At 42.3% G+C, this 144179-nt stretch overlaps 2 protein-coding genes across 4 annotated transcripts in view; one reads left to right on the top strand and one right to left on the bottom strand.

Annotated features, from left to right (window-relative positions):
* The window catches only part of LOC115112031 (zinc transporter ZIP1-like), a 25338-nt gene extending 9061 nt beyond the window's left edge, over positions 1-16277 (bottom strand). Inside the window, exon 1 of the mRNA XM_029638680.2 lies at positions 15859-16277. Within this exon, the coding sequence (XP_029494540.1) occupies positions 15859-15973 (115 nt within the window). The 5' untranslated portion in view covers positions 15974-16277. The remainder of the gene's footprint in view (positions 1-15858) is intronic.
* Positions 16278-33870: 17593 nt separating this feature from the next.
* Positions 33871-143174, top strand: prmt3 (protein arginine methyltransferase 3). Of its 3 annotated transcripts, XM_065011796.1 has the most exons (18): positions 33878-34173; positions 34254-34286; positions 34887-35092; positions 35502-35622; positions 35738-35820; positions 35919-35968; positions 37556-37661; positions 38094-38268; positions 39548-39692; positions 41379-41444; positions 42758-42879; positions 54920-55019; positions 72210-72288; positions 84691-84878; positions 86008-86094; positions 114260-114310; positions 115002-115089; positions 142752-143174. In XM_065011796.1, exons 3-18 carry the CDS (start codon positions 35071-35073, stop codon positions 142859-142861), a joined length of 1593 nt encoding a protein of 530 aa, XP_064867868.1. In that variant the 5' UTR covers positions 33878-34173; positions 34254-34286; positions 34887-35070; the 3' UTR covers positions 142862-143174. The 3 variants fall into 3 exon arrangements, with proteins under 3 accessions (XP_029494539.2, XP_064867868.1, XP_029494538.2); XM_029638678.2 differs by having other exon boundaries at positions 33879-34286; positions 34887-35086; XM_029638679.2 differs by lacking the exons at positions 114260-114310; positions 115002-115089; positions 142752-143174 and adding an exon at positions 98128-98328 and having other exon boundaries at positions 33871-34286.
* Positions 143175-144179: the final 1005 nt, after the last annotated feature.

The raw sequence follows: 144179 nt of genomic DNA, 5'->3' as shown, positions 1-144179 counted from the left end.
TCTCAAACGGTTGGCTGGACTCAGCTAAAGACCCATAGATCTCTACATTACACACTTTTCGTTTACAAAGGCTCTACTTCCATCTTATCTACCTTTGCTGCTGACGTACAGACACTGCCTGCCTGATGCAATGCCTGCCTGACAGAAGTTGTCTGACTAATTTAAATTGTGAATCAAGGTAACTATACATTTCTTTCAGTTAATGTGACATAAGCTATGATACGAATAATGTGTGATTATCTGATGACTGATCATTTCATCTTTCTTATGGGTCTAAATCAGCTGTGAAACTAGAAAAGAGACACTTTACAAAGATACCACTAATTGATCCCAAAAAAAACGGGAAGTGATGTGCAATCAAACACTCTGGGAGCACTGAAATGAAACGGCCATGATAGCTCCTAATGTCACCCTCTGCTTAAAGGACAAGAGAGAAGCAACAGAGATAATCATTGCACAAATACAGAAGTGAAAACGACTCATCGGCAAATCAGCCATAGCAAAACAAAAGCGGGCTTAAAATGAATTTGTTTGACCTTTATTTAACTAGGCAAGTCAGTTAAGAACAAATTCTTATTTTCAATGACGGCCTAGGAACAACTACCTTGTTCAGGGGCAGAAGGACAGATTTTTACCTTGTCAGCTCGGGGATTCAATCTTGCAACCTTTCGGTTACAAGTCCATTGCTCTAACCACTAGGCTACCTGCCGCCCCAGGTGCGGACGGGATAGGAATGGCCCATACAATTTAGGCACACATTAAACAGTCTCTTATCACAGTAAACGTTATGGTCCTTCATTGTTTTAGGTATGCCCTGAGTCATAGTGTACAGTCTTGGCCAAAAGTTTTGAGAATGACACAAATATTAATTTTCACAAAGTCTGCTGCCTCAGTTTGTATGATGGCAATTAGCATATACTCCAGAATGTTATGAAGAGTGATCAGATGAATTGCAATTAATTTCAAAGTCCCTATTTGCCATGAAAATGAACTGAATCCCCCAAAAACATTTCCACTGTATTTTAGCCCTGCCACAAAAGGACCAGCTGACATCATGTCAGTGATTCTCTCGTTAACACAGGTGTGAGTGTTGATGAGGACAAGGCTGGAGATCACTCTGACATGCTGATTGAGTTAAAAAAAAATATACTGGAAGCTTCAAAAGGGTGGTGCTTGAAATCATTGTTCTTCCTCTAACCAATCATGGTTATCTGCAAGGAAACACGTGCCGTCATCATTGCTTTGCACAAAAAGGGCTTCACGGGCCAAGACATTGCTGCCAGTAAGATTGCACCTAAATCAACCATTATCGGATCATCAAGAACTTCAAGGAAAGCGGTTCAATTGTTGTGAAGACTGCTTCAGGGCACCCAAGAAAGTCCATCAAGCGTCAGGGCCGTCTCATATAGTTGATTCGGCTGCGGGATCGGGGCACCACCAGTACAGAGCTTGCTCAGGAATGGCAGCAGGCAGGTGTGATTGCATCTGCACGCACAGTGAGGCGAAGACTTTTGGAGGATGGCCTGGTGTCAAGAAGGGCAGCAAAGAAGCCACTTCTCTCCAGGAAAAATATCAGGGACAGACTGATATTCTGCAAAAGGTACAGTGATTGGACTGCTGAGGACTGGGGTAAAGTCATTTTCTCTGATGAATCCCCTTTCCGATTGTTTGGGGCATCCGGATAAAAGCTTGTCCGGAGAGGACAAGGTGAGCGCTACCATCAGTCCTGTGTCATGCCAACAGTAAAGCATCCTGAGACCATTCATGTGTGGGGTTGCTTCTCAGCCAAGGTAGTGGGCTCACTCACGATTTTGCCTAAGAACACAGCCATGAATAAAGAATGGTACCAACACATCCTCCGAGAGCAACTTCTCCCAACCATCCAGGAACAGTTTGGTGACGAACAATGCCCTTTCCAGCATGATGGAGCACCTTGCCAAAAGGCACAAGTGATAACTAAGTGGCTCGGGGAACAAAACATCAATATTTTGGGTCCATGGCCAGGAAGCTCCCCAGACCTTAATCCCATTGAGAACTTGTGGTCAATCCTCAAGGAGGCGGGTGGACAAACAAAACCCCACAAATTCTGACCAACTCCAAGCATTGATTATGCAAGAATGGGCTGCCATTAGTCAGGATGTGGCCCAGAAGTTAATTGACAGCATGCCAGGGCGGATTGCAGAGGTCTTGAAAAAGAAGGGTCAACACTGCAAATATTGACTCTTTGCATCAACTTCATGTAATTGTCAATAAAAGCCTTTGAAACTTATGAAATGCTTGTAATTATACTTCAGTATTCCATAGTAACATCTGACAAAAATATCTAAAGACACTGAAGCAGCACACTTTGTGAAAATTAAGATTTGTGTCATTCTCAAACCCTTTGGTCACGACTGTATAATACAGTGCCTTGCGAAAGTATTCGGCCCCCTTGAACTTTGCGACCTTTTGCCACATTTCAGGCTTCAAACATAAAGATATAAAACTGTATTTTTTGTGAAGAATCAACAACAAGTGGGACACAATCATGAAGTGGAAAGACATTTATTGGATATTTCAAACTTTTTTAACAAATCAAAAGCTGAAAAATTGGGTGTGCAAAATTATTCAGGCCCCTTAATTAAGTTAATACTTTGTAGTGCCACCTTTTGCTGCGATTACAGCTGTAAGTCGCTTGGGGTATGTCTCTATCAGTTTTGCACATCGAGAGACTGACATTTTTTCCCATTCCTCCTTGCAAAATGGATGGAGAGCATTTGTGAACAGCAGTTTTCAGTTCTTTCCACAGATTCTCGATTGGATTCAGGTCTGGACTTTGACTTGGCCATTCTAACACCTGGATATGTTTATTTTTGAACCATTCCATTGTAGATTTTGCTTTATGTTTTGGATCATTGTCTTGTTGGACAGTGGGGATGGTGTGTTCAGGGTGATGAGCTGTGTTGCTTTTACGCCAAACATAACGTTTTGCATTGTTGCCAAAAAGTTCAATTTTGGTTTCATCTGACCAGAGCACCTTCTTCCACATGTTTGGTGTGTCTCCCAGGTGGCTTGTGGCAAACTTTAAACGACACTTTTTATGGATATCTTTAAGAAATGGCTTTCTTCTTGCCACTCTTCCATAAAGGCCAGAATTGTGCAATATACGACTGATTGTTGTCCTATGGACAGAGTCTCCCACCTCAGCTGTAGATCTCTGCAGTTCATCCAGAGTGATCATGGGCCTCTTGGCTGCATCTCTGATCAGTCTTCTCCTTGTATGAGCTGAAAGTTTAGAGGGACGGCCAGGTCTTGGTAGATTTGCAGTGGTCTGATACTCCTTCCATTTCAATATTATCGCTTGCACGGTGCTCCTTGGGATGTTTAAAGCTTGGGAAATCTTTTTGTATCCAAATACGGCTTTAACCTCTTCCCTCTACTCGGGACGCTTGCGTCCCAACTAGAGCTCTGGAAATGCAAATGTGCTACGCTAAATGCTAATAGTATTAGTTAAAACTCAAAAGTTCATTAAAATACACATGCAGGGTATCGAATTAAAGCTACACTCGTTGTGAATCCAGGCAACAAGTCCGATTTTTAAAATGCTTTTCGGTGACAGCATGAGAAGCTATTATCTGATAGCATGCACCAATACACTACAACACAAAAGCACAGCAGGGGACGTAAACAAAATAATTAGCATTTCGGCGTTACACAAACCGCACAATAAAATAGAAAACAGTCATTACCTTTCACCATCTTCTTTGTTGGCACTCCTAGATGTCCCATAAACACTATTGGGTCTTTATTTCGATTAAATCGGGCCATATAAAGCCAAGATATCGTTATATGTAGACTGTGTGATAAACTAAAAAAACAGCGATTTCACAACGTAACGTCATTTTTTAAAATTCAAAAAGTAGACGATAAACTTTCACAAAACACTTCGAAATACGTTTGTAATGCTACTTTAGGTATTAGTAAACGTTAATAAGCGATAAAAATCATCATGAGGCGATGTAAAAATCATTAGCTGTCGTCTTGGAAAAAATTTCACGAGAGAGCTCTTCCAAATGATCTGGGCGGAGACTGGAGGTAAGTGGTTCCCCTGTTTCGGTTCAACCAAGAATCAAAGATGATTCAATTCACAAGACTCTAGACAACATGGGGATGCTGTGGGAGTTGAATGCTCGGTCTTATCTAATTCGGCTCACTGTGAACAATTGCTGGAAGTGGCGCAAGGATATTTATTTCCATTTTCTGTGATCAGGTTTTCCTGCGCTTTCCGATGTAACGCACGTTATGTTATAGCCACAGTCGTGATTTAACCAGTTTTAAAAACGTCCGAGTGTTTCCTATCCACACATTCTAACCATATGAACGTACTATATTCCTGGCATGAGTAGCAGGGCGCTGAAATGTTGCGCGATTTTTAACAAAATTTTCAAAAAAGTAGAGGGTAGGAGCAACAAGTTAAACTTCTTCACAACAGTATCTCGGACCTGCCTGGTGTGTTCCTTGTTCTTCATGATGCTCTCTGCGCTTTTATAGGACCTCTGAGACTATCACAGTGCAGGTGCATTTATACGGAGACTTGATTACACACAGGTGGATTGTATTTATCATCATTAGTCATTTAGGTCAACATTGGAATATTCAGAGATCCTCACTGAACTTCTGGAGAGAGGTTGCTGCACTGAAAGTAAAGGGGCTGAATAATTTTGCACGCCCAATTTTTCAGTTTTTGATTTGTTAAAAAAGTTTGAAATATCCAATAAATGTCGTTCCACTTCATGATTGTGTCCCACTTGTTGTTGATTCTTCACAAAAAAATACAGTTTCATATCTTTATGTTTGAAGCCTGAAATGTGGCAAAAGGTCGCAAAGTTCAAGGGGGCCGAATACTTTCGCAAGGCACTGTATATATTGGCAGGTGACATACAGAGAAAACTGGGCCTAAAGAGAAAGTTAAAAAGCAGGGATGTATTCACTAGAAACCAAACTTAGGCAAATGGGCTAAAACTGTGAGGGACCTACCTGAACTTGTCCAATAAGAAACACTTGTTTTTAGGCCTTTTTAATAAAAATAAGAATGATATGGTTGCTCACAATATTAAGACCTTTGATTTCTGTCTACAAATACAAATGTATTATTAGTTTCCATTGCAAAATGTTTTTGCACTAATAAATTTAGCTCTGACTAAAGCAGGGCTGCGTTCAGTATTTTTTAAACTTTCTGGAACGTTCAATTGAACGGAAACTGTGCTGAACAAACAGGATGTGATCAGTACGTTTTTGCGTTCAATTGAACAGAAACGGTGCTGTTTCTATTTTTTATTTCACCTTTATTTAACCTCTTCAGTCGACCCTCTACTTTTTTGAACATTTTGTTAAAAATCGCGCAACATTTCAGCGCCCTGCTACTCATGCCAGGAATATAGTACGTTCATATGGTTAGAATGTGTGGATAGGAAACCCTCGGACGTTTTTAAAACTGGTTAAATCACGACTGTGGCTATTACATAACGTGCGTTACATCGGAAAGCGCAGGAAAACCTGATCACAGAAAATGGAAATAAATATCCTTGCGCCACTTCCAGCAATTGTTCACAGTGAGCCGAATTAGATAAGACCGAGCATTCAACTCCCACAGCATCCCCATGTTGTCTAGAGTCTTGTGAATTGAATCATCTTTGATTCTTGGTTGAACCGAAAGAGGGGCACCACTTACCTCCGGTCTCCGCCCAGATCATTTGGAAGAGCTCTCTCGTGAAATTTTTTCCAAGACGACAGCTAATGATTTTTACATCGCCTCATGATGATTTTTATCGCTTATTAACGTTTACTAATACCTAAAGTAGCATTACAAACGTATTTCGAAGTGTTTTGTGAAAGTTTATCGTCTACTTTTTGAATTTTAAAAAATGACGTTACGTTGTGAAATCGCTGTTTTTTTAGTTTATCACACAGTCTACATATAACGATATCTTGGCTTTATATGGCCCGATTTAATCGAAATAAAGACCCAATAGTGTTTATGGGACATCTAGGAGTGCCAACAAAGAAGATGGTGAAAGGTAATGACTGTTTTCTATTTTATTGTGCGGTTTGTGTAACGCCGAAATGCTAATTATTTTGTTTACGTCCCCTGCTGTGCTTTTCTGTTGTAGTGTATTGGTGCATGCTATCAGATAATAGCTTCTCATGCTGTCGCCGAAAAGCATTTTAAAAATCTGACTTGTTGCCTGGATTCACAACGAGTGTAGCTTTAATTTGATACCCTGCATGTGTATTTTAATGAACTTTTGAGTTTTAACTAATACTATTAGCATTTAGCGTAGCGCATTTGCATTTCCAGAGCTCTAGTTGGGACGCAAGCGTCCCAAGTAGAGGCAAGAGGTTAACCAGGTAGGCCAGTTGAGAACAAGTTCACATTTACAACTGTAACCTGGCCAAGATAGAGCAAAGCAGTGCGACACAAACACAGAGTTACACATGGGATAAACAAACGTACAGTCAATAACACAATAGAACAATCTATATACAGTGTGTGCAAATGGAGTAAGATTAGGGAGGTAAAGCAATAAATAGGCCATAGTGGCAAAATAATTACAATTTAGCAATTAAAACACTGGAGTGATAGATGTGAACGTAGAGATACTGTGGTGCAAAGGAGCAACAACAACACAAAATAACAACATGGGGATGAGGTAGTTGGGTGGGCTATTTACAGATGGGCTATGATCGGTAAGCTGCTCTGACAGCTGATGCTTAAAGTTAGTGAGGGAGACATAAGTCTCCAGCTTCAGTGATTTTTGCAATTTGTCCAGTCATTGGCAGCAGAGAACTGGAAGGAAAGGGTGCCAAAGGAGGAATTGGATTTGGGGGTGACCAGTGAAATACACCTGCTGGAGCGTGTGCTACAGGGTGGGTGCTGCTATGGTGAGCAGTGAGCTGAGATAAGGCGGGCTTTAAGATTTAAGAGATAAGAGATAAGGCGGGTCGTTTTGCCAGCAGCTCTTCGTTGTGCGTCAAGCATTGCGCTGTTTATGACTTCAAGCCTATCAACTCCCGAGATTAGGCTGGTGTAACTGATGTGAAATGGCTAGCTAGTTAGCGGGGTGTGCGCTAATAGCGTTTCAAACGTCACTCGCTCTGAGACTTGGAGTGGTTGTTCCCCTTGCTCTGCATGGGTAATGCTGCTTCGAGGGTGGCTGTTGTCGATGTGTTCCTGGTTCGAGCCCAGGTAGGGGCGAGGAGAGGGATGGAAGCTATACGGTTCCACTGGCAATACTAAAGTGCCTATAAGAACATCCAATAGTCAAAGGTATATGAAATACAAATCGTATAGTGAGAAATAGTCCTATAATTCCTATAATAACTACAACCTAAAACTTCTTACCTGGGAATATTGAAGACTCATGTTAAAAGGAACCACCAGCTTTCATATGTTCTCATGTTCTGGGCAAGGAACTTAAACGTTAGCTTTCTTACATGGCACATATTGCACTTTTACTTTCTTCTCCAACATTTAGTTTTTTCATTATTTAAACCAAATTGAACATGTTTCATTATTTATTTGAGGCTAAATTGATTGTATTGATGTATTATATTAAGTGAAAATAAGTGTTCATTCAGTATTGTTGTAATTGTCATTATTACAAATAAATCAATTTAAAGAAATCGGCCGATTAAGAGGTATCGGCTTTTTTGGTCCTCCAATAATCGGTATCGGTGTTGAAAAATCATAATCGGTCGACCTCTAGTAGGGGTAGCCAGGTGGAAAGCATGGTCAGCCGTAGAAAAATGCTGTCCTGAACTACCACTTGAAAAATGGGGAGGGGTTGGTTTGTGAATGCTGTCAGGATGGCCAGCATGGCCACTGCCCTTTAAATATATCACGCATTGCTTCAAGCCACACCTACCAAATATACCTCAGTCTGACCTTGTTCAGGAGCAGAATGGCAGATGTTTACCTTGTCTGCTCGGGGATTCGATCCAGCAACCTTTCGGTTACTGGCCCAACGCTCTAACTACAAGGCTACCCGAGGCAATGCTTCTTGTGAATAGCAAACTTACATTTTGTGAGTGTTTTTTATAAGGCATGGCAGCTCTAACCAACATCTCCAATCTCATTTCATTGATTGGACTCCAAGTTAGACGACGCTTGACTCCAATTAGCTTTTGGAGAAGTCATTAGCCTCGGGGTTCACATACTTCTTCCAAATTACACTGAATGTTTAAATTATGTATTTTTCGTCTATATTGAATACAATAATTTGTGTTATTAGTTTAAGCACACTGTCTATTGTTGTGACTTAGATGAAGATCATATCCAATTTGATAACCAATTTATGCAGAAATCCAGATAATTCCAAAGGGTTCACATACTTTTTCTTGACACAAAAATAAAATGTTTTGTCATACTCATGGTATATGGGGTCTGATATCCCACGACTTTCAGCCAATCAGCATTCAGGGCTCGAACCACAAGGTTAATAAAACATCATAAACTCAGCAAAAAAATAAACATCCTTGTTTCAGGACCCTGTCTTTCAAAGATAATTTGTAAAAATACCAATAACCTCACAGATCGTCATTGGAAAGGGTTTAAACACTGTTTCCCACACGTGTTCAATGAACCATAAACAATTAATACACATGCAACTGTGGAACGGCCGTTAAGACACTAAAAGCTTAGACGGTAGGCAATTAAGATCACTGGTATGAAAACTTAGGACACAAAAGAGGCCTTCCAACTTACTCAAATACACCAAAAGAAAAATGCCCAGGGCCCCTGCTCATCTGCGTGAACATGCCTTAGGCATGCTGTGAGGCATGAGGACTGAAGATGTGGCCAGGGAACTAAATTGCAATGTCTGTAATGTGAGACACCTAAAACAGAGCTACAGGGAGACAGGACAGACAGCTGATCGTCCTCGCAGTGGCAGACCACATAACAACACCTGCACAGGATCGGTACATCCAAACATCACACCTGCGAGACAGGTACAGGATGGCAACAACAACTGCCCGAGTTACACCAGGAACGCACAATACCGCCATCAGTGCTCAGACTGTCCGCAATAGACTGAGAGAGGCTGGACTGGGGGCTTGTAGGCCTGTTGTAAGGCAGGTCCTCACCAGACATCCCCGGAAACAACTTTGCCTATGGGCACAAACCCACTGTCGTTGGGCCAGACAGGACTGGCAAAAAGTGCTCTTCTCTGACGAGTCGCGGTTTTGTCTCACCAGGGGTGATGGTGATATTTGCGTTTATCGAAGGAATGAAAATTACACCGAGGCCTGTACTCTGCAGCGGGATCGATTTGGAGGTGGAGGGTCCGTCATGGTCTGGGGCGGTGTGTCACAGGTTCATCCTGACATGACCCTCCAGGATGACAATGCCACCAGCCATACTGCTCGTTCTGCGCGTGATTTCCTGCCAGACAGAAATGTCAGTGTTCTGCCATGGTCAGCGAAGAGCCCGGAGCTAAATCCCAAATGAGCACGTCTGGGACCTGTTGGATTGGAGGGTGAGGGCTAGGGCCATTCCCCCCAGAAATGTCCAGGAACTTGCAGGTGCCTTGGTGGAAGAGTGGGGTAACATCTCACAGCAAGAACGGGCAAATCTGGTGCAGTCCATGAGGAGGAGATGCACTGCAGTACTTAATGCAGCTGGTGGCCACACCAGATACTGACTGTTACTTTGATTTTGACCCCCCCAAATTAACCGTTTACCTTTGATTATCTTCAGATGTTTTCACTCACGAGACTCCCAGTTACACAACAAATGCTCCTTTTGTTCCATACGTTTTTTATAATCATTCCTCGTGTAGTTTTTAAAATATATATTCGATAATATATCAACCGAGTGTGTAGGTTTTTCAATAACAGCGGGAGGAACAATGGCCGCTTTACTCTGTAGCGCAAAAACTCACTCTGAGAGCCCCCACCTATCCACTTATGCAATGTGATCTTTCACGCTCATTTTTCAAAATAAAGAAAAAGGAATCTGGTTGATATCCCTTTAAATGGAGGATAGGCATGCATAGGAACAGAAGTGTTTCAAAATAAGAGGCACTTCCTGATTGGATTTTCCTCAGGGTTTCGCCTGCAATATCAGTTGTTATACTCACAGACAATATTTTGACAGTTTTGGAAACTTTAGAGTGTTTTCTATCCTAATCTGTCAATTAGATGCATATTCTAGCATCTGGTCCTGAGAAATAGGCAGTTTACTTTGGGAACATTATTTTTCCAAACATAAAAATAGTGCATCAAGAGGTTATGTTTGCTGAAAATAAATGCAGCTGACAATGAGAGGACATTTCTTTTATTGCTGAGTTTATATACACATAACAAAAAAATGTATCAAGTAAGATCAGTTTTGGAGAACACCATTGTAAGCTACAGGGGTTGGAACTGGTTCAGAGAACAGAACCGAAAACCGGAAAATAACAGCATTTTTTGAGGAACAGAACTAGAATCGATAACGAAAGGTATACTGTTCCCGAACAGGACCGTTATTTTAAAAGCTTGGGAACTGGTTAAAATGCTGTTTGAGTTTATTTTTTTACAGGGACAGTGCACATTAATCAACGTTTCAGTAAAAGTGCCGGTGTTTGCCAGCCGGCTAATTTTCAACCGCAGTCCCTGGACAGGTTATTAAAAACAATTACAATATAGACAATCATTGAGGAGTGAGCACACGCAGAGCAACATAAGACAAGCAAGACGTAGCATACAGACAGAGCAACATAGGACAAGCAAGATGTACCATACAGACAGAGCAACATAGGACAAGCAAGAGGTACCATACAGACAGATCAAAAAGCAGCAAGACAAAATTCATAAAAGCAACAAAGTGTTTCCACAATTACCTTTTTCACATGCTTTTTAAAAAAGACGTTGGAATCAAGTATGATGCCAAGGTACTTAAAATCAGATACCACCTGGAGCTTCTCCCCTGACACATAGACATCTGGCTCAGTGGCATATGTTGCCCTCTTTGTGAAGAACATGCAAACCGTTTTTTTCACATTGAGATGCAAACACAAGTGACTGAGCCACTTTGTAACCTGGACCATTACAGTAGTGAGTTCTTGTGCAGCTTGTTGTTTGCTCTTTGCATGCACATATATCACTGTATCATCTGCATACATTTGATCTTCAGACCCAGTACAGACAGAAGGCAGATTATTCATGTACAGGCTGAAAAGGAGGGGCCCCAGTATTGACCCTTGGGGCACGCCCACATCATAGCTAAGAGTGGGCGACAGCTCATTGCTCACTCTGACACACTGAGTTCTGCCTTCAAGGTATGATTACATCCATCTCAAGGCATCGGCATTTCAAATAAATGTTTGTCACATGCGCCAAATAAAACAGGTGTTGACCTTGCCTACTTATGAGCCCGTAACCAACAATAGAGTATTTAATTTTTTTTAAAATAAAATAATGTTGTTTGATAAATAGACTAAAAGGAAAAACAGTACCACAACAAAATAACAATAACCAGGCTATATACAAGGGGTACCTGTACCAAGTTAACGTGCATGGGTGACTATACATGTACAATTACCTCAACTAACATGAACATTGCCTCGGTACCGGTAACCCTTGTATATAACCTTGTTATTGTTATTTTAATTGTGTTACTGTTACTCTTTTCACTTTAGTCTATTTAGCAACCACATTTTTATATATATTTTTACTCTACATTGTTGGTTACGGGCTGGTAAGTAAGCATTTCACGGTAAGGTCACACCTGTTGTATTAACCTCTTCGAGATAGGGGGCGCTCTTTTAATTTTGGGATAAAAAACGTTCCCATTTTAAACAAGATATTTTGTCACGAAAAGATGCTCGACTATGCATGGAATTGACAGCTTTGGAAAAACAAAACTCTGACGTTTCCAAAACTGCAAAGATATTATCTGTGAGTGCCCCAGAACTAATGCTACAGGCGAAACCAAGATGAAGTTTCATACTGGAAATGCCCCAGATTCTGAAGGCGCTGTGTTCCAATGTCTCCTTATATGGCTGTCAATGTGCCAGGAATGAGCCTGCCCTTTGTGTCGTTTCTCCAAGGTGTCTGCAGCATTGTGACGTGTTTGTAGGCATATCATTGGAAGATTGACCATAAGAGACTACATTCACCAGGTGTCCGCCCGGTGTCCTGTGTCGAAATTATTGCATAATCTGTAGGTCCATGCGCGTTCCATTTCTTCAGAAGAGAAAGTCAACTGCCACGAAGGAATTATCGGCGATAGATATGTGAAAAACACCTTGAGGATTGATTCTAAACATCGGTTTGCCATGTTTCTGTCGATATTATGGAGTTAATTTGGAAAAAAGTTCGCGTTTTAATGACTTAATATTTATTATTATTATTATTTTACCCAAACGTGATGAACAAAACGGAGCGATTTGTCAACACAAATAATATTTTTTGTAAAAACGGAACATTTGCTATCTAACAGAGTCTCATTGAAAACATCTGAAGTTCTTCAAAGGTAAATGATTTTATTTGAATCCTTTTCTGGTTTTTGTGAAAATGTTGCATGCTGAAAGCCAGGCATAATCCTATGCTAGGCTATCAATACTGTTACACAAATGCTTGTTTAGCTATGGTTCAAAAGCATATTTTGAAAATCTGAGATGACAGTGTTGTTAACAAAAGGCTAAGCTTGAGAGCAAATTGATGAAATTTCATTTCATTTGCGATTTTCATGAATAGTTAATGTTGTGTTATGCTAATGAGCTTGCGGATAGATTTACACAATCCTGGATACAGGTTTTTTTCGTAGCTAAACGTGACGCAGCAAACGGAGCGATTTGTCCTAAACAAATAATCTTTCAGGAAAAACTGAACATTTGCTATCTGAGATTCTCCTCATTGAAAACATCCAAAGTTCTTCAAAGGTAAATGATTTTATTTGAATGCTTTTCTGGTTTTTGTGAAAATGTTGCCTGCTGAATGCTAACGCTAAATGCTACGATAGCTATCAATACTGTTACACAAATGCTTGTTTTGCAATGGTTGAGAAGCATATTTTGAAAATCTGAGATGACAGTGTTGTTAACAAAAGGCTAAGCTTGAGAGCAAATAGATTAATTTAATTTGCGATTTTCATGAATAGTTAACGTTGCGTTATGGTAATGAGCTTGAGGCTGTAGTCACGATACCGGATCCGGGATGGCTCGACGCAAGAAGTTAATAAACAGAGAGTAGCAGCATGTGTGTGGAGTGTGAGAGAATGTGAACGTATGCGTGTGGCGTCAATATGCATGTGTGTGTATGTTGGAGTGTCAGTGAAGTATGTGTGGGTGTGTGGTTAGTGTCCAGTGAGTGTACGTCGAGCCTGTGCAAGAGAGACAGAGCTAAAATATATATATATATATATATAAAATAAGGGGTTCAATGCAAATAATCTGGGTAGCCATTGAGTAGATTTATGGCTTGGAGGTAGAAGCTGTTAAGGAGTCATTTGGTCTCAGATTTGATGCTACAGTACCGCTTGCCATGCGGGAGCAGAGAACAATCTGTCACTTGAGTGGCTGCTTCATTGTCGTTGGTGATCAGGCCAACCACCGTTGTGGCGTCGGCAAACTTTATGATGGTGTTGGAGTCATGCGTGGCCACGCAGTCGTGGATGAACAAGGAATGCAGGATTGGACTAAGCACACACCCCTGAGGGCCCCAGTCTTGAGGGTCAGTGTAGCAGATGTGTTATTACCTACCCTTACCATCTGAGGGCGGGCCGTCAGGAAGTCCAGGTTCCAGATGTAGGTGTTCAGTCCCAGGGTCTTTAGTTTAGTGATGAGCTTGGAGGGCACTATAGGTGTTGAACGCTTAGTAGAACGCTGTAGTCAATAAACAGCATTCTCACGTAGGTGTTCCTTTTGTCCAGGTGGGAAAGGGCAGTGTGGATTGCATTACATTTACATTTAAGTCATTTAGCAGACGCTCTTATCCAGAGCGACTTACAAATTGGTGCATTCACCGATTGCAATAGAGATTGTGTCATCTGTGGATCTGTTGGGGCAGTATGGGAATTGGAGTGGGTCCAGGGTTTCTGGGATGATGGTGTTGATGAAAGCCATGACCAGCCTTTCAAAGCACTTCATGGCTACAGACGTCAGTGCTACGGGGCATAGTCATTTAGGCAGGTTACCTTGGCGTTCTTGGGCACAGGGACTATGGTGGTCTGCTTGGAACATATGGGTATTACAGACTGGGTCAGGGAAAGGTTGAAAATGTCAGTGAAGATGCTGGTCAGCACTTCCTAAGTACGCATCATGGTAATCCATCCAGCCATGTGAACGCTGACCTGTTTAAATGGCTTAGTCACATCGGATACAGATACAAATGTGATACAAATGTGATCACAAAGTTGTCCGGAACAGCTGGTGTTCTCATGCTTGGTTCAGTGTTGCTTGCCTCGAAGCGAGCATAGAAAGTATTTAGCTCATCTGGTAGGCTTGCGTCACTGGGAAGCTCGTGGCTGGGTTTCCCTTTGTAGTCCATAATAGTTTTCAAGCCCTGCCACATCCAACGAGCATCAGAGCCGGTGTAGTAGGATTCAATATTAGTCCTGTATTGATGCTTGCCTGTTTGATGGTACGTCTGAGGGCATAGCAGGATTTCTTGTAAGCTTCTCAATGTGTGTTCCGGTCCTTGAAAGCATCAGCTCGAGACTTTAGCTTAGTTTGGATGTTGCCTTTATTCCATGGCTTCTGACTGGGCTACGTACCTACATTCCCTGTGAGGACGATGTCGTCAATACACTTTTTAATGAAGCCGATGACTGACTCCTCAATGTCATCGGATGAATCACGGAACATATTCCAGTTTTTGCTATCAAAACGGTCCTGTAGCTTAGCATCTGCATCTCACACCCTACACTAGTCTGTCAAATGCATGTCCATAGCTTGCCCGCTCCATAGCAAGCTGCTCTACCTATTGGTGAAGTAATTTAATGTTGAGCTAAATGTAAAAAGAATAAAACCGTATATAGCCTAGTTAATGTTTTGTTGATCTTTGTTATTTTCATGTATTTATTTTTTTCAGTTTATTTAGTAAATACTTGCCACTTATTTTTCTTAACTGCATTGTTGGTTAAGGGCTTGTCAGTAAGCATTTCACTGTAAGGTACCTGTAGTATTGTGTGACAAACACATTTTGATTTGATAAATTGTCATTTGGCGGTTAAAAACCAAAGGAAGAAACAAAGATAAACACTAGTTCACAGCAAACACGTGATTGGATTTGGCAAACAATTAGATGTTGATCACGTTTATGAAGGCATTGCAAACAACACTTGCATGTAATTTTCTACGTCCCGCAACTACCCAGGCATCCATGAACAACCAAACCTAAACTATTCGGTTTCACCAAAATAACGTTTCCATCAGAGACATATCCAATATATCTAGGAACAAAACGTAAGATGTGTCTGGTTGAATGAGTGCATCGGTATTGAAAAAGCGTTTAAAACACGTTATACAGGTCTCCCTACTCATGTCTGTAAAAGTGGGAGATTACTTGGTAGTTTACTCTCACGTGACCTATAAATGGACTCCAATGCCATAGCAGCCCACACAGGCGGGATATAGTACACCCTGGATCAAAACCGCTTATTTGATAGTGAAGGACACGTTCAACACGAATCGTAGGTATTGTTCTTAAGAGATATCGGATATGCCCCGTTGATGGGAAACCGAATAGTTTAGGTTGAAGGAAATGACGCCAAGCAACGGACGCTTCAGCAACGAGCCATCTGGCTCAACACATCCCAAGTGTGGAATTGCATGAGGTTACAGCGTGATACTAGCCAACTAGTGTATAACTTGTAGGCTGCCTACTGAAACGTACCTGTCCCACTGGTTTCTCTGAACCACTTCATCCGAGCAGGGATAAATCCGAAAAATACGGTCAGGAGTAACAAACCCACGAGGGCGCCTATTTTCACCTGTAACAAGTAGTCCATCTCGATTTGTTACTATACCGGGCTGAATCAAAACAAGCAATTTTGGGATAAGCCTAGTAAAATAGCGATGTAAACCAACGGGCAGTAAGATGAATACGCCATACCAACATGTTTGCGTTACTGGAAAAAACAGAACCTATGCTATTCAAAAAGTCATCCCTGTTACACAGACAATTTCAGGAGCTATTTAGGCGCCTACTAGCTAACATTTACATTGTCCTGCAACGTGTTGGAGGACTGCGCTAGTAGTCAGCAGCACAACTGATGACGTCACATGTGTATGGTAATGAGGGAATCTTAAAAATAACCTAAACGCATTTCAAAACATTTTAAAAAGGACTTTTCCGCCATCGTGTGCCAGCATAATATCCTGCTGTTAGGATAGGTCATATTTGCGCCCTCTTCCGGATAGCCACGCCTACTATGCTAATTTTAAGAATGCAGTACGATTTTCTCAGACAGCGCATCTCATTGCTGAGTCCACAGAATGTAACGAATTCTTCCTAGGCACATAACGCCTGACCTGATTCTTGTGACCAAACGGGGATATTGAATCAATCATGATGTCGTACAAGGCCTACCATGAATGTGGCTCCTTTAGTGTGTTCCACAATATAGCTCTTTGTCATGCTAGGCTTAGATCTAAACTTTACACTACTTAATGGATTCTCAGATTCATGACGATTCGCATGTACAGCCCCAATATATTTCGCAATTCCTGACACAAATCGGTGCGCCTGTGTAGTGTAACCCGTTCAAGGGCACTTAAATCAAAGCTTTATGATTTAGCTGATTATTTGAATCAGCTGTGTAGTGCTAGGGCATAAACTTCCGTTTTATCTAATTTTGCTGTTGAAGTGTAGACACCTGAGTTGCCAAACCCGTTCACAGGATTAGTTACTCTTGAGATTCCTATGGCAGGGATGGGCGACTCCTGAGCTGGAGTAGTGTCACACTTTTTCTCAATCCCAAGCAAACACAGCTGATTAAAACTAATTGCATTCTAAACTGAAGATCGTGATTAGTTGATTATTGGAGTCAGGTGTGTTAGTTGGGGCAAAAGTGTGACACCAATCAGGCACCCGAGGCCTGGAGTTTCCCAAGCCCTGTCCTAGGGTTTCCAGCGAGCTTGGTAAATCTGGTTTTCCTTTTAATGCGCCATATTGATTGAACAAAATTCAAAATACATTTCCTCATGATGATCTGGTGCTGTTCAGGCAATTTAATGTGTTAATTGGAGAGGAATGTAACTGTTTTCTGGGTGATTAAAAAAAATACAATTAATTGTGCTTCCAATAACTGTGTTTTTGTATTTGAATGTGTATATTTGTTTCATTATAATAATACTAAGGGGCGCACATTCTTGTGATGATGCGTACTTCATGAGTTGTAACTGAAAATCTACTGGCATTTGGAAAGTTTGAGGTGAGGGAGAAAGTGTTGTTGAACAAGTATTAGCATTGTTAAGTATCTTGCTATCTGGATCGAATTATCTGTTAGTTAGCCAGAGAAATGTTGAGCAACATTAGCCAATTTATCTGATTAAATCATTAGCTTACCAATAAAGTCAGACAGGTAACGCGTCAGCAAGCTAACGTTACAACATCAGATGAGCTAACATTAGTAACCTAACCAATTCGCAATGATATAACTTGAGGAACCGGTCCTCAAGTTATAATGCCTTAGTTGCTTACTGGACCCTGGCAATCTGTGTGAAATGTTAACTGGGTAACTAACTAATGTTTTCCTTCTACAGATGTGGTTCATTTTCAGAATGAGAGAATTAGTGGAAAATGGTGCGTTGCTTGTTAAACAAGTCGATTCAGGGATCAAGTGTAGCTGGGCCAGGTTTAAACTGGATGCCACTATAGAGGTGAATGGAACACCACACATTTTCCCTCTTTCTCACTTTTGCTGACACATTGTAGAACAGATGTCCACAGGCAGAAAGTGTACAATGTAATAATGTGCAGTGTAGTCCAAGGATATTGTTTTTGTGTTGAACTTGACACTAACACATAGTAACACATGTGAGGGGGATTATACTTTTTTAAAACTCTGTTATTTATGCACACATGTAGCCTTGTGCACTTGATCAATGTCTGTAGTAGCCATTATAATAGAGCAAAAATAGAATGACTGTTTCGTTCTATTTCTACTTTAAGATGTTTTTTTCCCCCAAGTGCAATATTTCTGTGTGGTCACAAGCGTTATATTATAAAGGCCGTCATGGCTAGCTGCAATATTCGTTTATAGTTGTTTTTCTCAATACTTGAGTGTCATTTGCAGTAAAGTCTAGGCAACAAGTAACATTGGATTTCTTTCATTACATTTTTTAAAAACTTGCGAGTTAGTTTCACATTAACCACTTATTTTACACACAGAGACTGATCATGTAGATCATATTATTTTGTTGTTTAATTAGTTAAAACCTGCTTTTCCCCCTAGCAGGGATTTGTTTTGCATGTTTCAATGCAACAAAAAAAAGTGTCACCCTTTTGGGCCCTCAAAAGTTTGCATCCCTGCAAGTGTCAAACAAAGTGGGTAATGTTGAACCCCCAACTCCTGTCTGTCACTCACTCCATTTAAATATATTAAATGTATACAGTTGGTGTGGTCTGTACCTTGTGAATATTCCCTTTTGATTGCACAAATATTCCCATTTGTTCTCTCTGCTATAAAATGGTTGTTTTTCAGAATTACTGAACGTATGTTAAATGTCTGAGCCTACAGCCCATTAATGATTGACCAGCCAGCCAGGCCACCACACACACTCCTTTCCCTGCCCCCACTTACATACACTCATACAATTCAGGGAAGATCTAAGTCTGTATTTACAAAGTGTCTCAGGGCAGCATTGCTGATCCAGGATCACTGATCAGGTTCCTTCCTCTGTGTAGTCAGCAGATGCAGCTGCTGTTTCAGCACTGAGGACTGGACACCTGATCAACTTCCCATTATAGGAAAAGTCACATGTAATAAGTCATGGCAATGACACAATTGTCTTAATATTGAATTGATGACATTCTATTATAGGGAATTCTGATTGACTCCTCACACCTGTTTCTTTGGCCACAGTGCACAAAATGATTAATGAAATTGTTTTTTTCCATGCCCTCGCATATACACACACACTTAAATCCTTGTTATTGACAACCAAAGAAATGTGTCCTTTGTATATAAACAAATATTTTGGGCATTCTTAAAATTTCAGAAGGCCTATTTAATTAAGTTAGTAGCTTTTAAAGTCCTCAGGGTGGCAGTGGCGAGCAGGAGTTAATCCAGGAGTCTATTTAAGACCAGAGTGTACAGTATGTAGTATCTGGGATCTACATCTGTTTATATTAGTTACTGAGCTGTTACTAAGCAGTAATGCATTACGGCAGTGTTACATTACTACACCTAATAGGAAATGCACATGCGCACTGGAATGCCGGGAACTGGAGCACGAGGGGTTTTTGACTAAACTACAACTAACTGTACTCCCGTCTCCTGCCTGGTGATTTCTCCACAACACAAATATTACAGTGGCAACGAGGTGATTAAACTACATAAACGGACATTGCTTGAAGGGAAGAATGTTGCGTGAGTAATGAAACTGAAAATAATTATGTAATTCGTCAGTTATTTTTTATTTTCTTTCGCCAGTAGAGTAGGCTAAGCACTGCTAGCACTGCTAGTCCAGTATTCAGGAGGTGCCAAGTAGCAAGACTATTGGAGTCCAGAATAGCGACACTGCCCTCTGGTGGTTAAATAAAAGAAACTCATTGAACCCATTGAAATTAGGCGATCTCAGTGGAGAAATATTGTCAAGGGGGGGAAAAAAGGAAGAAGGGACGTAACACGGTGTGTACATTAATACAAATGAGTGCAGTGAATGAAGTAATTGCAGAAACTTCTGAAGTGAAGAAGTAGATGAATATTCAGAAAATTAAGGAATATAAGGAAACTGAACAATTAACTGAAAATGGCAACCATTGGTCGAGTACCAGAGTTTGAGGCTACAAAAGAGGATTTTGATTCCTATTTGGAGCGTTTTGAGCGTTGGCTGGCTGCAAATGAAATCAAAGATGGAAAGAAAGCAGATGTATTTCTCAGTGTTTTGGGTCCAACTGAGTATGGATTGCTGAAAGGTCTCATTGAACCAATGAAAGCAGTGGAGTTGAACTATGCAGAACTGACTGAAACTCTTTCAAGGTATTTCAAGCCTAAGCCAATTCTCATTGCAGAACGTTTTAGATTTTACCAACGTCACCAGAGTCAAGGGGAAACCGTGGCTGACTACATCCTTGCTTTGAAAAGGCTGGCAAGTACATGTGAGTTTGCACGATTTCTTGATGATGCTCTCCGAGACAAGTTTGTATGTGGTCTCACAGGTGAAGCATATCACAGAAGGCTCCTGTCAGAGAAGGACCTGACCTTTAAGAAAGCCTGTGATATAGCACTTGGACTCGAGCTTGCCCACAGGGATACTATTGAGCTATCGGGACATGCAGAACGTCAGAAAGGTGTTCACAAGGTCAGTGTTGCACGTGGTGAAAAAAGCTCACAAAAGTCACACTTTTTTCAGTCCCGTCCACATTTACATTTACATTTAAGTCATTTAGCAGACGCTCTTATCCAGAGCGACTTACAAATTGGTGCATTCACCTTATGACATCCAGTGGAACAGTAGTGCATCTAAATCTTTTAAGGTTTAAGGGGGTGAGAGGGATTACTTTATCCTATCCTAGGTATTCCTTAAAGAGGTGGGGTTTCAGGTGTCTCCGGAAGGTGGTGATTGACTCCGCTGTCCTGGCGTCGTGAGGGAGTTTGTTCCACCATTGGGGGGCCAGAGCAGCGAACAGTTTTGACTGGGCTGAGCGGGAACTGTACTTCCTCAGTGGTAGGGAGGCGAGCAGGCCAGAGGTGGATGAACGCAGTGCCCTTGTTTGGGTGTAGGGCCTGATCAGAGCCTGGAGGTACTGAGGTGCCGTTCCCCTCACAGCTCCGTAGGCAAGCACCATGGTCTTGTAGCGGATGCGAGCTTCAACTGGAAGCCAGTGGAGAGAGCGGAGGAGCGGGGTGACGTGAGAGAACTTGGGAAGGTTGAACACCAGACGGGCTGCGGCGTTCTGGATGAGTTGTAGGGGTTTAATGGCACAGGCAGGGAGCCCAGCCAACAGCGAGTTGCAGTAATCCAGCCGGGAGATGACGAGTGCCTGGATTAGGACCTGCGCCGCTTCCTGTGTGAGGCAGGGTCGTACTCTGCGGATGTTGTAGAGCATGAACCTACAGGAACGGGCCACCGCCTTGATGTTAGTTACACAAGAACAAAGCAGCCCACATCTCAAAGGTCTAAGCCAAGTTGCTACAGATGTGGGGGAGATAATCATCAGCACAGTGAATGTCGATTCCAAAAGGAAAAGTGCCACAATTGTGGAAAGGTTGGACATTTACAGAGAGTGTGTAAAGCTTCGAAACGCCCCAGCAGAGACATGCCGAGAGAACAAGAACAATAACGACCCCCAGGACTATTCTCCTGACTGTGGACGTACGGGAGAGACAGAGCCTGACCTTCCACCCAAACCTGGCCCACCACAGGAAGCCCAGGAGGAGCGGAGATATCCTATTCGACAGCGAAGGGCACCTCAAAGGCTTGACCTGTGAGTTGAGCTGGTTAAGGAGGTAACGGACAGTAAAACAAACACTTTAATATGTCCTAGATAAAAGGAAAGAAAAAGGACATTACCTGGGTTAGTTATTAGGACACAAACTCCATCTTCGGGGCAGAATAATCCCCTGGATTTGTGCTGGGCTCTGAAAAGTCTGCTTCAACCCAGTAGTTGAAAAATGTTTAAGAATGCATTGTTCAGATATTGCATTAGTAGTTACCTAACATATTTACCTTGTTCTCTGGGAGTTAAACACTATGGGGGAGGAGTGTAGTATCTGGGATCTACATCTGTTTATATTAGTTACTGTGCTGTTACTAAGCAGTAATGCATTACGGCATTGTTACATTACTACACCTAATAGGAAATGCACATGCGCACTGGAATGCCTGGGAACTGTGGAGCACGAGGGGTTTTTGACTAAACGACAACTAACTGTACTCCCGTCTCCTGCCTGGTCATTTCTCCACAACACAAATATTACACAGTACAGTGCATTCGGAAAGTATTCAGACCCCTTGACTTTTTCCACATTTTGTTATGTTACAGCCTTATTTGAAAATTGATTAAAAGGTTTTTCCCCGTTATCAATCTACTCCTTTATCAATCTACTCAGTACCCCATAATGACAAAACATTTTTGGAAATGTATTAACAATAAAAAAACATGTCAACATTAATTAAGTATTCAGACCATTTATGACGCTACAAGCTTGGCACACCTGTATTTGGGGAGGTTTTCCCATTCTTCTCTGCAGATCCTCAAACTCCATCAGGTTGGATGGGGAGCGTAGTTGCATAGCAAATGTCAGGTCTCTCCAGAGATGTTCGGTCGGGTTCAAGTCCGGGCTCTGGCTAGGCCAATCAAGTATATTCAGAGGCTTGTCCCAAAGCCACTGTGCTTAGGGTTGTTGCCCTGTTGGAAGGTGAACTTAGTCCCAGTCAGGTCCTGAGCGCTCTGGAGCAGGTTTTCATTAAGGATCTCACTGTACTTTACTCCATTCATCTTTCCCTTGATCCTGACTAGTCTCCCAGTCCCTGCTGCTGAAAAACATCCCCACAGAATGATGCTGCCACTACCATGCTTCACTGTAGATGGTGCCAGGTTTCCTCCAGACGTGACGCTTGGCATTCAGGCCAAAGAGTTCAATCTTGGTTTCATCAGACTAGAGAATCTTGTTTCTCATGGTCTGAGAGTCCTTTAGGTGCCTTTTGGCAAACTCCAAGTGGGCTGTCATGTGCCTTTTACTGAGGAGTGGCTTCCGTCTGGCCACTCTATCGTAAAGGCCTGATTGGTGGAGTGCTGCAGAGATGGGAGAACCTTCCAGAAGGACAACCATCTCCACAGAGGAACTCTGGAGCTCTGTCAGAGTGACCATCGGGTTCTTGGTCACCTCCCTGACCAAGGCCCTTCTCCCTGATTGCTCAGTTTGGCCTGGCGGCCACTAAGTTACCTTTTTGATTCAAATGTTACACGACCTGAGGAGTAGAAGACATGTAACTAATGTTTCAACCGCGATGGCAAACGTGAATGGTAATAGCACTGACTCCAGTCCAACCGTTACAAATCCTCATGCGGTCACTCTCCCCACAGATCTTCAGAACCTTCGTACGGTTCTGGTCTCGGAAATTACAGCTACCATTGCCACTCAGCACAAAACTGCCATTGATGCTGCTCTGGACCCTTCTCCGCCATCCTGGAGGGTGTCCGAGCCGCTGCGGATGAACAAGGCCGCCGAATTGACAGCTTTGAACATGACCTGTGTAACTACAGTGACCGCATAGTAGCCCTTGAAAAAACGGTTGCCTGCCTGAGCTCTGAAAACCAAAAGGTTATTGACAAGAACGATGACCTGGATTCCTGATGGAATCCTGATACAATGTTCGTGTTGTTGGTATACCAGAGAAATGTGAAGGAGGGAACTCCGTTAAGTTCATGTCAGAATTCCCACCGCGTTGGCCCCTCCCCAGTGGGCGGTGACGACAACTCTAAGCCTAGATGGTTTATCGTCCGTTTTCACTACTATCGTGACAAGGAGCGCGTCCTCCAGAAGCAGGGCAGAGACCAGCTACACTTCTGCGGATGCAAGGTGTTCATCTTTCCTGACCTCAGCTCGAATGTCGTCAAGAAAAGAGCAAAATTCCTTGCTGTGAAACGCAACCTTCATGAGAAGAGAGTGAAATTCTCACTCCGCTTCCCCGCTCGTCTCCACATTGAACATGCCGGGGGAAGCTACAGTTAGACTCCCACGAGGACACCCAGCGTTGGTTCGACAGTCACTTCTGAGCCGTATCTTGGATCTTTAACCTACTCTTTTGCCTGGTAGCATGCGTAGCCTAGCCTACCCTCTAAGTCAAAGGTATGTTTTGACTTTTACGGCAGGGCCTTTTTGTCCCTGTTGCCATTCCTTTTCTACCCGACAGAACCACTAACGTTATTGAACTCTGATAAACATGACTAATAATGTGTTGTTATTTAAGCTACACGTTTGAGAGGTCCTTTTTATTTGGCTATATGGCTAGCGTTGTAATGCATGGCTACAATTCCAGGCTTTTGCAGAGCTTTCCTTTGTTTTAGTTTTTTTGTCTAGATACTTACTAAATTACTTTTCACCACTTTATTACGCCCTGTTGATCATTCGTACATGTACAGACACTCTGCACCTTTTTATGTTTTGTAACAAGGGAACATACTGAGGGACACTTATTTGGCCATCCTTAAGAAACATTGTGTTGCACAGATTGAAGACTCCCTGAGTCAGGACAGTTCCGTTGTACTGTTATGGGGTTTTCAGTCTTTGTTTTGGTTATCTGTTGACCTACTTTACAATTTTGTGAATGCCTTTTCAAATGTTTTCTGTTTGTATGCACTGAAGCTGCACAAACTTCAACCTGCTGTCTCCATTCTCTGGGGAAGGAGACTTTGGGTGGGAGGGGAGGGGAGTGACCATTTTTGGTCCTATTTGTAAAAAAAAATTATAATAAGTAATACAATTAAGTATTCTCTTAGGGGTTCCAATGAGACATTTATATCATGCTTCAATCAGGGTGGGTGGTTGGAAGGGAATTGAGTTGGGTGGGCTGAGGTAAATTACTCAAATGTAAAATGCAAAGGAGAAATGCTAAAAGGTCTCTAATGTACATTAAGCTTTTTATGTGTATGGAACATTTCTGGGATCTTTAATTTCAGCTCATGAAGCATGTAAATTGTTGGTTCCATATTGCATTTATATTTTTGTTCTGTATATAGATCAATTGTTGAGCTGGAATTTCTCCTGTTGTCATATTTCAATAACACTTTTCTGATGATCTTTTTCAAACAAAGTTAATGTGTCCTACTGCCTCTTTAATGCAGCGTGTTTGTAGTACACTTGTCATCAGTCATTTCAAGTTTCTACAATCAGGACTCAAATGAACTCATTGTACTCGCTACTGCCATCCAGAGAACTTTAAAAGCTACTACATGCAATTTAACTTAATTAAATAGGCCTTTATCTGAAATGTTGATAAGAATGCCCAAAAAATCTTTGTTTATATCCTTGAAAGCACACATTTAGTTGGTTGTCAATACTGATGAGTTTTAGGTCTGCAAAGGCGAGTGCGTGATTTAAAAGAACATCATTTTGTCCACTGTGGCCCAGGAAACAGGTGTGAGGAGTCAATCAGAATGATATTCCACATGATTAAAATGCCATCAATAGACACAAATATTAAGACTATTGTGTCATCTCCACAATGACTTATTACATGTGACTTGACCTATAATGGAAAGTTGAAACAGCTGCTGCATCTGCTGACTATGTAGAGGGATCTTGATCAGCAATGCTACCCTGTGAATACAGACTTCGATCTTCCTTGAAGTGTAAGTAAGTGGGGGAGGGGAGTGTACTGCAGGTGTGTGGCAGCCTGGCTGATCATTTGGTAGTTGGCTGTAGCCTCAGCTCTTTGCCTCTTATCTGACCCCTCCCCTCTCTTTATTTTATAGCAGAGACAACAAATGAGAATATTTGTGCAGTGAAAAGGGAATATACACAAGCTACGGACCACACATTCAACTGTATATTTAAGATATTTAATGGAGTAAGTGACAAGCAGGAGTTGGGGGCTCAACATTTTTATAAAAAAATATATATATTTCACCTTTTATTTAACCAGGTAGGCTAGTTGAGAACAAGTTCTCATTTGGAACTGCGACCTGGCCAAGATAAAGCATAGCAGTGTGAACAGACAACACAGTTACACATGGATTAATTAATTATCCAGTCAATAACACAGTAGAAAAAAAATAGTCTATATACATTGTGTGCAAAAGGTATGAGGAGGTAGGCGAATAATTACAATTTTGCAGATTAACACTGGAGTGATAAATGATCAGATGGTCATGCACAGGTAGAGATATTGGTGTGCAAAAGAGCAGAAAAGTAAATAAATATAAACAGTATGGGGATGAGGTAGGTAAAATTGGGTGGGCTATTTACCGATAGACTATGTACAGCTGCAGCGATCGGTTAGCTGCTCAGATAGCAGATGTTTGAAGCGATTTCAGCGATTTTTGCAATTCTTCAGCGATTTTTGCAATTCGTTCCAGTCACAGGCAGCAGAGAACTGGAACGAAAGGTGGCCAAATGAGGTGTTGGCTTTAGGGATGATCAGTGAGATACACCTGCTGGAGCGCGTGCTACGGGTGGGTGTTGCCATCGTGACCAGTGAACTGAGATAAGGCGGAGCTTGTAAAGAATTGCTATTATGCAGGAGACCAACCTACTGCTAAATACATGGCTATTGCATTGTTATAACTGAGACAACACATAGCAACGTATTTTCACAGTAAAGCCTGTGGGGTCCCCTACAGGATAGCTCCCACATTACACACATAATCTCCCTTTTTTAACCGAACACTGTGTGCCCGAAGAAGATCCTACGATGACGGACAGACAACTGAGCCAATGGCGGAAGACTACAGACTACAACCAGCTGAACCAATCCCGGAGATCCGATCTTCCTAGGGTCAACCTACTTTCTGTGACGTATATAAGAGCTGTGCTGACTGTTTACGCTCTCTCTGCCTGCTGTTCCAACACGAACTAACGGAAGAGCCGTATTTACGTGTACCAGATATTCTCCCTCTGAAATAAACTGTCGCTTGTCGTACAATTTTAACACCTGGTCTGAATCGATCCTTAACCGGCTCACCCTTCTAATATCCTTTTATCAACAAGCTTTACCTAGCATGGACTTGTAGATGACCTGGAGCCAGTGGGTCTGGCGACGAATATGTAGCGAGGGCCAGCCGACTAGAGCATACAGGTCGCAGTGGTGGGTGGTATAAGGTGCTTTAGTGACAAAACGGATGGCACTGTGATAAACTGCATCCAGTTTGCGGAGTAGAGTGTTGGAAGCAATTTTGTAGATGACATCGCCGAAGTCAAGGATCGGTAGGATAGTCAGTTTTACTAGGGTAAGTTTGGCGGCGTGAGTGAAGGAGGCTTTGTTGCGGAATAGAAAGCCGACTCTAGATTTGATTTTCGATTGGAGATGTTTGATATGAGTCTGGAAGGAGAGTGTACAGTCTAGCCAGACACCTAGGTACTTATAGATGTCCACATATTCAATTCACTCTCTGAATGGCACACACACCCAGGGCTGCATGCTACATGCTAAAGGCCACATAGAGACCACAGCCAGCGCCAGGCCAGAACAGGAGTAGGCTGGACAATAGAATGAGTCAAAATGAACCCAAAGCTGAAAATTGTCAAAAGAACATTGGCTAAGCTGGAACAGTACCACGAAGCCATAGCAAATTAATTGAAACCAACCTTCCCTAAGCCTCTTCTGACTGTGATGCTTAGAATTCCATTTCCCCTAAATGGCACAAACATTTCTACCTTTTTATTTTACCACTACAATCTGTTCTTAGGACAAAACTGACAAATAACTTGTGTAGAAAGTAAACATCCACAAGTAGAAAAATGTTTTGCAACATTGACTATTTCTGGACTAGCAACCGATGACAAAGTACGCTGCCCAACCTCGTCACTAGAAAGAGGATTTTATCCTGATTTTTTAAATGGTGTCCAATTTGGACAAATAAAAATATACACTTTGTGAGATGTTTGGCAAAATAGACCAGCATGCCTCTCCATAGGAAAACAATGGGGGGAGCTCAGAGTTCCAAGCAATGTTCTCTCTAAATTGCGTGTGCAGTAGCCCGAGACTGCTGTGCAGCAGTCAGTGCAGAAATACAGTGGGGCAAAAAAGTATTTAGTCAGCCACCAATTGTGCAAGTTCTTCCACTTAAAAAGATGAGAGACCTGTAATTTTCATTATAGGTACACTTCAACTATGACAGACAAAATTAGAAGAAAAAAAAATCCAGAAAATCACATTGTAGGATTTTTAATGAATTTATTTGCAAATTATGGTGGAAAATAAGTATTTGGTCGATAACAAAAGTTTCTCAATACTTTGTTATATACACTTTGTTGGCAATGACAGAGGTCAAACGTTTTCTGCAAGTCTTCACAAGGTTTTCACACACTGTTGCTGGTATTTTGGCCCATTCCTCCATGCAGATCTCCTCTAGAGCAGTGATGTGTTGGGGCTGTTGCTGGGCAACACGGACTTTCAACTCCCTCCAAAGATTTTCTATGGGGTTGAGATCTGGAGACTGGCTAGGCCACTCCAGGACCTTGAAATGCTTCTTACGAAGCCACTCCTTCGTTGCCCGGGCGGTGCGTTTGGGATCATTGTCATGCTGAAAGACCCAGCCACGTTTCATCTTCAATGCCCTTGCTGATGGAAGGAGGTTTTCACTCAAAATCTCACGATACATGGCCCCATTCATTCTTTCCTTTACCCGGATCAGTCGTCCTGCTCCCTTTGCAGAAAAACAGCCCCAAAGCATGATGTTTCCACCCCAATGCTTCACAGTAGGTATGGTGTTCTTTGGATGCAACTCAGCATTGAGTTTTTACCAAAAAGTTATATTTTGGTTTCATCTGACCATATGACATTCTCCCAATCTTCTTCTGGATCATCCAAATGCTCTCTAGCAAACTTCAGATGGGCCTGGACATGTACTGGCTTAAGCAGGGGGACACGTCTGGCACTGCAGGATTTGAGTCCCTGGCAGCGTAGTGTGTTACTGATGGTAGGCTTTGTTACTTTGGTCCCAGCTCTCTGCAGGTCATTCACTAGGTCCCCCCGTGTGGTTCTGGGATTTTGCGATCATTTTGACCCCACGGGGTGAGATCTTGCGTGTAGCCCCTGATCGAGGGAGATTATCAGTGGTTTTGTATGTCTTCCATTTCCTAATAATTGCTCCCACAGTTGATTTCTTCAAACCAAGCTGCTTACCTATTGCAGATTCAGTCTTCCCAGCCTGGTGCAGGTCTACAATTTTGTTTCTTGTGTCCTTTGACAGCTCTTTCGTCTTGGCCATAGTGGAGTTTGGAGTGTGACTGTTTGAGGTTGTGGACAGGTGTCTTTTATAGTGATAACAAGATCAAACAGGCGCCATCCATTAATACAGGTAACGAGTGGAGGACAGAGGAGCCTCTTAAAGAAGAAGTTACAGGTCTGTGAGAGCCAGAAATCTTGCTTGTTTGTAGGTGACCAAATAGTTATTTCCCACCATAATTTGCCAATAAATTCATTACAAATCCTACAATGTGATTTTATGGATTTTTTTTCTCATTTTGTCTGTCATAGTCATTATCATTGAAGTGTACCTATGATGAAACTTACAGGCCTCTCATCTTTTTAAGTGGGAGAACTTGCACAATTGGTGGCTGACTAAATAATTTTTTGCCCCACTGTATCAGCCCAAAGAGAGAAGCATGAGATTGAACTTCAATCAATTTTCTAGAGCAGTAGTCACAAACCGGTCGATCTCCAAGGTATACCTAGTCAATTTCCAAACATTGATGTAAAAAAAACAAGTGATAAATATATATTTTTTCATTAGTCTCGGGCTGTTGGCGGTAGATGCACCTGATTCAACAGCCCTGCCAGCCGGGTAGGCGAACAGTTGCCATTTTGAACCATTGCATGGCGTCTGAACGTACAAAATCTGCCTTCCTGGCGGGCCCAGAGAGCAAATTAATTACACTTTTGGCCTACCACTGGCCAATCGGATGTCTGCAGTAAAGTAGCATGCATAAAAGAAAGCTACAGCAAAGTAGATACTGTGAGATTTCAAAACGTTTTAACTCCGAGCGCCTGCTCCCTCTGACCAGCACAAACACAAACAATTATCACAAGACCACTTCTGGTTACTCTCACCGATTCCACAACACCCAACTCCGTGTTCACCCACCCTGAAACACATACCACTTGCGATACTAAGCCCACATTCACTTCCATTTCTCCTGCTGTCTTTAGCTCACACTTTCTACCATCTCCCATTTTAACCAACTCAAGCTCACCCTTTTTCTCCCTCTCTCTCTTAGACCTCCTCTGCCTCTCTTTTCCCTCCATTCCTCCTCCGTATTCAAAGTATACAGCTGTGTTCAAATACCCATACCAACATACTGTATACTACATACTTAATGAGTATATACTATTAGTTAATTTTAGTATACTGTTAGCGAACAGGATGCTTTCAGTTGAGCGAACTAGCTCTTCGCCTGTACAGGAAGTTGATGCTATTGCTATGTAACCTCTTTTTAGCTATTTAACATAACACATTACTAGTTAGACATCTTATAACTTCGGGTGTGTTCGTAAATTTAATGTGGAGTGCCAGAGTGGCTCGTAAATTCAGAGCGTTGTCAGCTTGTCCGTTTTGTAAATTCAGAGCATTTCGCTCTCGGAGCGCACACTTGGACGCTCGGGCCGAGGAGTACAGTTGATTTGAGCGTCTGACTACTTCCAGACACAAATGAGACCACTCTGACCATTTTACTAACAATAGCAAAGCTGTTTTTATGTCATCCAGAGCGTTTATGACTAACTGTGCTGCTAGCAACAATTTAATTGTGCTTTTTTTGTCGACATTTACTGACACCAGCCGTATTCAACGGGTGTTGAGCGCTTGTAAATTCATTATTATTCATTATACACTCAGACGTGAGTGCTCTGAAATCGGAGCAGGTAGCCAGAGCGAATTTACGAAAGCACCAGAATGTCCATTGAGAACGCACAACGACTATACCAATTAGCTAAGCTAAGAATGACGGGAATAATCAAGTCAATAAACGTTGTATAGCCTATAGTTAATATACTGGCAAGTCTGATGTATAAGTAGCCAACTAACGTTAGGTAGCTAGCTAACATACCGGTACATACTGCTGTAATGATATTTATTTATTTCACCTTTATTTAACTATGTAGGCAAGTTGAGAACAAGTTCTCATTTACAATTGCGACCTGGCCAAGATAAAGCAAAGCAGTTCGACACGTACAACAACACATGGAGTAAAACAAACATACAGTCAATAATACAATAGCAAAATAAGTCTATATACAATGTGAGCAAATGAGGTGAGATAAGGGAGGTAAAGGCAAAAAAAGGCCATGGTGGTTGTTATATAAATATTCATACACATAGCTTATATATTATACAGCGCTAAGCCAAACCGCCTAACTACGTACCCCTGCTAAAACATTAACCAGGTCACTCTCCCTGCAATAAAACTACCCCCTCAGCTCTGTTGTTTCACGACCCCCTCTGCTCTCCTGTCTCAGGAACCCCTGAGACAAAACATCATCCTAGAATAAACAACTCTTCTCTCCTGCTACTGGTCGGGTGACCAGAACAGAAGACTGCTGTGCACCAATGGGGGCTTCTACTCTGGCTAGAGCGGGTCCGCCTCCAACCCTACGGGACCATTCAGAAGACGTCACGACAAGGCTATACCTACTTTATTCTATGTATAAAAATGAATGTAACCTCTGTATAAGTTCTGTTTTTCACCTGACCCCTCATCGGGTTATATGAACTAGATCCGTGCACGATGTAAAACAAGATATCTTTGACCAATAAACTGCCTTTTTGATACACCTGATTCCACTCTGTCCAGCACCGTTGATTTGCATTCCCTCCCCAGTAAGAAACACTAACATGGTGAAGTAAATACAATATAGCAAGTAAAACACTGGAATGGTAGATTTGCAGTGGAAGAAATGTGCAAAGTAGAAATATATATAATGGGGTGCAAAGGAGCAAAATAAATAAATACAGTAGAGGAAGAGGTAGTTGTTTGGGCTAAATTATAGATGGGCTATGTACAGGTGTAGTAATCTGTGAGCTGCTCTGACAGCTGGTGCTTAAAGCTAGTGAGGGAGATAAGTGTTTCCAGTTTCAGAGATTTTTGTAGTTCGTTCCAGTCATTGGCAGCAGAGAACTGGAAGGAGAGGCAGCCAAAGGAGGAATTGGTTTTGGGGGTGACCAGAGAGATATACCTGCTGGAGCCTTGCTACAGGTGGGTGCTGCTATGGTAACCAGTGAGCTGAGATAAGGGGGGACTTTACCTAGCAGGGTCTTGTAGATGACCTGGAGCCAGTGTGTTTGGCGACGAGTATGAAGCGAGGGCCAGCCAACGAGAGCGTACAGGTTGCAGTGGTGGGTAGTATATGAGGCTTTGGTGACAAAACGGATGGCACTGTGATAGACTGCGTCCAATTTGTTGAGTAGGGTATTGGAGGCTATTTTGTAAATGACATCGCCGAAGTCGAGGATTGGTAGGATGGTCAGTTTTACAAGGGTATGTTTGGCAGAATGAGTGAAGGATGCCCTGTTGCGAAATAGGATGCCAATTCTAAATTTAACTTTGGATTGGAGATGTTTGATGTGAGTGGAAGGAGAGTTTACAGTCTAACCAGACACCTAGGTATTTGTAGTTGTCCACATATTCTAGGTCAGAACCGTCCAGAGTAGTGATGCTGGACGGGCGGGCAGGTGCAGGCAGCGATCGGTTGAAAAGCATGCATTTAGTTTTACTTGTATTTAAGAGCAGTTGGAGGCCATGGAAGGAGAGTCGTATGGCATTGAAGCTCGTCTGGAGGGTTGTTAACACAGTGTCCAAAGAAGGGCCAGAAGTATACAGAATGGTGTCGTCTGCGTAGAGGTGGATCAGAGACTCACCAGCAGCAAGAGCGACATCATTGATGTATACAGAGAAAAGAGTCGGCCCAAGAATTTAACATTTACATTTACATTTAAGTCATTTAGCAGACGCTCTTATCCAGAGCGACTTACAAATTGGTGCATTCACCTTATGACATCCAGTGGAGCAGCCACTTTACAATAGTGCATCTAAATCTTTTAAGGGGGGTGAGAAGGATTACTTTATCCTATCCTAGGTATTCCTTAAAGAGGTGGGGTTTCAGGTGTCTCCGGAAGGTGGTGATTGACTCCGCTGTCCTGGCGTCGTGAGGGAGTTTGTTCCACCATTGGGGGGCCAGAGCAGCGAACAGTTTTGACTGGGCTGAGCGGGAACTGTACTTCCTCAGTGGTAGGGAGGCGAGCAGGCCAGAGGTGGATGAACGCAGTGCCCTTGTTTGGGTGTAGGGCCTGATCAGAGCCTGGAGGTACTGAGGTGCCGTTCCCCTCACAGCTATACTATGTGGTTCGTAAGGACAGCGTAGCTAACAAATTGTCAGCCAACATAACATGTAAGCTAACTTTTTTAAAAGTCATTACTTTATTACATTGCTTAACATTTTCTTAACATTTGTCCTAATTAGTTAAAGCAATGATTTTGTAACCGCTTTCGTTGTACTTCGGCTGCATATTTTCCGTCATTCTCTTCAAATCTAAAAATTATGTGAAGCCACGCCCATTTGCTGAAGAATTTCATTATGGGCCATAAAATAGTGTCCTCTGCGTGTATACTTCATATTTTGACAAATTTAGTACGACATCCGGGAACTTTTGTCATACTATGTCCATATTATGACCAATAAGCATACTATATACTCAAATTAATGTCACAAATAGTATGATTAGTACGGTTAGTATGAGTATTCGAACACCTCTTACATCTCCTTATGATAATACTGCACTTCTCCTGACATACATCTTGTTCTTGCCTTCTCAAGGGACGCCATTTAAATCGGCTGTCACAATCTTTGTACAATCAGCACAAACCTCCTGGAGCTGTCTGTACCTCTTCAAATCCCTTAAAGTTTTTGTTATGAGTTGCTGACCTTTAGTCAAGCTGGCACCTCTATGGGGTAATGCTTTGTGTTAATTATTTGCATGTGGAAAGCCATGCCGAGACAAATGGAGGAGGAATGGAGGGGAAAAAATAGGGAGAAGAGGTCTAAGAGAGTGAGGGAAGAAGAGGGTGCGCTTGAGTCAGATAAAATTGTGGGAAAAAAGGGAGATGGTTTGTCAAAGAAGAATGGTAGAAAGTAAGCAGAGGGAGCTGAAGACAGGAGGAGAAATGAAAGTGAAAGAGGGTGAAGTTTCAGAGGTGGTAAAGTCATCGAAGACCGATGTATGCACCGAGGATCAGGATGAAGAAGAGTCTGTGACAGTAGGAGTGAAGTTTATGTAAAAAGTGGACCCTTGCCTCTTGGCTGATCCATTTGTGGTTTCATGGTGGGTGAAAAAATAGTTGGGTCATGTGGATTCGGTGAGGGCAAGTAGAAGTGATAATTGTTTGTGTTTCTGTTGTGCAGAGGAAGAATGCGCTCAAAGTAAAACGAATGGGGGTAAGTAAAGTGAAGTGTTTTGTTCTCAAGAAAAAGGAACCAATGAAAGGAGTGATAACTGGGGTAGCAGTAGATAGAAACGTTGACCAGTTGAGGGCAAAGATCCGCGTTGTATGTGATGCTTGTCGTTTGATGCGGCGCAGACAGGGTGGCGAGAATGGGGATAGAAGTCATTGTCTGTTCTTTTGAGTTCTGAAGTTGAGTCATAAGCCTGACAAAGTGAAGTTAGGATATATAAGTTATCCTGTACGAGTGTATGTGCCAAATACTTTAAGATGTTACAGGTGTCAAGCTTATGGGTATGTGCAGAAAGGCATGAGACAAGGGAATGTGTAGTATTGGGGAAAATAGTGGAATGTTTTAATTGTAGGCAGGTTGACGTTTCCAGGGGGGGATTTGTACCTTGTCAGCTCAGGGGTTTGAACTTGCAACCTTCCAGTTACTAATCCAACGCTCTAACCACTCGGCCACCCTGCCACCCCATGGATGGAACATTTAATCAGTGGAGTAGGGTGGTGTTTATTTTATTTTAATAATTTTGAAATGAGTGAGTATAGTGTTAGATAGTAGGGTATTTATTTAGTACATTTTCTTTTTCAGTTAAAGTTTAAGGGAGTTGTACTCCAGTCTAGTAGATGGCAGTAATACAACAAATTGGATGCCAACCGCCGTTAAACATCATAGAAGAAGAAAGTTGTTGACCCCCTAGTGACCACTGTCTGTAAGTACACGTTGGAACTAGACCCGGAAGCAGCGTGTACACTGCTGAAACCAAGGAGACAGCATGGCGGAATACACAGGTACACGTGAGTTACGTAAATAGTGATAGGAAACTATAATAATATAAATACTGAATGGTGCACTACAGAGATCGGTCATCATATTGTAATTTTGATATTTTGTACTTAAAATAGTTGTTAATTTGAAGTCATGTAATGTTGCTTATGTAGCTAGCTAGCTAAATTAGCTAACGCATTTCGTATACTGGTATGCAAACGAACTAACCAGCTTGATAGCTGAGCTTGTATTGACTATACTCCATGCAGTTTATTGGATTACCACGTTAACTCATATTAAACGGAACCTGCATTGAAAAAAAATGTGGTTGAACTTAAGTGATGGCTACAGCCAGTTCATGCAATGTTTGACACTGACTCCAACGATGATTATAATGTACCTGTCTGTGCTGACTGACACCTTTGCTGACACTGACAGATCACGACGGTGGGGCAGGGGACGATGTGCCCGATCTCTCAGACAGTGATAATGAGGAACAGTGGCAGTGGATGGAGGCCAATGACAACAACGTTCAAGTTACTTGCTTATTCTGTGACAAGTGTGTATCATTTTTTTTAAGCAACTCACCGATACATGTAATCTGGTGTGAAATAGTTGTCTCTCTCTGAAAGTGTTGATGGTTAAAATATATCTTGTCCCTCATGTTTTCTCAGGATGTCAAATTCTGGACCAGAAACACTACAACACTGCCTAGTCGAGCATCAAGTCGACCTTGTAGAAGTGGTTAAGAAACACAGTAAATTTGCAAACTTATCTTATAAAGAGTTATCATTGTTTTAAGGTCATGATATAATCCATCCTCACATTTGACGTTGTTAAAATCCTTCCCCGTAGAATTAGATGACTATGGCTACATCAAGATGATAAACTACATACGAACAGAGGTAAGCACATCCCTTATTGTGTTTTGATACAGAGTGACTTCAGATCTTGGCATGGTCCAGGTAAAATAGTAATGACCCAGGTTTCATCCTTGCTTCTTGTCATTTGGAAGTGTAGTCGTCTCTCGAAGCTGAGATTGAGGTTAGACATTTCATAGAAATTGACATTGCAAAAGAACAGGTGTTTAGACTACCTGATAGAAAGAACGCAACATGTAAAGTGTTGGTTTCATGAGCTGAAATAAAATATCCCTCAAATTCTTCCTATGAACAAAAAACGTATTTCTCTCAAATTTGGTGCACACATTTGTTTACATCCCTGTTAGTGAGCATTTTTTCTTTGCCAAGATAATCAATCCACCTGACAGGTGTGGCATATCAAGAAGCTGATTAAACAGCATGATAATTTCACAAGTGTATTTGGCTGTGGACAATAAAAGGCCACTCTAAAATTTGCAATTTTGTCTCACAACATAATGCAACAGTTGTCTCAAGTTTTGAGGGAGGGTGCAACTGTCATGCTGACTACAGGAATGTCCACCAGAGCTGTTGGCAGAACATTTAATTTAATTTTCTCTACCATAAATTGCTTCCAATGTAGTTTTAGAGAATTTGGCAGTACGCGTCCAACTGGCCTCTCAGCCGTAGACCACTTGTAACCACACCACCGCAGGACCTCCACATCTGGCTTCTTCACCTGCGGGATTGTCCGGGGGGGGGGGGGGGGGGTTGGTCTGGCTCCAAAGCGGGTAGGCCTGGGAGAGCATAGTCCATAGATTAGGCCCTAATGAATTTATTTTTGACTGACTGATTTCCTTTATATGAACTGTAACTCAGTAAAATGGTTGAAATTGTTTCATGTTGCCTTTATATTTGTGTTCAGTGTATAGTGTTTTGGATCTTACTGAAAGGAAATCCATAGAAAGGGCAAATGCGGGAAGGATGCTTGGCATGCCTTTTGAAATCTGTATCCAAAATAATTACTGAGAAATAATCAAAGTTAGGATTAAAATCAGGAAGTTAAAAAAAAATGATCCATAAATTAATTAAAAGAAATTGTGTTAAACAATACCCATGTTTCAGAGCATCCGATAAGGTTTCAAATGACACCACACTGACTGTGTAGTATCTACAAGCTAATCATTGTAGTGTCTTATGTCACACATTTCCCAACTTTCCTGTATTATTATTTTGGATACAGATTTCAAATGTATGCCAAACATCCTTCCCCCAAAGGACCTTTCCAGGGATTTAATACCAGGAATATTGAAAACATCATAATTGTCTTTGGGCATATCTTGTGTGGGAAGCACTATTGCTGATATTATTGCAAGCATGCAGTTTGCAGGAGCCTTTTCCAACACGCATGTAAACAGAAACATAATTATAGATGCTCAATAGTATTTTTCATAGATCCTTTACAGCTATGATTTGATTAATCATGAATTTTAAGTTCTCGAACCTCCAAAATGAATCAGTTACTTCTGTGTCTTCTTATCGTTAAAACAGTTTGCCATTCTATGTCGTACCAAATACATCCCTGGTTTTCCAAGTTCATGGACAATAATGGCTGTGTGTTTGTGTTTGCAGAAGTGCAGTGGGCAGAGCTTGTCTGCGCTGCCTGAGTGTTCTATTCCCTGGGAGAGTGATGAGTACATGAGGCCAGCTTTACAGGATGACCCCTTACTGCAGATAGGTACTGGCCCTCATTGTTCAACTCAAAGGCCTCCATTTAATCAAGTACAGATAAAGGGTAACTGCATTGCAGGTATATTTAGAATGTTTTCACCAGATGTGGGATTTTGCATCAATATCCTATGTTGTTTTAAAGAACAACTTGAACCTGTTTAAAACCATAAAAAGCCTTTAAGCTGTCATTATAAACAGAGTGAAACTGCAGTGCTGTTTTCTTTTATCTGGTATTATTTGAGTTGTTGCAACCCATTAGTGCCTCATTGTGACTGGAAATTTGCATGGGGTGACGTTACTGGCGTGGTTCACACAAAGGAGGTTGGGAGAGTTGTATGTTGGGCAGAGATGCGATTGTACACTGTACTGTTAGTAGAGTAGGCAGTCGTTATCTTCCCGTTTTTGAAATGTGTCAAGTGAGTCTTTCCCTTTTTGTTAGATCTGGAAGAACTGTGTGAGGGGAAGGGGATTTTGGCTGGCCCCTCTACTGGGGGCCAGTGTGAAGCCAGCTGCTCCTCTGATGCTCTTCTGCAGAGGGCCCAGGCTGCAGAGGAGAGGGCCCAGCGCACAGAGGAGGCGCTGGCCAGAGCCATGGACGACCTACACAAACTCAAGTCAGTGCTGCTCACACTACTATTGACATTTTTGTTAATTACTGCTACTTACTACTACTACTGTTATTAGCATCGCCACTGCTACCACTTCTGATATTATTACAGAAATACAAATTACTACATTAACCCTTTACACTCGAGGGAATATGGCCTATATGGATAGGGTCCAATTGAAATGTTTCTAACAGAAGAAATATGAGATAGCATATGCATATGCATAACCATGGTAGCAATTGTAAGGGGAACTATTGGAAGGTGCTCAACCACCATTGAAAACACAATATTTTATTTAAGCTTTTAATAGTTGCTTCAAGAAAATGTGTTTTTAATGGTAAGCGAGCGTTGCACCTTTTCCTTTTTCGGTAAATGATCAGAACAAAGGTGAGGACACAACAGTTCACCCGACACGACCGAATCAAGAGACCCTGACTTCTGACCTAAAGTATAGTATGTTTATGTGTGTATAGTATGTTTTAATACATTTTTTACTTGACCTTTTATTTAACTAGGCAAGTCAAATTATTGTTTACAATGACGGCCTCCAGTGTCCTCAATTGCGCAATCAAAACGCATTTTCTATTCCTCTCCTTGGGGCACTCAGTGGGAGAAGGGGTGAGTGTGTCTGATCACAGCAGCTACCAAACTGGTACAGGGGTAGGGCAGAAACTGTCATTAAGGAATCAGGCCAGGGTAATGGACTTTACTGTTTGACCAAATCAGTTTTAGCCACCACAAAAATACCAAAGTTTGAGTGAAGTAACCACCTAGAATTTCCAGGTGGCACTGATGCAACCAATATATATATATTTTTTACTTGCACAGTCAAGTCAATCGGTCACATATTGCTACCAAATGGATCCCTGCATTTGATGGCACTGGTGTTTCTCCTTCTCACACATGCACCTCCCACCTGCAGCCAGCTGAGGGACTCAGTGAACTCAGTATTGCTGAGGCCTTTCCTTTGTTTAGGAGGAAAAGGAGAAGGGAGGGAAAATTCCACTGCTGCATAGAGGGGGAGTGGGGGGATATAGATGCTGTCTTTCCATTTATTGTGCGGTTGATGCTGTAAGTGTGTGTGTGGTTGGTGCTGTAAGTGTGTGACTGTCCTGCGGTAAATCTGTTCCAATACATTCCGGATAGAAGTTACCCGTAAGTGCTGATCTAGGATTAGCCAATCTGAACCTTAAATGGTGGGGGGGATGCAAAACTGACTGTAGATCAGGGTCTAGGGGCAACCTCATCCTGCTCTGTTGTAAAAATACTATGGTATTTGTTTCAGGTTGCTGGCCCAGGGTCTAGTATTGAATGCGGATGTGGGTCGGGGCACCGGGTCCTTGGGCGCCGTGGCTGAGCTCCGGGAGGACGAGGACGAGGCCTACTTCAGCTCATATGGCCACTACAGCATCCATGAGGAGATGCTTAAGGTCCGCTACCACAATGGTTTTCTTGCGCATATGCACACACTCATGCCCTCTTCTTCTTAATTCAGTAGACACTGCAGAGAGAGGAGGGACACAGATTTATCAGTGCGGTTTATCCTAAAGGCTCGATGTAGCATTAAATGAAAATGATCGACTCTTTGCAAACTATGACGTTGATAACATTAAGTTTTTCTCACTGACAAGTCAGCAATAAGGAGTGAGCTCTCATGCAAAACATCAGCATTACTATAACATGGTGGGGATTTGAGTTGTGGTAATTGTATTTCACACTTCTTAAGCATTATAAGTTGTGTGTGTGGAAGGAGAGGTGTGGGTGGGAATGCTAGGTGGTCAACCCTCTCTTCCTCTCTCTTACCGCAGTGCTTCGACATGATCTGTTCCCTCTCTCTGATTGGTGCTTAGCACTGTTAATGTTTGCGTCATATATGTATATACGTCAGACTAAACTCCATCAAAAACCATTCCTCGGAGGAAAGAGGAACCGCGTTTGCGGTAGAAGATCATCAACTCTTTTATGGGCTGCCATAAAGTGGATCACTGTTGGTCACGGTGTGTGTGTGTGTGTGTGTGTGTGTGTGTGTGAGAGTGCTTAAGACAGGGCGAGAGAGAAAGTGAGTCTCACCATTTAACCCTCCCACTTCCTTCCCTGCCCCATCATCTCAGTTCAGTCTGTTTCTCCGGGCAAGTTATCAAAGATAAATCTTGAAGAATCAATTCTCTATTACTAGAAGCTCTGGTTTTCAATCATCCTTGCTCCAAGGATCCTTCGCTACTCCTCATGTCAGACTAATATAATGAATATGAGGTCAGGTTTCATGTCAGATCAATCAATCAAATTTATTTATAACGCCCTTTTTTTACGTCGGCCGATGTCACAAAGTGTACAGAAACCCAGCCTAAAACCCCAAACAGCAAGCAATGCAGATGTAGAAGCAGTCTTTGGAACAGATTGGATTTAATCTTCTAATTGATTTGTAATTTATTTCAACACCATGGGGTGGGGGTGGTTTCCTTGACACTATTAAACCTAGTCCTGGACTAAAAGCAAGCTCAATGGAGAATCTCTGTTTCTGGGAATCCGCTCCTATTGGGATTTATCTGTAATCTGGCAAAATATTTGATGGTTTGTTCTGTTTCTGTCAACACACCAACAGCATGCGAAGGCATCATCCGAAATGAGTGAGGATAAGTTGTGCGTTTTAAATGTGTGTTTCATGGGTACGTAAAAGGCCTCCCATTGAAAAGCATAAGGATTTGATTGGCAGGTTAATTAGCCCGTACTGACCAACTAGATTCCACATGGAATGGTTGAAACGATGCCAGTCCTTTCTATTTCAATGTTCGATTGAGTCTACTTTTCTTTAGATTTCTCAGCCTAGCATGCATTGTACTCATTTTCCGTGGAGTCAAATCCCTAGTCAGCTCTGATTCCACGAGATGACACCACATACAAGCACAAACATGTAATCTCCCCTCTTCACGGGAACTCTCCATCTCATAGACATACAATCGTCCATCCCGCCCTGCTTTGACACACACACCTTGGTCTCGGGTGACTGGATAATTTGTTACAGTTTGTTATGTTGTTTCTGAAGACATGCTCTATGATTATGTCTTCTCTGCCCATGGTAATGGATGACCTGAATGTCCTTTGTTCCTTCCTTTCAGGATAAAGTGCGCACAGAAAGCTACAGGGACTTCATGTACCTCAACCCGGAAGTGTTCAAGGACAAGGTGAGCAAAGAACTTGGCAGTGCAGGTTTTCAAATATAAATTGCTATAGCGGTGACGGCGCCTCGTTTAAAACGCTGCGACTTCATTACGCACTGTAGCGCCTCTTGGCCGGGGACTGTGGAGTGCTGATAACGAGCGCACACCAACCCCCTTATTGCCACCCTTCCTCCCCAACCCTGCACTGTCGTTGGAAGCAGGCAGTGTCCATCTCCAAGGCCATCCATTATGTGTTGCCACCGGGTATGCCCCGAGGGAGGGGAGCAATTTTTCAGTCAAAGGGGTTGGGGATGGGAGAGAATGGGTAGGAAACGGGACGGTTGCTGGAAGAAGAAACGCAGGGTTTGGTCTGGGTATTGTTATCCCTGTCATCGGAGTGGCGGTGGATAAGGGTTATGTTGACCTGCCGCAACCCCTGTCATTGTGATAAACACTCTGGCTCCTCTCCTGCACCTCGCCCCCAGTATGGTCCTTCAGCGTACCAGAAATAAGTATCTCTTGAAAATATATTTTTAAAGGTATTTTCAGATTTTCCTTGTACAGATTGTGAAAGAGAACGACAGTGGGAAAAGATAGAGATTGTATCAAAGGGCTGTAGGCTGGATTCAAACCCATGTCACTAGACCAGCCAGGCCACAGGATAGGAGTATATCAGAGGGAGAAATGTTTGTGAGGGAAGTTGAAAATGGATTGTATTACAAGGGCTATGTGTTTGCTGTTTTGTGTGTAGCTCAATCCTTTTCCCGTAGCTCCTTCTCAGATGTCAATAGGTAGGTCAAAACTCCATCCTACCAAAACAGTCTAATATTTCAGGCGGCCTTTTCAAAAAGCTCACACTAAAAAGGCATTATCATAATTTTCACAATTTCACAGGATTATTCCAACCTCCTTGTGTGGAAGTATATATGAAACACAGGAAAATTGTGTTTCTGACTTCACTGGCCATTTAAAAAACACTCCTGGCCACTCTTGAACATCTTTTAACTAGATAGCAAGTATATCGAAATTATAATGGACCTACAGTGTATGTTTTTCAAATACCAGCCCTTTTTCTTTTGACGAACAAATCGTCCGCTGAATTTAATTCCTGATGTGGCCCTCGGGACTAAATTATTGGCCAGCCCCTGGTCTACACCCCTGTTAGAACATTTCTATCTACCCTTAACACGCTAATCAGCCAATCCTTTACTAGTTATAAGGAAGGGGAAGTTTCCCCTTCTACCTCCTATACTGCACTTCTACCTCCTATACTGCACTTCTACCTCATATACTGCACTTCTACATCCTATACTGCACTTCTACCTCCTATACTGCAGGTGGTGCTAGATGTGGGCTGTGGGACGGGCATCCTTTCTATGTTCGCCGCCAGAGCGGGAGCCAAGATGGTCATTGGGGTGGACCAATCAGAAATCATCTACCAGGCCATGGACATTGTCAGGTGAGCCGCCATTGTTATCCCAGGGAATCCTGGGAAATGGAGTGTGTTTTTAGACAAGTCAGTTGTGTTGTACTGCCCTGTTTCAAATGCCCCCCCTGTTTCGTGCCAACTGGACATGAATATTATGTGATATACAAACACTCACCTGTAACACACCCCATTGACAAGAGGGTGTCTATGAGCTCAGATAAGGCTTTATAGGGATGGTGTGTCAGTGTCCATACGTCTACTGCATATAACTTATAACCCCTGTATAACCCCCAGGGACCAGAAGCCAGTGGCTGTGTCTGAATACCCATACTTGGGTTCTAAATATTAGGCATTATGGGTATGCGAAAATGAAATGTTTTATAGTACACTATTAAAAATAAAGGTTCAGGTTGGAACCAAATAAAGTTCTTAAGAGCAATGCCATAGAGTAACCATTCTAGGTTATTTGAATAACCTTAAATGGGATGGTTCATTGAAGAACCACACATTCCAATACCTTATTTTCAGCAAATAAGGTGTTGATCCTCATTTGTATATTTCCCAAGGTGCCTTTCGAATAAATTGTAATTACCAGTACCACCCTTGACTGTGTTTGCTAGTGATAGAGACATGATTGTGATATTCATTAATTTTCAGCACTGTGGCCTTCACCAAGTAAAATCCTATGTGAATATGTTATCGTTAAAATGTAATTATTTAACACAATACACTACATTGTTTGTAAGGCCTTGTTTTGAGGGCCTAGTTTTACCCTAAAACTCATGGTTTACAGATCACATCAGGCCTGCAAGTCACATAATGCTGGCTTGTAAAGTTGTGTAATTCCTATTGAAATCCAGCCAGACGAGGGATATCCAACATTTGGAATTTTTATTCACTTACAACCTGCATTCAGAATGACTGCCAGGGTTGGGAAGACTAAAGTATGACACTACCTAAATCATCTAAACTGGAACAAACATTTCAGTATCAGGTGCAGTAAGTCCAAGTAACAGATTGGATTCGTTTAGATTTTTAAAAAATGTATATTTGGGAAGCAGAAGATTAATCAATCAAAACATGGATATTGAAACACACAATAAAAAAAATCTACCCGCAGTAGAGCATGCTGGGAAATATGATAATGATGGCTGTGGTTTTGGTTAAACTCTGGTTTGTAACACTATCACCGGGGTACTTTTACACCACTTAGTGTTAACTTAACTCCTGAATCAACACTAGAAATGTTACACTGAAAAATTAACTAATTAACGCTGGCCAATTTACTGTGTGCTATGAAAGTGACATTTTCTTGATTTTCTTGTACCGCTGAGCTCTAGCGACTCTTTGTGGTGGGCCGGGCACCTGCAGGCTTGACTTCGGTCAGCAGCTGGACGGTGTTTCCTCTGACACATTGGTGTGGCTGACTTTCGGGTTAAGTGAGCAGTGTGTCAAGAAGTAGTGCGGCTTGGCAGGGTCGTGTTTCGGAGGACATGTGGCTCTTGACCTTCGCCTCTTCCGAGTCCGTAGGGGAGTTGGGACAAGACTAACTACCAATTGGAAATCACGAGAAAGGGCTAAAAGTACTAAAACATATACATTACCGTTCAAAAGTTTGGGGTCACATAGAAATGTCCTTGTTTTTGAAAGAAAAGCTACTTTTTTTGTCCATAATTTTTTTTTTTTTTTTATCAAATTGATCAGAAATACAGTGTTAATTTGAAATTACATTGTTAATGTTGTAAAGGACTATTGTAGCTGGAAACGGCAGCGTTTTAATGGAATATCTACATAGGCGTACAGAGGCCCACAATCAGCATCTATCACTCCTGTGTTCCAATGGCACGTTGTGTTAGCTAATCCGAGTTTATCATTTTAAAAGGCTAATTGATCATTAGAAAGCCCTTTTGCAATTATGTTAGCACAGCTGAAAACTCTTGTCCTGAATTAAAGAAGCAATAAAAATGGCTTTTAGACTAGTTGAGTATCCGGAGCATCAGCATTTGTCGGTTCGATTACAGGGTCAAAATGGCCAGAAACAAAGACCCTTCTTCTGAAACTCGTCAGTCTATTGTTGCTCTGAGAAATGAAGGCTGTTCCATGCGAGAAATTGGCAAGAAACTGAAGAGCTCATACAATGCTGTGTACTACTCCCTTCACAGTACAGCGCAAACTGGCCCTAACCAGAATAGAAAGAGGAGTGGAGGCCCCGTTGCACAACTGGGCAAGAGGACAAGTACATTAGTGTTTAGTTTGAGAAATAGACGCCTCACGAGTCCTCAACTGACAGCTTCATTAAATAGTACCTGCAAAACACCAGGCTCATCGTCAGCAGTGACGAAGCGACTCAGGGATGCTGGCCTTGTAGGCAGAGTTGCAAAGAAAAGGTCTTATCTCAGACTGGCCCCAAAAAAAGAAAAGATTAAATGGGCAAAAGAACACACATTGGACAGAGGAAGACTGAAAAAAGTGTAATGGACAGACTAATCTAAGTTGGAGGTGTTCGGATCACATAGAAGAACATTCGTGAGAGGCAGAAAAAATTAGAAGATGCTGCAGGAGTGCTTGATGCCATCTGTCAAGCATTGTGGAGGTAATGTGATTGTCAGGGGGTGCTTTGGTGGTGGTAAAGTGGGAGATTTGTACAGGGTAAAAAGGATCTTGAAGAAGGAAGGCTATCACTCCATTTTGCAACGCCATACCATGTGGACGGCGCTCAATTTCCTCCTACCACAGGACAATGACCCAAAGCACAGCTCCAAACTATACAAGAACTTTTTAGGGAAGAAGCAGTCAGCTGGTATTCTGTCTATAATAGAGTGGCCAGCACAGTCACCGGATCTCAACCCTATTGAGCTGTTGTGGGAGCAGCTTGACCGTAAGAAGTGCCCATCAAGCCAATCCAACTTGTAGGTGGTGCTTCAGGAAGCATGGGGTGAAATCTCTTCAGATTACCTCAACAAATTGACAACTAGAATGCCAAAGGTCTGCAAGGCTGTAATTGCTGCAAATGGAGGATTCTTTGATGAAAAAGTTTGAAGGACACAATTATTATTTCAATAATAATTTATAACCTTGTCAACGTCTTGACTATATTTCCTATTTAAATTTGCAACTCATTTCATGTATGTTTTCATAGAAAACAAGGACGTTTATTTGTTTGACCCCAAACCTTTGAATAGTAGTGTACAAATAGCTTTGTTATTGTTATTTTGTGTTACTTTTTATTTAAAAAAAATTATTTAGTTTATTTAGTAAATATTTTCTTAACCAACAATGCAGTTCAAGAAATAAAGTTAAGGGCTTGTAAATAAGCATTTTACGGTAAATTCTACACCACAATTCGATAAAATGTTGCTTTTCTAACAAGGGGTGGACATCTATTTCTGGAGCGTCTACAGGACTGCCAGTCAGACTTAGAATCAATCAGCCTTGCCTTAGCCCAAGCTAAATTTCTCTCCTGAACTTTATCTGATGTTCATGTGTGAACCAGGGATTAGCTCTATCCTTTATCCTTAGTTTCTTGAACTAACATGTTTATCTGCAATAGAGTTGAGCAAAGAAGTAAAACATTTTAGTGCCTATCCAAGTCAGAGATATTTGACACAACCCCCCCCCCCATTCAAACAATTCCATATCAGACAAAAGTTGTTGCTCATTGAAATTCCTATAATTTCTCATTGTAATAATGCGAGGGGGGGATTTATGTAGCTTTGCATCTCTTATGCAGTCAAGGGGGGGTTCAAATGTCACTTAACTCATTAGCAAAAATTCCAAAGGCTGTATATTTGAGGGGCATTTTGTCAAAATAATATTTAAATTAGTAGATTTTTCAGGGTGTTTAAAGTTGGGGTAGTTTGGTTCAGTTATCAGCTGAGTTAGTGCAGATCTTTTTCAGCCTGAGCAAAATCTATCAGTAACTAACATCAACCAATCCAAATTAAGATCATCCCAAATGTCTAATTCAGATTAAGCATAGTTAGATCGTAGGGTCAGAGAATTGGCTAAAAGCACATGTTGAGGCAGAGGGAGGGTGATAAAATTCCCACTCGCGCAAGTTTAGGATGAAACTAGACATTAAAATTGCTAAAGGACAGAGAGTGTGAGAGATGCATTAACATTTAAGTTGTCCTTTGTAAATATGGTGACACCTCCACTTCTAAAAACACTTCTAAAACTAGCCAGAAACATATCAGTATCCAGCACAGTCTTATTTAGCCATGTTTCAGATATTACCAAAATGTCAATGTTGGTTTAATTAATGATCTGCCACTTTTTAAAATGTTTGCCTAAAATGACATACCCAAATCTAACTGCCTGTAGCTCAGGACCTGAAGCAAGGATTTGAATATTCTTGATACCATTTGAATGGAAACACTTTGACGTTTGTGGAAATGTGAAATGAATGTAGGAGACTATAACACATTAGATCTGGTAATAGATCATACAAAGAAAGAAAACATTATTACATTTTTGATTTTTTTTTAAACAAACGCATCTTTGAAATGCAAGAGAAAGGCAATGATGTATTATTCCAGCCCAGGCGCAATTTAGATTTTGGCCACTAGATGGCATCAGTGTATTTGCAAAGTTTTAGACTGATCCAATTGTGTGTAAAAAGTATTTTTGTTTTCTCTGGTTTCTTTCCTATATATCAGTATGTGCAAGCTTTTAATCTGTTTGCTAAGAGTAGCCACTTCTTCCCTTATGTCCTCCGTGAGTAAATATTGTTGCATCAGAATTCCAGTCGGTCCACATTGTTTCCCATAAGAGAGCATAGTAAGTACAGCTCCTGCAGCGCATTTAAATGCTCGCTATTTCCCCTGAACGGGATAATGACACTGAGCCTTTTTCTAAAATGTTCTATGAGATTGGAGAACACATTGCGAGGGATCTTAGATAATTTCTCTTTCCTTCGTCTGCTCTTATGGACTGCCCACTTCAATTCAAACCACAGGTTTTCAATGGGGTTTAAGTCTTGAGATTGAGATGGCCATTGCAAAATGTAGATTTTTTTTTTGTGGTCAATTAATCATTTCTTTGTATATTTTGATTAGTGCTTGGTGTCAGTGTTTCTGCTACAGTCATTTAGCTGTGGCGCTGCCACGCCCCCAAAAATGTTTTGCCGAGGCGCACTTTGAAGATGCTAGAACAGTCCACACATACTTTTCCTCTGCAAACAAAACGAGTAATGGAAAAAATAGAAAAATCAGTTATCCCATTGTAGAATAGTTTATCTATTTAACGAATGGTGACATAAAGTGACAAAGTGGTTTCTGTGAGAAGTACAGGCGTCTTCCCCTAACAGGTCGGCCTACGTTATATTCACTTTGTTTATGCAAGATTTCTGGGACATACTATTCTGTGGGACGCTAACTAGTTAAATGATTGGCAGCACCATGCTTCAGACTATGTATAGCCGCTATGCTGCATAAGTTGGGCTACAGGTAATGATGCTTATTGCTAATAGCATATCTGATAATATGGACCATGCATAGGCTATATGCATGGTGCAATATGTTAAAGTAACGCAAACAAATTATTTTACCAGTATGTTATTTGGCTCATTTCTGGATGTAGAAATTATATTTTAGATGGTGTCAGGATAATAAAAAACATTTTGGAGTAGAATGTCCTTTTTAACAAGTCACAAGAACTGAGCTTCTCTGTCCTTCTACATATAAATTATCCGGTGGGCACCTCGGATCCACAAAACAAGAGTGCCATAATGCTTTCTATCACAGCAAATTTGGTTCTGATGTTGTACTCGCATGCTTGCAGTGATTTATTAGGAAACACATTGGAGTCTTTGCTTCAGCAAATACATTTGAAATATATTTTCAGTTGGAAAGTGTTTTGGAAATATATTCCCTCCCTAGTAGTATGTGGACTAGTACACTTCCCTCCCCAGTGTAGTATGGACTTTCTCAGTAGAGGTCTCTGTGACCTCCAGCCACCTTTTTATTTGTTTCAGGTGGTTGAGCTCAATAAAGTGGGTGTCAGACGGCCTGGCCTTAACTCACATCATTTAGTGCACATGCCTGACTCTGGTCTTTCCTGCCTCTCGGCTCTTCCACAGCTGCTCCCTAAACTACTGCTAGTGCAACCCATCTTTTAATTAACATTTCCCTCAGACAAAAGCACAAAAAGTTGCTTAATTAGCAGGAGGGATGGGGGCAACATCTTATTATGCGAGGTGTTCACGTTCCGATCAGCTGTCAGTCAAAACCCATAGAGCGCTGTGAAGCGCAGAGCCAGAGCTCTGGCGTAATTTATAGCATGTTACTGTACAGCCACTGTGTTCCAATTTAGGCATTTACCAGTGCCCAAATCTGCCATTTTCAACCTGTATACTGGTACGAGTGTAAGGGGCTACTACACTCTCACCTGCTGTGTGTTTTATAACACCTACACCCGTTTTTATAACAGCTCTCCACTAGCACCACCAGTGAACCGGACAGTGCTTCCAAACCAAACTCATTTACCACCCATAGACCAACAAACACTCCTCAATCTGTGTATGCCTGAATGCAGCTTTGAGTTAGGGGCCATTATTGTCTGTTGTTATTACCATTATGCAAGGGAGTGTCGTATAAGCAAAACAATGGGATTGCGGGAGAGGGGACGTTTTAATTTTACAGCCCACTAGCTCGCTGTCGGGTGTGTGTGTTGGCATGCAGGCAGTTTCCCACTAGGCCTCCCAGCGTGGCAGGACAAAGTAGTGAAAACATGTCATTGTACCCCAGATGCACACCTATACAGATACACACACACACACGTGCAGTTTTTGTCACTACCCCACAGTGGATCTTAATGAAGGCATACAGTGGCTTACGAAAGTATTCACCCCCGTGGCATTTTTACAATTTTATTGCCTTACAACCTGGAATTAAAATATATATTTGTTGGTGTTTGTATCATTTGAATTACACAACATGCCTACCACTTTGAAGATGCAAAATAGTTTTAATTGGGAAACAAACTTTTTTCCACATTGTTACTTTACAGCCTTATTCTGAAATTGATGAGGAAAAATAATTTAATCAATCTACACACAATACCCCATAATGACAAAGCGAAAACAGTCTTTAAGACATTTTATCAAATGTTTAAAATAAATAAATAACGGAAATACCTTGTTTACATAAGTTCATACCCTTTAATATGATACTCGAAATTGAGCTTAGGTGCATCCTGTTAACAATGATCATCCTTGATGTTTCTACAACATGTTTGGAGTCCACCTGTGGTAAATTCAATTGATTGGATATGATTTGGAAAGGCACACACCTGTCTTTTTAAGGTTCCACAGTTGGCAGTGCATGTCAGAGTGAAAACCAGCCCATGAGGTCGAAGGAATTTTATGTAGAGAACCTGATGGTCACTCTGACAGAGCTCCAGAGTTCCTCTGTGGAGATGGTTGTCCTTCTGGAAGGTTCTCCCATCTCTGCAGCACTCCACCAATCAGGCCTTTATGATAGTGGCCAGATGAAAGCCGGCTTGAGAAACGGAATTCTCTGGTCAGATGAAACCAAGATTGAACTTTTTTGCCTGACTGCCAAGCATCACGTCTGGAGGAAACCTGGCACCATACCTACGGTGATGGTGGTGATTTTCAGTGGCAGGGACCGGGAGACTAGTCAGGATCGAGGGAAAGATGAATGGAGCAAAGTACAGAGAGATCCTTGATGAAAACCAGCTTCAGAGCGCTCAGGACCTCAGATTGGGACTAAGGTTCACCTTCCAACAGGACAATGACCCTAAGCACACAGCCAAGACAACGCAGGAGTGGCTTCGGGGCAAGTCTATGAATGTCCTCGAGTGGCCCAGCCAGAGCCCGGACTAGAATCCGATCGAACATCTCTGGAGAGACCTGAAAATAGCTGTGCAGCAACTCTCCCCATCTAACCTGACAGAGCTTGAGAAGATATGCAGAAAAAAATGGGTGAAACTCCCCAAATACAGGCGTGCCAAGCTTGTCTCATCATACCCAAGAAGAATTGAGGCTGTAATTGCTGCCATAGGTGCTTCAACAAATTATTGAGTAAAGTGTCTGAAACACTTATGTAACTGATATTTCATTTTTTAATATGTTTTTTATATAAATTAGCAAAAATGTATAAACCTGTTTTTGCTTCATCATTATGGGATATTGTGTTTGTGTAGATTGATGACGGAAAAAATGTATTTAATCAATTTTAGAATAAGGCTGTAACGTAACAATATTTGGAAAAAGTCAATGGGTCTGAGTTCTTTCCAAATGCACTGTATTTAGCAGATTGTGTTGCGCAAAAAAAATCTAAACTTGTTTCTCACAAGTGTAGCAGGTTTTGAAAATGGTAAATTACTGTTATTAATTAACATAAATGAATGTAACCAAATGGCCGGGATAAACAGTAAATTGCATGTTTTACAAATGATAGGCTACCACATGGGCGTTCATAGGCTACTATTCTACTTTGCGGGGATTTTTTTGGTCTCGCCTACGACAGCATATCTGCCAGGACCGGGCCTGATCAGTGTTGATTAGTCTATAAAATAAGAAAAGATTCCGTATAAAATTGTACCATGCCATGTTGGAGAGGATTGGCGCATTGTCCATTTGACAGTTAGTTCATTATAGGCTTCAGAGCCAGAACAACCTTGTCGACTGCTGTTGAATAATTAATGAATAGTCAGACACATCCAACCTTTTTTAAAAGATAGATTTATTTATTTACTAGCAAGCAATCAAAACGAGCCACCCATCAACTCCACACATCAACAGCAAAAAATGTTACTGCAGTGCCATATCCTATAGCATTCTACACCCCCGCCATCTAGCGATTAGCTGCTCGAGCATCCAAGGAAAGTTGGAAAGAGGAGGAAATGTAGAAAGTTTAATAAACAAAGGTAGCAAACATTCCTGCTATTAGGTAAAGTTTATCTACATGAAAATAAATGTCATAAAATACTAGAATGAATTTAGGCCTAAACAATTATTTTCATTGCATTCTCCGTCCATAACTGTCAGTTACATGGTTATTCAATTACTGTCACAGCCCTATGACCGATATGCTATTTTGGGTCTGAATACAATTTTTCTTTTGGGGGGGAGGAGGGGGGGGGGGGGAACTTACAGATACCGATATGTATGCCGATATACTGTTTTACGGTGGGAAAATTAAAAAGTTACATTTTTCGACACTGAATTCTCATAAATTGCCATCCAAAATAACACATATCTAATAACTATGCTTCTTCCAATGTTGATTTCATACATTGTGACAATAATGACACATCATGATAATGGTTCAGATTAGCATTAGATTCCCTTTTTCCATCCTATTTATTGAATACCGGTTATCGGCCGATGGCGATATAGCTTTAAAAGGCCAAAATTGACCGATTCCAAAAAACAAAACAAAAAAATATATATATATATTTTTAAATATTTATATATGTATACAGTATGTGCATATATATATATATACTGTATATATACATACATACTGTATATGTATGTATGTATGTATGTGTATATATAAATGTTTGTTTAGTTTTTGTGTTTTGTTTTTGTGTGTGAACCAAAATATCAGTTGTCCTCTCATTATAATTGTTACTGTTTGCCAGACAGGAATCTCTCTCTCTCACTCATATGTTTAAATTAGAAAACAGGACGAGTTAAGTTGCCAAAGTCATTGCCTTTGAAAAATGGGAGATTCTTGATAACCCTACTGAATTATCTGATTTAGTCGACTGTTGTTGTGTAATTTTTCAACCAGCTGCACTGAAAGCCATGCTCACGGATAGGAATACTTTAGGAACAGCACCCTGATGAAGATTTGAACACTGAACCATATTGGTTTTTAAAGGAATGTTCCACTCAAAATACAATCGAACTGTGCCGTTAGCTGGTCTAGTTGTAGTGCTGCACTAGTTGTAGTGATGCCGCCCCCAGACCACATTTGTCCCTGGGTGCAGCGATTCCCAGCCCCCCGTTCCTCCACTCACATTCTCTGCTTTATCCCTCTCGTCGATCTCCCCATCTACATTACTATCCTAAATGTGTCAATGTCAGGAGAATTTAGTTCTCATGTTCATTAACCAATTCAATTAAACTACTCAGTCTGCTATATCAGGATTTGTGAGATACTGATAGAAATGAAGACAGACAAGAGGCCCAGTCTACAATAGTTAAATGTTTATTCACAGGAATGTTCTCCTTATCATTTCTGGTACATTGGTCTATATACCTCACATTTCGTCACAAATGTCCCTCTTCCTCTCAGATACAATAGCAATATAGTTCACAAGCCTTCTCACATTGTCTGCCACGTGTTAAACAATCTACTACAAGCCCAAGGTCTCTCCCCTCCCTGGGTGGGGACAGAATGTCCTGTAAGGAACACAGTATTCCAGCCGGTCTGACGATAGCTCCATTCGTTTCTAACAAGGAACAGAAAGTCCTTGTTCTAATTCAGAACTAAAACTACACACATTATATTCAGTGTTGTGATTATAATAAGATTCATACAGTGACAGAGTAGGATTCTGTTTAGTTATAGTTCTACGTTAAATGTATACATAATTTTGTCATTATTCATGAAAGTCCCATAACAGTCAATAAAATGTTAAAATACCTTAATACTCAGTGGCCTGTCTGTAGGAGCGAACCATTTTTGTGAACAGAGTGGTGTACCTAATAAACTGACCAACATTAGATTTTCTTTGCTGCAGGACATTGGGTGGAATCAACTACGTTTTATTTACAAGGAGCACGTGTGCACCTAATTTGAAAAATGTAGGCGCACCCAAAGACATTTAGAAGCACAATTAAAAATATGAGGTAATAAAGCTAGAATCATTGGGCTCACTGTAGTGCCCTGTACCCCCGGGGGAGTTGTGGCATAATCCTGCTACTCCGATACAGATTGATTTAAGGTGATGAGACGTGTGTATTTAACCCACGGGGGGATTAACACCACAAGCAACCAGAAGAATGGCACTCTTATGTCCGTCTTTCTCTAACATGGACATACACACACGCTCTCGCTCTCTTTCTTTTAGTCATATCTCTTTCTACCCCTCAACGCCCCCCTCCCCCCACCCAGTGTCCTGACATTGTCCTCTAAATTACCCCAATAATGAGATTACAGTGTATCCTTCTCCTGAAGGGAGGTAGAGAGGGGGATAGAGAGAATGTTAGAGTGATTCTGGGAGGATGTGATAGCGAGAGAGGGAGCGGAAGATAAGGATCAGCGCTGCATAAATGCACTCTTGGGCCGTGAGTAATTGTTCTGTCCCCAGTAACATTAGCTGTCATGATAATGGAATATGCACAGAGATTGATACCCTGGGTTGCCGGTCAGAAAAGGAAGGATCATTTAAACAGGGTGCACTCTCGTAGTCACCACATCAGTATGGACTCGCATGTATTGTGTATACACACACCTCAGCTGTACACACGTGCTCTGGATGCGCACACACACACAGGTCAGGTTGGGTTTTCGTTAATACACAAACCTCTGTGTGAAAGGGCCATAGGGGAGGAACAATTATGTCCTACTTACCCAAAATAACTTGGCTTTTGACCAATGTTAGAGTAGTAGGTTGGGTATATGTCGGAACAAATTCACTGTTTGTTGTGCCTCAACTACAGGGACTTTTTTCTTTATATACTTGTGAGAGAGAGCCTACTTAATTAATAAAAATAGCTCATCCTTAAAGTCCTAACCTTATAATATTAGCTGTGTGTTGTTGGGAGACCATAGTACAGCTATTGATTTGTTACCATGATTACAACTATTCTATTCTGGAGTTGAATGCAAGTGTAAAAGTACAACTAATGTTGAGTAGAACACTGACCGATCCATGGTTTTGGCCTATTTGCTGAAAGCATCACTCCCAACACTTCGTTATTTAACATTTCATTTGTTATGTTTGGATATAAGGTTCTTAATGTACTGTTTAATTTATCTCTGGCTGTAATTTTGGACTATCGCATATTGTCTTGTTTCATTATCGCAATAAAAATGTTTTGAACAGGAAAGATAACACATTTTTTCTTCACCGTCTCGTTTCCTCTCAGGTCGAACCAGCTGCAGGACAGGGTCACTCTGATAAAGGGCAGGATAGAGGAAGTCAAACTGCCCGTTGAGAAGGTGGACATCATCATCTCAGAATGGATGGTCAGTTCACTGTTCATGCTCATTATTTTATTTTATTTTAATTACAGGTTGTGGTTTAAAAAAAAAAAGTGATGGACATTCCAAAGATAATGTATCTTTTCGGAAGATTTCCTGAATCTGCTTGAATTGAAATGGAAATGCCGCAAACCCTGACAAATTATTGTTATTCTAACTGCTCTGAACACTATCTCAACATACAGTATAGAAACCTCCACTACGCTAGTAACAGCAGTGACTATTTTAAACATGGCATGTATAGAATTAGCCCCGGCCATGTCCCCTCCTAAATAGTTAACCAGGGTTACTTGGAGTCGCTCTGAGCACTGATGCCCATTCATCAGCCAGGTTCTCGCTGGCGAAACGGATGAAGGGGTTGAAAGTTGAACACTCCGCTGAAGTCATCCTTTATTCATGAGCAGGCCGTATCTGTCCCCACTCACGTCCCGCCCCAGCTTTCCCCGAACCCCCGGGGTCAGACGGAGCATTGCGGTTCGCACGGGCACGTAATCTCACGCCGTTACCAGGGGAAATAGAAATTCACAGCGTGACACGAATCTCTAATGACCCCCCGGCTCACAGAACGCTAATAAATCTGAGAATCCTCCTGTCACTTCTCATCACCGCAGCGACTGTGGACATTTCTCAAAGAGTGCAGGGCCCAAAACGCTGCCCTAGGATCTGCCTGTGTAAAGTGGAGAAATGACAGGAAATGACAGCCCTTGCAGAGTCGTAAATTCATTGAGTCTGCGTTAGACCTTATTGCCGGTAAGTTGAAGTAAGTCTTGAGTCCCGACTGCAAGAGACTGATGTATCCCCGTGTCTTAGAGCGGTGTAGACCCAACGAGGTCTGTCTTCAAGTTGTCATCAATGGATTTTAATCAGAATACCAGTCCTTTATAGATGTGATCTGATGCAAGTTTTTACCAACAGAGCGATGGAAATCACTTATTTTAATACCTCGAATTTGTTCGTGCCGTCATGACTTTGATTGATCTACAGGCTATCAATATTACTAACTTAACAATTTATCATAGTAGCCAATCACCAGTGTGTCGCACTGTACATCTGAACGCATACCTGGGTGTGAGGCTTTACTTTGATGACCTTGTGTCGTTGCTTTACTCATAGACGAGAGTGATTCTGGCAGAACCTAGGGCTATGCTGATCCCAATGCCAACGTGTCATGCTGTAATACATCACTAAACTGGCCCCTTATGTCCCCCAACTCCGTCCAGCACACAGAGTACACACACACACACACACAGAGAGAAGTCCAACACATACTCACAAGTACATGCACGCACACACACACACACTCGAAGAGCACAGTGGGGGACAGAGGAGAGCAGTGCCAGCCAAGTACCCCAAGCCTCCTAATGCTTCCAACAGGGGACAGGGAATATGGGTCATACCTCTGCCAACCAGCCAAAGGGGTGCTATGGATACACAGGAGGGACATCACTAAAATTAGACACTTCTAGAGAACATGACTGCTTCCTTTCACTCTTGAAGTGATAGGAGAATATTAAAGGCACAGTCTAAATATATTTTATCTCTGAGATAATCACAACATTTGGTCAACAAAGGCAAAGAAAGACTCCTTTATGTTCAGAGAACATTTGTCATATGCTACTTCTCATAGTGTGTGATTTGAAAATATTGGCCCTAGGTGAAGCTTACTCAGTAATACACACACTACAAGTTAACTGGGTGATGTAAAGTGATCCATCCAGTAAGGTCTCTCTACCCCGAGGGAGACGTGACAAGTTCCATCAGAAAATGTCCGAACTTTTGGCCGTCTCCCACTTTCAGACTAGACGATAGGGGATCACTCGGGCTGGTGATTAATGGGGGCGGGTAAATTTTTGTGAAACAAGTCGCCTGTCTACCTAGCCGGGGTGTTGTTTGAGAGATGGCCTTTAGCCGTGCCACTGTTGTTTCATAACTCAAAGCATTGATCTGTTCCTCTCTCTGTTCCTCTCTTTCTTCTCTCTCTCTCTGAGGTTATGTCCCAAATGGCACTCCATTTCATATATAGTGCACTACTTTTGACCAGGTGTCACGGGGCTTTGATCATAAGTAGTTTGCTATGTAGGGCATAAGGTTCCATTTGGGATGAAGCCAGAGATGAGACCTCTGACTGGGGGGAGGAGGGGTTGAATTACTGAGAAGCTAAATAAAGATTGTTACCTAGAGATCAATCAGGTCTGATGGGTCTAGGTGACTGTTTTCTGATGGGAGGAGGGGGGAGCACTCTCATGAGTGAAGTTGGCTTTAGAATCAGTTTTGTGGCCTTGATCCCGGGGAGAAACTTTTGGGGCTGAAGTTTTTATATTGAAATCCACATCTAGGTCTCTTCAATGTGAGCGTGAAGCTTAATTTCATTGGTTGCCCTAGGTCACTGGGAAGTGAGTAGCAAATGATGGTGAAAAGTAAATGAAGCAGGGTAAGCTTGACTTGGAAAGAAGGCTTTCAGAAAATGATTTTTTTTCTCCGGGAGGTGGTAGGTAATTGAATTGAGGAAAACACACTTTTCATAACTTATCAAGCAAAAGGAAGACGTGAAGGACTTTGGCTTAATGTTTGTGGTCTGTAGATTTGACAGCATTTTTAAAAAATCCTATTTTATGAGGATTTGTTTTGAGGTGGGCAAAGTTTTCCTCGACGTCCACTTTGGAGGGCACCAGAGTTTGATTGGGGAGAGTTCAACACGTAGGCAGACACACACACACACACACACACTAACTGTGTGCGGTAGATCTGTGGAGCCAAATTAATGGCAGCCTCCTCTCTAGCCTCATTATCAGTAATAGGAGTCTCACCTGCCCAAGTGGAGGACAGCAGTAATCAGTCATACTGTCGCCCAGTCGGACTGACTGTCACTCACCCACACATGCATAGGCACATACACACATGGTGACACATACACACTCACAGAGACAGACACTTGAAAACACAAACATACGCACATTGACACACATGCTGAACATTATTTTGAATTGACTTTAACCAACTTCATGTTTTCAAATCAAGCTTTATTTATACAGAACATTTCTAAAGGCATTTTAAGATACTTTAAATATGTCCACAAAATACTTTCTCTACCTCCAAGACAACACTTACTGTAGGTGTAATACCATGTGACCTAGCAGGACTAGAAAAGTACTTCTCCCCTCTCTCTTACTCTCTTAACTCTGAACAAAAAAGGAGAGAAAAGGACCACCATCTCCAGCAGGCCGGCCACAGGCCCTGGACTTTTGCCTTTAATGGCCAGAACTGGTAACTGATAAATTAGGGAAAAGGTATCTTTAGAGAATAGTACCTGTAATCCAGTACAGAAATTGGAACGGAAGTGCCCATGCATTAAACGAGATCAGAAGAAGAATTAGTCTTAGAAGGAAATATATATACAACAAGCAAAACGATCATGCTGTTTTTATGTGGCTGCTATGAAAGTCAACTGTTTGCGTGTGATCAGGGGTGTGTTCACTCCACCGATTCTGTTCGAAAACTTTTCTTAAATGGAAGCAAACAGAACAAAACAGGGATAAACATAACTGAATGTGTCTAATAGAAGTTGCAACTGTTGGACTTATGAATACATCCTAGATCAGCTAGATGCAGGCAAGAGTGTACAAGGCAGTATTGAATGTGTCACTGTCTGTCACCTTAATTACTCAAAATTCGCTGTAAACATTCATAGGCTAGGTTGTAGGAACCTCATGATGGGTACAGAGAAAAGTAGAGTATAATGCAGTAGCCTATCGATGTTACATTGAGCTGGGTGAATTTGATTTGTCCGTTATTTTACCAGGTAAGTTGATTGAGAACACGTTCTCATTTACAGCAACGACTTGGGGAATAGTTACAGGGGAGAGGAGGGGGATGAATGAGCCAATCGGAAACTGGGGATTATTAAGCGACCGTGATGGCCGAATGGAATATGAATGACAGTCATCCAATATGCTGTAATAGAAATAAGGCCATGCTCATGAAACAAATAATCATCCTCCCTAATCATAAACGGCACCAACCGCCACTGGTCTGAATGCACTCATGACCCAATTCTATGCACTCAAATTATGGTCTACTTTTCTGAATTGCCTTGTGAAAGCCTAACACTGAAATATTTTATTTTGGCTATACATGTTGGCAATAGTAACTATAAGCTTTAAAATTATGCCCACCTAAACTAGATTGCGATTTATAATGGACCGTTTTTGGATTGTGTGAACAACAACAATAGAGTAAAGGCAGAGATGCAGGGCTGGGTTCCAAACAAAACAACTACAATTGTGCTTTCTGTAGTTCCTCAACACCGCTAGGAGAGCTAAAAAAAAACAACAACTTATAGTTCACGACTCATCTGAGTCATAAAAGGTGCATTGAAATGACTTATGAACTGTGCACAATTTGGAGAGGTGTGTGTGGCTACTTGGAAACACCAGTTAGAACTCTCACTCAAACCCTTGTCATTTTGTTTTGTCTCATATTGCACCTACCACAAATTTTCTTGTCATGTTACTGTATGTATCCAGAGTATTTTCAGATTTTGTTATCAACAAATGCGGCAAAGTACAGTAAATGCACATAAAATAAAATGTGTTATTTGGATTCAGTCTTGTCAGGTGAATTGTTGTCTTCATCTTTAGTCTAATAATTTTCCTATAATCTCCTAACTATTCCCTTTTAATTGCTACCATAGTTATGCATATGGTTTCCATATTTCTCCTGTCAGAAACATTTAAATGTATCCCTATCCAAATAAGCCAATTCCCACGAGTGTAAGGGGTTAATAGCATTAGTTAATCGTGATGAGTCGCAATGAATTTGCTCAAATATGTCCCTAAAGAAAGAGTTTTCCATTTATAATGCAGTGCATTGAGTTAGGGTTTGCTTGTAAGGGATGGGGACACAACATTTTGTTTTGATAGTGTTTTCACCATAAACAACACAAAAGTAACGAACTGTAACTAACTTCTAGCTAGTTATGCTCCCAGTGTTCAAGTAGGCCTACTCACTCTTATAGATGTTCTGGAAGTTTTACACTTGCACACACACGATCTCTCTTTCTCACACAAACACACACACAGCTTTAAGTACTGTTAAAGCTTGAGGCATTCTAAATGAGTGTGTCTATGGATAAAGAATACTGGCTCTAAACAACAACAAAAAGATATTATGGCTGCCCTTAAGTTTTGCTTATCATATTTTATTAACATTACACAATAAATGCATATTTTATGGTTGAATGTAATTGTCTCTTGTAAAATGTACTTAACTCTTTTGAACTTGATGTGCACCAGATTCATTCTTGTCGAAATGAACTGACCAAATTGTGTTTGTTGAAACAGTTGATCTTTTTGGGGGGCAGAGCTCATTAGAATAATACCCAGCCTGCTTTGCAATCATACACTTACATTTTGGTAATTTAGCAGACACTTATCAAGAGCGACTTCAGTCAGTGCGTTCAACTACGGTAGATAAACAACCACATGTAAAACATTTATGTAACCGTTACTGAGAATGCTGTTGTAGTTTAACCGGTATGTTGGTTAGTTCACTGTACCTTAAGCCCTGCTGATTTAGGAGCTGGCTGAGAATCTCATGGATGATTAAAGAGGCATATGGGAACATAAAGCTCCCTACTGAAATATTCACTATATTATTAATTGGAAATAAAACTTTCAAATGTAAAAAAAAGTGCTTTTTAGTCGTTGAACGCAACTTAGAGTGAGAACTGACACAATTGATTAATTTGGGAGGTACTTGTTCGAATTGAGTTGACACATATATATTTTTATTTATCCTTCATTTTGACATGGAATGCATTTTGAGACCTAGGTCTCTTTTCCAAATGCACCCTGTATAATAAAATATAAAACACAATAAACACAAAATATATTCTGAACAAAAATATAAATAAAACTTGCAACAATTTCAATGATTTTACTGAGTTACAGTTCATATAAGGAAATCAGTCAATTAAAATAAATTAATTATGTTCTAACCTATGGATGTCACATGACTAGGTAGGGGCACAGCCATGGGTAGGCCTGGGAGGGGATAGGGCCACCCACTGGGGGAGCCAGGCCCAGCCAATCAGAATGGTTTTTTCCCACAAAAAAAGGTCTTTCTATACCATGCATTCGGAAATTATTCAGACCCCTTGACTTTTTCCACATTTTGTTACGCTACAGCCTTATTCTAAAATTGATTAAATTGGTCACTCTGACTACAGAGAAACTACAGAGTTTATCTGTGGAGATGGGAGAACCTTCCAGAAGGACAACCATCTCTGCAACACTCCACAAACCAGACCTTTATTGTAGAAATGGCAGACGAAAGTCACTCCTCAGTAAAAGGCACATGACATCCCGCTTTGGGTTTACCAAAAGTCAACTAAAAGACAGACCATGAAAAACAAGATTCTCTGGTCTGACTAAACCAAGATTGAACTCTTTGGCCTGCATCACATCTGGAGGAAACTTGGCACCATCCCTATAATGAAGCATGGTGGTGGCAGCGCCATGTTGTGAGAATGTTTTTCAGTGGCAGGGACTTGGAGACTAGTTGGGATCGAGGGAAAGATAAACAGATTAAAGTACAGGGGGATCCTTGATGAAAACCTGCTCCAGAGCGCTCAGGACCTCAGACTGTGGCGAAGGTTCACCTTCCAACAGGACAACAACCCTAAGCACACAGCCAAGACAACGCAGTAGTGGCTCTGGGACAAGTCTCAATGTCCTTGAGTGGAGGCAGTTGGTGGAGGCCTCCCTTCAAATATTGAAGAATTAGAGCAGTTTTCTGCTGAAAAGTGGGCCACATTGTCAGTAGAAAGGTGCAGCAAGCTCATTGATTGCAACAAATTTATACTAAAATGAACAACCACAGAAAAGCACTAAACCTATTTCTTTCAAATTGTGTGTACAAATTAGTTTTACATCCCTGTTAATTGAGCATTTCTCCTTTACCAAGATAATCCATCCACCTGACAGGTGTGGCATATAAAAAAGATGATGAAACAGCATGATCATTACACAGGTGCTCCTTGTGCTGGGGACAATTAAAGGCCACTCTAGAATGTGCAGTTTTGTTACACAACACAATGCCACAAATGTCTCATGTTTTGAGGGAGCGTGCAATTGTCAAGCTGACTGCAGGAATGTCCAATAGAGCTGTTGCCAGAGAATTTAATGTTAATTTCTCTACCATAAGCTGCCTCCAACGTTGTTTTTAGAGAATTTGGCAGTCCAACCAACCACAGACCACGTGTAACCACGCCAGCCTCCACATTCGGCTTATTCACCTGTGGGGTCGTCTGTGCTCAGACAATGCACGGCCCCATGTTGCAAGGATCTGTACATAATTCCTGGAAGTTGAACATTTCCTGCATTCTCACCAGACACCAGACATTGAGCATGTTAGGCATGCTCTGGATTGACGTGTACGACATCGTGTTCAAGTTCCTGTCAATATCCAGCAACTTTGCACAGCCATTGAAGAGTGGGACAACATTCCTCAGGCCACAATCAACAGTCTGATCAGCTCTATGCGATGGAGATGTGTTGCGCTGCATGAGGCAAATGGTGATCACACCAGACACTGACTGCTTTTCTAATCCACACCTATTTTTTATTAAGTATCTGTGCCCAATGTAGATTAGGCTCTAATTAATTAATTTAAATTGACTGATTTCCTTATTTGAATTGTAACTCAGTAAAATGTTTGAAATTGTTGCATGTTTTGTTTATATATTTGTTCAGTGTAGTTAAGATACGAGATGTGAGTATTCCCCTCACACACCCCCAGTGCAGTGACGTGGAGATGGATCCTGTGTTTGGCTAATAAACAGTGTGTGTGTATATGAGAAGGGCGTAGCGGGGTCGGATTGTGAGTCGCGCTGTTAGGCTTGAAGAGATCGTCCCAACGCATTATGGGAGAAAAAGGAAGGCGTAACTCTCCTTCCAGACGTTTCTCTTCCTCTCAGAGTCTTCCCCTCCCTCTCCTTCAGGTGAGGCAGTGTCCCGTGAAATTGAGCTCTAAATTATGAGGTCGGGATACGTTGCGAGAGCGTATTAACAACGACCTGGTTCTGAGAAAAGGAGAGACCAGGACTACTACAGTCAGCCAGTCAGTAGATATGGACTTTGGTTCTGGAGTGGAAAATAACGGGTTACTGTTGGGCAGGGGGGACCAATGTAGACCCTAACGCTACTTTAAATTCGGAGGCAATCATCATCTTTTCAGTTCATCCATGGGCCATGAGATGGTGGCGATTGTAGTTTGTCTCCCTCCCTTATCTTCTCTCCTCTTCTGCTGAAAGGTTATCTTAATTTGAATAATCATCTGTGAATTATTATGCAGCTGGCCGACGCCATCTCACTTGCTCTCCCTCTCCCTTTCTCTGCGCCTCTACTTCACCTCTCCTCATCTTCCTCATTTCCTTCTCTCAAAGAGGTTCTGGACCTAGCCCCTTTCATGAGCTCCTACCCTTTTGGTATGCACAGATCTGAAAGGACTGGATTGGTGTAAGCAATATGGGGATTGCTCCACTGCCCTCCCTGAGGCCATATTGCTTTCATCTATCCACCTCTTTACTGTTTGAAGATCTGGATGAAAGCAATATGGCCTCATGGAGGAAAAGGGTGAGTTACAGCAAAGGGCAATAGTAAAGGATCTAGGGGTTGAGGTTGAACCGAGCCAAAAGAGGAGCAGTTAGGTCTATAGGAAGGGTTGCAGGCTGGCTTGGTAAAAGAGCCATTTGTCAGCAGTGCACACCAGTAAGGATGAAGCCAACAAGATGTAATAATGGAATAATACCCAGGCTAATGTGCTATGTAGTGGAGCTGAACACAGGGCCACGCCAGGGTCAGACCTTCCCCTTGACAGAGGGGCTTCGGAATAGCAGGGAACGTGGAGAGTGCTCCACGACAAGTGTGGGAAGGAAAGAGGGTCATAAAATTACAATTAGTAACCCCCTCCCACTCTTCATAAATATGTTGATTTCGTATGTTTTTGGTTGGTTAATTTCTGCCTTGAAATATTTTTTCGAGGGTTGCCATGGTGCTGTAATGGCAGCATAGTCTGAGAGCTCCTGTACATATTGTACATATTTAGTTGACTTTTGTTTTTTAAAATTATTATTAGGTGTGCATGCAAAGTAATGCACTACTCTAGATTTCCCACGTAGTCATATTATTATCTGATTGTAATTGTTGCATCTTTCATTTATATTTTTTGTTCAGTGTAGTTCAGATGAGATGTGCTGGTATCAGTTGTATTCCCCTCACACACCCCCAGTGCAGCGACACCTTATAGATGGCAGCATTCACGCAAAACTGAAAGCGTGAACCACCGCATTTAAGTAAGTAACTGGTAATATGGTTGAATACAAACTGTACTTATTCCATCCGTAAGGCAATCAAACCAATTTGTAAGTCGCTCTGGATAAGAGCGTCTGCTAAATGACTTAAATGTAAATGTAAACAGGCAAAATGTCAGTATAGAGACAGTGGCGTCGCAATTCATCGGCTCAGACACACTACATATGTGGGAGGGACTACAGACAATCACGGAATACAAAGGGAAAAACAACCACGTCCCTGGACACTGACGTCTTGCTCCCGGACAAGCTCAATACCTTCTTCGCCCACTTTGAGAATAACACAGTGCCACCAACGCGGCCTGCTCCCAGGGACTGTCTAAGCAATGTGCAAGATGGCGCCGACAGATAGGGCAGCTCTGCTTCTAACTCCTTTGTGTGTTATTTCTTACATTATTAGCCCAGGAAATGTTTTGTGTTATTACATACAGCCAGAAATAATTTTGGGATATCAGAACGACGGTAACTCACCAGCATTACGACCGGGAATACGACTTTCACGAATTGGTTCCTTTGTTCGTACCCCCCAGGGCAATTTATCTGATTTCAGAGGTTGATCCAAAATACCGCCGGTGGAGAAGAGGTATTCGGAGTAGACTTTTAGTCCGACTCAGGAGGCGCGCACACCATCCACTGCTTCCAAGTATATTACTTGCTAATGTTCAGTCTCTGGATAATAAGGTAGACGAGCTCAGGAAGAGAATCTCCTTCCAGAGAGACATTAAGGATTGTAACATACTCTGTTTCACGGAAACATGGCTTTCTCGGGATATACTGTCTTTGTCCGTACATCAAGCTGCGTTCTCAGTATATAGCGCATACAGGAATAAAGAAATCTTTGGGAAGAAATAAGGTGAGCGTGTATGTTTCATGATTAAAACACTGATTGTGATTAAAACACGGGTGTGATTGTGATAACATACAGGAATTTAAGTCCTTTTGTTCACCAGACCTAGAATACCTTAACCCCCCCCAAGAGAATTATCTCAGTCACAGCTGTGTATATTACCCCTCAAGCCGATACCACGACTGTCCACAAAGAACTTCACTGGACTTTATGCAAACTGGAAACCACATTTCCTGAGGCTGCTTTTATTGTAGCTGGGGATTTTAACAAAGAAAATTTGAGGAAAACGCTACCGAAGTTCTACAAACTCATTGACTGTTGCGCTCTCTCTGAGAACATTAGACCACTGCTACTCAGCTTTTTGAAATGCCTACAAGGCACTCCCCCGCCCTCCCTTCGGTAAATCAAATCACGACTCCATTTTGCTCCTCCCTTCTTATTGGCAGAAATTCAAACAGTAAGTACCCGTGCTAAGGACTATTCAGCGCTGGTCTGTCCAATCGGAAACCACACTTCAAGATCGTTTTGATCACACGGTCTGAGATATGTTCCGGGAAGCCTCTAACATTGACGAATGCACGGATATGGTGACTGAGTTTATCAGAAAGTGTATAGGAGATGTTGTACCCACTGTGACTATTAAAACCTACCCTAACCAGACACCGTGGATAGATGCCAGCATTCACACAAAACTGAAAGCGGAACAACCGCATATAACCATGGCAAGGTGACTGGGAATATGGCCGAATACAAAACGGTGTAGTTATTCCCTCCGTAAGACAATCAAACAGGCAAAACGTCAGTATAGAGAGAAAGTGGCGTTGATATTCAACGGTTCTGACACGGGACGCCTGTGGCAGGGTCTACAGACAATCACGGACTACAAAGGCAAAACCAGCCACGTCGCGGATACCGACGTCTTGCTTCCGGAAAAGCTAAACAGCTTCTTTGCCCGCTTTGAGGATAACACAGTGCCATCGACGCGGCCCGCTACCAAGGACCAAGGACTCCTTCTCCGTGGACAACGTGAGTAACACATTTTAAGCATGTTAACCCTCGCAAGGCTGCCGGCCCAGACGGCATCCCTAGCCGCATCCTCAGAGCATGTGCAGACCAGCTGGATGGAGTGTTTACATATTCAATCTCTCCCTATCCCAGTATGCTGTCCTCACTTGCTTCAAGATGTCCAACATTGTCGACAAAACAAAGGAGCTGATCATGGAAACAGCAGGAAGCACGCCCCTATCCACATCGATGGGACCGCAGTGGAGCAGGTGGAAAGCTTCAAGTTCCTCGGCGTACACATCACTGACGATCTGAAATGGTCCACCCACACAGTGTGGTGAAGAAGGCACAACAGCACCTCTTCAACCTTTTGTAGGCTGAAGAAATTTGGCTTGTCATGTAAAACACTCACAAACTTTTACAGATGCACTATTGAGAGCGTCCTGTTAGGCTGTACCAACACCAGGTATGGCAACTGCAACGCCCGCAACCGCAGGGCTCTCCAGAAGGTGGTGCTGTCTGCCCAACCCATCATCAGGGGCAAATTACCTGCCCTCCAGGACACCTACAGCACCCGCTGTCACAGGAAGGCCAAAAGAATCATCAAGGACAACAACCACCCGAGCCACTGCCTGTTCATCCTGCTATCCAGAAGGCGAGGTCAGTACAGCTGAATCAAAGCTGGGACCGAGAAACATAAGGAAGAAACCTAGAGGAACCAGGCTATGAGGGGTGGCCAGTCCTCTTCTGGCTGTGCCGGGTGGAGATTACAATAGAACATGGCCAAGATGTTCAAATGTTCATAAATGACCAGCATGGTCAAATAATGATAATCACAGTAGTTGTCGAGGGTGCAACAGGTCAGCACCTCATGAGTAATTGTCAGTTGGCTTTTCATAGCCGATCATTGAGAGTATCTCTACCTCTCCTGCTGTCTAGAGAGTTGAAAACAGCAGGTCTTGGACAGGTAGCACATCCGGTGAACAGGTCAGGGTTCCATAGTCGCAGGAAGAACAGTTGAAACTGGAGCAGCATCACGGCCAGGTGGATTGGGGACAGCAAGGAGTCATCATGCCAGGTAGTCCTGAGGCAAGGTCCTAGGGCTCAGGTCCTCCAAGAGAGAGAGAAAGAGAGAATAAGAGAGCATACTGAATTCACAGTAGGACACACTCCAGATATAACAGACTAACCCTAGCCCCCCGACACACAAACTACTGCAGCATAAATACTGGAGGCTGAGACAGGAGGGGTCAGGAGACACTGTGGCCCCATCCGATGATACCCCCGGACAGGGCCAAACAGGCAGGATATAACCCCACCCACTTTGCCAAAGCACAGCCCCCACGCCACTAGAGGGATATCTTCAACCACCAACTTACCATCCTGAGACAAGGCAGAGTATAGCCCACAAAGATCTCCGCCACGGCACAACCCAATGGGGGGGCCAGACAGGAAGACCACGTCAGTGACTCAACCCACTCAAGTGACTCACCCCTCCTAGGGACGGCATGGAAGAGCATCAGTAGGCCAGTGACTCAGCTCCTGTAATAGGGTTAGAGGCAGAGAACCCCAGTGGAGAGAGGGGAACCGGCCAGGCAGAGACAGCAAGGGCGGTTCGTTGCTCCAGTGTCTTTCCGTTCACCTTCACATTCCTGGGCCAGACAACACTCAATCATAGGACCTACTGAAGAGATGAGTCTTCAATAAAGACTTAAAGGTTGAGACCGAGTCTGCGTCTCTCACATGGGTAGGCAGACCATTCCATAAAAGTGGAGCTGTATAGGAGAAAGCCCTGCCTCCAGCTGTTTGCTTAGAAATTCTAGGGACAATTAGGAGGTCCTTGTCTTGTGACCGTAGCCTACGTGTAGGTATGTACGGCAGGACCAAATTGGAAAGATGGGTAGGAGCTAGCCCATGTAATGCTTTGTAGGTTAGCAGTAAAACCTTGAAATCAGCCCTTGCCTTAACAGGAAGACAGTGTAGGGAGGCTAGCACGGGAGTAATATGATCAAATTCTTGGGTTCTAGTCAGGATTCTAGCAGTCGTATTTAGCACGGATAAAGTTTATTTAGTGCTTTATCCGGGTAGCCGGAAAGTAGAGCATTGCAGTAGTCCAACCTAGAAGTGACAAAAGCATGGTTTAATTTTTCTGCATCATTTTTGGACAGAAAATGTCTGATTGTCGTAGAATGTCTGATTGTCGTAGATGTTACTTAGATGGAAAAAAAGCTGTCCTTGAAACAAGTCTTGATATGTTTGTCAAAAGAGAGATCAGGGTCCAGAGTAACGCAGAGGTCCTTCACAGTTTTATTTGAGACGGCTGTACAACCATCAAGATTAATTGTCAGATTCAACAGAAGATCTCTTTGTTTCTTGGGATCTAGAACAAGCATCTCTGTTTTGTCCGGGTTTAAAAGTAGAACGTTTGCAACCATCCACTTCCTTATGTCGGAAACACAGTCTTCCAGCGAGGGCAATTTTGGGGCTTCACCATGTTTCATCGAAATGTACAGCTGTGTGTCATCCGCATAGCAGTGAAAGTTAACATTTTGTTTTCGAACGACATCCCCAAGAGATAAAATACATAGGGAAAACAATAGTGGTCCTAAAACGGAACCTTGAGGAACACCGAAATGTACAGTTGATTTGTCAGAGGACAAACCATTCGCAGAGACAAACTGATATCCTTCTGACAGATAAGATCTAAACGAGGCCAGAGCTTGTCCGTGTAGACCAATTTGGGTTTCTAATCTCTTCAAAATAATGTGGCGATCGATGGTATCAAAGCAGCACTAAGGTCTAGGAGCACGAGGACAGATGCAGAGCCTCGGTCTGACACCATTAAAAGTTAATTTACCACCTTCACAAGTGCAGTCTCAGTGCTATGATGGGGTCTAAAACCAGACTGAAGCATTTCGTATACATTGTTTGTTTTCAGGAAGGCAGTGAGTTGCTGCGCAACAGCTTTTTCAAAATTTCTTGAGAGGAATGGGAAATTCGATATAGGCCAATTATTATTTTTTTCTGGGTCAAGGTTTGGCTTTTTCAAGAGAGGCTTTATTACTGTCACTTTTAGTGAGTTTGGTACACATCCGTTGGATAGAGAGTCATTTATTATGTTCAACACAGGAGGGCCAAGCACAGGAAGCAGCTCTTTCAGTAGTTTAGTTGGAATAGGGTCCAGTATGCGGCTTGAAGGTTTAGAGGCCATGATTCTTTTCATCACTGTGTCAAGAGATATAGTACTAAAACACTTGAGTGTCTCTCTTGATCCTAGGTCCTGGGGCAGACTCAGGACAGCTGAGCTTTGGAGGAATACACAGATTTAAAGAGAAGTTCGTAATTTGCTTTCTAATAATCATGATTTTTTTCCTCAAAGAAGTTTATGAATTTATTACTGCTGAAGTGAAAGCCATCCTCTCTATGGGAATGCTGCTTTTTAGTTAGCTTTGCTACGGTATAATTTTTTTTGGGGGGGGGGGGGGGTTGTTCTTATTTTCCTCAATTAAGTTGGAAAAATAGGATGATCGAGCAGCAGTGAGGGCTCTTCGATACTGCACGGTACTGTCTTTCCAAGCTAGTCGGAAAACTTCCAGTTTGGTTTGGCGCCATTTCCGTTCTAATTTTCTGGAAGCTTGCTTCAGAGCTCGAGTATTTTCTGTATACCAGGGAGCTAGTTTCTTATGACAAATGTTTTTTGGGTGCGACTGCATCTAGGGTATTGCGCAAGGTTAAATTGAGTTCCTCAGTTAGGTGGTTAACTGATTTTTGTCCTCTGACGTCCTTGGGTAGGCAGAGGGAGTCTCAAAGGGCATCAAGGAATCTTTGGGTTGTCTGAGAATTTATAGCACACATTTTGATGATCCTTGGATGAGGTCTGAGCAGATTATTTGTTGCGGTTGCAAACGTAATAAAATGGTGGTCCGATAGTCCAGGATTGTGAGAAAAAACATTAAGATCCACAACATTTATTCCACGGTACAGAACTAGGTCCAGAGTATGACTGTGGCAGTGAGTAGGTCCAGAGACATGTTGGACAAAACCCACTGAGTCGATGATGGCTCCCCAAGCCTTTTGGAGTGGGTTTGTGGACTTTTCCATGTGAATATTAAAGTTACCAAAAATTTGAATATGATCTGCTGACTACAAGGTCCGATAGGAATTCAGGATGACCGACCAAAGTCTGTGGAATAGAGAGAATGTTATTCTGCCTAATTTACAGAAGGTATTCAACACTTAAATCTCCAGGTTACAAATCATTAAAATTCCTTGTACGAGGTTCTTTTCAGAACCGAGTACTGCATTTTTCAAATGTATGGATTGCTTCACATTTATAAACTAACCCATCTCTGGCATGCCATTTTAGTTTTATAATAGTTCCCTCTGCTCTGTTTATGGCATCTGATGCTTTTCTCTTTCGGTCCAGTGTATATACACTGAGTATACAAAGCATTAAGATTAAGCTCTTTCCATGGCATAGACTGACCAGGTGAAAGCTATGATAGCTTATTGATGTACTTGTTAAATCCACTTCATTCAGTGTAGATGGAAGGGGAAGAGATATCAATATTAGGAAGGCGTTCCTAATGTTTGGTATACTCAGTGTATTTTGGAGAAGATACAGTCAGTGTGGTGTATTAGCAATGAAAGTCAACAGGTGGTTTTAATAGAATCGCACAACTGAAACCATTTATATTTCTCACTACTGTCAGTCTATTGCTTGTTATCTGTTGGCATGTGAGTTCCAATCACGTCAATCATTTCATATTTATTTTGAGAACTGTGACACAAGTAACATGAATCAAAATCCTTGTGAACATTTTAGGATGTGGAACTGGTCTGTCTAAGTCTTAATGGGAATAACTGATCTTTTGTCGCTCTTACTCCAATCTCTATTACTTGGCATTCAGCTGATCAACTGCTCACCATGAAAACAAAAAAGCATCATTAGCTAATACAAAAAAGGAAGAACAGTTATTGTAGTTACTCTAGCCTATCTAACGTTAACGTTAGCCCTAGCATCTTTGTTAGCAAAAACAAACTAGCTTGCAGCTAACTAACTAGCCAAAATGGCAATCTCACCTGCAATTTTTTAACTATGTTTATTACAGTTAAATAACATTAGTAGCTAGGTAGTTACTAACTTTGAATATAAAAATGTGCAGATTTTCGTTGGCTGTTACACAGCAATATAGCTAGCTAGCTAGCCAGCCAGCTTACTATTATAGCTATGGAAACAGTGCATGTGTTCAGACAGACAATAATAATGAGAGAGCTTCATACCTGGATGCGGAGTGTTGTGGTACAGTTTCTGTAACCATTTCCATGTCTTGATTTGTTGTGAAATGTCCTCTTAACAAAACACCCCCAGAGTTTTCAAAATGCTTCAGGTCTTTTCTTTGTATTTTCCTTTTCTCATGCAGATGGACGCCTACACTACACTCTTAACCCAAACAAAGTATTGTGACCAAAACTAACCACAGATGGTGATGACCTGACTTTAAACACCAGCGCCATATATTAAGAAAACTTTATCAACCTTTGCCCAAACCTGATATTAATTGGTCACATTTGTATTATATTAAGTTATTTAAATCTCACCTCGAATTTCAATTGCAGTTGCTTGTTCGACTATATTTTCCCATGTTTAAAATCACCGGAGCAAAATATAATTCAAGACGTGACGAGATCATATGAAATAGACAATCAAATCTTTATTTATCCATTATGCAGAGACAACGGAAATGTGTTGGAACCTGCTGTCACAGTACCCATCCCCACCACACAATCACTCACATTATAGTCTGGGAGCAGCACAGGGTCAACTCTGGAGTTAAATGCCTTGCTCAAGGGCACATCGGTAGTAAGTGGCACCTGAGATATTGACAGCAACCCTCCGATGCATGTCTCCCTGACCATTGTATTGTACTGATCTGTCCTCTCTCTCTTCCAGGGTTACTTCCTGCTGTTTGAGTCAATGCTGGATTCGGTTCTCTATGCCAGAGACCTCTACCTGGCCGAGGGGGGCTCCGGTGAGTCACGCGCACACACTCTGTACTGTACTGTACTGTACTTACATAATTTTCCCCATTGGGATAAATGTGTTGCACTATCATATACACTTTTTATAATGGCATTTAAGAAAAGGACAAGAACAATACAAATGGACAATAAAATAAAAAAACATATTTTATTTTATTTCACCTTTATTTAACCAGGTAGGCTAGTTGAGAACAAGTTCTCATTTGCAACTGCGACCTGGCCAAGATAAAGCATAGCAGTGTGAACAGACAACACAGAGTTACACATGGAGTAAACAATTAACAAGTCAATAACACAGTAGAAAAAAATGGGCAGTCTATATACAATGTGTGCAAAAGGCATGAGGAGGTAGGCGAATAATACAATTTTGCAGATTAACACTGGAGTGATAAATGATCAGATGGTCATGTACAGGTAGAGATATTGGTGTGCAAAAGAGCAGAAAAGTAAATAAATAAAAAACAGTATAAAAATAGTATGGGAATGAGGTAGCTGAAAATGGGTGGGCTATTTACCAATAGACTATGTACAGCTGCAGCGATCGGTTAGCTGCTCAGATAGCTGATGTTTGAAGTTGGTGAGGGAGATAAAAGTCTCCAACTTCAGTGATTTTTGCAGTTCGTTCCAGTCACAGGCAGCAGAGTACTGGAACGAAAGGCGGCCAAATGAGGTGTTGGCTTTAGGGATGATCAGTGAGATACACCTGCTGGAGCGCGTGCTACGGATGGGTGTTGCCATCGTGACCAGTGAACTGAGATAAGGCGGAGCTTTACCTAGCATGGACTTGTAGATGACCTGGAGCCAGTGGGTCTGGCGACGAATATGTAGCGAGGGCCAGCCGACTAGAGCATACAAGTCGCAGTGGTGGGTGGTATAAGGTGCTTTGGTGACAAAACGGATAGCACTGTGATAGACTGCATCCAGTTTGCTGAGTAGAGTGTTGGAAGCCATTTTGTAGATGACATTGCCGAAGTCGAGGATCGGTAGGATAGTATATACACTTAATATATGCTAGATCAGGTTTTTTACGAGAGAGAGACTCTCTGTTGCGCTATCTATTGTGGTTGATGATATTGTGGGTGGAGTTTAAAATGACAGTAGACGTTGCATGACCGTCATGTGACCTCAATGACTGAGCAGAGCTATCAGGCAGCTTGTTTTTCTATTATGGACATGGATACAAACACCCACACTCCACACCACACACACTTCAGTATTGTTCCACTAGTCCACCGAATGCCCCCTGTAGGAAGTGCAGTAGAAGGCAGTAGCCATCCAATGCCAGTTCAGTGTGGTTTTATATGTACATTTACATTTACATTTAAGTCATTTAGCAGACGCTCTTATCCAGAGCGACTTACAAATTGGTGCGTTCACCTTAAGACATCCAGTGGAACAGCCACTTTACAATAGTGCATCTAAATCTTTTAAGGGGGGGGGGGGGGGGTGAGAAGGATTACTTTATCCTATCCTAGGTATTCCTTAAAGAGGTGGGGTTTCAGGTGTCTCCGGAAGGTGGTGATTGACTCCGCTGTCCTGGCGTCGTGAGGGAGTTTGTTCCACCATTGGGGGGCCAGAGCAGCGAACAGTTTTGACTGGGCTGCGCGGGAACTGTACTTCCTCAGTGGTAGGGATTTACAACATTTTATCGTGTATACCTGTCTCCAGAGCCTTATGTCCGGCCATGCATGCCACTTTGGTGAAAAGTGGAGCAACGGGAGTTTTAAATTATAGGAGAAATCACTTGTGGCAGACTTCACTGCTTTATTTTTTACTAAAGCGCAAAACCACTGCAGTTGATGCATTGCGAAGTTCTATTCTCTTAATTATGGTTTTCTTTGGTGTGTGTGTGTGTGTGTGTGTGTGTGTGTGTGTGTGTAAGCACGATAAATTGAAAATTAGACACCAACATTGTCTTCGTCTTACCAAAGCAACTTTTCCTACGTCACATTTTTTTTTTTTTGTTCTCTCGATTTGCATACTGAACGAGCAATGCTGAAAGTATTCTCTTGTGGACAGAAACACATAACATAACTGGTATTGTAGCGTAGCATCTGTCAACAGACTGGGACGCGACGACTACCGAGGAGCTTTGTTCCGGTGCGCAGATTTTTCATCACTGACCATCATGGACAAATCACGCTTAAAGAGTCAAAAAGAAATCGGATCTTTCTGGATCCTATTTGATCAGGTTGCATATCAAAATATAAATCATGCATTCTCTGGACATGAAATAGCTAACTTATTTTTTTAACCATACCATCTCAGTTGTCTTACTTCTGAAAGGCACTGGAAAAAGTTTGTCTAGAAATTAACTGTGCATTTAAAAGTGAAACAAATCGTTGTATTTATCGTTATCAAGCAAAATGGGTCAATTTTTTTGTCCATATCGCCCGGCTCTAGTCTGTACACATGTTGACAGATGGTACACAGTAGAGTATTTCACTGCTTTTCTGCCTGTGTGTTTTTGTGCTTTTTACCGCAGGTGTGTAGCCCATGCCGGCATGTGCACGCACTGGTGTGTGTGTGTGAGAGAGCATATGGATATTCAGGGTCAGCTGCTGTCTGTCACTGGCCAGGCTTAATGATTTGTGACAAACAGGGCCTGACACAGGAGTAGTTCTGAAACACTGCCTTTTACTGGCTGTCAGGGACAGCCGAAAGGTCACACACCTGGAGAGGGAGAGAGGGAAGGATGGAGGGGGAGGGGGCAGGAAGAGAAAGGGGTGGGGAGAAGAGGGTGCAGGCTAGAGAGAGAGAGAAGGAAAGAGAGATTAAGATGAGGGTAGAAAATGAGAGGTCAGAGAGAGAGAGGGATGGAATGAGATGAAGAGGAAAGAGGGGGCAGAGCCAGATGAGGGGAGCAGAGGGCAAAAAGAAAGAATGAAGGATAAAGAGTATAGGTAAGATACTGAATCCCCACCTTCTCTGATTTCTCTTGGTTGGAAGTCATTATTTGTCAAGCATTCTCTCCTTTTTGGGGTTTCTTATTTCACTATAACTCACTGATGGGCGTGTGTGCCTTCATGCATGTTATTTCTCTGTCTTCTGTGTGTGTGTTTTTACATTAGTGTGTTTCAGAAGTTCCCTCATTCTACCCAGCACATTAACAACCTCTTCATCCTTAAATGTGTCCCCATTCACCAGTGTAGTCCAGCGTCAAGGGATAAGGGATCTTTTTTGTCCCCCCCAAATGGGCTGTGAGCAGCGAGTCGAGAAGGACACAGATGTCAAAACCATGAATCTGGGGATGCCTGTGTACCTCCTCTGACTTGTTCTCTCTCTTTCTCTCTCTCTCTCTCTCTCTCTCTCCATCTACAGTACAGCATCCCTCCTCCCTTGCATTTTTTCCTATTTTCTTCTCTCCTACCCATATCTCTCTCTTTCTCTTCTTCCCTCCCCCTTTCTTTTTCAGGCCTGTTCCATTCCTTCCCAATCAGCATCCCCCTCCTCTCACCTGGCCCTTATAATTACTCACTTGCTCCAGTAATCCAGGGAAAAATTAAATGACAAATCTGTCGTCATGGGTGGCAGGTGTCACCGTGGCTGAAGAGCCAATCAGAGGAGCCCGTGAGACACTCATCACATAGCTGTCACCATCCATTCAGAGTCTTCCTGTTTCTGACACAACACAACTAATGTTATCACAACAGAACTAGCCTACTAGTAAGTCTAGCTAACATAAGCGAACAAATTAAATCTACATAAAATTACACTTATATACTTAGACTTGTTTACTTGACTTTTTTATACTCTCTAAATGGACTTTTTCAAATATTTTACTCTGGCAAGTTTGCCACCAACAAACTGCAGTAGGGAAGTAAAGCCGAAGTGGAATCACTTCCGTTGTTTGGCTGTGCCCATAGCAACGTTTGAAAATGAGGTGGATAGCTTGTATTATTGACCATGGGGAGTGGAGTATGTTAATTTGCTAATATGCGCTATTCTGCGATCAGAGAGGTGCGGGGGTTTACCTTAATCGACATCTATGTCTTCGGCGCCCAGGGAACAGTGGGTTAACTGCCGTGCTCAGGGGCAGAACGACAGATTTTTACCTTGTCAGCTAGGGGATTCCTTCCAGCAACCTTTCAGTTACTAGTAGTCAGACAGAACAGTCTGTGCAAGGTTTCTTCTGTCACTGTATGATTGTCTTCTTTGTCGCATGAATAAATGAGAGCATGTGCTGGCGTGTGTGTGCGTGCGTGCTGGCGGAGAGACCGTGTCAGGGGAATACACGAAGTGCAGGATAATAGTTAATTATTAAGTTCCATAACATCTTATATGAGGATTGTCCAAAAAACACAACTTCAAATTAGCACCACAACAACGAACTTAACCTTTGCCGAGTGTTTCCCTTAGCAGGTCATTGTCTGCTTTTTTGGCAGATATAAAAATTACAATTATTAAAACATTGCCGGACACGTCTCTCAATGTATGACAATTGCCTGCTTGTCTTGGTCTTGCACTCTCACTAGCGAACAGTATCAACTAGGCCCAACCCGCGACTGTTCACGCACTAACTAAGTCTGACATACTCAGTTGTATGGACAAACGTGAGCTCGTTGCTGCCTGGATATGTATCTCCTTCTGTTCTCCCATGTACACACACTTTTTACATTTACAGTACGTTTTTCTACGCTGAGAAGGCGTTATGCTTCTTCTGGCATTCATGTTTTTATTGTCATGCGCACCGGTACGGTGATATGCCTTTCTTGGTTGATCTTTTCCAGCAACGCAGTAGTACTAGAACACGAGAAAGTAAGTGAGCTGTATATAGGATCAGTTCCAGTGCCACTGCCAATACCATATTTACAATGTGCAGGGATGCTGGAGTGGCAGGGTTAGATACAGTATGTATAGGGGTAAGGTAACCAGGCATCAGGATATATTATAAACCGAGTAGCAGCAGCGAATATGATGATTGTACTGTGAGTGTGTGCTTGTGTTGAGTCAGAATGAATGTGTGTGTGTGTGTGTTATGTATGTGTGCAAATTAAGTGTGTGTGTGTGTTGGAGTGTCAGTGTGAGTATGTAAAATGTTCCTAGATTGAGTGCATGGGAGTGCACATTTTTGTATAAAATAGAAGGGTCAGTGTAGACGTTTTGTTAGCTATTTAGCAGTCTTATGGCTTGGGGCTAGAAGCTGTTCAGGAGCCTGTTGGTGTCAGACTTGATGCTCCGGTACCGCTTGCCGTGTGGAAGCAGTGAAAACAGTCTATGGCTTAGTTGGCTGGAGACTTGAACACCTTTCCGGGTCTTTCTTTTTTGCCGTCCTACCCAACTACATACTACTGTTTTCCTGTCATCTTTCCTTTCTTTTTAAAAGAATGTGCATGTATCCATGTTTAGCACCAAAGCAATCCTCGTCCATGGATTTCACAATGAGTTTGACAGTAGACAGCAGTTGTTGCAATAAAGACATTCTGCTGTCTGTAGCTTCCCGCCAGTCAGGTGTGTGTGTGTGTGTGTGTGTGTGTGTGTGTGTGTGTGCGTGTGTGTGTCATGTACAGTCTACTCTTCGATATTGTGTTTGTGACAGTAGGTTATTCTGTGACAACTTTGAAGTGGTTATATCTTTCTTAATTTCTAGCACTTAAGCATATGGCTGTAATGTCCCTCCATGGGGGGGAACAGCCATGGCCCCAAGCACTTCAGCCTCCTCCAAATCACCAAGCCGATTAACCAGTCAGATGAACTAATTTTTAGATGTTTAACATTTACAAAACACATTAAGACTCATGTTTAGTGTTCATTTCAAATTCATGGTTTAATGTTTATAGAATACATTCAGATGGGGTTTAATGTCTTCGTATAACCAGAGCCTGGTTTGGCTCTGTGGCTGTATCGAGGTGAATTACTCCCTTGATTTAATTCTGAGTTGCAGGAATGTTTTTTTTTTTTATACTTAAAAAATGGATTCTTCATAAAGCATGTTTTGTATTTTTTGTCCCAGTCATAAACATGAGTCACAAACCAGGTCAGTATTGACAAAGTGTAAAAAGTAGGATAGAGTGGCCATAAAGGTCTGGTATTTGATGGATATACTCGTTACTGGTGCTTTATGAAATGGATGCCGAGTCTCGCAGCAACAAAGTCTTTTAAGTAGAGGTCGACCGATTAATCTGAATGGCCGATTAATTAGGGCCGATTTCAATTTTTCATAACAATCGGAAATCGGTATTTTTGGACACCGATTTGGACGATATTTTTAAAATATATTTTTTTACACCTTTATTTAACGAGGCAAGTCAGTTAAGAACACATTCATACTTTCAATGACGGCCTAGAAACGGTGAGTTAACTGCCATGTTCAGGGGCAGAACGACAGATTTTTACCTTGTCAGCCTCCGGGATTCGTTTTTGCAACCTTCCGGTTACTAGTCCAACGCTCTAACCACCTGCCTTACATTGCACTCCACGAGGAGCCTGCGTGGCAGGCTGACTACCTGTTACGCAAGGGCAGCAAGAAGCCAAGATAAGTTGCTAGCTAGCAATAAACGTATAAAAACAATCAATCTTCACATAATCACTAGTTAACTACACATGGCTGATGATATTACTAGTTTATCTAGTGTATTCTGCGTTGCATATAATCGATACGGTGCCTGTTCATTTCTCATCGAATCACAGCCTACTTCGCCAAATGGGTGATGATTTAGCACTGATTACAGCAGTGTATGTGCAAAGTTTTAGACTGATCCAATGAACCATTGCATTTCTGTTCAAAATTTTGTGTCACGACTGCCCAAATGTGCCTAATTTGTTTATTAGTAACTTTTCATGTTCAAACAATAGCATGGTATTCTTTCACTGTAATAGCTACCTTAAATTGGACAGTGAAGTTAGATTAACCTGTTACTCCTACCCCCTACTTTTTTGAACATTCTGTTAAAAATCGCGCAACATTTCAGCGCCCTGCTACTCATGCCAGGAATATAGTACATTCATATGATTAGAATGTGTGGATAGAAAACACTCAGACGTTTCTAAAACTGGTTAAATCACGACTGTGGCTATAACATAACGTGCATTACATCGGAAAGCGCAGGAAAACCTGATCACAGAAAATGGAAATAAATATCCTTGCGCCACTTCCAGCAATTGTTAACAGTGAACCGAATTACATAAGACCGAGGTTTCAACTCCCACAGCATCCACATGTTGTCTAGAGTCTTGTCATTTGATTCAGCTTTGATTCTTGGTTGAACCGAATCAAGGGAACCACTTACCTCCAGTCTCCGCCCAGATAATTTGGAAGAGCTCTCTCCTGAAATTTTTTCCAAGACGACAGCTAATGATATTTACATCGCCTCCTGATGAATTTTATCGCTTATTAACGTGTACTAATACCTAAAGTTGCATTACAAAAGTATTTCGAAGTGTTTTGTGAAAGTTTATCGTCGACTTTTTGAATTAAAAAAAATTACGTTACGTTATGAAACGCTGTTTTTTTCCGTTGATCACACAGTCTACATATAACGATATCTAGGCTATATATGGACCGATTTAATCGAAAAAAAGACCCAATAGTGATTATGGGACATCTAGGAGTGCCAACAAAGAAGATGGTCAAAGGTAATGAATGTTTTCTATTTTATTGTGCGGTTTGTGTAGCACCGAATATGCTAATTATTTTGTTTACGTCCCCTGCGGGTCTTTTGTGGTGTTACATGCTATGTTGCCTGGATTCACAACGAGTGTAGCTTTAATTCAATACCCTGCATGTGTATTTTAATGAACTTTTGAGTTTTAACTAATACTATTAGCATTTAGCGTAGTGCATTTGCATTTCCAGAGCTCTAGTTGGGACGCAAGCGTCCCGAGTAGAAGCAAGAGGTTAACAATAATTTAAGCTTTCTGCCAATATCAGATATGTCTATGTGCTGGGAAATGTTCTTGTTACTTACAACCTCATGCTAATCGCATTAGCCTATGTTAGCGCAACTGTCCCGTGGAAGGGACACCGATCCCGAATAAGTTTTCTAAACAGGTCAACATTCTGAAAGCCGCGGGGCCAGATAGATTACCAGGACATGTACTCAAGGCATGCGCAGACCAACTGGTAAGTGTCTTCACTTGGATTTTCAAGCTCTCCCTGACCGAGTTTGTAATACCTACGTGTTTCAAACAAACCACCATAGTACCTGTTCCCAATTAAGCGAAGGTAAGCTGCTTAAATGATAACCCCCCGGTAGCACTCACGTCGGTAGCCATGAAGTGCTTTGAAAGGCTGGTCATGGCTCACATCAACACTACCGTGGCGTAAACCCTAGACCCACTCAAATTCGCATACTGCCCCAACACATCCAGAGATGATGCATTCTCAATCGCACTCCACACTGTCCTTTCCTACCTGGACAAAAGGAACACCTATGTGAGAATGCTGTTCATTGACTACAGCTCAGCGTTCAACACCATAGTGCCCACAAAGCTCATCACTAAGCCAAGGAACCTGGGACTAAACACCTCCCTCTGCAACTGGATCCTGGACTTCCTGACGGCCCACTCCCAGGTGGTAAAGGTACGCAACAACACATCTGCCAAGCTGATCCTCAACATTGGGGCCCCTCTTCCCTTCCTATACTCCCTGTTCACCCATGACTGTGTGGCCAAGCACGACTCCCAACACCATCATTAAGTTTGCTGATGACACGACAGTGGTAGGCCTGATCACCGACAACGACGAGACAGCCTATAGTGAGGTCATCAGAGACCTGGCCGTGTGGTGCCAGGATAACAACCTCTTCCTCAACATGAGCAAGTCAGGAGCTGATTGTGGAAAAGGCGGGCCGTACAGGCCCCAATTAACATCGACGGGGCTCTAGTGGAGCGGTTCAAGCGTTTCAAGTTCCTTGGTGTCCATATCGCCAACGAACTATAATGGTCCAAACACACCAAGAAGGTCTTGAAGAGGGCACGACAACACCTTTTTCCCCCTCAGGAGACTGAAAAGATTTGGCATGGGTCCCGAGATCCTCAAAACGTTCTACAGCTGCACCATCAATAGCGTCCTGATCGGTTGCATCACTGCCTGGTGTGGCAACTGCATACCGTAAGGCGCTACAGAGGGTAGTGCGTACGGCCCAGTACATCACTGGGGCCAAGCTTACTGACATCCAGGACCTACATACTATTTTGTGTCAGAGGAAGGCCCAAAGATTTGTCAGACTACCTCTAAGCCATAAGACTGCTGAACAATTAATCAAATGGCCACCTGGACTGTTTACATTGACCCCCCCACCCCCATTTTTTGTTTTTATACTGCTGCTACTCCCTGTCACGCCCTGACCTGAGATATCTCTGTTTTCTTTATATTTTGGTTAGGTCAGGGTGTGACTCTGATATGGTTCCCAATAAGAGGCTGCTGTTTATCGTTGTCTCTGATTGGGGATCATATTTAGGTAGCCATTTCCCTTTGGTGTTTGTGGGATCTTGTCTATGTGTAGTTGCCTGTCAGCACTCGTTTTTATAGTTTCACGTTTCAGTTTGTTATTTTGTTAGTTTGTTCAGTGTTCATTCTTTAAATAAAGAAGAATGTACTCATACCACGCTGCGCCTTGGTCCGATCTTTATAACGAACGTGACAGAAGATCCCACCAAAAATGGACCAAGCAGCGTGTTCAGGAGGAATGGACCTGGGAGGAGATTTTGGATGGAGCAGGACCCTGGATGCAGGCTGGGGAGTATCGCCGTCATAAGGAAGAGATAGAGGCAGCGAAAGCGGAACGGTGATATTATGAGGAGTTGTACCAACGAGACAAGCACGAGAGGCAGCCCCATAAAAAATGTTTTGTTGGCACAGGGGGTGATTGGCTGAGTCAGGTTGGAGACCTGAGCCAACTCCTTGTGCTTACCGTGGGGAGCGTGTGACTGGTCAGACACCGTGTTACGCAGTGATGCGCACAGTGTCTCCAGTTCGCATTCATAGCCCGGTGCGCTCTATTCCAGCTCCTCGCATTTGCCGGGCTAGAATGGGCACCCAGCCAGGACGGATGGTGCCGGCTCAGCGCTCCTGGCCTCCAGTACACCTCCTTGGACCAGGATATCCTGCGCCAGGATATCCTGCACCAGCTCTGTGTACTGTGTCTCCGGTGCGTCTGTACAGCCCAGTGCATCCTTTGCCAGCGCCCCGCACTTGCCGGGCTCAAGTGAGCATCCAGCCAGGATGCTCACTTGTGCCAGCTCTACGCTCCAGATCTCCAGTGCGCCTCCACAGTCCAGTACGTCCTGTGCCTGCTCCCCGTACTCGCCCTGAGGTGCGTGTCACCAGCACACTACCACCAGTGCCGGCACCATGCACCAGACCTCCAGTGCGCCTCCAGAGTCCAGAGCTTCCGGCGACAGTTCCCAGTCCAGGGCTTCCGGCGGCAGTTCCCAGTCCAGAGCTTCCGGCGGCAGTTCCCAGTCCAGAGCTTCCGGCGACAGTTCCCAGTCCAGAGCTTCCGGCGACAGTTCCCAGTCCAGAGCTTCCGGCGACAGGCCACAGTCCGGAACCTCCGGCGACGGTCCCCAGTCCGGGGTCTCCGGCGATGATCCACGATCCGTTTCTACAAAGGTGGAGGGATCAGCGTAAAGATGGGGGGGCTGCGTTCAGAACCAGAGCCGCCGCCAAGGGTAGATGCTCATCCCGACCCTCCCCTATAGGTTCAGGTTTGCGGCCGGGAGTCCGCACCTTTTGGGTTGGGGGTACTGTCACGCCCTGACCTGAGATATCTTGTTTAGGTCAGTCCAGAGCTTCCGGCGACAGTTCCCAGTCCAGAGCTTCCGGCGACAGTTCCGGAGATATCTCTGTTTTCTTTATATTTTGGTTAGGTCAGGGTGTGACTAGGGTGGGTACGCTAGTTTTTGTATTGTCTAGGGTTTTAACCTAACCTGTAATTATTTTTTATTTTTTTTACTTTAGTTTATTTAGTACATATTTTCTTAACTCTATTTCTTGAACTGCATTGTTGGTTAAGGGCTTGTAAGTTAGCATTTCACAGTAAGGTCCACACAAACAAATAACATTTAATTTAAAGGTCCCGATCATGCACACAACTGCAGTGTTGATAGCAAGTCAGGAATTCAGATTCAGCAGTGGAATCAGGGGGAAAAGGCGTCCAACTCAAAGCCAGACTCCTCAGAACTCTTAATTCATATATAAGCGACAGTCGCCCAGTGTCTGACCAATATAAATGTGCCTTTAGCTTTCTGTCATCTTTGATAACACACTATGGTGGTCATCTCCACCGTAGACTGAGGCTGTGTCTGAAATCTATCTGGCATGCTACTTACTAAAACTCCATACTGTGTACTGATAGTGCTACATACTATTTAGAATGTACTGTTTGGTAAAATATATGCAGTATGCAACAAATATCAACATACTAGGCTCAACCATATTGAGAATGCGCAATTGCTTTATTTTTAGCCATTTGTTCGTTTTGGTACGGCCTGTCCCCTTATATTTATACTTATAGATTGTCAGCTGTTGTCAAACACATGTTGGTCTGAAAATATGATTTTCTTCCTCAATGCAATGCAGCAAATTCGTACTATATTAAAAGACTAAATGAGTATGGCATCCTGGCATTTTAAAGTGTAAAACATTTTTGAAACGTTGTGTACCCAAACAACCTACTATTTAGGATGCAAGCACGGGTATCCGGACTTGGCCATATATCTCCACTCCCTCCCTAATAGGGATGGGCACGGTTAATTGAATATCAGGAGTGATTGTTTTATTTTCAAGCTCATTTTCTATCTCATGGGCTATGGCTTATGGGTTGCGTTATACATGAAAAGGCATTTTACTATCATAGCACATTTTCACCACTTCAAATAGCAATTAGCCTGGTACAGGTACGAACCAACAGAGGGTCCACAACACAAGAAACAGATCAATGCAAATCACTCAGTTCTATGATGGCGACAGCAGACTTCTCTTTCATTGTTACTGTTAGCCTAGTCTACTGTTAGTTAAAAACTACAGATATAACACCCTGAAAACAACTGCACAATGTCTGCTGTTGTGGCATTTTTTACATTTTATTTTAGCTTTATTTTACTAGGCAAGTCAGTTATGAACAAATTCTTATTTTCAATGACAGCCTAGGAACGGTGGGTTAACTGCCTGTTCAGGGGCAGAACGACAGATTTGTACCTTGTCAGCTCGGGGATTTGAACTTGCAACCTTTCGGTTACTAGTCCTACGCTCTAAGGCTAGTGATGTGATTGGTGATGAGAGTAGAGGATTTATTTATTTGTATATATTTATTTATTTTTCCGAATTGAAAAAAAATCATGATATTCGAATAGTGAAATAATTTCAAATGCATATCCCATATCCCCTATCACTCTTCTCCTCTATGTTCAGTCTGTCCATACATCTCACCCTCTTACTCTCTTTTTAGTCTACCCTGATCGTTGCACCATCAGCCTGGCGGCAGTGGGCGACACGGAGAAGCACCAGGACCGCATTGCATTCTGGGATGACGTATACGGGTTCAAGATGGCGTGCATGAAGAGGGCCGTGGTGCCAGAGGCCGTGGTGCAGGTCCTGAAACCAGACACACTCATCTCTAAACCTGCAGTCATACAGGTATATACACACTCAAGGTATAGAGAAAGGAAAAAGGTTACAGAAATAGAGTGGGTGTAGAGGGTGAATACCGAGCGAGGGAAAGAGAGCTAGTCGTAGAGAGAGAGAGAGGTCCCTGGAGGCAGGTTGTTGTTGTGTGTGGCAGTGCTCTAGTGCTGGGTGATTGATAAGTCTAATCCTTGTTTAAGTTCCTCTTTAGGAAACTTCATTACTCTGTCCCCCCTGCAGATGGAGAGGCACTCACTGAGCTGATGGAGAAAACACACACACACACACACACACACACACACACCACAGAGAGACTACACATACACAAACACTGCAGGGAGAGTACAACACACACACATTACAAGCACAATCATCCTCACAGATCCTGCACTTACATACACCATATACACACACATTGCATTTCCTAATGGACTTTCTATATCACACACACAAATGAGAGCATGGATACCTTTTTTAAAACGATTTTTATCATATTCTCTGTCTTTTCCATGGACGGTCCTTCCTCTACCCATCCTCCATGTTGTGAAGTAGCATGTTATTTTCCATGTCTCTCCCATGATGAACGAGCGGAGCAGGTGAAATAATATAATTTGAGTCCTCTAATCGATAATTTCTCCCCTTTAGTGAAAAATGGACAGCTCCCCCTTGGCCCAAATTGCATGGATTTCCATCCATTGCCTCACTCTGATACGATCCAATAACATTCCATTAAGGATGGTCGGAACGGCGTAAAATTAAGAGCCTGTCTCTCAGGGAATTGCAAATCCCTGTTCAAACAGTTATTGCTTTTTTCCTCTCAGAATGTTAAGGCATGTGCTTTAGAAGGTGAAATTGAAAAGGGGTATAAAACCGTCCCTAGTTGTTGTACTTTTTTAGGTATGTAAGTCCTTTGTTGGGGACTCTAACCTCTTGTTTTGGCAAGTATTCTGTTTTTGGTGAATTGTACTCAAGAACAGGGGAAAAGCAGTCACCTTTAGTACAAGTGCTTAGTTGTCTTGTATCGCTGATACTTCACTGTTCTTCTGTTTCTTGCTTGATAAGACCAAAAGCGTGTTATAATTTCCTGGTTTGTTGTGAAAGTGTGTGCATTGATCTTTTGTTTGTGGACTCCTCTCCTCAGGGGATCGATTGTAACGCAGTGTCTCTCTCTGAGCTGGAGTTTGCATCAGACTTCTGCCTAAAGATAACAGACAGCACGGACTGCACGGTGAGTCGTGCGCGCGCGCACACACACACACACACACCTAACTCAATCTTCTGAGTTAATCAAGGCTGTCAGCGGTGAGGATTGATCACAGGTGTGGTGATAAATGGGGCCAGCTAATTGGCTAGGAAGGGTGAGGTGGGTGGTACACCAGTGTGATGGATAGACAATCCTCCTGATCCCCAGGTGTGGCTGACTACATGCATCACATGTGAAGAGAGTTTGTCACACAAGGGAGACCTTGTTACATATGTGGTGTGTTCCTTCTGTACCTTAAATATAAACATTTAATGCATATTTAATATTTATGTTAAATATGCACATTTTGGTGCCTTCTCCAATTACTAATCAGGTCAAAACTCTACAGTGGGGTGGTGGTGGATTTGCGTCATGTTCAATATGGCACAACTTGGCATTTTCCTGCAGAAATTGAGTGCTCTTATAGGACAAGTTCAGGTATTGCCTCCCCATTTAGAAGCGTTCTGTGCCATTTCATGCCTACTGGGAACTGCTTTCTCTTATCTGTCTCTTATCCCGAGTACAAACCACCATCATGTGCCCTTGAGCAAGGCACTTAAACCCAAAATTGCTCTACATCGAGGTGTGCTGAAATGTGGCTGACCCTGAGCCTCTCAACGTGCTTTGTGTGTATGGGGTTGTTGAGGGGCAGAATAAAAATAAACATTATAACCAAAAGGAGTATCCAAATAAAGAATTGAACACTAACAGCTCTAACACACCTGATAAACCTGGACTGATAGTGATAACCATGGTATAGTTGATTCTTTTTAAGCATTTTCGTAAGTGCTGCAGTGGAGCAAAAGCCCACACTTCCAGACGTTTTCAGGACCGGAGTCAGAGACCCCTTGTTTACAACTTTTCCGTAACCAATCTTAGGCACTAGGCAGGGGGTGGATGATAGTTCACTCGTTACGGTGAACTGTCATCCACCTATCATCTAGTCTATTCTGTACTGTGCTGGCAGGTACTCACACCACAGCTCTTTGTCTACCCCTCCTCTGGGAAGCTCACAGACTGATCGGCATAGGGCTCTGGTCAAACGCAGTGCACTATGAAGGGAACAGGGTGCCATTTGCGAAGCAACACACAGAGAAAGAACAGAGAGCAGAAATAGCCCTGGTGGACTCCGGCAAGTGATTTGTCTTTGGTGGCCCATTGTATTTCTGAGAGCATTGTGCAGTGTCTCTCTCCACTATTTCAAAAGTTAATCAATAGCTGGTTATTATCTGCTTCTGCTCTTGGCCGGCCCCGTGGATCTAATGGAATTTGTAAACATCCTCTCATTTTTTTCTTCTTTTCTCGGCCACATAATTGAACATATCCACCTTTTTTATTTGTTCCTTTTCTTGGAATGTGGATGACCTGTTCTAGGTTTAGAGCCTAGTGCAATGAGAAAAGTGAAACAAAAAATGATATGATCGGGCTAAAAACAGTCATTTAAATCAATGTTTTTAGTTATTTTGTGTTAATTATCTTGTATAAAAAAAAAATGGCCATGTAATTTTCCCTTCAAATCTCTGTAAGTGACTGAGCATTTGACTGAAAATGTGACAATTAACAGAATCTCTGGTGACAGGTGTTAAGGGTGGCCCTTGAGTGTCTGTGTTTGACCAGTATTCCAAAGGAGTATTGTGGATAGTGGACAGACTGCGGGAGTTGGAAGAAATTTTCCATAGACACTGGCCAGTTTCGTGTTTTCCCCCTTATGGGTTAATGTTAGGATTTTAGAGGCGCCTAATCTTAGATCTTTGCCTATTGGTAACTTCTGCCCTGCGCGTGGACCACGTGTGAGGGAGAGAATGTGTGTGTGGGTGTGTATGATGGAGCTCCTGCTTTTGTTCTCCTGTCGACAGTCCATTCATCAGCGATGCCTGCCTAACCTTGCATTAAATGAACAGCACAACCCCTGCGTCTGCGCCGCGCACACAGAAGACAAATACCCCCCTCTCTCTCCCTCCTTCTGCCCCCCCTTTTTACTCTATCACTCCTCCTTTCCTCGCACGTGTAGGCCGTGAAAACCTATGTCGAAAAGCATGGGTTGTGCTTGAAAGGTTTTGCATTGTTTTGTAGTCAAAAAGACTATCTCAAGGGGTTGTCTTGTTTTTATGTATTTTTAAACTGCAGGTTAATTTCATTCAGTCTTGTGGTTCAATATCTATGCACTAGTCTATAGTCCAGATACAATCCATTTATTTTCCCCTTGGTGAGATAAAATAGTCCTTATTGAACTTTTAAGACTAGTTACTTTAGACTAGTGGTTAAGACTTTTATTAATACAAAGCCATTTTCTGATAATATCCACTTGAGATCACTGCCCTGGTTGCTGTGAATTGTGGGGGGGGGGGGGAATGAACACAAGAAGTTACAAACTATCCCTCACTTCAAAAGCATCATAAAGATCTGGGTTGGTTCTAACACCAGTGTCTCTAACTGCCGAAGAGGTTGGAAGAAACTCACTTTTGCTTGATTCGTCTTTCAACTGCTCTCCATCAAATTTAAATCGTATAGAAAAAGTGGCCTTCAAGTCAGACAGAAGGCGCTCTCTGAAATTTCAGGGGTGTTTTGGAGCACATTACAAGCAAAATCATTAAACTCCCATCTCTGGTTATTTGTCAGCATCGCTAGTTGTACACCAGGTGACTGTCACACCAAACACCTTACCCCCTGGGTGCAGCCCCCATAACGTAACCCCATGCGTGTTACTGAGTTTACAGTCGCCCCTGCTGTATCCCTTTAGTAATGAGGAAGTCCTGTCTGATTTCACACAGAGTATCTACTATTTTGCTTTTACATAACTGTGATACAGGCAACAGTGTCAGACTGAATTCTTGACAGGGGTTGCTTATGGGTAGTACTCCAAAAAAGAGCTGTAAGGGGAGACGGATCAATGAAAGTGTCATATACACTGAGTGTACGAAGCATTAGAAACACCTTTCTTATATTGAGTTGCACCCTATTTTTCCCTCAGAACATCCTCAATTCATCTGGGAATGGACTCTACAAGGTGTTGAAAGCGTTCAATAGGGATGCTGGCCTATGTTGACTCCACTGCTTCACACAGTTGTCAAGTTGGCTGGATGTCCTTTGGGTGTAACCATTTTTGATACACACAGGACATTTTTGAGCGTGAAAAACCCAGCACCGTTGCAGTTCTTGACACACTCAAACCGGTGTGCCCGGCACCTACAACTGTACCCCGTTCAAAGACACTTAAATCTTTTGTCTTGCCTGTTCACCCTCTGAATGGCGCATACACACAATCCATTGTCTGTTGTCTCAAGGCTTAAAAATCTTTCTTTAAACGGTCTCCTCCCCTTCATCTACACTGATTTTGAAGTGGATTTAACAAGTTACCTCAATAAGGGATCATAGCGTTCACCTGGATTCACCTGGTCAGTCTGTCATGGAAAGAGCAGGTTATCCTAATGTTTTGTACGCTCAGTGTATATCAGAGACAGAAAACCAAAACCTGAAATAGTTTGGCTTGTTCTATTTTACATGGAACACATGTAAGATCAAAATCAGAGAATATTCTTCCAGGTTTAGCCCTGGACCAGTGGATACGGTGAACCACCTTGAATTTGATTAGGCTGTTTCTAGCGCTAAAAGAGAGAGAATGTTCTCTTCCTATGTAGCACAGTTCCCAAAGTGTCATCCTCAAACACTGCTCCAAAATTATTTTCCTATAAAGATGGGTTATGTAAGTAATTAATGATTCCATTCAGTGCCTTCAGATTAGTATTCACGCCCATTGACTTTTTCCACTTCTGCTGTGTTACAAAGTGGGATTAAAATGCATTTAATTGTCATTTTATGTCAACGATCTATGCAAAATACTCTGTCAACGTGGAAGAAAAATTCTAACATTTGTAAAAGATGAATGAAAAATAAAACACTATCTTGAATAGATAATTATTCAAACCTATGAGTCAATACATGTTAGAATCACAGCTGCGCGTCTTTCTGGGTAACTCTCTAAGAGACTTACACACCTGGATTGTGTAACATTTGCACGTTATTCATTTCAATGTTCTTCAAGCTGTTTCAAATTGGTTGTTGATCATTGCTAGACAACCATTTCCAGGTCTTGGTGTAGATTTTCAAGCCGATTTAAATCACAACTGTAAATCAGCCTCTCCAGAACCTTCACGGTCTTCTTGGTAAGCAACTCCAGTGTAGATTTGGCCTTGTGTTTTAGGTGAAGGTGTTTTGAGTAAAGCCAGTGTGTCTATGTATGCGAATGACTCAACACTATACATGTCAGCTACTACAGCGAGTGAAATCACTGGAACACTTAACAAAGAGCTGCAGTTAGTTTCAGAATGGGTGGCAAGGAATAAGTTAGTCCTAAATATTTCAAAAACGAAAAGCCTTGTATTTAGGACAAATCGTTCACTAAATCCCAAACCTCAACTAAAATCTTGTAATAAATAATGTGGAAATTGAGCACGCTGAGGTGACTAAACTGCTTGGAGTAACCCTGGACTGTAAACTGTCATGGTCAAAACATGTTGATACAACAGTAGCTTAGATGGGGAAAAGTATGTCCATAATAAAGCTGTGCTCTGCCTTTTTAAGAACACCATCAACAAGGCCCTGGTTTTGTTGCATCTGGACTAGAGGTCGGCCGATTAATCGGAATGGCCGATTTAATTAGGGCCGATTTAGAGTTTTCATAACAATCGGAAATCTGTATTTTTGGGCGCCGATTTCTGGGTGCAGCCCCCATAACGTAACCCCATGCGTGTTACTGAGTTTACAGTCGCCCCTGCTGTATCCCTTTAGTAATGAGGAAGTCCTGTCTGATTTCACACAGAGTATCTACTATTTTGCTTTTACATAACTGTGATACAGGCAACAGTGTCAGACTGAATTCTTGACAGGGGTTGCTTATGGGTAGTACTCCAAAAAAGAGCTGTAAGGGGAGACGGATCAATGAAAGTGTCATATACACTGAGTGTACGAAGCATTAGAAACACCTTTCTTATATTGAGTTGCACCCTATTTTTCCCTCAGAACATCCTCAATTCATCTGGGAATGGACTCTACAAGGTGTTGAAAGCGTTCAATAGGGATGCTGGCCTATGTTGACTCCTCTGCTTCACACAGTTGTCAAGTTGGCTGGATGTCCTTTGGGTGTAACCATTTTTGATACACACAGGACATTTTTGAGCGTGAAAAACCCAGCACCGTTGCAGTTCTTGACACACTCAAACCGGTGTGCCCGGCACCTACAACTGTACCCCGTTCAAAGACACTTAAATCTTTTGTCTTGCCTGTTCACCCTCTGAATGGCGCATACACACAATCCATTGTCTGTTGTCTCAAGGCTTAAAAATCTTTCTTTAAACGGTCTCCTCCCTTCATCTACACTGATTTTGAAGTGGATTTAACAAGTTACCTCAATAAGGGATCATAGCGTTCACCTGGATTCACCTGGTCAGTCTGTCATGGAAAGAGCAGGTTATCCTAATGTTTTGTACGCTCAGTGTATATCAGAGACAGAAAACCAAAACCTGAAATAGTTTGGCTTGTTCTATTTTACATGGAACACATGTAAGATCAAAATCAGAGAATATTCTTCCAGGTTTAGCCCTGGACCAGTGGATACGGTGAACCACCTTGAATTTGATTAGGCTGTTTCTAGCGCTAAAAGAGAGAGAATGTTCTCTTCCTATGTAGCACAGTTCCCAAAGTGTCATCCTCAAACACTGCTCCAAAATTATTTTCCTATAAAGATGGGTTATGTAAGTAATTAATGATTCCATTCAGTGCCTTCAGATTAGTATTCACGCCCATTGACTTTTTCCACTTCTGCTGTGTTACAAAGTGGGATTAAAATGCATTTAATTGTCATTTTATGTCAACGATCTATGCAAAATACTCTGTCAACGTGGAAGAAAAATTCTAACATTTGTAAAAGATGAATGAAAAATAAAACACTATCTTGAATAGATAATTATTCAAACCTATGAGTCAATACATGTTAGAATCACAGCTGCGCGTCTTTCTGGGTAACTCTCTAAGAGACTTACACACCTGGATTGTGTAACATTTGCACGTTATTCATTTCAATGTTCTTCAAGCTGTTTCAAATTGGTTGTTGATCATTGCTAGACAACCATTTCCAGGTCTTGGTGTAGATTTTCAAGCCGATTTAAATCACAACTGTAAATCAGCCTCTCCAGAACCTTCACGGTCTTCTTGGTAAGCAACTCCAGTGTAGATTTGGCCTTGTGTTTTAGGTGAAGGTGTTTTGAGTAAAGCCAGTGTGTCTATGTATGCGAATGACTCAACACTATACATGTCAGCTACTACAGCGAGTGAAATCACTGGAACACTTAACAAAGAGCTGCAGTTAGTTTCAGAATGGGTGGCAAGGAATAAGTTAGTCCTAAATATTTCAAAAACGAAAAGCCTTGTATTTAGGACAAATCGTTCACTAAATCCCAAACCTCAACTAAAATCTTGTAATAAATAATGTGGAAATTGAGCACGCTGAGGTGACTAAACTGCTTGGAGTAACCCTGGACTGTAAACTGTCATGGTCAAAACATGTTGATACAACAGTAGCTTAGATGGGGAAAAGTATGTCCATAATAAAGCTGTGCTCTGCCTTTTTAAGAACACCATCAACAAGGCCCTGGTTTTGTTGCATCTGGACTAGAGGTCGGCCGATTAATCGGAATGGCCGATTTAATTAGGGCCGATTTAGAGTTTTCATAACAATCGGAAATCTGTATTTTTGGGCGCCGATTTCCGATTATTAAAAAAAATATATATATATGTATTTTTTTTATATATACCTTTTTATTTAACTAGGCAAGTCAGTTAAGTACACATTCTTATTTTCAATGACTGCCTAGGAACTGTGGGTTAACTGCCTTGTTCAGGGGCAGAACGACAGATTTTCACATTGTCAGCTCAGGGGTTCCAACCTTGCAACCGCACAGTTAACTAGTCCAACGCTCTAACCATTGCACTCCACGGGTAGCCTGCCTGTTACACGAATGCAGTAGAAGCCCAGGTAAATTGCTAGCTAGCATTAAACTTATCTTATAAAAAACAATCAACCATAATCACTAGTTATAACTAAGAATCCAGTTTAGCAGGCAATATTAACCAGGTGAAATTGTGTCATTTCTCTTGCGTTCATTGCACGCAGAGTCAGGGTATATGCAACAGTTTGGGCTGCCTGGCTAATTGCGAACTAATTTGCCAGAATTTTACGTAATTATGACATACATTGAAGGTTGTGCAATGTAACAAGAATATTTAGACTTAGGGATGCCACCCGTTAGATAAAATACCGAACGGTTCCGTATTTCACTAAAATAATAAACGTTTTGTTTTCGAAATGATAGTTTCCAGATTCGATCATATTAATGACCAAAGGCTCGTATTTCTGTGTGTTATTATGTTATAATTAGGTCTGATTTGATAGAGCATTCTGCAGCAGGCCCGTAATCATTCATTCAAACAGCACTTACGTGCGTTTTGCCAGCAGGTCTTCGCAAGCACAGCGCTGTTTATGACTTCAAGCCTATCAGCCTAATGGCTGGTGTAACTAATGTGAAATGGCTAGCTAGTTAGCTGGGTGTGCGCTAATACTGTTCACTCGCTTTTAGATTTGGAGTAGTTATTCCCCTTGCGCTGCAAGGGCCGCGGCTTTTGTGGAGCGATGGATAACGATGCTTCGGGTGTGGCTGTTGTCGATGTGTTCCTGGTTCGAGCCCAGGTAGGGGCGAGGAGGGGGACGGACGCTGTACTGTTACACTGGCAATACTATAGTGCCTATAAGAACATCCAATAGTCAAAGCTATATGAAATACAAATGGTATAGAGAGGAATAGTCCTATAAATACTATATTAACTACAACCTAAAACCTCTTACCTTGGAATATTGAAGTCTCATGTTAAAAGGAACCACCAACTTTCATATGTTCTCATGTTCTGAGCAAGGAACTTAAACGTTAGCTTTTTTACATGGCACATATTTTACATGGCACATATTACTTTCTTCTCCAACACTTTGTTTTTGCATTATTTAAACCATTATTTATTTGAGGCTAAATGTGTTTTTATTGATGTTTTATATTAAGTTAAAATAAGTGTTAATTCAGTATTGTTGTAATTGTCATTATTACAAATAAAAAAATGGCCGATTTTAATCTGTATCGGATTTTTTGGTCCTCCAATAATCGGTATCGGCGTTGAAAAATCATAATCGGTCGACGTCTAATCTGGACTATTGTTCAGTTGTGTGGTCAGGTGGCACAAAGAGGGACTTTGGAACACTACAATTGGCTCAGAACAGGGTAGCACGGCTGGCTCTTAAATGTACACGTAGAGATAACATTAATAATGTGCATTTAAATCTCTCATGGCTCAAAGTGGATTTCATCACTACTTGTTTTTGTAAGAAATGGTGACAAGCTGAATGCACCAAACTGTCTGTTTAAACTACTAGCACACAGCTCGACACCCATGCATACCCCACAAGAAATGCCACCAGAGGTCTCTTCACAATCCCCAAGTCCAGAACAGACTATGGGAGGTGCACAGTACTACATAGAACCAAGGCTACATGGAACTCTATTCCACATCAGGTAACTGATGCAAGCAGTAAAATCCGATTTAAAAAACGGATAAAAATACACCTTATGGAATAGCGGGGACTGTGAAGAGACACACAGGCACATATGCACATGATAACACACACTACACACATGGATTTTGTATTGTAGATATGTGATAGTGGACTGGTGGCCTGAGAGAACACACTTAATGTGTTGTGCAAAGTGTTATGAAATGTCATGTAATATTTAAAATGGTATATAACTGCCTTAATGTTGCTGGATCCCAGGAAGAGAGTAGCTGCTGCCTTGGAATCAGCTAACGGGGATCCTTAATCAATAAAAATTAAAATATACATTGTCTATACTGTTTATACTATAATATCGTCTGCGTATATTCCTTCAATTTACTAATTGCCTGGGCCAGGTGTTCCACGTATGAAGATAAAAATAGCAAAAGAGGACCGTGTAGACCAATTTGGATCAGTCTCAAGACGACAACATTTTGGAAAACAGTTTAATATCTGTTTCTATCAAAGATGGGGGGCGATAGTGAGAACACTGGGTGGCATCCTTACATTATTTTTTAATATATAAAAGTACATTTTTTTATGTATTCACATCTCTCCTGATGAACCTTTGTGAAAGTCTGTGGTAATAATTTTGAGCATTAATTAACTTAATTGATTCTTACATTTTAAATAGACCTATCCAGGTTATTTGCCTTTTATTCATGCTATCCAATGCCCTTTTGAGTTCAATGAGAGAGATTTGGGCTCCGAGCGAGGAGGTGTATTTCTTTTAGAAAGGACTTAGTCTGACTTGGTGTGTATTTACGATCAGAGTTGTACAGTTATTTATGGAAGCAGGAGAATCTTTGCTTTATTAATATTGGTTCTGATAGTAATTCCCCTGTTTCAGACTCAATAGTTGCTGTATCAGCTTATTGATCATTACTGTGTAGCTTGTTGGCCAGTAAATGACTGGGACCATGGAAGTAATGGTTGAGTCTAATTTTGCCCTCTGTCTTATTAAGTTCTGTCTTGACTTTGGAAAGAGTAATAGCTACCTGGTCTGAAAAGAGTGTTTGTTGAGAATGCTACTACTATGAGAGATAGTACTCCTTTATTTCTGCTGATCATCACCTGTTATAAAATGACAACAATGCCTTGCTAGTTGACTGACTTTTCCGCTGTCGAAACACTGTTTCCTGAAGCATTCTGCCCTGTTCTGAAAGAACTCCCTGGGTTTACCATCATGCAGTGGATGTTTGGTCAGGACGTATTGTTTTATTAATTTGTGTGCGCTTTCCACGTTATTTCTCAAAGTTTGTATGAAAGCGAGAGAAACCCATCCCTGTATTTGCGTTTCATGACAATTGAGCTCAGTCAGAACTTGTGGCAATAGCATGAGTCCATTTGATGACAGTGGTGAGTGATGGCGAGAGGGAAGGACACGTCATTGGCTGACAGTGCATCATCTGCTGCTGAACGACAGCGCTGCATCGTATGTCGCGGAGTGATCTTCAAGAAAACTGTAGAAAAAAGATCAGTTGATCCGTGAAGCACACAGGCATCTACCACTCTCGTAGCTGCCAAACTGAGCAGAGGCCGCTGCTAAGCAGAGAGTGCACTGAACAGAGAGCACAGATGCACTTGGCCAAATAAATTCCAGTAATTAATGAAATCATTACAAATTTACTCTGACACGTCGCAACCCACCCACCATTAACAGGTCCGAGACCCACTTTGGGTCACGACCCATACTTTAAGAAAAGCTGGTGTTGGGTTGTGGACTGTTCCATCAGTATATGTAGGACCATAAATAAATACATTAGATGTATAATTTATTTTAAAAATGTAGTTCCACCATGATAGGACAATAAATAAATAAGTGTAATTCAATATAAAATGTATATCCCTCATCTGCAAAAAATAGAAAGCTCTCACAACCCCTGCTCACAGACATACATACATCTGGGAAATGCAACCATTTCCATTCTAACTCAACGCCACACTTTCCCAAACACCAAAAAACACACACCACACCATCCATCTCAATACAACCACACGTACCCACATACTGTGCCTTATGCCTGCTGTGTTTTAATCTCCACCATGTTGAATTAGTGATTTTGTGTTCCATTTAGTTCTTTTTGAAGATCGATAGAAAAGCTATATCTTTTTTTGGTCGATAGCCCTAACTCTCTGAGTTAGTGATTGCTGTTTAGCAGTCTGATGGCCTTGAGATAGAAGTTGTTTTTCAGTCTCTGATGCACCTGTACTGGCCTCACCTTCTGGATGGTAGCGGGGTGAACAGGCAGAGGCTTGGGTGGTTGTTGTCCTTGATGATCTTTTTGGCCTGCCTGTGACAATGGGTGCTGTAGATGTCCTGGAGTGCAGTAGTTTGCCCCCCAGTGATGCGTTGTGCAGACCGCACCACCCTCTGGAGAGCCCTGCGGTTGTGGGCGGTGCAGTTGCTGTACCAGGTGGTGATACAGCCTGACAGGATGCTCTCAATTGTGCATCTGTAGAGGTTTATGAGGGTTTTAGGTGACATGCCACATTTCTTCAGCCTCCTGAGGTAGTAGAGGCGCTGTTGCGCCTTCTTCACCACACTGTCCGTGTGGGTGGACCATTTTAGTTTGTCCGTGATGTGTACGCCGAGGAACTTAGCGTTCTACCTTCTCCACTGCAGTCCCGTCGATGTGGATGGGGGGGTGCTCCCTCTGCTGTTTCCTGAAGTCCACGATCATCTCCTTTGTTTTCCTGACACAACACTCCAAGTGCTCTCACCTCCTCCCTATAGGCTGTCTCGTCGTTGTTGGTGATCAAGCCTACTACTGTTGTAGTCTGCAAACTTGATGATTGAGTTGGAGGCGTGCATGGCCACGCAGTCATGGGCGAACAGGGAGTACAGGAGGGGGAGTTTAGGTGATAGTGGCTATGGACAAAAAACATGGCTCATGACACCAATCCTACACACTAACAACGATGCAGAAGAGAACTACAACCATGCTCAGATGAAAACAAGGAGTTTAGTAGAGAGATCAATCGGTGTCCAGATTCAGATGCATTGACCGCTCTTGGGGTGTTATTTTATACAGCCCAGAAAAAACATGCAAAATCATAAGCTTAGCATGTACCTTGCACAACATCTGCAAACAACACAGGATGCCACACCCCAATATACCTGACATTCCACCAGCTGTACCTGACCAGGATGTTGCCTCTGGTAGATGTAATGCTGGCCTACTAGCAAGAAATGACCTCATAAGGAGGAGATTCACATGACAAAACATAAGGTTTGTATGATATCGATACAGAATTATTTTAGAATATTATTCTTCAAGTCTTCTTCGCTTCTCCATTGCAAACTTCTTCTCCGAGGCTAACTTCTCCTTCTCAAGGGCTAATCTCTCGCCTTCCACCTTCTGCAGCTCCTCCTGCACCCTGAGCATGGCCGTGACCTCCCCCAGGAGCGTACTCTGGACACCCACCATCTCATCTACACCAGCAAGCCTCCTTGGGGTGTCATAATGGATAAGGATCTGAGACAGGCGCAGCTCCTCTGTGCCTTCAGTGATTATCTGTTGAGAAAATACAATTAATCTGTTATGGAATGATATGTGTTGTAGGCCTATTATAGAATAATAATAAACGTTTTAAATGAGATATCAAACAAACACCTACCCCTGCTTGTTCTTCTGTCATATGATTATGACGATCCATGGCTCCCACATCTGGGCACATGGGCATGTGGATGATGTCCAGTGTTATTTCTGGAAGGTCAAAAAACATTGTTTCAGCATGACAACAAAGTTTGAAGGGCTGTAGGCTTGATATGATGAGAGAAGTAAACAAGTGTAATGTTAGCTGCACAACTGGATAATCTTGTAACCATGAACATTTTCTGGCGCCACTGCCACAGATACAGTTGGCTACCAGACAATTAAAGAAAACAAATGAAATGTGCATTATCTAGCTAGCTAGTAATTAGGAATATATCACAATATTCTAGACGTGTTATATAGCTAGAATTAGCTCGTTAATTTGCAAAGAAGAACTTTGCTATCTTATTTAATGTTAATGTCGTTAGCTATGTTGGCTAATTAGTCAGAGTCAATGCCCGACCGCAGTCCCTGTACTACAGTCTCTCCTATCATGGACAACACCTTCTCCTGAGCTGGTCCACATGAATGATCGATACCCCACTCCAGTCTTCTTCAACTCCCTGCTTCTTTCAGCTCCCTTCTTCTTAGCAGCCGACTTCTTTTTTACGGCTTCCCTGTCCCTTGCCATGCTGACCCTAACAAGCCAATTTATATTTTGCTGTGTTTATCAAAAGTGTTGGAAAAATGTGTTCATTCCCAACTGACTGACTTTGTTTTTGTCTATAGTACTCTCTCTGGTATGCAATATGATTTCCGCTCAGGTTATGGATCTGTCACTCAAACCTTAAAGGTCCTAAATTATGTCACCATTTCCCTTGATTCTAAGCAATGTTGTGCTGCTATTTTATTGACTTGGCCAAAGCTGTTGATACAGTAGACCAGGGGTCCCCAAACTTTTTCCTGTGAGGGCCACATAACTTTTCCCTTCTCTGATGGGGGGCCGGTGTCAGTTTGTAACAGAAAAAGTGTGACGATCGTAGGGGAGCTTAAAAAATTTATTGTTTTCCAGAAAGCCACACATAACCAAATAACCCTTTCCAGGTTCTTTACAGAAAAAAAGTCAGGAAACAAATAATAACACTATTAATGAAATAAATAATAACTAAATGACCCTCTCTGAGTTCTTCACAGAAAAAACAGGAAATAAATAATAACTAAATAACTCTCTCTGGGTTCTTCATAGAAAAAAAAGCCATGGAAAATTAACTTTCTGTCGTGCCATGCACAATCTTAACAGATAAAAGTTCAGCTCAGTTGTCAGAGCAGAATCTCTCTGACACATATGAGCAGTCTCTTAAAGTTCTTGTGTTCCTTCCTTATAGTCCTTTTGTAGGTTCCAGTAGGCTTGTAGACACCGCTGTTTGCAGCTCTCTCTCATCAACTTCCCTGTGAAAACCACAAAAGAAGCAGGTTGAGAAACTGAACTAAGTGATACAGCACCTACACAGCACAATACATTTCACTACCAGTATGGTTGTAAAGATGGATTTTATCCCAGTAGATTTTATTATGATTATATTTGTTTATGCTCAGAATGACTCATTCAAGTCAGAAAAGTGAGCTTACCTATGTATGTTCATCAGTGTGAACTGTGGGCCTGCATCTGGCTGGTGAGAAGTTGAATATCAGGTTCCATTCTAGTTACAGCCAGTCTCAAGCACTGATGCAAATGTTCATCTGTCAATCTTGATCTCATCGGGGTTTTCAGCAGTTTCATGCGAGAAAAGGTTTTCTCGCAGATATACGTGCTGCCAAAAACTGTGGACATTTTCATTGCGTGTTTTTTGATGTTTGGATATGTGTCGTTTGGGAGGGCGGCATAGAAGTCAATGAGACTGTTGGGCTTGAATGCGTCTTTCAGAACATCACAGTTCTGTAACTCAGCCAACTCAAACTGATATGAAGGCTGGGCTTCATCAATGTCGGCAACAAAGGGTTCTGAAAAAGACGGATTTCTTTTGCATGAACATGTAGTTCACTGAATCGCACACCGAACTCCGCCTTCAGCATTTCCAGTGCTTCCACGCACTTTTCAGCTGGGAACGGGACCGCTGGGTTCTCTGTCGACAGGTTTTGGGTAGCAGGAAGATGGACGAAGTTGCGCTTTTTCACTTGTTCCAAAAGCAGCGCTAATTTCACCTCAAATGCTTTTATGTGTGAATACATGTCACAAATGAGTTTCCCTCGCCTTGTAGCTGCAAGTTAAGGCTGTTAAGTATTTCTGTCACGTCTGTTAAAAATGCGAGGTGCCATTTCCATTCTGGGTCGATCAGCTCTGGGACCGTTTTGTCTTTTAAATGAAGAAATGCGTTAATTTCGGGTAGCAGCTCGTAAAAACGCCTCAAAACTCTGCCCGGCTCAGCCATCGGACCTCTGTGTAGTACAGCACATCTCCGTGCGTAGACTCCAGTTCAGACAGGAATTCTTGGAACTGCCTGTGTTTAAGTCCCTTTGCTCTGATGAAGTTTATGCACGACACCACAACCTTCATTACAGAATCCCACTTCAACACTTTGCAGCACAGTGCTTGCTGGTGAATTAGGCAGTGGACTCGTAGCGGGCGGTGAGACCCCTTTTTCCAACTCCCGGTTCATGCGTCCTATTAGACCGCGAGTTTCGCCCACCATGCTAGGAGCCCCGTCAGTCGTGATGCTAGCTAGCTTTGACCAGTCCAGGTCCAACTTCTCCATGGTTTGGCACACTTTGTCAAAAATATCCTCTCCCATTGTAGTCCCTTTGAGACTTTGGAGGGCTGCCAGCTCCTCGCATATCTCAAAGTTTGCGCTAACTCCACGAATAAAAATGAGCAGTTGCGCTGTGTCTTGCACGTCCGTGCTCTCATCCAGTGCTAATGAAAAAAAGTCAAATTCTTTCGTCTTCTGCTGCAGCTGGGCATATACATTACTCCCGATTTCTTCAACGCGTCTGGTGATTGTACTCGCCGACAGACTTACGGCATTAAATGCATCTTTCTTCTCGGGACACACCTCCTCCGCGACAGCATCCATACATTTCTTAACAAACTCTCCGTCAGTGAAAGGCTTACCGCTTCTTGCTATCAGTTTAGCAACCCGAAAGCTGGCCCGAACGGATGCCTGGTTCAGCTGAGCTTGGCGTACAAATGTATTCTGCTGAGATAGTAGTCCACTTTTTAGCTTTGAGAGTTTGTCTGCTCGTATTTGGCCTGGCAAGCTATCGGGATTCATAGTGTCGGCGAAGATTGTATTCTTTGAATACCGCCACCGTCTCTTGACAGATGAGACAAACAGCCTTTTCTTTGCATTGAACAAAAAAAAAAATTGTTTGTCCACGCAGGTTAAATACCCTGCATTCTGAATCAATTTTTCTCTTACCTAACCTTTTCGCCATTATTCCGTTCTCTCTTTGACAGGGCCGGGCCTAGGATTTTTTTTCTGGAGGCCAAATAGGAAAAAAATTCGATAGCGTCTCTGGTATTGTTCAGAGGGCCGGGCCAAATGTGCTGACGGGCCGTATCCGTAGTTTGGTGACCACTGCAGTAGACCATTCCATTCTTGTGGGCCGGCTAAGGAGTATTGGTGTCTCTGAGGGGTCTTTGGCCTGGTTTGCTAACTACTTCTCTCAAAGAGTGAACTGCATTAGGTCAGAACATGTGCTGCCACTACCTACCAAGGGAGTGCCCCAAGGCTCGATCCTAGGTCCCACGCTCTTCTCAATTTACATCAGCTACATAGCTCAGGCAGTAGGAAGCTCTCTCATCCATTTATATGCAGATGATAGTCTTATACTCAGCTGGCCCCTCCCCGGATTTTGTGTTAACCTGTTGCTTCTACTCGGGACGCTTGCGTCCCAACTAGAGCTCTGGAAATGCAAATGCGCTACGCTAAATGCTAATAGTATTAGTTAAAACTCAAAAGTTCATTAAAATACACATGCAGGGTATCGAATTAAAGCTACACTCGTTGTGAATCCAGGCAACAAGTCAGATTTTTAAAATGCTTTTCGGCGAAAGCATGAGAAGCTATTATCTGATAGCATGTAACACCCAAAAAGACCCACAGGGGACGTAAAACAAAATAATTAGCATTTCGGCATTACACAAACCGCACAATAAAATAGAAAACATTCATTACCTTTCACCATCTTCTTTGTTGGCACTCCTAGATGTCCCATAAACACTATTTGGGTCTTTATTTCGATTAAATCGGTCCATATAAAGCCTAGATATCGTTATATGTAGACTGTGTGATAAACGAAAAAACATTGTTTCAAAACGTAACGTCATTTTTAAAATTCAAAAAGTCGACGATAAACTTTCACAAAACACTTCGAAATACGTTTGTAATGCAACTTTAGGTATTAGTAAACGTTAATAAGCGATAAAATTCATCAGGAGGCGATGTAAAGATCATTAGCTGTCCGTCTGGAAAAATGTCCGGCTAGAAACTCAACGAAAATATCCGGTCCTAGACCATAGGAGATACGGTGTCCTGTATGTGTTTGACCAAGAAAAAACTCGAAGGGAAATGACAAGACTCTAGACACCGTGTGGAAGCTGTAGGTACTGCAACCTCAGTCAATTAATTGTGGTTCACCTTTATCAATGGGTTCAAGTAGCGCATGGATATATTTTCCCATTTTCAGTGATCAGTTTTTCCTGTGCTTTTCGATGTAAATGCCGTTCTGGTAAAGCCACAGCAGTGATTTAACCAGTTTTATAAACGTCTGAGTGTTTTCTATCCACACAGACTAAGCAAATGCATATACTATATTCCTGGCATGAGTAGCAGGGCGCTGAAATGTTGCGCGATTTTTAACAGAATGTTCAAAAAAGTAGAGGGTCGACTTAAGAGGTTAAACGCTCTACAACAAAGCTTTCTTGGTGTCCAACAAGCTTTCTCTGCCCTTAACCTTGTTCTGAAACCTCAAAAACATAGGTTATGTGGTTAGGTAAGAAGAATGCCCCTCTCCCCAACAGTGTGATTACTACCTCTAAGGGTTTAGAGCTTGAGGTAGTCACCTCATACAAGTACTTGGAAATATGGCAAGACGGTACACTGTACTTCTCTCAGCACATATCAAAGCTGCAGGCTAAGGTTAGGTTTGGACTTGGCTCCTCTTTCACCCCTGCTGCCAAACTAACCCTGATTCAGATCACCATCCTACCCATGCTAGATTATGAAAACATAATTTATAAATTGTCAGGTAAGGGTGCTCTCGAGCAGCTAGATGTTCTTTACCATTCGGCCACCCTATGCTCCTCTGTAAACTGGTCATCTCTGTATAACCGTCGCAAGACCCACTGGTTGATGCTTATTTATAAAACCCTCTTAGGCCCCTCTCCCCCCATCTGAGATACTTACTGCAGCCCTCATCCTCCACATACTACACCTGTTCTGCCAGTTACATTCTATTAAAGGACCCCAAAGTGCACACATCCCTGGGTCACTCTTCTTTTCAGTTCGCTGCAGATTGCGACTGGAACGAGCTGCAAAAAAACACTAAAACTGGACAGTTTTTTTTCTCCATCTCTTCATTCAAAGACACTCTTACTGACATTTGTGGCTGCTTTGGGTGATGTATTGTTCTCTCTACCTTCTTGCCCTTTGCTGTTGTCTATGCACAACAACGTTTGTACGATGTTTTGTGCTGCTACCATGTTGTATTGTCATGTATTGCTGCCATACTATGTTGTTGTTTAAGGTCTCTCTTTACGTAGTGCTCTGCTCTCTCTTGTCGTCATGTGCGTTTTGCCCTATATTTTTATTTAACATTTTTAATCCCAGCCCCGCAGGAGGCCTTTTGGTAGACCGTCATTGAAAATAAAACTTTGTTCTTAACTGACTTGCCTCGTTAAATAAAAAATGTAATAACCCGACAGCATAGACCGACTCGACCATTCTCACCTTTCCTCTCTTTTTGGTCTCTGCAGTGACCCCGCAGTTATCAAGTCTCCCCAACAGCAACCTTTTCCTGGCTGCTATTTCCTCCACCATCACTTCAAGCTCTTGTATGCTTTAGTTTTTATTGCACTTTCCTTGGTTATCCATTTTTGGTTTCGCTGTAGCTTGTCTGATGGTTATAATTTGTGAAAAATATAGTTTTTTTGTGTGTGTAAAGTGTTTGCGAGCCAACTAAAAATGTTTTATTCTTGAGACATAAAGCAAAAAAATAGATATAATAAAATGGGCCAAATCCTATCATCCCATTGGTTTCAAGCACATCACTAATGTCAATGCCACATAAGATATTTACTAAGTTCAAAAGAAAGATGTTCCTAAAAACGATGAATTCCTAAGAACATTTTGAGGAATTGCATTTTTGGAACTTTTATTTATTTGTAATTAGTATTTTGTGAATCCGGACCCTGGTCGTTGTGGTTGAATCTGTGTTTGAAATTCATTGCTAGTAAACTATAAAAATTGAGTCGCACAAGTAATTTTGGGGGGTAAACATCAACGTTTCGGCGTCACTGTGCCTCCTTCAGGGTGATGTCATGAATTCTTGAACCAGGTTATGTAGACAAACAGTGCAACCAATGACAATAGTGAGGCGTGTGTCATAATGATTAAGTTAATTAGAATGAATTGAGTGAAACTGTTAAAAAACAATAGTTTATGGCATATGAAAGATATAGGCTGTAAGGCATATATATCGGCATATAATATATATAGGTTATCATATGCAAACATAATTTAACATTGTACATAATATTAGCATCAGCATACATTATTGTTTAATTCACTTTCACATGTTTAATTGTTTCCTATTTTATTTATATTTGTCACATGTAATCTTTTGGTTCAACCTTAATGCATAATAAGAATCATCAACTGGGGGAACATATTACCTGTACCCTAATAAGTTGTAGAAAGAATATATCAAATTATAAGTCTTGTTCATAAAAGGGTGAATCGTTCTCAACCTGCCTACCTGGTTAAATAAAGGGGAAATAAAAAAATTATCAATTGTTCATAAGAAGGGCCTGAGATCAAAGTCAATATTCAGACCACTAGGGGTCAATGGTTTTAGATAGGATATCCAGTAAGCCTCCCTTTGTAGTAGTAGGATCTCGATGTTACCTCCTCTCCTTGGTAGAGCAACATCCTCAATTTGAGGGAGAAGATTGGATGGTGACCTGCTACTGGATAGTCAATGTTCTTACACCTGATTGAGCTGCGGTGTTCAGCTATGCGTTGTTTTAATTGTCTTTTTGTTTATCCTACGTGGCTTTTCCACATGAACAGGTGATGATATAGATTACTCCCTTGCTCTTTCATTGAGATGATATCCCTAACATTTTTCAACCTGTATGTGGGTGTCTGAAGGATGTTTTTGTAGTGCTATTGCACTGTGCGCATGAACCACGTTTGTAGTTCCCATTTGGAATGTGTGTCAAGAGTGTCTGAGTGGGCTCAGGGGGTATGTCAAATCTCACCAGGCTATCTCTAATATTGTGACCAGGCTTATAGACCACCAGTGGGGGTTCCTTGAAGAGGTGTGTGATTTTTGTTGTCTGATTGCAGAATATGCCAGTGCTTTTTCGGGATGGCTTTCATTTTCTCCGAACGGTTGCGTTGTTTTTCTTTGGTTGAGTTCTTCCTCTCGTTTTTTTTCTTTATTTTTTATTCTTTTTTTCATCATTGCAGCATCAATATTCTGTCCTTGTAGCCTCTCATTTAGAATGCATCTGTTTTTTTTTTGCATTGCTGTTAAAATCTGTCTAGATTAGTTTAACCCTGCATAACTGGCTATATGGTAGACCATTCTTGAGGGTGAAGGGGGTTCGTACTATCCACACATAGCAAGGTATTGCAGTCTGTGGGCTTTGTGTCTAAGTCTGCTTGACTGAGGGACCTGACAGATAATTGTATGTGTAAGGTACAGAGGTGAGATGGTCATTTTAAAATCATGTTAACCACTATTATTGCACACAGAGTGAGGCCATGCAATGTATTTTACTCCTGAATTTATTTAGGCTTGCCATAACAAATGGTTTAAATACTTATTGAGTCAAGACATTTCGGCTTTAAATGTTTTATTAATTTGTTAGAATGTCTAAAAAACATCATTCCACTTTGACATTATGGAGTATTGTGTGTAGGCCAGTGATACAATCTCAATTTAATCAATTTTACATTCAGGCTGTAAAACAACAAAATGTGGAAAAGGTCACTGTAAGAGTTAGCTTTCCCTCGTTTTTATTTGAATTACATCAACACCTTTTTTGAATATTCAAACGGAAGGCACAGGTCATAATTCATATTTCTCTGTTATTTGAGGGCCACTATTGACAACTTTGTTGAATTTATTCAAGGTCATCTAGACTTTTAGGCCTCAACCATCGGCCACATCTGTAATAAATACACTTTTGGGGGTTCGGGATCATTTTTTGCATGTTTTTTGCATGTCTGTAGGGTGTAGGAAACGCCATGCCTCACACATAGCATACAGTGCATTTGAAAAGTATTCACACCCCTTCCCCTTTCCACATTTTGTTACATTACAACCTTATTCTAAAATGGATTTAAAAAACATTTCCCTCATCAATCTACAGACAATACCCCATAATGACAAAGAAAAAAACAGTTATTTAGAAATGTTTGCAAATGTATTCAAAATAAAAACCTGGCCCTTTATTTACATAAGTATTCAGACCTTTTGCTATGGGATGCGAAATTGAGCTCAGGTGCATCCTGTTTCCATGATCATTCTTGAGAGGTTTCTACAACTTGGAGTCCACCTGTGGTAAATTCAATTGATTGGACATGATTTTGAATGGCAACGCACCTGTCTATATAAGGTTGACAGTGCATGTCAAAGCAAGAACCGAAGCCATGAGGTCAAAGGAATTGTCTGTAGAACTCCTAGACAGGATTGTGTCGAGATACAGGTCTGGGGAAGGGTACCAAACAAATTCTACAGTATTGAAGGTCCCCAAGAACACGGTGACCTCCATCATTCTTAAATGGAGGAAGTTCGGATCCACCAAGACTCTTCCTAGAGCTGGCCACCCGGCCAAAACGAAACAATCGGGTGAGAAGGGCCTTAGTCAGGAAGGTGACCAAGAACCCAATGGTCATTCTGACAGAGCTCCAGAGTTCCTCTGTGCAGATGGGAGAACCTTCCAGAAGGACAACCATCTCTACAGCACTCTATCAATCAGGCCTTTATGGTAGAGTGGCCAAACGGAAGCCACTCCTCAGTTAAAGGCACATGACAGCCCAAAAGGCACCTAAAGGACTCTCAGATCATGAGAAATAAGATTCTCTGGTCTGATGAATCCAAGATTGAACTCTTTGGCCTGAATGCCAAGCCACCCATCTGGAGGAAACCTGGCACCATCCCTACAGTGAAGCATGGTGGTGGCAGCATCATGCTGTGGGGATGTTTTTCAGCGGCGGGGACTGGGAGACTAGTCAGGATCGAAGGAAAGATGAACAGAGCAGAGAGATCCTTGATGAAAGCCTGCTCCAGATCGCTCAGGACCTCAGACTGGGGCGAAGGTTCACCTTCCAACAGGATAATGACCCTAAGCACGCAGCCAAGACGACGCATGAGTGGCTTCGGGGCAAGTCCTTGAGTGGCCCAGCCAGAGTCCGAACTTAAACCCGGTCAAACATCTCTGGAGAGACCTGAAAATAGCTGTGCAGCGACACTCCCCATCCAACCTGACAGCGCTTGAGAGGATCTGCAGAGAAGAATTGGAGAAAGTTGTAGCATCATAACCAAGATGATTTGAGGCTGTAATCGCTGCCACATGACTTTCAACAAAGTACTGAGTAAAGGGTCTGAATACTTATGTAAATGTGATATATCAGTTTTGCATTTTTAATACATTTGCAAAAATGTCTAAATACCTGTTTTTGCTATTGTCTGTAGATTGTTGAGGGAAATAAACATTAATACATATTTGAAAAAGTCTAATGTAACAAATCTGGAAAAAGTAAATGGGTCTGAATACTTTCCGAACGGGCTGCCGTCCCTGCCGTCCCTGTATTTGGGACGGTAGCCTAAGGTTGCAAGTTCGAATCCCCGAGCTGACAAGGTACAAATCTGTTGTTCTGCCCCTGAACAGGCAGTTAACCCACTGTTCCTAGGCCGTCATTGAAAATAAGAATTTGACTTGCCTAGTAAAATAAAGATAAAATAAATAAAAATACAATTCCTGAAGAGTGTGTTATTCGTAATGATCTGTCAAGAACAAAAATTGGCGTATTTGTTTGGCCACCCTGAACACCCACATTATACACACCTGTCATTAGAATAATGAAGTACAGTGTTAAATAGTTGAAACAAGTATTTTTTTCTTTATTTAACCAGGTAGGCAAGTTGAGAACAAGTATGGGGAATAACTGAAAGGACAACTGAATAATGTGTATCTTGTTAAAAATGGTCCAGTAGAGTAGACATTTTCATTTTGGTTATGCACACACACACACATACACACACACATTGGGTAGAGAGCAGGAAATGTGCGATTCCAGTGGCTCTCACACATTCTGAACCTATACTAAGTAATTTGACATTGTTGGTCCAAGTATTAATCTAGTACAAACTGCTCATTCTCCTCAATACTCACTTCAGAATGTGTGAGAGCCACTGGAATCGCACATTTCCTGCTCTCTACCCAATGTGTGTGTGTATGTGTGCAGGCACTGCGGCGGAACAGTGGGAGATGGGAGCAGGCCTGAGTAGAGTAGGGAGGTAGGTGCGCTGTGTTCAGCACTACTCACCAAGCAGACTGGGGCCTGGAGAGCAGGGTGGATAGGAGGAGGGGCACATTCACACTAACCCTCCCGTGAGTTAGCTGTGGAGGAAACCTCCACGCCTGGATAAACCCCATCAAAAGCGTATTAGATCTCCCTCCCTTCCCCCCTTTCCACTCCCCCCGTCCCCCCCTTTCACACTCCTCCTCCCCCCCTGCTGGTATCTGGTCGAGCCACGTGGCGTGCCGACACGCGGTCGGGCAAAAGGGGAGTGATGATGAATTGCTCCCTGTTGGTGTTATCCGTGATGATAATTATTAATTTTCTCCCCCTCTTCCCTGGGAACTGGGGTCCGGCATGTGGCGGCATTCCAGAGCGGACCGCCGGAAAGCCCACTGTCATCACTTCTCCCCGACAGATCCCGGGCCGAAGGCTAAACACTGATGAAAATAAAAAGCGCTCATTTGATTTGTCCCATTTTTGCAGTTTGTGTGTCGTCGTCATCCCCCCGTAAGTCCTCCTCTCTCATTCAATGTCCCCCTTTCTCACTCCCTCCTGGCCTCTCTCCCACCTTCTCTTTCTCTCTCTCGCCTTCTATTTCTCTCCCTCCCTCTCTCTCTCCCTAACCTATGCAGAGGTGGGTGGGCTGTAGTATTGGTGTGTAGCAGCCTCGTGGGGTATCTTATTTTTGGCTACCCACCATGGTTAACTAAGCCTGTACTCTGCTTCAGTCTTTGGTGTTTCACGTTACAGTATTGAAGCTTTGAGCTGATTAAGCTGGAATTAAGCCTATTTATCCCAGTTTGGAAGCGTTTCCTTTTCACTTTTTCATTCTTCCATTTTACTTTCTGTACGGGACATGCTATTACATTTTTCAGAAATACAGTATCTGTATGATTTTTTTATAGAATTTAAACAGTATCGTTTGTTTTTTGTAATCGTATTCCGAGTAAGTAATTATTTTTCAGTCCCTTCCAGAGCTGAAGATCTTTGATTCCTTCTAGTGTTTTTGATTTTTTTTTTATATGGATCATAAAGTCAAGAAGATTTTTTTTCTATCTTACGGAGCTCCCAGAGCTTCACTGCGACTAACCTGCCTAGTCTAACTCACTTCTCAATTTCAACAGTCCTCTTATCCAGTTGAATGAAGGCCAACCTATGGTCTGGAATAAAGGCAGTCATTGTTAACAAAATTAGGTTTAGGTTTAGTTTTAGTAGTTTGTGTTGAGCAATTCGTCATTAGTAGTTTTAGACAGTATATTTATCAGGTTTGTATAGTTGTCTGTATTAAGAGGCTGCTGATTTGTTTTGTTCAGGCAGAGTGTATTTGTCAGGATTATGAAAGTTAAACATTCTAGAGACTTGGGTTCAGGTAAGAGCAGTGCTGCCAATGCAACCTGTGATCTCACGCTTTATAACGTTGAAACCTCAACTCACCAGACATTTCCAAACAGAACTAAATCTGAGATGTTTGTAAGTTTAATTTCTTTGATTGTTTTAAAAGACTTCCTCTCTCTGTCCCATCGGAAAAAGTTGAAAACAACGCAGAGGTGACAATCAATCCCGCTTATGAGAGGCGTTGTCAACGGCGACGAGAGCCGAGGCTGATCCCTACCTCAAAAACCAGCGAGAGGTGAATCCGCTCTGCCTGACGAGCAATTAGGCCTAATTTCCCAATTACCTCGCGACTGAGCGTTCCTGTGGCGTTCATTAAAAGCCATAATTGCATTGGGTTGACATGCTCCTTTTTCCCACTTTGGGACGTTTCTCCCAGTCTGGCTCAGTGCTAGTGCTAGGTTCCCGCCCCTGCCTGTCTGAATCAATAAAGGCTGATTGTAGAACGCGGCATTGAGTGTGTGGAACATAGAGTCGATGACGGCCCAGTGATTATGAAGTATGGACCCCAGTATGTCCAACCTCCTTTTCTCGGGGCACACATTCACTCTTGCTTTGAAATTCCTGAGCGGGGAGTGTTGAACCACACCTTTAATGCTGATGTGTGGTGTAAATACTAAGGATAAGGTCTTGCTCATTTCAAGGATTGCTGTACCCGAGGGATATTTTAGCTTCATGGCCCACCAAGTTCAACCACCACCCTCTCAGAAGTAAGCTATCATGACTCTTATCAATGACACTATTTCACACTCACTGTCTCTCTAGTTCCCTCTCTCTTTTCCTTCTCTGTCATGCTCTTTTCCTGTCTATATCTCCCTCCCATGGCTCGCTCTTTCTCTCCCCTTGCATTGATTCTGGTCCTCTTTGTCTGCGAGAACCGGCATCCAAATTGTCAGCTGCGGCAGGATTAAAAGCTATTAGTTCTGCATCATTGCCACTACAAGTGCGCTCTAGAGATTGATAGTGACTCTCTTCCTTCAGTTGGGGGAGAAACAAAAGGAAAACTGGCCTGAGGGGGTCATTTTTACCTCACACATCTAAAGAGAACAGTCACCTCCAGGCCGTGTGTGTGTGTGTGTGTGTGTGATTTCAATTTGTTTAGTTATGTGAATTGTTTTTCACTCAAGTGTTTGTTTATAGCTTAAGGCTCAGTCATGTATTTGAGTCTGAAATGAAAACCCACCATGAATTCATAGAAATAGTGTAATTACAAAATGATAATCTATTCACAAATGGCTGTGCAATATACATCTATACTGTACACACATACCATTCAAGAATACCCACGGCAATACATATACACACAGGCCTACCCTTTAAGAGCAATACAAACAATAGACATGCACAAACACACACAAGGGTTTATTTTCATCATGAAATAACTCTCACTTTACAATACACGGGCTGTGTTCGAATTAGACCTAGTAGCCACCACATTAAAAAGCCGACATTGCTTATTTTGTGTAACACACCGGTATTAGCCGGTCAGCAAAATATGCCCAGTATTATCAGGGACAGCCAAAAAGTAATTTATTTATTTTGTGACGCGACAGGACTCAAGACGAGGTGAGGTGTACCACATGGGACCACCGTGTGTCGACTCAGCCAAATGTAAGGCTCCATGTTGTTTTTAGATGGGAGGTTGCGGAGAGGGGACCCTTGGTTCTATTGAGCTCTGCCCCTCCACAGCGAGCCACGACTGCCCACACAGTAGCTGTGGGATGATGCCAAAGGTTTAGCACCCACTCAATTAATAATGTAGTTTGGTTTACCTTGGTGTCCATATCCTGTGACGTAGATATACACTGCGGGTCAAACATTTTAGAACACCTACTCATTCAAGAGTTTTTCTTTATTTTTACGATTTTCTACATTGTAGAGTAATAGTGAGCACATCAAAACTATGAAATAACACGTATGGAATCAGGTAGTAACCCAAAAAGTGTTAAACAAATCAAAATATATTTGAGATTCTTTAAATAGCCACCCTTTGCCTTGATGACAGCTTTGCACACTCTTGGCATTCTCTCAACCAGCTTCATGAGGTAGTCAACTGGAATGCATTTCAATTAATAGGTGTGCCTTGTTAAAAGTACATTTGTGGAATTTCTTTCCTTAATGCGTTTGAGCCAATCAGTTGTGTTGTGTATACAGAAAATTGCCGTATTTGGTAAAAGACCAAGTCCATATTATGGCAATTCAAGGCACACTTAACCAGCATGGCTACCACAGTGATACTCCATCCCATCTGGTTTGGGCTTATTTGTTTTATTGAACCTTTATTTAACTAGGCAAGTCAGTTAAGGACAAATTATTATTTACAATGACTGCTTAACCCGGCCTTACCCGGACAACGCTGGGCCAATTGTGTACCACCCTATGGGACTCCCAATCACGGCCGGATTTGATACAGCCTGAATTCGAACCAGGGACTGTAGTGGCGCCTCTTTCACTGAGATTCAGTGCCTTGGTAAAAGACCAATGTGACCTAACATCTGCTAAACATGTGTATGTGACCAATAAAAGTTTATTTGATTTGAGGTGTGTGGCTTAAGGCGCATTCAGTGCGCCACCCGGGAGCCCAAAGTGGGATGATCATTTGTTTTTCAACAGGAAAATGACCCAACACACCTCCAGGTTGTGTAAGAGTCTTTTCAGCATTTTACCATCAGGCTCTGACCCATGGCCACATTTCCCTGTATTCACAGACCAAGCTTCTCGCACACTTCGTCGTACACTGTGTAACCTTTGTGGGGGGAGGGATTAAGGTCAGGACCTTGTCCACTGTGTAGCATTTTCCATTTGGGGCCAAAGGAGAGGTATTGTCCAATGCCGTGCATTATTCTGACTTCCAGGGAAAAGTAAAAGACCGTTTTTTTTCAATAAATGTAAAGAAATTCAGTGGATTAACAGTCAAGAATCAATAAACAAAACAATAATGTTAATAACCGTAATGAAGCTTTAAAAATATGGTTGTGACCATTTTGGTTTTGACAATTTAACTTATTTTGGACATTAATGTATCCCCGTAGCTAGCATATGGCTAGCTAGCTCTACATTTGAACAATTTTACATCCTCAATATATATTGTAGTCCCAAAACCATACATAAAGATTTACTACATTTTTCACTCATTTTCTTCAAAGTGTTGGGAGACAGACCACTCACTATTTGGTCATCATGGAAAGGCGTGCATCCCATTTCCTGGTTATAATTGTACCGAAACAAGCATTTCGCTACACCTGCAATAACATCTGCTAAACATGTGTATGTGATCAATAAAAGTTTATTTGATTTGAGGTGTGTGGCTTAAGGCGCATTCATTCTTCAGTCTTTTAATGTGTTTCGCTAATAACATCTAAAGTGGGGACAATACTTTCAGAGAAACAAAAAAATAAACAAAAACGACTAACTAGTTCAAGATTGTTATAAAATTACCAAAAAATATTGTTTTATTTTCAAAAATACATTTTTGACTTTCAATACGAATGGGTATCTGAACAATGATTTTGGAATATCTTAATTTAACAATATGTTTGTTATTGTCTTAAAATTAATTAGAATATATCATGATCTAAATAAATGTCCTAAGCTTGGAGACATATTTGTTTTCAAACAATTCTAACCACTTCTATAGAATGACCCACATAGTGCACTACTTTTGACCAGGGCCCTTAGGCCTCATAGGTCTAAAGTATTGCACTATGTAGGGAATAGGGTGCCATTTGGGACAGGTCCCAGGTTATCCAAACAAGTCCAGCCCCGGTGGTGTTGTCATATCACATTCTAACAACCCTCTCATATTTCATTTCCAGGCCATCGTGGGCTACTTTGACATTTTCTTCGACAGAGACTGCGGCAACAAGGTAAGCAGCATGCGGCGGCCCTTCCATTTTTAACAGCCACCCAATTTACATTCACGATTTGGCGTTCCCCACATCCTTGGGAGGCAATCGACACCAGGGCGCTTCCTGATTGCTGTTGTAAGCACCCACCGGAGCTGGCCACTCGGAACAGCCAATGCCAAGCTCCGCAAGGGACGTGCCGACAAGTCTTTTAATTGCACGTCCTATTTTACCTACAATGTGAGCATAACTGCTGAGATGTAACACTACACCACGTGTAATGGGAACTAAGGTTTTAAATGTGTGGCGGCAGGATAGCCTAGTGGTTAGAGCGTTGGACTAGTAACCAGAAGGTTGCAAGTTCAAATCCCCGAGCTGACAAGGTTCAAATCTGTTCCTAGGCCGTCATTGAAAATAATAATTTGTTCTTAACTGACTTGCCTAGTTAAATAAAGGTAAAATAAAAATGAAGTACATCTAGTCTTTAGAAGACTATGAGTAGGATAGAAGTACAGATTTATAAAATTAGTTTAGTAGGTTTAAGAGTGTGGGACCGGTTAATTTTCCACTACAGTTGTGGAATTGTTAGATGAGCCACAGAAAAAGAAGTGTCACAATGGAATGAGTTGTTATCCATATTCCTCACTGTTGTGAGTTCATGTTGATTGCTGTTGCCCAAGACTAAATAACATGTTCTGCTTTTGAATCACAGGTGATGTTCTCCACGGGACCACAGGTCACCAAGACGCATTGGAAGCAGACAGTATTCCTGCTAGAAAATCCCATCCCTGTACAAGCAGGTCAGTTTCCATTACAGCACTGGTTTCTTGAATGTGTGCGTGTGGGGACGTACGTGTGTGTGTGCGTGCACACGGGCCTGCATGTTTGTGCCTGTATGGACATGTCTCTCTATGTCTATTGTGGTGCACTGCACGCACACCCAGCTGTCACCTGGGATATTTTTTTACACGCTGATCTTCCTCGAACATCATACTGAGAGCCAGGTAATCTGTCAGTGGTGCTGATGTAGTCAGGGTGTGCAACGCTAGTTATCTGTCACCTATAGAGAGACAGAGTGAGATCAAAACTAATCAGTCAGTCATCAAAAACACAATGTAAAACTTTATCTGATAGCTGTCATGACTGTCCACGAGAATCCAAATAGATCAGGTTTGCAATAAATAACTTCAATCAGACCCCCTCTCACCCTAGAGGGGGGAAGGAAAGAACTAGGGGGGGGGTTATCAACTCGAGCCCTATTGTAAATCAAGGGAGAAGATTCAGGTCTGCACTCTCAAGATTCAGCAAAGGAATGTAATTTGATTCAACAGACATTTTCCCACTAAAACTTCGAACACTTTCAAAAGTGAATACTGGAACAATATTTCTAACGTAGAACATGGGGAAAGGTGCGAGGCGATCTATAGAACACTCATTTTTTTCATTATTTTGTGATGTCATTGAAAATGTTAAAATGGAAATACTGTAACTTGAAAGTATACCCACTACATGTATGAAGTTTTCATACTCTGCGTTGTGGATGTCATATGAACGATGAAAGTGTTTTTGTTAAGAGAGAGATTTACATTTACATTTAAGTCATTTAGCAGACGCTCTTATCCAGAGCGACTTACAAATTGGTGCATTCACCTTATGACATCCAGTGGAACAGCCACTTTACAATAGTGCATCTAAATCTTTTAAGGGGGGTGAGAAGGATTACTTTATCCTATCCTAGGTATTCCTTAAAGAGGTGGGGTTTCAGGTGTCTCCGGAAGGTGGTGATTGACTCCGCTGTCCTGGCGTCGTGAGGGAGTTTGTTCCACCATTGAGGGGCCAGAGCAGCGAACAGTTTTGACTGGGCTGAGCGGGAACTGTACTTCCTCAGTGGTAGGGAGGCGAGCAGGCCAGAGGTGGATGAACGCAGTGCCCTTGTTTGGGTGTAGGGCCTGATCAGAGCCTGGAGGTACTGAGGTGCCGTTCCCCTCACAGCTCCGTAGGCAAGCACCATGGTCTTGTAGCGGATGCGAGCTTCAACTGGAAGCCAGTGGAGAGAGCGGAGGAGCGGGGTGACGTGAGAGAACTTGGGAAGGTTGAACACCAGACGGGCTGCGGCGTTCTGGATGAGTTGTAGGGGTTTAATGGCACAGGCAGGGAGCCCAGCCAACAGCGAGTTGCAGTAATCCAGACGGGAGATGACAAGTGCCTGGATTAGGACCTGCGCCGCTCCCTGTGTGAGGCAGGGTCGTACTCTGCGGATGTTGTAGAGCATGAACCTACAGGAACGGGCCACCGCCTTGATGTTATTTGAGAACGACAGGGTGTTGTCCAGGATCACGCCAAGGTTCTTAGCGCTCTGGGAGGAGGACACAATGGAGTTGTCAACCGTGATGGCGAGATCATGGAACGGGCAGTCCTTCCCCGGGAGGAAGAGCAGCTCCGTCTTGCCGAGGTTCAGCTTGAGGTGGTGATCCGTCATCCACACTGATATGTCTGCCAGACATGCAGAGATGCGATTCGCCACCTGGTCATCAGAAGGGGAAAGGAGAAGATTAATTGTGTGTCGTCTGCATAGCAATGATAGGAGAGACCATGTGAGGTTATGACAGAGCCAAGTGACTTGGTGTATAGCGAGAATAGGAGAGGGCCTAGAACAGAGCCCTGGGGGACACCAGTGGTGAGAGCACGTGGTGAGGAGACAGATTCTCGCCACGCCACCTGGTAGGAGCGACCTGTCAGATAGGACGCAATCCAAGCGTGGGCCGCGCCGGAGATGCCCAACTCGGAGAGGGTGGAGAGGAGGATCTGATGGTTCACAGTATCGAAGGCAGCCGATAGGTCTAGAAGGATGAGAGCAGAGGAGAGAGAGTTAGCTTTAGCAGTGCGGAGCGCCTCCGTGATACAGAGAAGAGCAGTCTCAGTTGAATGACTAGTCTTGAAACCTGACTGATTTGGATCAAGAAGGTCATTCTGAGAGAGATAGCGGGAGAGCTGGCCAAGGACGGCACGTTCAAGAGTTTTGGAGAGAAAAGAAAGAAGGGATACTGGTCTGTAGTTGTTGACATCGGAGGGATCGAGTGTAGGTTTTTACAGAAGGGGTGCAACTCTCGCTCTCTTGAAGACGGAAGGGACGTAGCCAGCGGTCAGGGATGAGTTGATGAGCGAGGTGAGGTAAGGGAGAAGGTCTCCGGAAATGGTCTGGAGAAGAGAGGAGGGGATAGGGTCAAGCGGGCGGGCAGGTTGTTGGGCGGCCGGCCGTCACAAGACGCGAGATTTCATCTGGAGAGAGAGGGGAGAAAGAGGTCAGAGCACAGGGTAGGGCAGTGTGAGCAGAACCAGCGGTGTCGTTTGACTTAGCAAACGAGGATCGGATGTCGTCGACCTTCTTTTCAAAATGGTTGACGAAGTCATCTGCAGAGAGGGAGGAGGGGGGAGGGGGATTCAGGAGGGAGGAGAAGGTGGCAAAGAGCTTCCTAGGGTTAGAGGCAGATGCTTGGAATTTAGAGTGGTAGAAAGTGGCTTTAGCAGCAGAGACAGAAGAGGAAAATGTAGAGAGAGATGTGATTTGAGAAGCAATAAGAGATCATTGTTTTTATAACTTTGCACAGTGAGTAGCTACCGCACGGAGTAAGGTCAGGGAGTGTGCCAGCCTGCCGGAACTGCCCCTTTTAAGCAAACGGTATAAATTACGGGTTACGGGGAAAAAAACACATCACACCAGAAAGACGTGAAGCTACTGCTTCACCTTTAAAGTGGTTTGAACTTTGAATCTCAACACGAGGTGGAGACCATAAATTCACCTCCCGGACAATCACTCGTAAGGCTGATTAGCTGTCCTAAGTAAAGTATCTTCAAAAGTGGATTTAAGTAGGACCATTCTGTTACTCTGCTCAAACCATCGTATTATGCTACTCTCATCACCCCATTGGGGAACCATCGACACGGCTGGCTAGCCTATCTTCAAAGAAGCATCTTCAAGAGCGAATGTAAGGAAAACCCAACTCTGTAGTTCTGTTCAGGACAACACAACAATTCGAAAAGCGTGCAGCGAAAAGGCCCACCCCCTCCCAAGGCTGCCCTGTTCACCAAGAGATCCCCGGAAAACCCAGGCATTTCACGTAAATACATTCATGATTTCTTACTCAAAGCGGGCGGCGGTTTGTGTGCAAAGTATATGGTTACTGTAAGTGAGAGTAGTTTCTGAATACCAATGTTTAGTGTCTCTGTCCCTCTCTCTTTCTACCTCTCCATCTCTTCTTTAACAAGCAGCCATGTTGTTGTCAGTCGTAAGTAAGGGATGGGTATTTGCAGATGCAAGGAGGTTACGACTGTTCAGAATGATTATATTATACAAGGTTATGATTAATAAGTTGACTGTTTATAGATGCGATAGGTAAAAGACCTTTTTGAGTTTCGACCTGGAGATGGTAACTCTTTACAGAACCCCTCTCGTGGTGCCCCAGATCCTAGTGAGTGAATTGTTACATGATTAATTTAATTGGGTAACAATTAAACATAGTTAGTTAATTAGATAAATAAGTCTTCAGATGAATGTTAAAGTTAAGTCACTACATAGCTTACCTCAAGCAAGCACGTACTGAACAGAACATATAAAGCAAAACAATTTATAACTAAGCCAATTAAAATATAATTTTATTAAGTGATGCTGTTACTGATGTGATATGTATGAAGCTGTGTGTATGCAGTGAATGTAAGTGTATGATGTGAATTATGGTGTGTGTGTGTGCACGTGTGTGTACAGTGCTTCGAGAACGTGCGTTTGTGTATGTATAGTACTATACTTTGTGAACGATAGTGTGTGTGTGTTGTATGTGATGGCCTGTGTGCATTATCGTAATGGGAATCAGGGATGTGTCCAGTGATGAGACCGTAGCTCCGTGCTGTCCAGTCTTCCCCCCACTACCATCAGATAGGAGGCAAGTGTAATGAATGGCCTGTATGGGGACTGGACATCCACTGTCCCCAAGTAAAGCACCACTCAGCACCTGGCCAGATCCACAGCCACGATGACTGTCATCCCACTGACGCTCCCATAACATTAACGCAACGTTCACATTGTGTCCGTCAGTTAAGTGCCTGCTTTTGAGTGTGTTGAGACACTGCAGTGTTGAAGTGTGTTATGACAGTGCGAAGCAGCAGTGTGTCCGTTAGCCGGTATAAAAGCAAACACGTTAAAACATTGCCAGAAATGGCCAAATGTGTTGAAACACTGTAGTGTTAAAAATGTGTTATGATACTGCAGTGTGTTAAAATGTGTTGAGACATTAGCGTTAAAATGTGTTCTCTCAAGGCCAATTCCCATGATTGTAAATGGTTAAGACACTGCATGGTGTTTAAATGTATTGAGTAGGGATGGGTACCGAAACCCGGTATTAAAGGGCCCCGGGGCTAAATTATGAAAGACCGTAGTATCGATAAGCTCCGACGTTATCGGTTCTGCATTCAGTAATGGAGAAATTAAGAAAATACATTTCCTATTTATTATTGCTATATAAACATTATTTTGCACATTTTATCTCACCAACCGTTTCTAATTTGCAATAAGATTAAGACATTTGTTTACGATGCATTTTCGCTATTCCCAATCCAGAAGAGAGATCTCTGTCGCGCGGAGCCCGTCTCTCACACGCTACAGCGCACACACACACAAGAAAGACCCTGCTCTTAATTAGTGCCGATGGCGGAGAGAACTAAACGTTCAAAAATGTGGTTACACTTCACCAGAGTTGATGCTGACAAGTGCAACAAGACTTTTGCTTGTAAGGGTGGAAACACGAGCAATCTGTCCAAACATCAATTGAAAGTGATCATGTACAGGCAGAGAAATGCACAGTTTTCGAGTGCCAGGCTCGTAGTTCATCTCTCGTTGGCCGATCTACGTTGGGTATGTATGCTAGCCGCCTGGAGCCCACACATGGAGTTAACTGAATTACGAGAACATGGGTTCGTGATCAAAAGTAACCATTAGCCAGCTGATTGTTTAGCTATGGGTGCGTTCATAAATTCAATCACCCATTTAAAGATTTTCCTACTTTTTTGTTAAAGTTGCAGCTACAGTGAACCAACCCACTCCTCCCTCTAATGCCGCTGGTCCAAGCCAAAGACAATCCCAAAGCCCCTTCACGCTGGCAGCTAGTGGGAGGATGACTAAGGAGAGGGTGAATGAGTGCCACCTAGTGAAAAGCCTACACCCCTTTCCAACAGTGGAGTCCAAGGGCTTTAGGTAATAGTCTGTTGAGTTGTATTCATTTTTAGGATATAGTAGTATAAAAGGGTTGTATGTTAGTCCCATCACTCCACAATACAATACACAATAATTCAACACATGGAATATCTTGTTTTACTGTAGGGAGATGAGCAAGGCATCCCCAAATATACCCCTCCCTCCAGGAGTTACCTCAGTGACACATTAATTCCTACCTGGTATGGTGTAGAAAAGGCCAATGTGATCACTGAGCTGAAGGACGTGCCAAAGTTAGCCATCACATCAGACAGGTGGACCAGCCTCTGTCAGGACCACTATCTCACTGTTACAGTGTACTACAAAAGCCAGGGCAGTGTAAAACAGAATGTCCTCCACACCAGGGCAGTGTACAAATGGCAAACTGCCGAAGTAGTGGCAGAGGAGATCTCAGACATTCTGGAAGAGTTTGAGATAGAGCCGAGCAAGATTGTACCTGTGACTGTTGATAATGCTGGCGATATGGATGTTGCCATCAAGAGGCTACACATCCTAAAAATAGGATGCTTTGCGCACACATTGAATCTGGCAGCTCAGAAAATCTACAAACCTTCTTCCATTGATTAATGGGCAGCCCTATCCAAAACATTCTTGAAGGAAAAGCAGCAGCTCTTTGGTAAGAAGCCAGTTCAATCTATTAAAAGTATTATTTAGAAATTCCCACATTTAACTATTTCATTCAATATTCAAGTGTGTGGTAATTAATTGTATGTTGTTTTTTGTTGTCGTTTCAGGCCTTCCGCAACACTCAGTCATCCTTGATGTCAAGACCAGATTCATGAAGGAGTATCCAGCGATCCAAGCAGCAGCCTTGGACCCATGACTGCGAAAAGCAATGACCAAGGACTACCTGGACCGTCTGAAGGACGAGGACTTCCATAAGGCTGAGGAGTTTGTCCAGGTCATGAGAATCCTCTACACATCCACACTGCGTGTGTGTCAGGTGAAAAGAATGCCACCTGTGGACAGATCATACCCATCCTCCAAAAAGCACTTCACTGTGAAGCACGAAGATACAACGTTTGTGGCAACCATCAAAGAGAAGGTGTGGGAGAACCTCTCCGAGCGCTATCAGGATGAGGACATTCAAGCCTTCCTGCATGAGGCCACAGCAATGGACCCCAGATTTAAAGGGAGGCCGGTGAGTGACGCCACCTGGGACAGGCTGAGGAAAGCAACTGATGAGGCCAATGTGACAGGAGCAACACCAGGGCTGTCAGAGGAGCCGGAGCAGACAGACACAGAACACCTGCAACAGGAGGAGGATTCTGAAGGAGAGGAAATGGAGGAGACAGTCCCCATGGCTGAAGATCCTGTGATGTGGTGGTAGGAGAAGAGAGCTACTCTGTCCCTCCTCACAGACATTGCAACAAGCTACCTCTGTGCTCAAGCCTCCTCCACCCCTAGCGAGAGGGTCTTTTCGACTGAGGGAACACAATCAGCCAGGAGAGGTCCCGACTTCTGCCAAAGGCAAATATGTTGATCTTTCTCCAGAAGAACTGCTAAGAACTTTTGCAGCCTTACCTGCAACCATCAGATCCTCCTCTCCACCCTCTCCGAGTTGGGCATCTCCGGCCTGGCCCACGCTTGGATTGCGTCCTACCTGACAGGTCGCTCCTACCAGGTGGCGTGGCGAGAATCTGTCTCCTCACCACGCGCTCTCACCACTGGCGTCCCCCAGGGCTCTGTTCTAGGCCCTCTCCTATTCTCGCTATACACCAAGTCACTTGGCTCTGTCATAACCTCACATGGTCTCTCCTATCATTGCTATGCAGACGACACACAATTAATCTTCTCCTTTCCCCTTCTGATGACCAGGTGGCGAATCGCATCTCTGCATGTCTGGCAGACATATCAGTGTGGATGACGGATCACCACCTCAAGCTGAACCTCGGCAAGACGGAGCTGCTCTTCCTCCCGGGGAAGGACTGCCCGTTCCATGATCTCGCCATCACGGTTGACAACTCCATTGTGTCCTCCTCCCAGAGCGCTAAGAACCTTGGCGTGATCCTGGACAACACCCTGTCGTTCTCAACTAACATCAAGGCGGTGGCCCGTTCTTGTAGGTTCATGCTCTACAACATCCGCAGAGTACGACCCTGCCTCACACAGGAAGCAGCGCAGGTCCTAATCCAGGCACTTGTCATCTCCCGTCTGGATTACTGCAACTCGCTGTTGGCTGGGCTCCCTGCCTGTGCCATTAAACCCCTACAACTCATCCAGAACGCCGCAGCCCGTCTGGTGTTCAACCTTCCCAAGTTCTCTCACGTCACCCCGCTCCTCCGCTCTCTCCACTGGCTTCCAGTTGAAGCTCGCATCCGCTACAAGACCATGGTGCTTGCCTACGGAGCTGTGAGGGGAACGGCACCTCACTACCTCCAGGCTCTGATCAGGCTCTACACCCAAACAAGGGCACTGCGTTCATCCACCTCTGGCCTGCTCGCCTCCCTACCACTGAGGAAGTACAGTTCCCGCGCAGCCCAGTCAAAACTGTTCGCTGCTCTGGCCCCCCAATGGTGGAACAAACTCCCTCACGACGCCAGGACAGCGGAGTCAATCACCACCTTCCGGAGACACCTGAAACCCCACCTCTTTCAGGAATACCTAGGATAGGATAAAGTAATCCTTTTCACCCCCCTTAAAAGATTTAGATGCACTATTGTAAAGTGGCTGTTCCACTGGATGTCTTAAGGTGAACGCACCAATTTGTAAGTCGCTCTGGATAAGAGCGTCTGCTAAATGACTTAAATGTAAATGTAAATGTGTTGATCTATACCACTGTCTTTTCTTTTGCAGGAAAATATTGATAATTTAATTTGTTTTACATTTCCATCATCACAACATTACAGTCTATAATAGTGATTTGTTCAAAACATTGCTGTTTCTTTTGCTGTAAATGATTGTTCATTTGATTTATTTTACATTTCAGAAAATAAAGCAATGTTAATTCTGTTCTTAATTTGTTTGTTTGTTTGTTTGTTTTCGTAAAAAAAATACAAAAAGAACCGATAAGAATACCGTTAAAGTACCGGATCGATATGCAGTATCGGTAAGAGTGGTAATACCATTAAAATCTTACCGATACCCATCCCTAGTTTTGAGACACCTCAGTGTTAAAATGGGTTAAGACCCTGCAGTGTTGAAGTGGGTTAAAACGCTGCAGAGTGTATAGAAAGGTCGCCTAGCATCTGCTGACAATCTGGCCCAACTCATAACAGCAGCCTCTGCCATATGCACACCGTGAGTGAGTGAGAAAGAGATTTGCAGTGACTGTTCTATTTTTTCTAAATGTATTCTTATTGAAGAGTAAACCAGTTTGGTGCGATCTACAGTGCTCCGGTAGTGCTTCTCTATCCATCAACGCTCTGGATACACACACACACACACCCTGCTGGCCTCATGCATGCACATTTCATTCTTCAAACAAGCAGACACCCACAAATGCCCTCCAGCCCTTAGGTAAATTAGCTCAATGCGCTCTGTATTTGGCGCTAGCTGACTCACCCGCTCTCCTTAGGCATCAGTTAACAGAGTGATGAGATCCCCAAGTTAGGCTGTGAACACTCACTACTGCTGGAATACCCCCCCACCCCCACACACACACAAACTAACATGTGCACACACATAGCTCACTATTATCACAACACTCACTACTGCTGAAATGTGCTACACACTCACACACCTGCCTCTGTCATTACTCACAACTGGTGGAATGGGCACTGCCCTGCATACTAAACGCCCTCAAAACAGACCAACTCACCTGGAAATATGTTGTGTACGTGGGTAATGACAATATGGATGTGACATTACAAACAAGATCACAGGTTAAATGTCTCACAGAATGGACAGACAAAACATAAATTAGATGTTTGAGGTGTGTGTCTATAGTACCCCATTGGGGAACGCATACCCCCAAAAGCAAACATCTAAACACTGGCATATTGGAGAAATAAAGCAAATAAAAGGCCTGGTGGCTGTGACGAGCTTTTTGGGGAGACATATTAGCGAAAGTCTGAGATTGTAAATCTTCTGTAAGGAATTAGGGTGACGTTTGGCACGCTGACAGAGAGTGGAAGCGGCAGGAAATACGTTAGTCCTCCCTTTCCTCTATCAGCTCAGAGCATAGAAAAAGGAATAGAATGGTATGGCTAGAAAAAAGTGCCATTTGACTGCAAGCCAGGTTCACATCAATGTTGGTGGGATTATCTCTCTTTCTCTCTCTACATACATCATTCCATTGCGAGATACAGTTTTTGATCACCGATAGATAGGCCTAGTGTGCGGTTCTGACTGTCTGCCTGGTGGCCAACCTGCCTATACTGTGCCCCCCCCCCCTCTCTCCCTCCCTCGCTAGCTCGCTATGAAAGATGCAAGTGTTCGTGTTCTCTGAAGTATGGCCACTAATCAGTCTCCTCCATTACAAAAACACAATCTTCCTAGTGGAATCTAATCTTGACGTGCAAGAAGTCGAGGGATCAATTGTGCAAGGAGGTTGATTCATCTTTGTTAACAGTTGGAAAAATGGCAGGGAAAGGCAAGCGACAATATGAAGGAAGTCCTGTATGGTAATACTTTGAGAAATTAAATTGGGTGGAATTGAGGTACAGTAATGGTAGTACAGGAGCGATGCTTAACCTTCTGGAAGGGACGCACCATGACACTCAAACCATTTCCTGCAGCAGGGCAGCTACATTGTGAGTCACATGGAATTTTATACATTTTTCTTATTGTTTTAATGTTTATTTTCCATTTCTCACATCCCTAAAAAAAAAAAAAAGTGTATCCCACAAATCAACACCCAATATTCAATACAAAAGACAATTTGGAGAGTCTATAAAGACTGGAAAGGGAAAAGGTACTGACCTCGTAGAAAGAGAGCTGGCCTTCGTCCCAAGTGGCATCCTATTCCCCTATACAGAGCATTCGGAACAGTTTTCAGGCCCCTTGACTTTTTCCACATTTTGTTACGTTCCAACCTTATTCTAAAATGGATTAAATATTTTTTTTGCCCTCATCAATCTACACACAATACCCCATAATGACAAAGCAAAAACAGGTTTTTATACATTGTTGCTCATTTATAAAACAAAATTAAAATGATATTACATTTACATAAGTATTCAGAACCTTTACTCAGTCATTTTTTGAAGCACCTGTGATTACAGCCTCGAGTCTTCTTGGGTTATGATGCTACAAGCTTGGCACACCTGTATTTGGGGAGTTTCTCCCATTCTTCCCTGCAGATCCTCTCAAGCGGATGGAAGGTGAACCTTCACCTCAGTATGAGGTGCTGAGCGCTCTGGAGCAGATTTTCATCAAGGATCTCTCTGTACTTTGCTTTGTTCATCTTTCCCTCGATCCTTCAGTCTCTCAGCTGAAAAACATCCCCACAGCATGATGCTGCCACCACCATGCTTTACCGTAGGGATGGTGCTTGGTTTCCTCCAGAAGCGACGCTTGGCATTCAGGCCAAAAGGTTTAATGTTGGTTTCATCAGATCCTTGATAATCTTGTTTCTCATGGTCTGAGAGTCCTTTAGGTGCCTTTTGGCAAACTTGTGCCTTTTACTGAAGAGTGGCTTCCGTCTGGCCACTCTACCATAAAATCCTGATTGGTACAGTGTTGCAGAGATGGTTGTCCTACTGGAAGGTTCTCCCATCTCCACAGAGGAATTCTGGAGCTCTGTGGGGTGTCCATCGGGTTCTTGGTCACCTCCCTGACCAAGGCCCTTTTCACCCGATTGCTCAGTTTGGCCCGGGGGCGGCCAGCTCTAGGAAGAGTCTTGGTGGTTCCAAACTTCTTCCATTTAAGAATGATGGAGGCCACTGTGTTCTTGGGGACCTTCAATGCTGCAGACATTTTTTGATACCCTTCCCCAGAGCTGTGCCTCGACACAATCATGTCTCAGAGCTCTACTGACAATTCCTTCGACCTCATGACCTGGTTTTTGCTCTGACATGCGTTGTCAACTGTTGGACCTTATAGACAGGTGTGTGCCTTTCCAAATCATGTCCAATCAAATGAATTTACCACAGTTGGACTCCAATCAAGTTGTAGAAACATCTCAAGGATGATCAATGGAAACAGGATGCACCTGAGCTCAATTTGGAGCGTCATAGCAAAGGGCTCAGACCTTTGTCATAGCAAAGGGTCTATTTATTTTACAGAGTGCTGTTAAAGAGACACACCTGATTTAAAACAACAAGGGCTGAGAAACACAACCTGACCTGCAGCAACGCCAATGTCTCTCCGCTCTGTGCATCCGGTGATACATCTGTGGTGAGACTGAAGCATATGTGATGTGTTTGTATGAGTGCAGTAATTAACCACAGGAGGCTGAAAGTCAAAACACACACACACACGCAAAGAGATGTTGGTGTTTCGAGAGAGAAAAACAGCACGCAGTGGGCTGGAACAAAGCTCTTCTGTTCTGTATGACTAGGAAATGGATGAGGTGGGATTTTCATAGGGTTAGGGATTTATTTATTTTTATATATATCATTTTTTCAGCTGCCTACTTTGGTTGTTTGTTCAAGAAACAAGGTCATACTTTGTGTCCGAGGATGTACCATGATCTTATAGATTAACCATGGCCTGGTTATCTGTGTCTTGGATCAACCAGAGGACCTGAAACTCGGGTGGGAGTTTGCTGCAGATTTCGATAGGCCGGCAAGTCACTTTCCTCCATCCCTTTAACTCTAGTGTCCTCTCTGTGCCCTTTGTCCTGCCATAACTCTTCTGTCTTCTTCTTGTGCCTCTTACTGATGGAATTATCTCTCTTTCACTCTCCCTCCAACTCTCACTTTCTCCCCCCCCCCCCCCCTGTGTTTTAGTGCTGAAGGTCCTTGAGGAGCTGAGCTGCATCAGGCAGGCAGCAGGGTGTAATTCCCCAGGCCTGCTTTATGTACTGCTCAGACAGGTGCTCAGGATATACGACCCCCTGACACTGCCTGACTACACCTCCTCTACCTATCCACCTCTTCTTAGACAGAAAGAGAGGAGGGTGAGAGAGAGTTTTATGTAGAAAGGGGGAGATAGGGAGACTAGGTTGAAATGCTGCTGCTGTGCACATCACTGCAGTGCTGGGGGGGATAGATGGAAGTTGTTCTGCCTTGGGAGAAGTTGGAAAGGGAGGTGTGTGCATGCGTGCTTGATTTTTTTAAATGTTTTTAATGTACAGCTTAAAAGCACACATGATGACGCATTATAACATTAAACAACCATTTTTCAGTGTGGTCCTCAAAAACATACGTGCATGCAACATTTGCTACTTCTAATCGATGTCTGCAAAAAAATGTATATATAGGTCTATGGCAGAAGTGTCAAGTTAAGTGTTACCTTGTCTTGTTCTTACCTTTGCCATGTGAGGTCAGTTTGACCTGCTGGGCAAGAGAGACCGTGACCACCCTCTGTTTGGAGAAATCTGAGCAGAAGGAGGGCGAGAGATGAACAGAGATGATAAACATCTACATTTTTCTGCCACAGTTTCTGGCTACTTCACTAGATTGCTAGATTGCTAGAGGCACTAGCCTAGGGCCTTCTCGAGTCCTGAGGTTATCGCTGCGGAGAAAATACAGTGGTGTATAATGTCTCACTAATCAACTGAACAGTACCGCAACATTTGAGGTTTGAGGTTTGGGACTCACAAAGTATGTGTTTGTGAACATTTGTTTTGGTGTTAATGATCAGATTAGGCATAATCTGTTTAGACTCTTATATGATGTCATCATGTGTTTCTCAATCCAGTCCTCAGGGACAACCAGCCATTTCACATAGCCTATTGATCTATTCTACTAGCACACCTGGGTTGTGTTCAATAGGCACCATACGGAAGAAAACATACTGAAACAGGGATGGACTACCTGAAGAAGTGCTCATTCCCCTTTCTGTTGCGTACCCTAATAAGCACGACTCTGATTAAAGTTGTGTTTCTGTTGTATGAGCATTTGTAGCATTTCTGTGTGTGTGTGTTTCTCGGCAGAAAAGTCGAATTTTCCTCCCAGTTTTCCTCCAAGTTTGTTTTCTTTTATTCAATCATTTAATCCCAGAATCATTTTAGTTACCCTGCAGAGGTTTGCATTTTGTCAGAGGACTATCGCAGTCGAGCAATTACTCTTTTGGCCTTTTTTAAACCCTGCATTCCAAGCTATGGGATGCGTCCCAAATGGCACCCTGTTCTCTATATCCCTCAAACTCAACTCTCGACCTCGAAGCCGGTTCCACTGCGTTTTTTTGTATTGTTCCCCTTTAATCAGGGATTGATTTAGACAGTGGGTGCAATTAATTATCAGGTAGAACAGAAAACCAGCAGGCTCCGGACCTCATAGAATAAGAATTGAATACCCCTTGCCCTATATAGTGCACTATTTTTGACCACAACCCAATGGGCCCTGGTCAAAAGTGGTGCACTAAAAAGGGAATAGGGTGCCATTTGGGACACAAACTTAGACTTACTGTAGCATACCCCTGCATAGCCTGCCTTCCCATTCTGGCTCCCCTCAAGCGTTGAGCAAGGCTGGGTTCCATTTCAGCCCCTTTTCCCAGCCCTTTGTCATTCATCTGAAAGAAATGGGTCGTGTTCAGTACCTGCACATTTTTGTCAGGTTGATGCTTGTCATGAATCTTGCCCTGGCAGCAGAACTGAACGATTTCCGCTAGATAGGCCAGCTGCAAAGTCAAAATTGTCTTTCGTAAAAATTGCTTTGTTTCGTAAAAAACCTAACACAGACAACTTAATAAGATAGAATGATCGTCTGTATCAAAAGCATTTGACAAATCTATAAATAGGGCAGCACAATTCATCTTAGCATACAAAGCGTTGACAATATAATTTACAACTGATGTGGTTGCAGTAATAGTACTGGTCATAACCCTGATTGATGTACATTCCAAATACAGATAAAAGAATCTACGAAGTTTCACATTCACCAACGATTCAAGAAAGCATTGATATGGGACGATAGTTGTCAAGATCACAACAATCAACCTCCCTTATGTAGTGGCAGCACATACGCTGGTTTCCACACTTTAGGAATATGTCCTGATAACAATGTTAAATTCTGGGTTATTTATTGAACCAACATTTGACGGATGCTGCACACTAGAGCAGACCTGGGAGAACTTGGAAAGGTTGAACACCAGGCGGGCTGCGGCATTCTGGATACGTTGGAGGGGTTTGATGGCACAAGCGGTGAGCCCAGCCAACAGCAAGTTACTGTCTAGACAGTAAAATAAACGCCAACATGCTCTTTTTTTTTTTTTTTTTTTTTTTTTTTTAATATATTTTCTACGGTGTGCTCTGGATAGGACCCAGCTCATTGGGTTTGTGACAGAAGAGGGGAAATATAATGATTTTCACGTAGACAAGGAATAGATTCACATTCACTTTGGGTGTGTCCCAAAAGGCACCCTATTCCCTATATAGTGCTTCTGACCAGGACACATAGGGCCCTAGTCAAAAGTAGTACACTATTTAGGGAATAGGGTGCCATTTGGGACGCTACCACTGACTGAGGAATCAGCATTGTCTTCTGACAGCCCTCATCTGCATGGTTGTCTTTAATTAAAAGTGCCTGCCTAGGCGATTTATTTGCTATAGGCGATTTATTTGCTAAATATCCTGTTCCTACAGCCTGCTCCCAGCCCAGTGTACCCGTGTGGAGGGGGTGATGGATAGGTTTTGGAGCCTCCCCAAAAAGAGTCCACACACTTATTTTGGCCCCTGAGTCATGAGTCTGAGTCGGGATACTGTGAAGTTACAATTAACTCAGTCTTGATAATGTGAACTTACGATGAAAACGCTGACTTTGATGCATGGTTGAGTTTTTTTCCTGCATTTTTCGTTCACATTTATACCTATTTCAGACAAAAAAAAACATGGTATGTTACCTGTAAAAAAAAAAAAACAATAAGCCAATGTTTATATGCCCTTTCAAGATTTACCACTGTCTTGCAGGTATACCGCCTTTTATAGATCCCAGTGCATAGCCAGCACCAGTGAGGGATGGGAGCTAAGAATTTCTGCCTCAAAACACCAGGATGAATCAAAGCCAAATCAATAAATCTTTGCGGATGAAGTGTTAGTTCCACTATGTTACATCATGCTAAAGAGTTTTGTGCATGAAGGAGGAGTATTTCTTAAGTTTGACAATGTGCTTGAAAACTAGCTTAAATTTGACCATTAGCTTGCTAGCTCTATGCCAGTCAATTCATATGAAACAAATCGGATGTTAACCAGCCAATGAACACACTCCTAAAGTGAACGCTTCCTCCATTAGCTAGCTAGCTACAGTAACATTTTATCCCAATTGTCATGACGTTGCCCTCTTTGGGTACAGCAAGCCCCATCCCCCTCTCTCTGCCTCCCTCAACTAGGCTGCTGTGGTCAGAGAGAGGTTGTAAATTCCTGAGGAGAAGACCTTGCCTCATGGCCACACAGTATAAGAGACAGAGTGAATTTTCATAGAGAACAAAGAAATGTCTTCCACCTCACAGAACATGAGGTCCGAACAAATTTCATGTTCCGGAGAAGGTATAAAAGATTGAAGAATCCAGCTACGAACTGGTCCGTTTGTTACAACTTGGGGAAGCTCATGGGAGACGGTGTGGCTACATTACCATAACGCTGTTTATATAGTAGCCTCAGATATGAGGTTTACATCTAATTGTTGTATAAGATGAATGAGTGAGTCTGACACTGTTTGTAAAATTGTGTAACGTGATTTTGGACTGTTTTAATGAAGGAAACTCTAATTCCCTTTTGAGTTGAACTAAATTAGAGGACCGCCTCTGAGCCCAGTTAGGGTCAGGCAACCTGGGACAGTCCCTTTTCTGCAATTCCGAATTAAACCCAACTTTGAGAAATTCCATGACCATGTTTCTCTCAATCACGGGAGTACAAAGGTTGCAGACCATTGCTGAATCTTTTAACCATAACACGTGGTTAAACTCTTAGACTATCGATACCGACAGAATAAGAACACGTCTTTGACATTAATTACTAGTCTGCAGCTAGGAATTCGGTATCATTGAACGCGAAGAACGACAACCGCCGAGAGAGAGAGTCTCTGACTTTTCATTCTTGTCGACCACCACTTCCCTTTTGTCTTACCTTGTTGTTTTGTTTATGCAGTTCTGTGAATTACTTAGTTAGTAATAAATAAATGATTTAAGACAATTGATGTATGGATGACTCATAGTGAAGACTGGGTTCGTGCAGATAACCAACAATTTACAACGTTTGGAATGAGACTAATGTGAGATAAAATAAATAATTCATTAATCAAAAGACTATTGATCAGATATGAAAATATCTGAAACGTTATATTGGGAAATTATAACATTGTAATCTGAATATTTTCCTTGGTGCCCCGACTTCCTAGTTAATGACGGTTACATGATTAATCAGTTTGATCGCGTAATACTAATTACAGAGAATCTTTGATAAAAACTAAGTCTTCAATTTAATGATTGTAAAGACACGACACAATTAATGAGTTTTCATGAAGAAACTGCATGCCTGTTCTGCCACGGGTCAGTGCAGTATGCTACTGATGTCAGCTGTTGCTGAACTCTGAGAACAGACCCCCTTCATTTTGTGACAGCATGTCTACTACAACCTCCTCAGCCAGCTGTCAAACTAGTGTAAATTTGGTTCCACAAAGTTTACTGCTTCAGTGTCAAGCTTTTATCCGGATGCCCCAAACAATCGGAAAGGGGATTCATCAGAAAAAAATGACTTTACCCCAGTCCTTAGTAGTCCAATCCCTGTACCTTTTGCAGAATATCAGTCTGTCCCTGATGTTTTTCCTGGAGAGAATTGGCTTCTTTGCTGCCCTTCTTGACACCAGGCCATTCTCCAAAAGTCTTCGCTTCACTGCGCGTGCAGATGCACTCAGACCTGCCTGCTTCCATTCCTGAGCAAGCTCTGTACTGGTGGGTCCCCGATCCCGCAGCTGAATCAACTTTAGGAGACGGTCCTGGCGATTGCTGGACTTTCTTGGGCGCCCTGAAGCCTTCCTCACAACAATTGAAGCGCTCCCCTTGAAGTTCTTGATAGTCTGATAAATGGTTGATTTAGGTGCAATCTTACTGGCAGCAATATCCTTGCCTGTGAAGCCCATTGTGCAAAGCAATGATAACGGCACAAGTTTCCTTGCAGGTAACCATGGTTGACAGATGAACGATTCCAAGCACCACCCTCTTTTTGAAGCTTCCAGTCTGTTATTTGAACTCAATCAGCATGACAGAGTGATCTCCAGCCTTGTCCTCGTCAACACTCACACCTGTGTTAACGAGAGAATCACTGACACTGATGTCAGCTGGTCCTTTTGTGGGATGGCTGAAATTCAGTGGAAAAGTTTTTGGGGGATTCAGTTAATTTGCATGGCAAAGAGGGACTTTGCAATTAATTTGCGATTCATCTGATCACTCTTCATAACATTCTGGAGTATATGCAAGTTGCCATCATATAAACTGAGGCAGCAGACTTTGTAAAAATTAATACCACGACTGTGTGTGTATGTATGTATATGTATGTATTTATATACGTATGTGTATATATATATATATGTGTGTGTGTGTGTGTGTGTGTGTGTGTGTGTGTGTGTGTGTATATATGTGTACACACAGTACCAGTCAAAAGTTTGGACACACCTACTCATTCAAGGGTTTTTCTTTATTTGTACTGTTTTTTACATTGTAGAATAATAGTGAAGACATCAAAACTGACAATAACACATATGGAATCATGTAGTAACCAAAAAAGTGTTAAACAAATCCAAATATATAGTAGCCACCCTTTGCCTTAATGAAAGCTTTGCACACTCTTGGCATAGTTTTGATGTCTTCACTATTAAGTCATAAAAATAAATAAAAACCCTTGAATGAGTAGGTGTGTCCAATCTTTTATGTGTGCGTGCGTGTGTGTGTGTGTGTTAGAGGTCGACCGATTAATTAGGGCCGATTTCAAGTTTTCTTAACAGTCGGAAATCTGTATTTTTGGACACCGATTTAGCCATTTTTTTTTATTTGTATTTATTTTTTTACACCTTTATTTAACTAGGCAAGTCAGTTAAGAACACATTCTTATTTTCAATGATGGCCTAAAAACGGTGGGTTAACTGCCTCGTTCAGGGGCAGAACGACAGATTTTCACCTTGTGAGCTCGCGGAATCCAAACTTGCAACCTTACAGTTAACTAGTCCAACGCAATAACGACCTGCCTCTCTCTCGTTGCACTCCACAAGGAGACTGCCTGTTACGCGAATGCAGTAAGCCAAGGTAAGTGGCTAGCTAGCATTAAACTTATCTTATAAAAAACAATCAATCAATCATAATCACTAGTTAACTACACATGCTTGATGATATTACTAGATATTAATCTAGCATGTCCTGCGTTGCATATAATCTGACTGAGCATACAAGTATCTAAGTATCTGACTGAGTGGAGGTAGGCAGAAGCAGGCGCGTAAACATTCATTCAAACAGCACTTTAGTGCGTTTTGCCAGCAGCTCTTCGTTGTTTGTCAAGCATTGCCCTGTTTATGACTTCAAGCCTATTAACTCCCGAGATGAGGCTGGTGTAACCGAAGTGAAATGGCTAGCTAGTTAGCGCGCGTTAATAGCGTTTCAAACGTCACTCGCTCTGAGCCTTGGAGTGGTTGTTTCCCTTGCTCTGCATGGGTAACGCTGCTTCGAGGTTGGCTGTTGTCGTTGTGTTCCTGGTTCGAGCCCAGGGAGGAGCGAGGAGAGGGACGGAAGCTATACTGTTAGACTGGCAATACTAAAGTGCCTATACAAATGGTATAGAGGGAAATAGTCCTATAATTTGTATAATAACTACAACCTAAAACTTCTTACCTGGGAATATTGAAGACTCATGTTAAAAGGAACCACCAGCTTTCATGTTCTGAGCTTGGAACTTAAACATTAGCTTTCTAATATAGCACATATTGCACTTTCACTTTATTCTCCAACACTTTGTTTTTGCATTATTTAAACCAAATTGAACATTTTTCATTATTTATTTGAGGCTAAATTGATTTTATTGATGTATTATATTATATTATATTAAGTTAAAATAAGTGTTCATTCAGTATTGTGGTAATTGTCATTATTACAAATAAAAACATTAAAAAATCGGCCGATTTAATTGGTATCGGCTTTTTTGGTCCTCCAATAATTAGTATCGGCGTTGAAAAATCATAATCGGTCGACCTCTTATATACTGTATATATATATACACAGTTGTGGCCAAAAGTTTTGAAAATGACACGCATATTAATTTCCACAAAGTTTGCTGCTTCAGTGTCTTTAGATATTTTTTGTGAGATGTTACTATGGAAGAATACTGAAGTATAATTACAAGCATTTCATACGTGGCAAAGGCTTTTATTGACAATTACACGAAGTTGATGCAAAGAGTCAATATTTGCAGTGTTGACCCTTATTTTTCAAGACCTCTACAATCCGCCCTGGCATGCTGTCAATTAACTTCTGAGCCACATCCTGACTGATGGCAGCCCATTCTTGCATAATCAATGCTTGGAGTTTGTCAGAAATGTTTGGTTTTTGTTTGTCCACCCGCCTCTTGAGGATTGACCACAAGTTCTCAATGGGATTAAGGTCTGGGGAGTTTCCTGGCCATGGACCCAAAATATTGATGTTTTGTTCCTCGAGCCACTTAGTTATCACTTTTGCCTTATGGCAAGGTGCTCCATCGTGCTGGAAAAGGCATTGCTAGTCACCAAACTGTTCCTGGATGGTTGGGAGAAGTTGCTCTCGGAGGATGTGTTGGGACCATTCTTTATTCATGGCTGTGTTCTCAGGCAAAATTCTGAGTGAGCCCAATCCCTTGGCTGAGAAGCAACCCCACACAGGATGCTTTACTGTTGGCATGACACAGGACTGATGGTAGCGCTCACCTTGTCTTCTCCGGACAAGCTTTTATCCGGATGCCCCAAACAACCAGAAAGGGATTCATCATAGAAAATGACTTTAGCCCAGTTCTTAGTAGTCCAATCCCTGTACCTTTTGCAGAATATCAGTCTGTCCCTGATGTTTTTCCTGGAGAGAAGTGGCTTCTTTGCTGAGCAGTGTATATATATATATATACACTACCGGTCAAAAGTTTGGGGTCACTTAGAAATGTCCTTGTTTTTGAAAGAGAAGCACATTTTTTGTCCATTGAAATAACATCAAATGGATCAGAAATACAGTGTCGACATTAAGGTTGTAAATGACTATTGTAGCTGGAAACCGCTGATTTTTAATGGAGTATCTACAAAGGCGTACAGAGACCCATTATCAGCAACCTTTACTCCTGTGTTCCAATGGCACGTTAGCTAATCCAAGTTTATAATTTTACAGGGCTAATTGATTATTAGAAAACCCTTTTGCAATCATGTTAGCACAGCTGAAAACTGTTTTACTGATTAAAGAGGCAATTGAACCAGCCTTCTTTAGACTAGTTGAGTATCTGGAGCATCCGCATTTGTGGGTTCGATTGCAGACTCAAAATGGCCAGAAACAAATAACTTTCTTCTGAAACTAGACTGACGCTATTCTTGTTCTGAGAAATGAAGGCTATTCCATGCGAGAAATTGCCAAGAAATTGAAGATCTCTTACAACGCTTTGTACTCCTCCCTTCACACAACAGTGCAAACTGCCTCTAACCAGAATAGAAAGAGGAGTGGGAGGCCTGTTAGATGAATTTAGTAACTATGTGTTCATTAACCAATTCCATTAAACTACTCAGTCTGCTATATCAGAATGTTTTTATTTATTTATTTATTTCACCTTTATTTAACCAGGTAAGCAAGTTGAGAACAAGTTCTCATTTACAATTGCGACCTGGCCAAGATAAAGCAAAGCAGTTCGACACATACAACGACACAGAGTTACACATGGAGTAAAACAAACATACAGTCAATAATACAGTAAAAAAAAACAAAAAAAAAACAAAACAAGTCTATATACAATGTGAGCAAATTAGGTGAGAAGGGAGGTAAAGGCAAAAAAGGCCATGGTGGCAAAGTAAATACAATATAGCAAGTAAAACACTGGAATGGTAGTTTGGCAATGGAAGAATGTGCAAAGTAGAAATAAAAATAATGGGGTGCAAAGGAGCAAAATAAATAAATAAATTAAATACAGTTGGGAAAGAGGTAGTTGTTTGGGCTAAATTATAGGTGGGCTATGTACAGGTGCAGTAATCTGTAAGATGCTCTGACAGTTGGTGCTTAAAGCTAGTGAGGGAGATAAGTGTTTCCAATTTAAGAGATTTTTGTAGTTCGTTCCAGTCATTGGCAGCAGAGAACTGGAAGGAGAGGCGGCCAAAGAAAGAATTGGTTTTGGGGGTGACTAGAGAGATATACCTGCTGGAGCGTGTGCTACAGGTGGGAGATGCTATGGTGACCAGCGAGCTGAGATAAGGGGGACTTTACCTAGCAGGGTCTTGTAGATGACATGGAGCCAGTGGGTTTGGCGACGAGTATGAAGCGAGGGCCAGCCAACGAGCGTACAGGTCGCAATGGTGGGTAGTATATGGGGCTTTGGTGACAAAACGGATAGCACTGTGATAGACTGCATCCAATTTGTTGAGTAGGGTATTGGAGGCTATTTTGTAAATGACATCGCCAAAGTCGAGGATTGGTAGGATGGTCAATTTTACAAGGGTATGTTTGGCAGCATGAGTGAAGGATGCTTTGTTGCGAAATAGGAAGCCAATTCTAGATTTAACTTTGGATTGGAGATGTTTGATATGGGTCTGGAAGGAGAGTTTACAGTCTAACCAGACACCTAAGTATTTGTAGTTGTCCACGTATTCTAAGTCAGAGCCGTCCAGAGTAGTGATGTTGGACAGGCGGGTAGGTGCAGGTAGCGATCGGTTGAAGAGCATGCATTTAGTTTTACTTGTATTTAAGAGCAATTGGAGGCCACGGAAGGAGAGTTGTATGGCATTGAAGCTTGCCTGGAGGGTTGTTAACACAGTGTCCAAAGAAGGGCCGGAGGTATACAGAATGGTGTCGTCTGCGTAGAGGTAGATCAGAGACTCACCAGCAGCAAGAGCGACCTCATTGATGTATACAGAGAAGAGAGTCGGTCCAAGAATTGAACCCTGTGGCACCCCCATAGAGACTGCCAGAGGTCCGGACAGCAGACCCTCCGATTTGACACACTGAACTCTATCAGAGAAGTAGTTGGTGAACCAGGCGAGGCAATCATTTGAGAAACCAAGGCTGTCGAGTCTGCCGATGAGGATGTGGTGGTTGACAGAGTCGAAAGCCTTGGCCAGATCAATGAATACGGCTGCACAGTAATGTTTCTTATCGATGGCGGTTAAGATATCGTTTAGGACCTTGAGCGTGGCTGAGGTGCACCCATGACCAGCTCTGAAACCAGATTGCATAGCAGAGAAGGTATGGTGAGATTGAAATGGTCGGTAATCTGTTTGTTGACTTGGCTTTCGAAGACCTTAGAAAGGCATGGTAGGATAGATATAGGTCTGTAGCAGTTTGGGTCAAGAGTGTCCCCCTTTGAAGAGGGGGATGACCGCAGCTGCTTTCCAATCTTTGGGAATCTCAGATGACACGAAAGAGAGGTTGAACAGGCTAGTAATAGGGGTGGCAACAATTTCGGCAGATAATTTTAGAAAGAAAGGGTCCAGATTGTCTAGCCCGGCTGATTTGTAGGGGTCCAGATTTTTCAGCTCTTTCAGAACTTCAGCTGAATGGATTTGGGAGAAGGAGAAATGGGGAAGGCTTGGGCGAGTTGCTGTTGGGGGTGCAGTGCTGTTGACCGGGGTAGGAGTTGCCAGGTGGAAAGCATGGCCAGCCGTAGAAAAATGCTTATTGAAATTCTCAATTATGGTGGATTTATCAGTGGTGACAGTGTTTCCTATCTTCAGTGCAGTGGGCAGCTGGGAGGAGGTGTTCTTATTCTCCATGGACTTTACAGTGTCCCAGAACTTTTTAGAGTTAGTGTTGCAGGAAGCAAATTTCTGCTTGAAAAAGCTAGCCTTGGCTTTTCTAACTGCCTGTGTATAACGGTTTCTAGCTTCCCTGAACAGCTGCATATCACGGGGGCTGTTCGATGCTAATGCAGAACGCCATAGGATGTTTTTGTGTTGGTTAAGGGCAGTCAGGTCTGGGGAGAACCAAGGGCTATATCTGTTCCTGGTTCTAATTTTCTTGAATGGGGCATGTTTATTTAAGATTGTTAGGAAGGCATTTAAAAAAAAAAAAAAAATGTGTAGGATACTGATAGAAATGAAGACCGACAGAGGCCCAGTCTACAATAGAACAATATGTACATTTTTATTCATGGGAACGTTCTGGTCATAATACCATGTACATTGGTTTATATACCTCACATTTTGTCATAAACGTCCCTCCTCCTCTCAGATACAATGGCAATATAGTTCACAAGCCTTCTCACATTGTCTGCCAGCTGTTAAACAATCTACTACAAGCCCAAGGTCTCTCCCCTCCCTGGGTGGGGACAGAATGTCCTGTAAGGAACACAGCATTCCAGCTGGTCTGACGATAGCTCCATTCGTTTCTAACAAGGAACAGAAAGTCCTTGTTCTAATTCTTGACTAAAACTACACACCTTATTTTCAGTATTATGATTCTAATAAGATTCATACATTCATACAGTAACAGAGTACTATTCTGTTTAGTTATATTTCTAACCTAAATGTATACATAATTTAGTAATTATTCATAAATATCCCATAACAAGGCCCCAGTGCACAACTGAGCAAGAGGACAAGTACATTAGAGTGTCTAGTTTGAGAAACGGATGCCTCACAAGTCCTCAACAGGCAGCTTCATTAAATAGTACCCGCAAAACACCAGTATCAACGTCAACAGTGAAGAGGTTACTCCGGGATGCTGGCCTTCTAGGCAGAGTTGCAAATTAAAAGCCTTATCTCAGACTGGCCAATAAAAAGAAAAGATTAAGATGGGCAAAATAACACACACACTATACAGAGGAAGATTGGAAAAAAAGTGTTATAGACAGACAAATCTATGTTTGAAGTGTTCGGATCACAAAGAAGAATGAAAATGAAAATATGCAATTTTCTCCTACAACAGGGGATGACCCAAAGCACAGCTCCAAACTATGCAATAACTTTTTAGGGAAGAAGCAGTCAGCTGGTATTCTGTCTATAATGGAGTGGCCAGCACAGTCACCGGATCCCAACCCTATTGAGCTGTTTTGGGAGTAGCTTGACCGTATAGTACGTAAGAAGTGCCCATCAAGCAAATCCAACTTGTGGGAGGTGCTTCAGGAAGCAACAAATTGACAAGTAGAATGCCAAAGGTCTGCACGGCTGTAATTGCTGAAAATTGAGTTTTTTTTTACGAAAGCAATGTTTGAAGGACACAATTATTATTTCAATGAAAAATCGTTATTTATAGCCTTGTCAATGTCTTGACTATATTTCCTATTCAATTTGCAACTAATTTCATGTATGTTTCATGGAAAACAAGGACATTTCTAAGTGACCCCAAACTTTTGAACGGTAGTGTGTATATATTAAAGTAATCCGCTGATTAGCCAGCTCAGCTAATGAGCCAACGTGACGTCACTTTATATGAGGAATTAGCAAGCATTTTTGAAACATCCACAAGTTTGAGGTAGGGTTTTTTAAAGTGTTTTTTCTTAATGTATGTTTTGGCTACAAATATGAGTATAGGACGAGTCAACAACATTATTTGTGTATGAGTTAAAGGGATACTTTGGATTTTGTCAGTCCCTTCGCAGTCAATGTGCTTCGCAGTCATTGTAGCATTGGGTCGCGAAACTACCTCTATCTTCCTTCATACTGGACTAAGAGACATACAAATAGTATCCAAGACTTCATCTGACTCTGGGGAAGTATCCCTTTAACAGAATATTTACTTCTAAAAGTGAGATTTTCACTACATTATTACTTTAAGAAAATCCTCAATTACCTAAAAATGTGTCATTAGTGTTACTGTCATTGGTGTTACACCCCTACTGGTTGCAGTGGCACAATGTTATAATACTGGTAACAATTATTTAAAGTCATTAGTCATATTAGCTGATTTAGTATGGGAAGTTAATTTCCAAAATGCCATGCCCAAATGCCCCCACAATTCAAGAACGACCCTGTTATTAATACACAGAGAAACCGATACACACACATTCACTCTCATACCCCCCCCCCCCGCCAAAAACACACACACGTAGGAATACACAAACTGATACACTATTAACTCTCATACCCCCCCCCCCCCGCACACACACACACTCTCTCCTCCGCTTCCTCTGCTCCAGTGTGTACATCACTCCGCTGTAATGGAGTGACAGCCTCGGAGCGTGGCGCCCAGAGACTTTGCTATGTTGACAGTGTCGCCACAGTGACAGTTCAGATGAGACAGTCATCGGCAGCAGCAGCTTCGCTCAGGAAAACGCCACCGTCAGCGTTTTTTTTTCTTCTCTCCATGTCCTCCTCTAACCTCCATCAATAGGGAACGCCTGGCATAGAGGAGGACTTGTTTGCCGATTGGGTAAACATTCATTTACCCCCGGCAGACACACGTGGAGTTAATCAAAGTGATTATGTGTTGTAATTATCACACCTTCTCCTCCTGCCCCCCCCCCTATATTGCCAACACACTGTGGTGTGCAATTGTACTGAAACACATGAGGTTCACCACACCATCTGGCTATGCACACACACACACCCTCTCTCTCACTGACGCACAGACACTTTCTCTCACTCACACACAAATGCTCTGTCTCTCTCTCGTAGGCACATACCAAAGCATGGGGCGGCAGGGTAGCCTAGTGGTTAGAGCGTTGGACTAGTAACCGGAAGGTTGCAAGTTCAAACCCCGAGCTGACAAGGTACAAATCTGTCGTTCTGCCCCGGAACAGGCAGTTAACCCGCTGTTCCTAGGCTGTCATTGAAAATAAGAATTTGTTCTTAACTGACTTGCCTAGTTAAATAAAGGTAAAATAAAATAAATAAATAAAATATACAGTGAGCTCCAAAAGTATAGGGACAGTAACTGGCGCTCTGCTTCAGCACTTTGGATGTGAAATGATGCAATGGCTATGTGGTTTAAATGAAAACTTTAATTTGAGGTTGAACCATTACATAGCCCCCCCCAAAGTATTGGGACAAATTCACTTGCGTATTAAATTAGTAAAAAGTGTAGCATTTGGTCCCATATTCATAGCACACACTGACTACATCAAGCTTGTGACTCTAAACATTTGTTGGATGCATTTTCTATCTGTTTTGGATGCGTTTCAGATAATAAATCTATTGGGCTCAATAGACATGAATGGTAAATAATGTATTGTGTCAATTTGGAGTCACTTTTACTGTAAATAAGAATATAATATTTTTCTGAACACTTCTACATTTAATGTGGATGCTACCATGATTACGGATAATCCTGAATGAATCGTGAATAATTATGAGTGAGAAAGTTAGATGCGCAAATATCATACCTCAAGACTTTTTGGGGGGGTTATGCTATTTGTGCAGCCCCATAGTAACAGAAATATAGGGATACTTAAAACATGAACTTAACAATTCTCACTCATCGTTATTCACGATTCACTGAGGATTATCCGTAATCTGTAGAAGTGCTGGAGCAAAAACAACTAAAAATGTGTCACTGTCCAAATACTTTTGGAGCTCACTGTATGTCCCTACACACATCCACTCTTCTACATGCATCAAATCCTCTCTCTCTCTCTCTCTCTCTCTCTCTCTCTCTCTCTCTCTCTCTCTCTCTCTCTCTCTCTCTCTCTCTCTCTCTCTCTCTCTCTCTCTCTCTCTCTCTCTCACACACACAGGCGCTTTAGAGTACCTGGATTTAATACATTTTACTCTGATCAATTAATGTATTGATTTATTATGTATTGATTTTGAATTATTGGTCTGAGAGTATATTCAATGTGCTGATGTTGATATGGCACTCCGGGACTATAACTGAATAGCCCTACTCTTAAACTGCCTAGGAGGGGTTCTGCCTCTAGACTCAGTGTAGCATATTACCATTAATGGTCGAGTTTAGGATTGGGGGAGGGGAAGCTGATCCTAGATCTGTTCCTAGGGAAACTTCACCCTGCAGCGCTCCAATACAGGTGAACAGAAGTCAAAGGTTGGTGCTCAGCCTCTCACTTTTATTGTTGGTTTTCCTCTTTAGGGGAGGAGCTTCAGGGACGGATCACCGTACGCAAAAACAAAAAGGACCCCCGCTCGCTGTTCATCACCTTTGACCTCCATGACATGAAGCAGACCTACAGCCTGCAGTGAGTTCACTGATCACATGACTACGATCATCAATAGTGTGGCTGAACTGAAATATTCCCCAGACTTTGCCAAAACAATTAGTATTATTATGGTTGTTATTATGAAATGTTTAACTCTTATGGAATCAGAAACAGCTTATCTTCATATGGAGCAGTAAATGTAGATAATATAGGGATTCGTAAAAAAAAAAAAATGAAAGTTAGACTGACAGAGTGGTGAGACAGGGAGAGTATGAAGTGTGCTTGAACAACAAGCTGTGGAGTTCACTGCATTTTTAATGCCATACCTGTTAATAAACACATTCCCTCATACAGAATCTGAGTTGATTTCTTGGCAAGCGGCATTTCTCAAAAATGTTTCTACTTGGTTGTGGAAACATTTTTCACTTTTGCACAGAGTCAACACTTTCCTGTGACATTCCCATTTTTTCCTGACACACAAAGTTAGGCTGGATAACACGTATATTTTTTTATTTTTAAGGCCATTTTCAATCAGTTAAAGGCTAAATCTGGTAAAAATGGGCATGAGGGAAATAGTAATAGATTTAGGTCAAATATCCTGAAATGATCATCAAAACTGAGTGGATTATCAAACATATATATATATATTTATTTATTTTTACCTTTATTTAACTAGGCAAGTCAGTTAAGAACAAATTCTTATTTTCAATGATGGCCTAGGAACAGTGGGTTAACTGCCTGTTCAGGCAGGATATGTTCAGGATATTATAATCCGGTGTGCTAGATTAGGGTTGGAATGAAAACCTACATGACGGTAGTTCTCCAGGAACAGGGTTGGAGAGCACTGTTGTTTACCCTTTGAGAAAACTGCAGGAGACCACACTCAATCAGAAGAACTAAACCTCGTAAGAATGTGACATTCTGGGCCAGAGATATTGAAACTATAATGTAATTTTTAAGGGATAAAATGTACAAGCAGCCAAATGGGATAGTCACACATTTTGACCAAATTCACTGAACATACTATGATAATATAAACAGACTTTTTGCATACATACAGTACATACTTAGATTAAGTATGGAATAAACATGTTTGTTACTTTTGTCATAATGATTATGCTTTGAGTCATGCATATACAAAGAAAAAGTATATTTTCCATCATTTTGGCCAAACTTGGGCATTAGCGAACAAAAATTACTTTCTCAGACAGTGTAGAGCCCTTCAAACTACACAGCAAGACACTTCTGAACAATAAGGATCTGACATTCTGTGGTAGAGATATTGGAACTAAGGGGGCAAGTGTAAATGCAGTTAAAAGTTGACATTTTTGAGGTAATGATAGATTTCGGCCATATTCACT

This window comes from Oncorhynchus nerka, linkage group LG27 (genome assembly GCF_034236695.1).
Source record: "Oncorhynchus nerka isolate Pitt River linkage group LG27, Oner_Uvic_2.0, whole genome shotgun sequence".
Taxonomy (NCBI): Eukaryota; Metazoa; Chordata; class Actinopteri; order Salmoniformes; family Salmonidae; genus Oncorhynchus; species Oncorhynchus nerka.
This window is presented reverse-complemented; position numbering and strand designations above follow the sequence as displayed.

Excerpts from the sequence above, each read along its gene's own strand:
- prmt3 (XM_065011796.1), top strand. The coding sequence starts at position 35,071 with ATGGCGGAATACACAGGTACAC. Across the intron at positions 39,693-41,378 it reads TCCATGAGGAGATGCTTAAG|GATAAAGTGCGCACAGAAAG; the intron begins GTCCGCTACCAC and ends CCTTCCTTTCAG. Across the intron at positions 84,879-86,007 it reads CTAAACCTGCAGTCATACAG|GGGATCGATTGTAACGCAGT; the intron begins GTATATACACAC and ends TCCTCTCCTCAG.